Below are 117047 nucleotides of genomic sequence, written 5' to 3'. Positions count from 1 at the left end.
TGTTGGTCTGGTAATTGTGTTAATTTGGTGATTTAGTGTTTTTGTGGTATATTGTGTGAATTGTAGTGTATGTTGTGCGTAATGTCTTGAGCTGCTGGGACCTTGAATTTCCCCTTGGGGATCAATAAAGTATTCATCATCATCATCATGTGTAACAAGCATGTTAATTAACACTTCACTTATTCATCTCACATGTATGTGTCGTGGCTCTTAAGTTTCTACAAACTCATGTTAAAACAGGTTCTTGTGAATCCTTTCACAAATGTTTCACATATTGTAAAATCAAACTATGTATCAATCAAACCTGAAATAAAGTTCAGCTGTCCTATCAGGATCTTGACATTTTCCTCCTGTTGCGTATCTGCACTTCACTGAAACAACACTGTAGCCACAATAAAAGACGGTGGTGGGAGTATTATGCTTTGGACTTCTCTTAATATTCTTTACATAAACCATAAACACATAAAATATGATAAAAGCAAATTAGAGGTGTGGCGATCGATCGGCCAACAATCATAATCGGCAGATTTCCATGAAAAAGTATGATTGATGATCGCCGATCACTGTCTCTTGTTGCCGATCACCAAAACCGATTACCTGCATCTCACATCGTACTAATCGTCGCCCAGAAATCAACTGGTTGATAAATCAGTTGGCCAATAAATGTATTCTATCGTACATGTATATATTGTAAACAGCACTGTCAGCGATGCAATAAGTTTATGGCAGGTGGGTGAATGATCTAATCGTCTAACTGTTGATTGCAGGCAGTTCACATTGTTAGCAGAACTAGAGGGCCCTAAAATCAAATTTTGCTTAGGGCCCCATGGAGGCTTGGGCCGGCCCTGGATACATTATATTCATCTTGCTACAGTTCTACCAACTAATTGGAGCAAATGATATCAAAGTTGTTTTCTTGCCACTACTAACGGGCAGTATGTAATTCTCACTGTCTATTTACCTAATATAACAAAAAGATTGAAAAGGTCAATTTTTGTGACCCTTGTGATGTCCAAACAAACAAATCTGTGTGTACTTATTAATTGTATTTTCTTTGGTTTAGCAATGGGAATTATGTCAACATCTGGTTCTGTTTTAATTTTAAGGGTACATTTGTTAATGGAAGAAATACGGCCATAGACAGAATCTTTAAAATGTGAAAATTAAGAACAGGAAAAAAATCTAATTTGTCAGAATAACAAAGAACTAAACAACATTCAGAATAAATGTTACAGTAAAATAGGTACCTTTAAATCAACTGAACAATGTGGTGTTTCCATATGTATTATTTCCAAAACAAAAATAAATTATTTGATAAGATTATGATGCGGGGCATAAATCATAATTGTGATGGCGGACCAGAGGGGAAATTGTGCAGCTGTTTGAAGTTTTGCAGAGTAAAATATATGTTGTAGTACTTGCCCAAGTCCAGAAGGTGGCAGCAGAGCAGTCAAAGAGTTTCTAAAGTTCGAGGAAGAAGACGTTGTTTACATCCCTCAGACTTCCGGGTTGTCATGTTTGAGCTGTGGTCATTCATTGCTGCTAAATAGCATGAATTTGTTTGTCTACTGATGGAGACGCTACTATCTAAACTCCCCGACAAACATGTCCTCTTCCCGGCCTCCTTTGCTCTCCGACTGGCTTTGGTGGCTTATGGAGACTACCAGGACAAAACTATGGCGGTGAAGTACACGGATATAGACTACCATGTGTTCACAGATGCTGCCAGGTTCATCACACAGGTAGCTGCTCCCTCTTTGTCAGCTGCAGATGCATTTTAGGAATGACAAAACTCAAAGCTAAGGAGCAACTTTTATTGCCTTTTTTTTCTGTTTTGCTTCGCGGATTTGAATCAACTACATTCCATATCATCTTTAAAAAATTTTTAAAACATTGAAAATTTTAAGCAAAGCTAAAACAATGTATTATCACTTCATACAATATAAAATATTGATGCATTTTGTTTCTTTACTCTTAGTATGCCATAACTGAACATAACTTTGTGCCTCACTTATCATACCTACCACCAGGTGTCAGCAGAGGACGACAATGTATTCCAATCTGTATGTCAAAGATGATAATATTGTGGCTGTTTAAACGAAAGTCGCTTTTTTTTCGTAAATTTTATGAACAGAAATGTTTGTGTTATATTTTTGGACAGGGCGAGTCTCCGTACAATAGGTCGACCTACCGCTACACACCTCTGCTGGCCTGGCTTCTCACCCCGAACATCTACGTCGGCATGGTGTTCGGAAAGATCCTCTTCATTTTATGTGACGTGCTGTCAGGACTGCTCATCTACAGAACTCTGTGTTTGAGAGGTCTAGACTGCAAGGTTTGACCCGAGAACTTTTTTTTTGAAATTATCAGATTTTTGCTTGTTTTTTTTTTTTTATTATTAACAATTTTTATTGAGAAGGCACATTACAATACAATTATATAATTGCGCCGAATACATTCACATTGTTACATGCTTCCTCTATTTTCTAAGTTTAGACAAGAGAGAAAGAAAGAAAAAAAAAAAAAAAAAGGAAGAAGAAAAACAAAAAAACAAAACAAAAACAAAACAAACTTAAATGGGAGCGGCGGGGCAACCCGAGTACCGACCAATAATGGACATATCAAGTTAGAGCATAAATCTGAATGACAGCAAGGTTTACGAAAAATCAGACACAACAGGTTTAACATATTCTGTCCACTTTGACCATATCTTGTAGAAAGCATCTCTCTGCACATTAATGGAAAAAGATAGTCTCTCCAGTATATAGATCTCTTTCACTACATTTATCCAGTCTTCAGTTGTTGGAGGTTCCCGTTTAAGCCATTTTCTTGTGAGGGCCTTTTTGCTCCCGGCCAGTAAAATGAACAGAAGTTTTTGATCGTTGTAGTTCAGTTTGTCAACCGGTATGTTACATAAAAATATGCATTCAAAAGTTAAAGGAAAATTAGCCGTGAAGATGTTCTGTAAATGATTATGGATTTGAGACCAATATTGCTGAATGGTTTGGCAATCCCAGAAAATATGGAAATGATTGGCGTCATCCCTTCCACATCTCCAGCAGGTAGAACCCCTTCCCTGGTATCGTTTCTGCTTTGGGGTTATAAAAAATCTTATAATATTTTTCCAGCAGAATTCACGCCAAACCTTCGATCTTGTTGTTGTCCATGGAATCTTACAGATGTGGCCCCAATCTTCTTCTGAAATTGTCAAGCTGGCTTTTTCCCACTTCATTTTAATGTAAACAGTGCTGTCCTTCTTACACCGCAGGATGGCGTCATATAACCTGGAAATTGTTTTACCTGGTTTTGATTTAGTTAGTAATATAAACCACAAATCTCAAATTATGTAAATGTACTTTTAGCTCTTTATTAAAATAATTTCTGACCTGTAAAAATCTAAAAAGTCATCTGCACATAAATCATGTTTTCTTTTCAGGGTCTCAAAGCATTGGAACGTCCCCTTTATGGAGAAAGGAATAGTAATTAGTTAGGCCTTTTGAAATCCACTTCTTGAATCTATCGTCCTGTTGATTTGGGGAAATCCAATCGTAAGCGCACCATCTTAAGAGTTTAGAGGCATTTTCTAAATCACAAATTCTAATTGCTTCGCTCCATGCAGATATCATTACTTGTGATATTGGTTCATCTGCCAAATTAATTTTACTCTGTAATTTTGTGTCAGCTATTATGGCTTTAATCGGCATTGTTTTGACCGTTTCCCCTTCCACATTTTTCCATCCTGCAGTGTAATCCGGACAACACAAACATATCAAAGGTCTCAACTGAGCTACACAGAAATATTCTCGTAATCATGGAAGCCCACAACCCCCGTTTTCCTTTTTTAATTGTAGAGTTTTGTATTTGACTCTGGCTTTTTCCCTTTCCAAATGTATTTGGACAGCATCTTATCCCATTCTACAAATTGTTTTGTTTGCACGGGAACTGGTAGGGATTGAAATAAATACAAAAGTCGGGGGAGAATGTTTAAATTAACTGACTCAATCCTGGAGTGTAGGTCTAAAAAAGGTATGGCATTCCATCTTTGGATATCTGACTTTATGGCTGTGTTCAAGGGGGCATAATTGGCTTCAAACATTTCATTAGGGTCACGATGGATCACCACCCCCAGGTACCTAATACTATCTGCCTCCCATTTCCATTTATAGCTATTTTAATTTCAGCTGGTGGGTCATAATTCACAGTTAAGGCTTGTGTTTTGTTCACATTAACCTTGTACCCTGAGTATAGACCGAAATCTGATAAGATTTTCATTAACTTGGGGAGAGCCTGAGTAGGATGAGATATAACAAGCAACAAGTCATCAGCAAACAATGCCAATTTTTGCTCTCCTCCAATGGTCCTTATTCCAGTTATATCCCGTCTTTGTCTGATCCATTGGCTCAATGGTTCTATAAACAAGGCGAAGAGGAGTGGCGACAGACAGCAGCCCTGTCGAGTACCTCGCTCGAGTATGAATGATTCAGTAAGGTCTCCATTAATTTTAATTCTGGCTGTTGGTTTATCATACAACCCAGATATAGTATCTATTATAGATTTATCAAATCCAAATCTCTCAAGGACCTGGTATAAAAAGGGCCACCTCACCGAATCGAATGCCTTTTCGGCGTCTAAACTTAACACTAAAGTCTCTATTTTTTGTCTGTGAACCTGGTTCATAATATGTAAAACTTTCCTAATGTTATCTTGAGTTTGTCGATGTTTAATAAAGCCTGTTTGATCATTATGTATTAGTCCTGGTAGGATAATTTCAAGTCTCTTAGAGATGATGGAAGTGAACAACTTATAATCAATATTTAATACACTGATTGGGCGGTAGTTACTACAATTTAGATGATCTTTTCCTTCTTTTTTAATTATAGAGATTATTGCTTCTTTCCATGACGGGGGTACAATTTTTCCCTTCATTACCCAATTAAATGTTTTCTGCAAGATGGGAGTCAAATGATCCTGCATTATTTTATACCATTCTGGGCCAAATCCATCTGATCCTGCCATTTTACCCCCTTTTAATCTTTTAATTGCCGAGTGAATTTCTTCTCTGGTTATTGTGGATACTAACAATTTATTTTGTTCCTCTGTCACTGTTGGTAGCTCCAAATTAGATAGAAAAATATTAACATCTTGGTTGTTATCTACATGGGTTTGGGAGTAAAGTTTTCTGTAATAGTTCTGAAAACATTGTTGAATTTTCTCCTCTTCGGTTTCTAATTGGCCATCTAAAGGATTTCTTATTTTGTGTATCGTCCTCTGCTTGCTGCTTTCTGAGTTTATATGAAAGAAGTTTTAATGATTTCCCGCCTACATCACAGTACTGCTGTTTGTTAAAAATTATTTTTCTCTGTACTTCAACCATGTTTAAGTCGTCTAATTCTTTTTTAAATTTTGCTATATCCGATTTAATGCTGTCGTTCATAGTCACAGAGTGTTCGTGTTGCAGTTTTAACAATTTATCTTCCAGGTATTTACGTTTTGTATGTTTTCCTTTTTTAAGTGGGTGGATATACTAATTATTTTCCTCTAATCACCGCCTTCATTGCGTCCCATAATATTCCTGGTGACACCTCCTCATTATCATTTTGAGCTAAATAATTTTCTATTTCTTTTTTTAACTTCTCTTTAATGTTTGGATAGTTTAAAATATTTGTATTCATCCTCCATAATGTAGATCTCTTTTTCCCATTCAGACAAATATCAGCGTAAACTGGATTATGGTCAGAGATTGTACATGGACCGATTTCGCAGGTTTTAATTTTAAACAAATCATTCTTGAACGTAAGAATGTAATCTAACCTAGAATATAAGTTATGAGGATGGGAGAAGTGGGTATATTCTCTATTAGTTGGGTGATGTTCTCGCCATACATCCACTAATCCTAAATCGTCCATGAGGTGTCCCATCCTCTTGCCAATATTTCGTCCATCGCCTTTCCCACTAGAAGAATCAAATTTGGTGTTTAATAAAATATTGAAGTCACCACCGCATATTAAAGTTCCCTGACTCTCATTGTTGCAATTTCGAGAATCTGTCTATACAAGGACCATTTGCTGCCCGGTGGAATGTATATATTCAGGATGGTGGTCATGATACCATCAATCCTGCCCGTAATCATTATGTAGCGACCTTCTTTATCTTTGTACTCTGATATGTGTTGATAGTTGAGAATTCCAGATAACAAAATTGCCACTCCCTTCGCCTCCCAGACGTGTGGGACTTAAAAAACACATGTTTAAAACCCATCTTGTTTAACTTAACATGCTCGCTATCCGGTAGATGTGTTTCCTGCAATAAAACAATTTGGGCTTTATCTCTTAAGTTTAGATAGGACTTTCTGCCTTTTACTGGACTATGTAAGCCATTAATGTTGTTTGACACCAATTTTATCAACCTGCTACTCATCTAACTTATATTTCTTAATTATATCACAAAGATTATTGGGCTCCCCGCTCACTCTAAAAAACACTGAACATAGAACATATAAAGAAATCAACATTAAGAACAAACAGAACTCAAACTGAACTCTTGACTTCCAAGGTGGGGGTCTCGGATGAGAACCCTGCTTCACCTCCGAAGGCAGCTTCTTCATCGGTTGATGAAGGGGCCCTTGGTGGCTTCGGTGTAGAGAGCACCGTAAGAAACCTGTCTTATTTACTTATTGTACTTCATAAACCAAATACAAATCTTAATTGTTAGTAACAGAGTGAATAAACCTTAATTTTCCTTATGCGTGGGAGAAGACCTCTTGAAGGCTCTGAGTTTTTCTTTGTAACCGGCTGCGGGGTCCCGCCTCTTGTTTGCTGGCCCACTCCCCGATCCGCCGCGTACTCTGGTCCAGGTCAGCTGCTTCAGATGCTCCAGGGCCGTTTCTGGTGACTTAACGACCCGCACAGCATAGCCTCTACTGGACATGTCTTCAGTAGCTTCCACCACTGTATTGTAGATCTTTGTTTCATCTCCATATTTCACCCTCAACCGGGCAGGAAAGAGAGTCTGAAAGGGGATTTGCTGCTCCTTCAGAATCTTGCGCACGCTCATGTATTCTCTTCGTTTTTCAAAATCAGAGTCATGATCCAAACTTACTTTCTTGCCGTTCCAGGTAAAACTTTTTTTCTGCCATGGCTTGTAAAGGAGAAGTTCTTTGGTTTTAAAACTGAGGAATTTCACAACAATAGATCGCGGGGGAGCGTCGCTTGGAGGCGAAGGGCCTAAAGAGCGGTGGGCCCGTTCAATGTGTATGTCGAGCTCGTCTTGGGTCAGCGCCAAGCCCTCACGGAGCAACTTCTCCACAAAGTCACCCATTGACGCCGAGTCCCGTTCTGCCGCCTCGGGTACGCCATAAATGCGTATGTTCTCTCTTCGTGTACGGCTTTCTAGGTCCATTAGTTTATCCTCCAGCTTTATCTGTAGCTTTATTATTTCAGAGACGGCGTCCTCCGTGGTTAAAATCCTCTCCTCCGCTTTTTCAATCCGATCCTCAGCCTCATCTAGTCTGGTGTTCATCTTTCGAATTTCTTCTTTTATTTCCCCCAAATGCGCATTATTTTCCTGTCGGAAGCCTCTTAATTCCTGCAATACCGTCTCCCATTCAGCCATAGTATCACTGTTGTTTGTTTAGTTCAAGTCAGAAAGTGCAGCGGTAATTTTCCAGACCGGAGGTTCGAGATGAATAGCAGTTGGCATTAGCTAAAATGCTAGCAATATTTTCTCGACTTTAAACGTCCGCTTATTAGCGTTACAAAGCATCGGTTTTGAAGTATTTCGCTCACCCCAGATCTTTTTCACCTTTATAGGTATGTTTTCGTCGTTTAAGTGGGGTTGGGATTTCAATTTCTTAGGTTCTCTAGGGAGCCCGTTCACAGCGCGGCCATCACGATGACGTTCAAACCGGAAGTCGATTTTTGCTTGTTTTGATAACTTTTATTACGTTTATTTTTAGACCGCAACCTCTGTGTGTTCTCTTTGGCTTCTTAACCCTCTGCCGATGGGAGTGTCGAGTCGGGGGAACGCTGAATCCATCCTGGCAGCTCTAGTGCTCGGGACTTTGCTTTGTATGGAAGGTAGGGCTACAACTAACGATTATTTGAGTAATTGATTGTTTTACCGATTGTTCTGACGATTAATCGGATAAAAACAATTAGCACATTATGCTCATTTTTCATTTGACCGCTTAAGCCTTTTTAGACAATATTAAATATTCATTAGAAGATCAAAATAAACACATCATTTTTAAATAAGAACATAAACCTTTTACTTCCTTAAATGCACTAACATTGCATCCCCTTAGTGTATGCTTGATCAATTGTTTGATATTTTTTACTTCTAACATCAATATGTGTAAACTTTGTGAATGACTTAACATCAATACAATGTAGCAAAAAGTGCTTAGTAAGAGAGCAATTTTTTTTCTTTCACTGAATTTAAACAAGATTGAGTTAAACATATGGCACTTGAGTTCTGGCTAGAACATATTTACAGAAAGTGTTTTTTATATATATCTGAAATACAACTTTTTGTATAAGTTTGGCTTAATTACTGCTCTGAGTGTGTTCTTTCAGGAAATTGCTTTTTTTTCCTTTAGTTTGTACACTTCAGTTAAAGATTAATTGATTACTAATTTAGTTTGGGTTTATTTCAATAATTGATTAATCGCTATTAATCCGATTAATCATTTCAGCCCTTACGAACAGTAAGGAATCTCTGAACCCTGTGGGAGTTTAATGCCTCCATATAGACTAGATGGATGTCACTGCTGCTGTCATGTCTCCGCAATCATGTGCTGATTAATTATTTTCCTTTTAGCCAGGCACCTGGTGTGGGCAGCCGTGCTCTATGGCCTATCGGTTCATATGAAGATCTATCCCATAACGTATGTCCTACCCATTGCTCTGACCCTGAGAGCGCCGGAGGAGGGCTCAGCGGAAGGCAAGCCGACGCGGATGTGGAAGAAGTGCATTTTATTTCTCGGACGTTTCCTGAGCCGCGACCTGATCCTCTTCGGAATTGTTGCCGGGGGAGTTTTCTCCGTGTTCACGGCACTCTTCTGTTACATGTGAGGCAAACACATAAAGGTTTGATTTAGTCATTTCTCTCCAGGATGTTGTACATGGCGTAGTTTATTTTTAATATACTTCAGTACATGCATTGTTCTGCATCATCTGTTGTTAGAAGTTGGAAAAAAAAAAAAGGCAGACAAGCAAAAGTTATGATTCTTACATCTCGTCTGCTGTGGATGCAGGTATGGTTGGCCGTTTCTTCATGAGACGTACTTGTACCACTTGACAAGAAGGGACATCAAGCACAACTTTTCCCCGTACTTCTACATGCTTTACCTTACTGCAGGTACTCATCAGTCCAGGGATGGTGGTGGGGGGCAGTTGTTATTCTGGTCTGAGCTTATGAGAAAATAGGAGCCAAATCCATGCAGCTTTTCTTTTTACGTTTAACGGGGAATAAATGAACAAGTGGTGCAGGTGTATACAATGTCTTGGGTTCATTTTTTTTTTGTGCCTTTCTTGCTTTCAGACAGCAGGGGGAGCCAGTGGCTCGGCCTGGCAGCCTTTCTGCCGCAGCTCGTCCTGCTGTTGGTGGCATCCTGGAGCTTTCACCATGACCTGGCCTTTGCCTGTTTCCTCAATACAGCCATCTTCGTCTCCTTCAACAAAGTGTGCACTTCACAGGTAACGCACATCTTAAACCACTCATAGGATGTATCCTGAAGTCAGGGTTCCTAAGCAGTATTGTATGTCTGATAAAGTATGGAAAAATAAAAGCGTTTGGAAAATATTTTATCAGATCTTTTATTTTTTTTTCTCTGCTTTTATAGACAAAAGTTTAATATTGTTTTTTGTTTTTTTTCAATAACGTATTTATCTTTTATTTGTCACATCACACCTTGTTGTTTTTTTAATGTTGCTTTCGGACGTATTGATTCGGTTAACAATTCGGTCGTATAACCGAAAAAAAAAAAAAAAAGCTGGGTTGGGATAAAATGCCAAACAAAACACTTGGCTGGATATTACTTTGCTTTTGCAACAAGATAAAAGAACCAATGCTCAAAAATTCTTCTTAAATTTTTTTTCTCCTAATATCTAGAATGTTGGAAAAAAAGAACTCAAGACAAAAAAAAGTCTAAAAATGTATGGGTTTAATATAATTAAATGTATGTTTTTAAAATGTAACTTATATTTTATTGTCTGGTTTGAGGATGAAGAAAATGTGGGCTTTTTAATTAGCCTTGTGGAAATTTATTTATTTTTTTACACGGAGAGTTTGCATTAAAAGAAAGAGTTACTACTAATCAGCTCCACTTGCTTTTCCTCATACTGCTTTCCACTAAATGTGAACCTGACATGCTTTATCTGTGTTTCTACTTTTTTATAGAATAATTTTATGACTTTTTTGCTGATATTATTATTACTGCTTGTTTTCTTGGTTTTTTTCAGCACTTTGGTGCATCTGATGGTGTTTTTAAAGTAATTCTCAGATATTTGGGGTATTTCTTCCATAGACTTTGATTTGTTTGCTTACTTTTCAGCTGAACGTTTAAGGTGGTATATGAAGGGAATTGGAACATTTTCAACAAGACCGTTGTTGAACTCATTGTGTATCAAACAAATCCACCAAAAATCATGTGGATTTTCAGGAAACTTCTTAAATGTTGTCTTGTAGTTTGTGACAAATATGTCCAGCCCTGTTGTAACAGAGAGTAAATTATGTTGATTAACAGTTCCTGACGTGTTTCTGTTCCTAGTACTTCCTGTGGTACCTGTGCTTGCTGCCTCTGGTCATCCCACAGCTGACTCTGTCAGTGAAACAGGGTCTGGGTCTGCTGCTGCTCTGGTTTGCCGGACAGGTAATTCACATCTTCACATTATTTATGTTACTGTTGGGAGAATTCATATCAACTCTCGTAGCTCTGGCCATCTGAAATCTATATTTGTATTATTTTATTTTCTCTCATTTTCAACAAACTTACATGAGTGCAAGCTGTCATTAATAATCAACATGCTTGTAAAATGATTTAATGCTTGAGAGACAAGTTTTTTTTACTCTGTACGAGGTCCAACGGGGTCGCATTGACCCCGTGTACGCTTTTTGCAAGTTTTTTTTTTTTTCTTTCCTGACTGTCAATTTTCGGAAACTGACGGTCTGACGGGACAACCCTATTTCCCCCAATGTCCGACTGTGATATTTGTGACATTCTACCAGAGCGTCTCGCTAAAGTCTGTGGTAAACTTTAGCCTGAATATATCTGTTTTTACCCAAAACACTTTTAAAAAGTCAGCTTGCTAAAGAAGTTGCAGTGAAAACTTTGTGAGAAATAGACGCATCTGAAGGAAATTCTGAAGGTTTCCATTTATTTCTTGCTATAAGCTGACCAGAAAACACAAAGTTGAGTTACATTTTCAGGCTACAAAATAAAACTGTCTACTTCTGTGCTTCATCGGGTCTTCTCCCTATACAGGCTCTCTGGTTGGCCCCTGCCTACTTTCTGGAGTTTGATGGCCTCAACACTTTTGCCCTGGTCTGGCTCGCCGGATTGGTGTTCTTGGTCGTCAACTGTTTCATCTTGATTCAAATCATAACACATTATAAACCCAAACCCCCTTCACTGAGACCGAAGGCCGAGTGACACTGGGTTGAAACAGGAACATTTGCACTGCAAAAACACAAAACCTTACCAAGTATTTTTGGTTCGGTTTCTAGTGGAAATATCTTGGTACACCTGAAATATTTTGATAGTATTATGACTTTATTCGTGATTTTTTCTAGTATACCCTGATACTCTGTCATCTATGTACTGTAGAAACTAGACCAAAAATACTTGGTAAAATTGTATTTTTTTTTTTTTTTTTTTTGCACATATTAAACTTTCCAACCAGGACTCAAGCAGAGGTCAGATATCAAAGCTTTACTGTACCATGTTATGCAAAAACACAAACAAAGAAAACATGAATTTGTTGGAGAAATAGTTTGGTTGCTTTTAAATGTTTAGTTCTTTTATTTTTTTTTTATTCTAACTTGTTTAGACAGGGAAATACAGTGTCTAAACCTGTCTTTCTTTTAAAGTGTAAGGACGCACCAGTAAAAAACATTTGTATTTTGCTCAGTTTCTCTCAGATGTCTTTTCATAGACTTCCGTCACTATAATCTAAATCATGTTGTCAGAGATCAGTCATATATTGTATAAAAGCCTCACCCGGATTATCAGTTATCCTGAGTTAAACCCTTGGATTACATGCTTATGTTGGCAGGCCGAAGCACTTAGATTCACAGCGATGCACAGACTGCAAACAATTACCAGTCTGCTGTGTGTGTGCCTAAAATCTTTGACGTTTGCCCCCAGAATAACAAGAATTAGCAGATTTTCCTAACCTGTTGTTGGGAGCAAAATACAGATTATAAATCCATTGTTTGAGATTTCCCTGTGTCTTCTTAGAAACTGAGTTTTACACACTCCAGGGCTAATTTAGAAGGCAGTTTTATTGTGGAGCTGTTTTACTTTGCGTAGGGCTTAATGCTGCTGCTCACTTGTAGTTCTTGAACAAGGAGGGGGCGCTGTGCAGGCCGGATTAAGTTCAGGTAAATCTGCGCTAAATCGTGTCATGGTGACCTGGATTCTGACCTATAAGCCGTGCTTTGCTTTTCCACCAACTCTGAATAACATTGACATGATATCCGCCCTGCAAACACATATAATTCAAGGCAGGGGTCCCAGTTCATGTCAACGGGTGGGGGGTTAATGTTGATCAGAACAATCTTCGTCGCAGCTGCAGTTTACAGTTTTCACCACTAGGCTGAAGCATTTGCCAGCCAAACGGAGCTTCAGAGCTCGGGCGTTTGTATAAACCGCAGAGATTAATCAGTCAACTGGAGCATGAATGCGACTCAAAACAAACAGTAGTTCCCTTAATCTCGCCATACTTTCTCCTCCTAATCTCACATGGAAATCATCAGAGCCCCGCTTCGGCCCCGCTGATCCGGAGTGCGTTTGTTGGTGCTGCTGCAGCCGCCCGAGGGCTGACATCAGGAGGATACAATTTACGAGAAAAATATACGTGTGCTTTGCTTGTCGTCTATGGCGGGAAATGATTGAATTTGTGGTGTTTTTACAGAAACGTTTATCTAAGTGACTTGGTTTGTGTGTCCCATGTCGGACGTGCGTGTTCGGGCTGACTCACGGTCAGCTGCGGCCTGAATACCCGGTTTATGAATCACCGGGTTGCACCGAGTAACCTTTCAGCTGCTTTAGGGCCCATACCCAAACCATTTTCATTCTTAACCACCATCCGTCTGAATACCACAACATTCTGGAGTTTATTTTTAAAAGGAATCTGTTGACTGTAACAATGGCCGGGGCCTGTCCTCCTCAAGCTGGTGTTGAATTTTCTAAACGAGATGCGGTGCGTTCCGTCAGTACAAAGAAGTCACGAGTGGAACGCCAGCTGAAGTTGCTGTTTTCACTCAGAAACCTAATCCAAAATGGCTTCCACGTGGTTATTAATATTTGCCATAATTCACTGTTGGTCCCTTCCTCAAGTCACCCCTACCCAGCCTCATGAAAATGTTGCTGTAGCGTTGGAGCTTACATCATGTTAAATACTTTGTCGTTTGCATTGCTAGCGCCTAGTTAGCCCTATACCTGAGCACTTCCATTAGCAAACATAATTTAGTGGAATATTGGGATTCAAATTTCAACTTCCATGATTGAGTAGAAGTTCCCTGAAACTTGCATCAATAAATAGCAAATCCTCCAAAGACTCTGAAGTAAAGTGTTTTTTTTTTTACATCTGGTAGAGATCACACTAATGCTAATTTGATAATAGTGGAGCAAATTTTTTTTTAATTTAGCCTATTCATGTTTTTGCTAAATTTCAAAACGTTGAGCGAACTTAGCGACCTGTAAATCATTAAAATCAACCACTTAATAGTAGCAATTAATTTATTTCTATTTTATGTAGCCATAATATACAATGACATGTAAAAGTCTTTCTCTTGCCGGTATTGGAGCACTCGGGAGGAAAGCAGCACCTTTGAAACCTTTTCATGCCTAACAGCAGGATGATTTTCCTCAAATTTTCAGTGTGAGTTCTTGGTCAGTATTGTCTGACCACCAGCACATTCTTTGTCGCCGTGGTAACCATACTGCCAGATGGTAGTTTTCACCGTTATGGTCATGGCGTTGGGTTTTTAATCAGACCTCCACCACTCAGAAGAAGTAAATAATCTGTTATTTACAGCCTCATAATGTATTTGGCTTCTTAAATGGACTTTTGCTCTCCTTTGGATCAGAGCTGCACCTGATCCAGATTTTGGCCAGAACCAATTTTTATATTTTTTATTAAAAAGTCCCTAAATACAGATACAAAGCTGCTAAGTTGGCAAAACTGGTGTGATTCTGTTTAGATTTTAGTGATGGAGGTGCTTCAGATCAGAGGGAGGGATAACTCTGATGAAAAGAGGGAAAATGTGAATTCATCCATAACCCCATCGCAAAATCCCATGTTTTCCTTATGTTTTGCGACTCTAGTTTTTACTCTGCTGTCTTTTTGTGTCCTGTACAAAAAAGCGCAGCCTATACTTAACACGTTCCATTCCAGGAATATGTTCTGAACGTTGTAAAAGGTTTTAAAACTCAATTTTTACGGAACCACAAGAGCGTTTTTTTTTGGTTTGTTTGTTTTTTGTTGTTGTTGCTTTTTTTTAAAGTTTGTAAAATGATATTTATGGATGCAGAAATATGCTTTGGACTGAGCCTGGGTCTGATTTGCTCTAAATGCTGCACTTCTTTCTTTATCCAAGCAAAAGCTGTTGATCACTTTCGGACTCCAGGTAGGATGGGTACGACTCACAACCTGGTCACAGAGCCATACTAGAGGAAAATCTGAAATAATCCTCAAAGCCATTGGATTGGCTGTTATGTGTCTAAACCTTTACTTCTTTTAAAGTGTAAGGAATATTGTTGCAAAAATGTAGTAAACTCCTGGATGCCATCGGCTCAGATGACACCTGGAAGCTGTTGTCATTAAACTTCCTTTGACACAGAAGCCATTTAATGAAGACTCAAGCGGCTTAAGAAGATGAGCATTAAGGCGAGGTGCTTTGTTGTCCTTCATTAGCTAATTGAGGCAAACAAAGAGTTGGAGTCTTCTTAGTGGGAAGCTTCAATTTTTTTACTGACTTATATACGTTTGAAACGTCTGTTCTTTCTTTCGATCTAATATTTTTTATTCCGTGTATTTTTCAAAAATCTATTTTTATTCTGCAATCTGAAAACAAAAGCTTTAATCTCATTTTATGACCGTGCTTCAAAGGTTCTCATGAAGTATATTTAGTAGAAGGTTCTCACATTATGCATCAGCCAAGCACACATTTCATGGTAGCTCTGTGGGATTTTTATGGGATGGAGCAACACAAGGTTCTCCACGAATGCAAAGTGGATGGAGGAAGATTCATTGTTTTTATTTTTGTAATTTAAAAAAACCAAAAAAAAAGTAGTTTATTTGTATAAAATGTTCTGGTGCTCAATACTTTAAATCATTAAAAACCATTAAAAAAAAAAACAGCAACAACAAAAAACAGCATCTTCATTATGACAAGTTAAAAAAAAAAAAAGAAAGAGGGGGAAAAAAATGCAACTTCTCTGCTGGGAAAGAAGAATGCACCTAAATCCAAACCTAAATCCAAGCCAATCATGGAGAATCTGTGGCAAAGAAAAACAAAACAAAATGCATCTTTACATGCACCCACCATCTGATCTGAACTGACCTGGAGCTGCTTTGCAAAGACTTATTACCGATTGGGATTGTTGGAGTGCATGCTACCCTTTTCAGGTTTTAGCTGAAAATGTTATAAAAAAATCATAAAGAAATGAAAACATTAGCAATTTCTTTCCCCTCCATTGTGATTAGGTTCTACTTTTTGTTCTATCAACTCAAATCCCAATAAAGTAAACTCAGGGGGATGAAACCTTTTGCTAACCACTGAATAAGTGTGCTAATACTGTCTAATTATGGTTTCACATATTCAGGTTTCTAACCCTCTTGTCGCTTTTTCTTTTTCTTTTCTTTTTTTTCCCCTTTGGTCCAACAAACGTACAGAAGGTTGTTGGTTGTTGTGGAAAAAAGCTACGGCCATTTTCTTTCTTCCAGCATTCCAAACTTTCTTTATGTTTCTCAGGATCATTGAGACTCTTCGCTTCTATCTGTTTTTTTCTTTCCCTCTTAATGTACTTTCTCTGTGTTCTCATTCTCTTTGTACCCCTTTCAAGACAGTCCGTTTCAATGAACCACCCTCAGGAAATATACCGCCTTTTATCCATTCATCCACACCATACACATTTTTTTTCTCCATATTTCGTTATCATAAAGTCAAACAATTCACCCCTGAGGAGGAGATTGTGTTCTGGAGCCACGTAGACCCATTCTTCCTGAATTGGGTGGGATTTCCTCTTTAGACTGCAAACGTCTTCGCAGAATCCAACAAATCAGCTTTGTGGTCGCTCTTGCCTCTTACTCCTCTAAGAGGGGCCTTTATTTCTAAAGAGGGCTTTGAGATTCTCTAAAGGTTTAGTTCCCTCAGTTTAGAAAACCAAAACTCAAGAAAATACCTGCCTTATTTACCCATAAGGACTTTCACTAGGACTCTAACCTAGAAATCGGTGATTCCTTTTTTCCCTCTGGGACTTTAACCCGACTTTTTTTTTTTTTTCAAAACGCTGTTCGTCGACATCCAGTCGAGGGATCCAGGTCACGGCACCAAACTGCTGTGGAAAAAAAAAACTATTACCAAGCACTGTTCAGGTAAAATCACTCAATCAGGTATATTTATGAATTGTGCACAACTCAGAGAGCTCATAGGACAATCAATAATGAAGCAATTCTGGATGAAAAGCTCTGCCAGGCAGAGACAACACGTGAGTTTTATACCAAGGATAAAAGTTCCAAGACAGTCTGGTTCTGATGCAGCTGTGGAAAACAACACCCAACCTTCTACATGTAACCCAAATAGCTTTTATTTTGGTGGGACTATACGGGAACTTGGAATAAACATATAGCAATACAACTAGCAGATGTGACCTTATTGTAACTTTCCACTTCATGGTGTACATGCCGAAGAGTAGAGTTATATAAATGCTCATGTAACCTTTGCACTGTAAACGCATTACTGATCTCAGCCGACTCATATACTCACAGACTGCTTGTGCCTCACAGACGCAGCTGTCAGGACGCATCAGACGTGGCTCACACCACAGCTGCCCAGAGCGCCCACCGCTGCCTCCCGATTGGATGTCCTCTTTTCGTCGTCTCCCCACCCCGAGCGTCTCTTCTCATTTCTACGTTTGTCTCACTTCGTCTCCTTCCTTATCGTTGTCGATGCACCAACGCTCGGGTAGTTTGATCGAAGTTCAATATTCGAAATTCGCTCCGTCGTTTATTCTTCCGCTTTACGTCTTTTCTTTTTTTTAAATTATTATTGCTTGTTTGTTTTTACAGTAATCGCTATGTTTTTGTAAAAACAATCAAAGTGTGCCATGTGGATGAGAGTAATGGAGAAATCCGTGCCTCCACCTAGCAGCCGTGTTTTTGGGCTGTTGGAGGAAGCCAGAGTACCCTGAGAGAACGCGACTTTGGCGTCAGATTTAATCCGGGATCCGCTTTATTTTCTGCAATAAAATCGACTGCCCCACTTCGCAGCCCCAAGAAAATGTAAAAATGACATATTTTGTTGCCCTTCAAACAGTCGAGCGTCATTAACGTGTACATAAACAAATGAACTCACCTCCGACGCAACCGACATCTCCATATGGTGCTTAATGATCTATATAACTCTTGGAGCTCGATGAACATAACAGACATTTTTGTGCAACGTTTCATACAGTGCTATTAAAAATGAACCCCATTTTGTCGAACACGTTAGTTAATTTCTGCTTTTTTGTGAGATAGAGCAACATAAAGTAAGGGCATACTTCTGGAAAAAACACAATTTTTGCATTTTATTGTGAACAAAAAAGCTTAAAAAAAAGAGAAAAAAAAGTGTGGCGTGCATTTGTCTTCCGCACCCTTTACACTGATGCCCCTGAATAAAAGTGGAAGAATTCACTTTATTGTTAAATAGGGCCTGTCTGTCATCAGAGCAGACAACAGTTACATGTGGGTTACCCCGAGGTTCAACTGGCTCATGAGATTAGTTACCATAGCTACGCAGCTCACCAGGTGACTCTGAACCCATCTAAGCACTGAACAGATGCTTAGATCAAAGCAGATAGTTTAAAACTTGACAATACTTCTGTTAGCTTATAAATCACTGATCAGCTTGTTGTCGTCGTGTCAATCTTCCAGACCTCTCGGGTCTCCTGGATTTGGTCTGCAGAACAAGAACCAGAACCAGAACCGAACATGGAGAAGCGGCATTCAGCTTCTATGCACCACAAATCCGGAACAAACATCCGGAAACCTGCAAAACAGCCGAAACACTGAGAACCTTTAAATGAAGGCTTAAAAACCTGAGAATGACCTTTGATTAACCAAACATTGATTATTTAAACTCAACTTGACTTGGCTGGCGTTTCCTTTTTTTTTTTTTTTTTTTACTAGGTTGTTTGTTCTGCTGCCTAAGCGAGTTACTCAACTCTCTTTACAGGCTAACATCTATCTAACGGGTGCTTGATATTCACTTACACGTGCACAAATGTACGTAAACACTCTCAATCATCCTAATTAGTCAAATCCCGGCACTAACTGATCCTGGCTCAGCCTGTAAGTCCCTGTAAGCAATACGCTAAGTGAGGAGAAACAAACACAGGCTTCTGAGAGGGATTAGAGGGAGGAGTGATTAGAGCGTCGCTGACCATCTAAGGTGAGGGCTGTAGAGGTCCGAATTAAAGAGGAGTTTGAATGAAAACCTGGTATAGTGATGGGTCAAAATAAAAATGAACAAATGAACCTGATAAAGCTTATAAACCATGTTTCTTCTTCTAAAAGTTGGAATTAATTAATTTACAGTATGGATACCAGATTATATTAGTTTCAGTGTAATTTCTAATCTATATGGAGTCTTTTAGCAGAATATTGCTTATTATTTGAGAAACCTGGATCTTTTTTGATGAACCAATTTCCAATATTAAAGCAATACTAAGAGTAGCCGAGCAGACTCGCTACTACTGGTTGCTACGCCAACAGTAACTACGGACCTTCGCACATCCAGGCTTTGACGTCACGTAAAGTGTCAGAACTGAAGGACATTGTCAGCTGGATGCCAGAAATGTCAAAATTTGCTCCTTTTAAAAAAAAAATTCATCTTTGGAGTTTATCACCAACATGTTGAAGCGTACTTTGTTAGCTGCTTCAATGTGAGGAGCAGGAAATGAGATTTCACCACACAATACTTGCCGTTTGTTGAGCTTTGGCCTACTTAGGCGCTGCGGCCGTTCTGAAACCATTTTTTTCCCCCCCCAGATCTAATGAGTATAAACCTGTGCTCTGTAACCAGGGATGAAGCATAACAGGAACAAATCGCTAGTTTGTTTTGTTTTCTGCGTGTTTGTGTAACTAGGTTACAGTCATATTTTGGACTACTAAAAATGTGTTCTGTTGCCAAGATAGTTCCCATATTTCACTGTAAATCTTGCGAAAACCTCCATGACTTTGAGTTCAGGGCTCCCTGCCTCGTTTCTTCTTCTGTGGTATTGTGTTGTTTAGTTCTTTGGGCTTCCCTAAACTCTCGGCTTCTTGCGCTAATGTGACGGTTTGAAGGAAATGCAGAGTCTCTGTAAGCTTTGGCTTTAAGTCTTCATGGCTTTCTTATGTTCATGTCAGAGAACAAATAAAACGATGGCACTTCACAACGGGTGAAGGCAATATACAGATATTTGTTTGCGGACAAAACGAAAGTTTCCGAGTTGTAAAAAAAAAAAAAAAAAACAGAAGCAAAATCTCGGTTTAGTTTCTGTCTGCGTCTCACTTTTCTACTAACCTGACGGGTAGCAATCCCAGAATGCACTGGGGTGGACACTCCCTGTGAAAAATTAGGTAAACATTTGAGGCAGCAGCTCATTTTAAACAGCTGCTTTTCTAACTTCCTGCTAGGCATCGTTGCTGCTGCTAAAGAGGAAACAGGAACTAAAGATTTGGCTTCATCTTCGTCTGAATCTTATTTTATATTATTTTCTCAGTCATATCTCCACCTGGCCATATTTTCTTTTTTGTCGGCTTATGAATACTGCAACATTTTGAGATGAGTGGTTGAGAAATGTACATCCACGTGAAAGGGACCTATGACGTTTGCAGTATTCATGTATTCATGTTTTTGCACACCACACTGATTCCTCTACAGTCACAACTTTGCCTAAACGTTATTTCCTCCTTGTTTTCCAATACACTATGTAGAGTTAAATATCCCGTTAGAACTGATGTTAAAAAGCAAAATAAAGCAATCTGAGAGGAATCGAAATCCACTTTTCTCTTTTCCAGCTTAGTTACTCAGAGTTTTGACGAAATCGGCACACAATTGTTTCTTTCTAAATTTATCCTTTTTGTCCCTCCTGAGAGAGACGGTACATGCAGACGGAGTCTTTTAATAATTCATTTGCTCCGTCTCTTACAGTCGAAGGGAACGGTGCAGAACGTTACTTAGTAATGTAATGAGGATAGAACAGCGTTGATCCTTTTCCCGCCTTTTCCTTCTGCTTCTCTCCCACGTTTAGAATTAAATTCTGCGACTCGCGATCCTGCCGGATTGTGTTTTTGTCATCACGTTTGGATTTTGTTGTCTGCCTTTGCAGCGTTTTCTTGTCCATAACGACCCTTTTTATTGTAATTAAAATAGGGGGATTCTGACAGAAAATGGAGCGTGGACAATTTAGCCCGGGTGATAATCTCAGCTCAGCGGTCTGTAGGTGTGGAAAGCATTACAGAAGCAGCAGAATGTGAGAAAGTTCTCAGACTTAAAGAGAATTGAATAATCGTCCATCGCATAGATGAGTGCAGGAGCAGCTGGTTCATCTATTTTGACAATTTGTGTTTTTCTAATTCTTAATCTTTGATCTCAGAAAGTTGCTTTATGAATTGCTTTATGAAAGCCAGGCTTGTTCGCCTCCTGGGATCAACTCCAAAAGCTTTTCAACTGGACCTAAGCATCAACCAAACTCTTCTATGTCTGCTTCTTAACATTTCCCCTTTCATGCTTTTTAAAAAGGTGGACACCGTCCAGCTCTTTTCATCTAATGTCTGAAAAGAACTTCCCCATTTATTTATTTTTTCTCACTGTACAATCAGAAAAGGGTTGGACAAGTTCAGCTTTCATTGGAGGCTTGCAAAGAGGAAACTTTTGCTCTCTAAGAAAAACACGGAGGCCGGATTGGAGTCTGCCAGGGAGGGAAGTAGACAAACCCAGGATCATTTGGAAACCGTGACAGGGGACGTATTAAAATATAAAACATTCTGGAAAAAGAACCGAGTACCAAATGTGAAGCGTAGATGCGGAAGAGTCGTGGTTTTGGGATGCCCAAAACATCCAAGTGTGAAAACTGGCTGCAGCTTAGACATATGAACTCCTGGGTCCAGGTTTAAGGCCAAATCTTGATCTTATTGAAATGTTTTGGGATGACTTGAAACATGCGGTTCAGGCAAGACGAACAGGTCTGGAGCAAAGTCTCCTCAGTCTAATGGCTAAAACAAGCTTCTCACAAAACTTTTTCTTACCCATCTACCTCTCCAAACCGGCTTTCCATTCTTTCTCCATAGGAGCCCGGTGGAGTTATGTCCCACCAAGCTGGCCTTGCTTTGCGCTTCGGTTCTCAAGTTGGAACAGGAAGGGGCCATCCTTAGACTGTTCCCACAAAGTCGATTGGGATGAAATCTTCTGAGATAACTTGGCACGCTGCGGCACTCACAGCTCCTTTTTACTGGAACAGAGGTGCTGAGCCCAGCTAACGAATAACCGCCCCACCAAATAATCCCACCAGGTGCCACCAGGTAACAGTCATTCTCCCGGCAACTGCCAAACCCAAACAAGCCCACAGGATTGTCGGAAAAGGGATGAATCAGCGCCGCACGGTGTACTTGGCAAACTGCTTCTGATATTTTGCATCACTCTTTACGATACAAGCTTCAGATTCTGTTATTCGGCCGTTCCGTTCAGCTTCCCACGCGCTGTTCTTGACCCAGATTGAAGGACACATGAAGTGTGGAGGTCGGTAGATTTCGACAGCAGAAAGTTAGGGAAACTTCTTCACAGTTTCACAAAACTGTGATGACGAAGAAGTCAAATTCTTCAAACAGAAATGAAGACTGAGACGAAATGAAAATGTCTTGAATTATTTATGTCTTCATTACACCCTCCATGTTTCAGTGTTTCAACACGATATGTGCAGCCAACTAATCCGAAAACCAATCTCTCTGCACATCAGAAATTATGGAGATTTGTACGACTGTTACCAAAAGTTAAACTGAGCATTAAGGCTCAAGAGGGAGGCTCACGGGTCTGTTATTATTTCAGTGTGCGATGTTGGCGTTCAGGGACGACTCCAAACCGAGCGTGTTGGGTGTACGTTAGCTCTCACCGCCTGGCAGGAGGAGTAATCCTGCTCTCCCGGGAATCCTGGAGATCAGGTGCTAACCGAGGCTTTTAGGTTTCATGTCTTTCCCCCCTCTGGTCCCCTGACTCGCTCTCCGTTCTCGCTCTTTCTGGGGAGGTGGGGGGGATACCAGCGGGTCCCCGGGCCCTCCGCCCCGTCCCACGCAGCGGAGAACGTTTTGTGGTGGGGACTGTCAGGCCGGCTTCGCAGCACATTAATCATAGAGCGAATGCGCTACGTATCCTCGCTGGTGTTTATGTATTATTAAAAGATTAAAGATAATCCAGAGGAGGAAACTACACTTGGTAAAATGTTTGAAAAATTCAGAGGCCGTTAAGGAGACAAAGATGTTTAGTGAACAATAAAATGTGGTTGTTGGAGCTCTGGAAGGACGGAGCAGCAGAGAATGACAGACTGATTTAATATGCTGCTCAGAACTATTTATTTGCCCATTGTGTTTGGTGTAAAAATTATTTAAAATCATTTTTATTAATACTACAAAAACTTAAAAAAAAAAAAGTCCATCTGTACAAACTTATTGAAGGTTTGTACAGGTTTATACAGACTGTAGATTCAAGTCATTAGATGACACATCGTACGATGTTTGTTTCAAGAGACAAGCTTTTAGTGATGCTTTATGGAAAAACTATGAGTCAGATTCTTGTTTTCAAAAATTACACCATTAGCTTAAAAACATCATTATATAACAATTAAGTCAACTCACCAATGATTTGGGTTTAAATGTGGCTGCCACACTTTTTCCTCGCCAAGTATGTTGACTTTTAAGAAAAAAAAAAAGAAAAAACATATGACAGATGGACGTTTTTTGTGAAGCAACAAATCCTCGTGTGTGTTTGAAGTATTTATGTCACTTTTGCTGCACTCCTCATCCTGAATATGGTGTGTATGCCGGGATCAGACGTGTGGAGGTTACAGACTTGCGCTGTGTCGTGATTGGTTGTGTTGTTACTCGTCCTGGACGTCATGCTTCTGGTAATGACCCTGTGGCTTTTATCATGTCCAAAGTCATATAAAGTTCTTCCAGAAATCTTTAGAATACGTCATGCTTCCTTCTTTTGACAAACTTTATGGAGATGCTGATTTCATTTTGCAGGACTTGGGACTCTTTGGCTCATACACACACACCTACCAGTACCCAGTTTATTGACCTGTTTATCACTGTATTTGATTGGCCAGAACACTGGCCTGATCTAAGCTCCAGAAAAATTTTTGGCAATATGTCAGTGTTATGATCCTCAGGTCAGTTCATTTATTTTGCCCTTTGTGCTTTTGGATTTTGTTCCCTTTGATTAATGTTAATCTCTCTGGGTCACAGTTCAGCTTTCAGTTGAAGCATTACAGTACTATATCATACTGTAATGCTATTCCCTCATTAAAATCATACCTCTAGAGTTGGTTTTATTCTTTCTGTTTAATCTCTGAGATTCTTGACTCTCCATGGCGGCCATTCAAGAGTGCCCAAACGCCATGGCTCTCACAAAGCTCCGCCTGTTTCCACAAAGATCCTCCTTGGAGCTTCAGTCCATGGCCGAGCTTCTGCCTCACTAAACATGGCTTCTCCACTCGGCTCCTTCAGACTAGCCAGCTGCAATTAGCAAACACCCGGTGGAACTGAGCTATAAAATCAGTGAAACACTGGTAAAAATGATGTGAAATGTGCGATGACTTTCTGAAGGTGGAATGTCGGAAAGAGCAGGTGCTTCTTAAAGAGACAGAGGACAATTTCAAATTGTGAAGTCAAATTTCTTTATGTTCGGTATATAGAACATTTTTATAGCTGCTGAAGGTAACATAGTTGATTGATTGTGCTATAAAATGGCAATGTGTGTCTGGGAAATGCATAACACCACCCTTTAAGACATCTGTTCTGTCACTGGTTTTGATAACTTCTTGCTGCCTTTATGGCAGTCATGCCTCAAGTGATTTTCAGACAAAAATTCAACACCCAGACTCTTTATATGTAAAGAAAATCTTTAATATTTAAGTCCCATTTGCAAAAACACATAAAAACATTGGAAGACACTGCATATATGTTCGCTACCTTGCAGCTACCTCCTCCATGAGGTAAGCCTCTTTAATTTTATTTTTGACAATTATCAAAAAGATATCAAGAAAAAAAAACAAAAAACATTTTGTGTCTTTACGTTAATAAAACAAGGGAGAGCCTTCAAATTTAGACTTCTTTTTTTAAATTATGCACTTACCATTTACAAATAAATACAAATCATGAAACATTTATTGACATGAGCAGGCATACACACACACACACACACACACACACACACACACACACACACACACAAAAAAGAAAAAGGACAAATCCACGACAGTGACACTGTGTACAGTTGTGCGTGACGACTCAGACACGTGTCTGGGTAGGCCGAACTTCAACTGAACTATTTCCCAGTAGTGCAAGTCAGAAGCTACGACAGAAGCTTCACAAAACTGAGACTCAGAGATTGGATTAGTCTTGAATGACTTTGTGCAACAATAACAACAACAACAAATAATATTAATAAAAAAATACTGACGTGAACACAAAAGCCAGACGCATTTGGACAGAGTAGATAAGGAAAGCTAACATTTCTCCCAGTGACAATATGCCAGATCCGCAGTGAGATGTGAGCTGGTGAAACGAAAATAAAACATCTAATGGTCTAGATGCACTTTTAACGCGCTCGATAAACTGGCTGATGGAAATCAGTTTGTCTCGACTGGCTGCTTCAGTCGGACTGGTGCAGAAATCCTCCCGGTGTGCTCGCATCGTATTTCTGCTTTAAGCACACAGAGGCCGATTTCACTCCCTTCATTTCTTACTAAATGAGCTCAGAGGCGCGGGGCAAACGCACCACGCCGCGCCCTGCTGATGAAAACACCCCACAGAGACGTGGATGAGGCTCTGTGCTCTTCCACTTGCTGGGTCCAACCCAACAAGTAGTGTCGGATAAGATGCAAAACGTTCTTTGGCCTTACTGTTAGCTGAACATGTTTTGGTGATTACCTGCACATGGACTGTGCTCTGCTGGTAGAGTTTGGAAAATAATCTCAAAATAAAGTAGTCTGTAGTGCTATATTTAATAAACTTTATGCTAAAGTGTTGGGGATATAATGGTTTCTAAAAAATAAAAAATAAAATAAATAAAAGTAAAAAAAAAATCTGGTCCATCAACACACAAAACGTTTTTAAATGAGATCAATTGAAGTTCTTTACATAAGCAATAAAAGACAAGCAAAGATGATTGGATTTCACATGATTTGAGTGTATTATCTTGAACGATGACATCTGTTTATTTTTGTTTCATTGCTATAGGTAAGAATTTTCAAGTTTCTGCAATTGTAATGCTTGATTTCTGATCACATGGCATCTTGCAGGTGGACTTTTTAGGATTTATGTCATGCATGACTTCTCGCACCTGAGCGACAAATCTTTATAGCTCTTCCAGAATTGCCGCACAAAAAAAATAAAAAAATTACGTAGCAATAAATCATTTTGAAGTTTGTGGTTGATCATTTTTAAATCTGCTAGGGGTATCAATGCTTTTAATACATATCTGCTGCTGCAAAAAACATATCTAAAATAAACTGATATACCATAATTTATACACATTGATGGAAAATGTTGAGTGCAAAGGGAAACATGAGGGCACAAATTGGCGAGATTGTCTCAGTGAAAAGCCAAATGTTAATATATCTGGCGTTCTATTGCATAAGAAAAGCCTTGTGAGGTTTTTTTTTGTTCTACCTAAAATTTGCTTTAAATTTCTTGAAAGCGATGGAATTACGTGACGCATCAAAATAATATGCAAAAATGACTTCAAAGTGCATTATCCTAAGCTTCAATTTAAGTGAAAGTGTTAGCGGCTGTAAGTTGTACAAAGATTAGAAAAATAAAATCCTGCAAAATCCAGGTGTAACGATACAAAAACTAAAGGATTTTATATTTTGGACATTTTGCTCACACTCACTAAATCCAAAAGTGCTAAAAACCAAAATCTGTACCTGTTTTTTTTTTTTTTTAAAAGTAACATCTTCTGAAAGTCAAATTGTTGATTGTCAAAACATTGATTTTTGAACCTGAGACCTCTTCATTAAACTTGAGAAAAATGTTTGACATCGTGGGAGTCGCGGTAACCCTTCCTTTGTAATGCTAGCACACGTGTACGTGAAACGCTAAAGGGGAAAACAAGATAATACGTACTGATTTGTTTGTGTCTGTGTGTAATTGTGCGTGTGAAGGGGGTTGTGTGTGGGTGGATAATCTGCTGATGTGTTCACGTGAGGCTGTCGTCCTCTCACTGCATGTAAATGTAGGGACTGGACTTGTGGTGGCTCGTGCTCATCACACATGGCATTACGTTTCTCGAGCCGCCCATCATGGACTGGTTCATGTCATGGCCGTTCTCAGACCAGGGCGGGGAGTCCATCGGCTCCCGTTTGATCGAATGGATCAAGCCGTGACCTTTGAACTCGTAGGCGGCGTGCTTGTTGTAGTCCAGGTGCATGTACGCCTTTTGAGGGTAGACGTTTGGTTCTATGAGGCTGACCGGCTGGTTGCCGCATAGTGAGTCCGAGTGCGAGAGTCTCTGCGGGCTGAACTGGTTGGAGTCGCCGTTACTGACCAAGTCTTTGTCGCACTTCAACAGACGAGCGCCACTGTGGACTGCGTAGCCGGGGTAGGCGGCGTTGTTGTACGTGGGGCTGATTCCTGCTTTTCCTCGTTGGCACGGGGAGTACTGCGGGTCATAGTAGTCCGTTTCCGATTTAAGCTGCAGACCAGTGCTTGGGTCGTACGCCCCGTTCCCGTAGTGACGGTCGATGGTGGCCTGGTTGCGGCAGGCCCAGGTTTGACCGTACATCTCGCATCCGTTCTCCGAGTCGGAGTCGTGCTCTATCTTGATGGGAGGCATCTCGGACATCATGTGGCCTTCGTAGCACTCCCCGAAGTCGTCTTCGCTCTTCACCAGGTCTACGCAGTAGGCGTCCGCGTCCGACGACCCGTACAGCTTAGACACGTACACGTCTGCGCCCCTGCCGCTGTGGCAGCTCGGTGAGAGGCGGTAGGGCTTCCCGTACTGGCCAGTCCTGTTCAAGCGGTTGGATGGGATGTAGCCAACTCCCTGGGAGGCTCTGACAGGCCCCGCCCGCTGCCGCATGGGCCACCCTGCGCCCATGCCAGAGGCCGCGCCTTTCTGGTCCGCCACGGAGGACTTGCAGAAGTTGAGGGGTTCCTCCTGGCCGTAGAAGCTGTCGGAGCTGCACTTGAGGTTGTCTTTGCAAAGAGGGGACCAGAGTGCGTGGTGACTTCGCTGTGTAGAGCCCGGATGGGGACAAGTGAGGAGAAGAGGGTCTGTCATGTCACCCATTCCTCCACCGATGGAATGCCTCCTTATGTGCTCCCCGCGCTCTCTACGAAGAAAAAAAACAGAGGCAACATTTATTTACATATAAAGTCAGTATGAATTTTTGTCCCTTCTTTCTTGAAGGAGTAATTAACAACATCTAATTAGCAAACTGATGTAGTAACGGGTGTCACGGTACGGATATGCAGCATTTTGCAGGGAAAAAAAAAAATCACAATTATTTATGACCCCAGTTCCATCTTTCACTGAACTGTAAAATCAAAGGAAGAGGAAAGAGCTTTTACGTCATGCTAAAAATGACTCGGCACATTTCACACACACACACACACGCACACACGCACGCACACACACACACACACACACACACACACACACACACGACAGGGAGGAACCTGCTGGGCCTTCTGGGCGAGAATCGTAACATTATTAGTTTTATTGATCCAGGTGGGCGTTTGAATTTGAAAGGAAATGGTGTTCACCAAGCTACAGGGTGGAGATTTTTCTGGTAGATTAAAAATAATGTATTCGGGAGAAAACCCTGTGGAAAAAATCTTGCTTTCCCTCGTCACGTGTGACGGAACGAAGGGTGTTGTACATTTTGAGATTGTTCTATGCTGACTTTTATCTGCTTTGAGGTTTTGTTTCCCCTGAAGAGTTTTGAAGGAAGCTAAGTGTTTTATCAACGCTATTACAGATATTTTCGTTAGACGTCTAACAATAAAGATGTTTTACTACTTTATCCCCAAGAGCACAGTCATGCTACCATCTGTCTTTAGCATTGTAAAAATGGAAGCAAACACGTTAATAAAAACAGCCGTTGATGTCAAAAATGTGGTTAACAGCTGGTTGAGTTTGGTGAAATGTAATTGACTTCCATCATCTCTGTTGGACAAATGGCCTAAAAAGTTCTCAATTGAGTTTTCTGGACCGAATAAAGTTTAAAAAGCAACACAAAACACATCTGATTGAAGGTTTTTTGAGAGAGATACGTTTTGTTGTTCCATCATGGGCCATTAAAGAACAAAGCCCATATTATGCACACAGCTTGACAATCCTTTTAATGAACAACAGCCAGAGCTCACTTTCAAAAACCTCAATTTCAAATAACTGAGTGGAGTCGGCAGATTGTTTGGCAAGTGTTGCTTCAGAAATATTGCCGTTCTCTTCGTGTGACTACGCTGGGATTGGCCCATTTTCTTCCTTTCTACTTAGAGATGAGTCAAAAAATAAATATCTCGGCTTGATTCACTGTGGTGGTCATGAGAATAATTCCATATGTGACTCATGTTTTCTGGGATGTGTCCCTTCTGAGGAAGTAACAACAGCGGTTTACACGCACAACCCGAAGATCTCTAGGTGTGTTGGCAGCGCACAGCGAACACACACAGTGGGAGTGGCGTTTTCTAGCACGGGTCACCAGTCTGTCGATATCTGTGTTTAAATTCACCATGTGGTGGCGCAAAGTCGAATTGCAAAAATAAATTCGCTTAAAGGAAATGCAGCAATTTAAAAAACAAACAAACAACAAAAACCAAAATCGTTTTTTGGTAAAAAGTTTTTTGGGGCCAGCATGAGGTGGCGCTTTGGCTGTGTCGAAATGTGATCAACAACCGGATTTTGCTCCTGGTGGAAATGACAAAGAAGGCGGCAGGAAGTGGTAGGAGGATGATGGCACAGCGTGTTTTAAATGAATTATCGCGTGAACAAACTTCATCATGTGTGATTTCAATAGCGTTTCTTATGTATTTTGAAATTCTTTTTTTTTTTTTTTGACATTAGCAGGCGACTGCTGGAGCAGATAGCCTAACTAATTAACTGCTGTTAGCTAACATCAGATCGTCAGACAGACTGACTAAAAAAGGAGTAATATTCTGTGCTGTTTTCCTAAATTTATTGAGTGTTTCTCTTTTTTCCCTCTAGTTTTTGTCTCAGAATCAAAATAATAATAAATAAATGTGGACAATATTCCAACTGTAATAATCAGTGGCTATATCACGTAAAAACATCTGCTGCTTTCTGCTTTTAACCCCTTAACCCTACCCTTTCCTGTCCATGGGACAAATCTAGTTCGTTTGAATACTCTCCCTTTTTCGCCGCCAGTTAAGGGGTCGATGAATTAAATTAGATGATTTGTTTTATATTTTTGTTGAAATACTATAAAGCGGCTTTGGCTTAACTTCATTTTAACTTACAACAACACGATAATCTCAAACAGATGCACACCTATCCAACAGTGCCAAACGCTTTGTCTAAGATCTTAAAATAGGATTTAATTTTTTTCAGTAAGTGATCCATGAAGACACATGGACAGTGCCACACTGCGAAGCCGTTCCCACATGTTTGTTGATGTGTCGTTTGAGTTTCTTTCTTCTTTTCTTTCTCTTTTTTGAAATTCCCCCACACCCCGCAGCCCCCGTAAATCACAAACACTTGCGTGAAATGTTTGTGGTTCAGAGCATCATTTCATGTGTTTTACATTCAGCCAGAAATGTAAAATTCTGCAAATATGTTGCTGTCTTTTGTGATGTACTTATAAAAACAGATCTAATTTTGGCATCCTGTGTAATTTACGGTGCCTCCCAGGAGGGAGTTTGGTTGGAGACCTCACACTGGAAGAGACTAATCTAAGCCACATACAGTTTTTTTTATGCCTTTGTAAAGTCATGAATCACTTAAGTGGTACCTATTTGACTTTGCAAAATAAAGTAAGTACCCTGGTGAAGAAAACTCATAGGTCTCAACTAGAATTAGCCAAAAGCAGCATGGGAGACTCCATGTTGCACATGGATGAAAGTTCTTTGGTCTGATGAAAGACCAAAAATGAATGTTCTGGCCATCAAAAACACCATCTTCTCTGTGGAGTACGGTGGTGGCACCGTCATGGTGTGGGGATACTTTTCTTAAGCGTTATGGATTAAAGTTGCTGGAAAGATGCAAACCTTAAATCAAACCACATTCATGTGTTTTAGGCATAAAATTAAAGCTAATATCTGCTTTTTTGTGAATTTTGTGCTTTTTGTATTTTGAAAGTAGCTATATAGGTTTCTTGCTTTCCAGTTGTACAAATGCATACTTCAAATGACTTGCAACTGAAATTTTAGTTCAATTTGTACCTGAATTTGCCACTGCTTAAACACTTCGACAGCAATCAGGACCAGGTACATTTGCTTTTTCAAGCGTTTAAAGTTTCAGATTCTTCTAATCATTCAAAGTGAAGAGTCCTGTAGTGTCATTTTCTCTTACCCGTGCTCCATCGGAGAGATAATCCCCCCACCTTTGTTCTTTCCCCGCATTAAAATATTTTTCACTTTCATCTCGGTGATGGAGGGCAGTAAGAGGGGCACGGCGATGCAGAACAGACCCAGCTGGGCAGGAACCAGCGTCCCAGTGGGCGACTTCTTTTTCTGCCCGTGGAGGAACTTTAACCGACCCTGAAACTGCATCGTCTGAAATGAAACAGAAATAAATGATAACCGACTCAAATTAAATATATGTTCAATTTCATCTGTAGTTCAAGTTTTTATTTTTTTATTTTTGGTACATCATGTGGCACAATCTAAATTCAATCTTGCGTCAAAATGACTCAGCAACAAAGAGCTGGTATTTTTATGCTCTAATCTTGATGAGAGGCTTCTGCAGTGTGCAGGAGTGGGCACAGCTCACTTTATCTTTTATCAGCCTACGCTAAACCACGTCATCATTCAAAATGACAAAAGTAGATCAGTCTACTGCGTTGTTTCCCAAATAACACAGTGGAAGAGTCAACATCTGCATTCACAGCTCTGTAAATTTAGCTAATTTGCCCAGAAGTTACTAACACATTTAGCATATAGGCTAAAATGGGCAGATTAGCTAATTCACCATCTTCATTTTAGCTTGTTAGCAACAAATATTTGTCACTTTAATTTTGTTTTGCAACACACCTGAAAAAGATTATTATATTACAATTGTTTGTGTCATATTTGTAACTTTTTTGAGCAGGGACTATGTTATCAACATTTAGTGAAGTTCAATAAAGTAGGAGGCGGAAGGCGGCCATGTGGAGCTTCTGGTTTGGCAGAACATGGCAACCAAACAAGACATTATAGATGTCACTTTGCTAACTCCAACAGAATTGTTGAAACTTATACTCTTTTTATTCCCCTTCTCTGTGGGTCTCAAAACCGTCACAAGCAGTGGTGTAAAGTGTGGCCTAAATCCGATTAATGCTAGAGAAATAACCGTAAAAGCTGAAATTGTGCAATAAAATTGGCCGTACGAAGGCATTAATTTCAATTTTAGATTAGCTTATGTCTTCTATTTTTGGTCCAGTTTGCTTTGGCCGGTTCAGAGCACTCACCAAAAATCCAGACGTGCTGTCCAAGAGACAGCGGACTCTGGCTATGAAACATCTGTTGAGAAAGCAGGAGAGTTCTGGGGGAATTTCCCCTGCTTCCGGAGAATTGAACATGCTGCTCACGACAAAGTCTTCACCTGTAACACGATGGCGAAAGAATGTGGACATGAGAAGCAATTTATGTGGGGGTGGGGAGGAACAAAACAAACAAACTTGTGAGCAGTACGCACTTGTTCCCACCACTAACTGGCTATCTGGCTCCCCAGACATGGCCTGATGTTGCGGGGGACACATGGCCCAGTGGAGCTGGCGTCTGAACTCCTGGCGGTCGTCTATGTGGATGTAGTCGAAGATGTTTTGGTGCATCACGTCAGTCTGCGGGGACAGGTTTGGTCAGACAGAGGGATGGATGAGAGGGTTTCACTAACACGTGTGCCTAGCTTTAGAGAAAGTAAGTCTTCTCTAGTCATTTCATCTCAGAAAAGCTTTAGCATTGTATTATATTGCGTGGCAATCTGTAGGCTCAATAAGATCCAAGATAACCCCCCCCAAAAAGCTATTATGGATTGCTTTCTCTAGTTGCGCCATTTCAAGATGATGCACCCAAACCCTGTTAGCTTTCAGCTCATTTAGCACGTTAGCAGAACAAAAAGGGCGTGGTTCAAAGCATGCAGGATTCATCCAATCAGAGGGATTTTCAGAAATCCGACTAAGCTCTGAGTGATGAACCTCTTGGTGGAAGCTTAAATGCATTGAGTGTTTCAATCAGAAGACAAACCTGTAAGTTTTCCTCATCCTGTTATTATTATTCAGATTTTACCAGTCGATATATATTTCCTAGGTCAAGTGGAAGATGAAAGGTCATCTGGTGGCTCTGTTCTGCTAACACCGACGCAGTTTACTTTGTACAACATTGGCACGTCACGCTCGTTCTGTAGTGACGTTCACAGCGGTTATGGGTTCATCATAAACTGCCAAGATGGATCAGGGTTTTGATATTGATTGTCGGATTTAAACCTCCTGTCATTTTAGTCTTTCAGTTGATTACGAGACATGCAGAACACGCATTGATCACAAGTATATAAATGGTCTGAACTGGTCTAAATGTGAATTTGAAAAGGGTTGAAATGTGACGACTGAACAGAAACAGAACCTCCTGTCTGGTCTACTGTGGCAGGTATTTATAAATTGTGGTCCAAATAAGGATGTGAGGTAATTGATTGGACCATGTAGGTTTGCTTGCATCCAATGAAGGAGATGTTATGGTTCAGTAATGATAGAACTGTGTCAGAGTACGCAATGTATTTCAGTTTGTTGTTTAAGGAGCTGTAGGCTACGATGACTCATGAGGTGTTGATGAAGTTAATTTTCTTTTCTTTTTTTTGCGTGGTCGTTCATGCTACTAATTAAACTTCTGTGTGACAATTTATGACCTCAAAACAAAATGCATGGGTTGGTGTCACAAAGCAGTGGACTGTTTACTGAAGTAATGATGGACGTCGATTCATTTTTAAGTTATTCAGATACGACGGTATTGTCATAAGAAGGAAGGTAAAAAGAAATTCCAACTAATAGCAACGGCCTTTAGTGGAGTATTGACTACAACTTCTGTAGGGACGTCTGTTTGGATGCAAAGAGTGGCGGGACTGTGATGTGACGCGCTTCAGTGACACAGACGTCTTTCATAAGTTCATGATCATAATTTTCAACCGTTGTTAACATTCAGATTCATCACATCTGGCTTTTGCAGAATTATGATGCATGCCTCACGTAAGCGACATAAAAGCCGGCCAAAACGTGACATGACCATTCATTCTGCAGACGCTTTGGAAACCATCGGATGCATATCGGAAGTAGTACCATGTGTGGAAGAGGCAGAGATCAGATTTTTTTTGCAGGGCGCTGAAAAGATCAGAATCGGACCGTTCAGACTGTGGTGAAAAAAGTTGTTTATGGATCCCAACCATTAGTCCATTCATTTTCTGTACAGCCTTGGCTCTATTGGTCAGCAGGGGTGTCTATCTCCAGCGAACGTTTCGGGCGAGAGGCGGGGTTCACCCTGGACAGGTCGCCAGTCTGTTGCAGTAAATGGATCCCAAATGGGCATTAAGAAGTGAATTTGGGTCGCATTTAGCTGCTTTGTGAACATAGCCAAAGTCACAGAGCTACAGTCCAACAAAGGGTGTGTTAGCATCGGGACGGGAACATGTAGATGGTAGAAAGTGGTCAGGGTGGATAAATCATGTGGGTATCCAGGTGCGACACCAGAACCGTAATAGGGGAAAAAGGCAAGTGGAATAGGTAGTGAGATACGTTGGACAGTACGATGCTACTGGTCCTGCTATTCACGTTAATGTTGCCATACTCCACATTCCTAAGCACTGTTGCAGACCATGTAAGGTATAATCTGATAGCTGTGGGCTCTTCCAGCAGCATAATGACTTCCACCCCAAAGGAGAAGTGGTTGAGGAATTGTTTGAGGAGCACAATAATGATGGCCTCATGTTTTCCCAGAACTTAAGACAGTCTACGATCTGTGGGATCAGTGAGTAAGCAAGTCCAACGCCTGGAGGCCGCACCTCACAACGCGCAGAACGTAAAAGGCCTGCTGCTCCAATCTTGGTGCCACACACCACAGCACAACCTTAGACGGCTAATGGAGTCCATGCCTCAACATGTCTGGGGAACCAACATGCTAATAGGCAGATAGTCATAACGTTATGCCAGATCCATATACATCCCTTTAAACACACACAGAGTCACGCACACACACACACACACACACAAGTCAGGAGGATTTAGTCAGTGCAGCAAACAGCCGTAGGGCAGCTGCACGAGCAGAGAGGGCAGCTGTGTTTGTCAAACATTGCGTGACACCGGCTCCCGAGCAGCAGTCCGGCTAAGCCAGCCCTCCCCATCCCTGTCCACTCTCACACGCGCACACGCCCACTCCCGCACACACACACACACACACACTCAGCCCGAGCCGGGACTCCATCCCGCTTTCATCAGGCCTCTCCCCTCTCTCTTTTCCAGCAATAACTTTTGCTTTCTGTCATTCCCTGACAGATTCCTCGCAGTAACGTTCAACCTTCTCCTCTTCCCTTCTCTCCCTCGACCCCCGCCCGCTCTCAAGAATTTCCATGGCGGTGGCACGCGAGGGTTTTTGATCGCCTGCCTGTGAAAACACAATCTGTTCCCACCGTCTTCGCAAAGCACTTGGCCCCGCGGACTGCGGTTCCCTACTGGCGTTCGGGCGCACAGACGGATCGAGTGACTATTGTTTTTGTGTCTCGTAAAGAAAAATGCAGAGAGGGAAAGAAAGAGAGGGGAAAAAAAGAAGAAGGGGAGAGTAAGTGATGTTTTAACTGACCTTCAAAGGCTAACTGCTTCAGCGACAAATTGGATCAAAGACCAGTGAATGTTTTCTGCCTCTCTGGGGCTTTTGTTGTGGTGCCACTCAGTGGAGCCTTCTCTTTTCTTTGTTTTTTCTGTGGTATATTAATAAATGTCCTCTCACTACAGTTTTGGGCCCAAACTGGTGCAATGTGTTTGTTTGAGGCCTTGTCAAGGAAAGTATGTGCATATGTGTGTGTGTGTGTTTGGGGGGGTGGGAGTGTCTCATTTTCAAGTCCTAAATGTGGGGAAATAGAACCTTTTGATCACCAACAAATACTCATGAATGTGGTTTGCGTGCCGTGATGTTATGGCTCTCCGTCATGCCCTTGCGTGTTAGTACCTTGTCTCTTTCTCTTCAACGCGCATTTTTGCATTTCTCTAATGAAAGCTACCCATGTGGAACGGCTACATCGGGCGGGTGAACCGTCACACCGCCGCGACCGCAACTCCAAAACAAAGAGCCGCTTGTAGGTTTGACAATTTAATTTGAATTTTAATGTTCAATTCCCAATCCATCTGCGTGGCCGGTGGCAGTAAGTCCTGTCAGCCGTCACGGTTTGTAAAGGTTTAAAGCAGAAATCTTTGGAAATTATCTAATTGTTTTACCTAAAACGAGACCAGCAGTTATTCCTTCTGCTACGAACGTATAATAACACAACATGGGGTATTACAGTCTGCAATGTTAGCTGTAGCATTTGACATTATTTACATTTAACACATAGACTTAAGCAAAGTGTAAATTAAACACCCGCGAAATTTAAATATGCGTTTTGAGAGAAATAATATGTTTTCATTCAGCTTTTAATGGAGTAACGCAATAAATAAATAAATATGAATAATCGGTTGGGCAAACGTCGAACTCCTGTGTGAAAACTGGTTTAATTCTCTCTAAACTACAATATCGTCACCTCAATAAATTAATGGCCTGAATCTCTTTTTTTCTTTTTTTGCCAAAAGTTGATTTATGTACAAATATCACTTTTGGAAAAAAAAAATAAAAAGAAAGACTTATTCCATTATTTTAAGAAGGTGGCAATATTGAGATCACGTTAGTTTTGCCGCACAATAATTCAAGAACTACAGGATGGTTAAAATGATTCTGGGAATTTGATTTTGTCCTGAAATGTGTGTGAAAACAATGCAGCGTTGTACTTTATGGGAGCACTTTACATCTAGCGCTACTGTTTGGACAGCTTTACACCTCCGCAAGATGGAAAATTTGGATAACCAAATAGCATAATGCAACAACCAATTGATAAAACTGTTGATAAGAACCTGTGAGCAAAGATATTCAGAGTATCCAGTCAGAATCCAGTGTTTGACTTAGTTTCACTTTGTTTCTGACCCATTAGTCCTTGTATAACTTCATAAATAACTCTGAAAAATTTAGTTCAGTCTGTGTTTTTTTTTATTAGAAAACTCTCTGTTATCTCAATGGTTTTTTTTCTCCCATGTTCCCATAAAACATATAATCCCAAGCCAATGGTAGTTCTTTCCATTATTCGCATTGAGCAATTGATACACTTAATCCTTTCCCACACACCTGGCAGCTACGTTATTTTGAATATGGATTTGTCTAATCTCAATTTCCGCATCCTACGTGTGACGAAAACCTCGGCCTCTGTTGTGAATGTGAACATCTACTCTAATTTGAAGCATATGCCTTATTGCATTAAGTGTATTTAAATATGAAGACTTTCAACTCACCTGATGGAAACCCAAGTAGTCCACAATGGTCGAGGAAGCATAAAAAACCATGCCGTCACTGCTCACCACCAAGGCAAAGCCTGTTAGAGACTACATAAACACACACACACACACACACACACACACACAGAAAGAAATTGTAATTCATGCAGTAAATAAACATAAGAGCAATAAGTACATTTATTTCTCTCAACTCGACATACTGAGCATAAAAGGCTGATTGTGCAACACGTGGAACTAAACTGCAAAAATGTTTCTTTGAAGCAAGATGCTAAATATAGCACAAATTCATTTGACAAACCTTTTCTTTTCATGGATGTATGAAAGTCTTTCATAAGAGTCAGTAAAAATGGAACAAATGTACAGAGTTCCAGATGTGCTAAAACATCATAAATGACAAAGAATTAGTCATGCTGGCCATAATGGGAAAGAAATCTGCAATCGTCCAGATACGTCAATAATAATAATAATAATAATAATAATAATTCTTTGTAGTTTGTAGAATAGAACAGACAATGTTCATTTTACCTATAAAGAGTAAAAAGAGTAAAATCAGAGAAATTGATAATGTTAAGAGTTTTCTTAATATACATAATATCCTGTTTTACATGATTTTTGACACTGTAGGACATCCATACCATACAATGACAGCAATAGTGAAAATTAAACACAGAAGGTCAGTGGGCAAAAGACACCCCTGTTGTTTCTGAAGCTGTTTTTCTTTGGAGAAAATAAAGTCGTTTCTATTGACATCTAGACGTACAGGACTGGTGAAGTGATTATCGATGTGGCTGAAACAGACACAAAGCCTTTCACCTTAAAACTCAAGTGATCATTTTGGTCTTTTGGAACAAATAAATAAATGCGAGCAAGTCTCCAAAAGCAAGGCACATTTCCTTTCAGTAGTTGTTGAAAGTTCATCTTGGTTTTGGTTTGTTTGAGCAGCCAGATGAAAAGCTGATCAAATAGGAACGCTGCATATAAACAATGTGGCGGCTTCAGTCAAATGTGCTCAGACGGGCGGATGGAGAGGGAAGCAAAAGGTCCGAGGAAAAACCCAAACAGAAGAGGGCGGTGGAGGGGGGGAGAAGTTACAGGAAGGATATGTGGAAGGTGTCCTCTCATCTGTGCGGCTTGGATTGCGTGACAACAGCAGTTCTGGCTGACTTGCGTGACTGCTGCTGCCAGAGTCTGTCACCTCTGTTTTACAGCGAGAATATGCAGGACTTTTCGGATCTATGTGTGTGTGTGTGTGTGTATTGGGAGGGAAGGGGGAGGTATTTTACATGAAGTACATCCTCATGGTCACTAAAGTCACACTCACTCCCACAGTTTCCTCCCCCTTTCACAAACACCTTACAGTGATCTGATAACCATCCACAGGGGACGCCATTCCACTGCACACACTCTGTCACAACTCGGCCTGTAAACTCGCTGAACTGATCGCTCTCCTTTCACGCCGTGGGGCTCATGGTGCATTGAGAGGCGAACTGTGAAAGCCGTAACCTAGAAAAATGTCCAGACTACGGCATCGCAATTAAAGAAGATCGTCTTTAAAAGCGCGACGAGAGAGAGGAGCAGGGAGGAGGATGGGAGATAGGTGCTCTGTCGCGTTGATGCAGACGATGTTTGACAAGTTCAACTGCTGGCACATGTCCCCCTGCTGACCCCAAACACACACACACACACAGAGGCACCGACTGCTCTGGCAGGAAAAACCCTCCAGAGCAGTCGACTGCGAACATTTTTGGAAGACCGAATAAACACCGAATGCAGCTTAACATATTTAAGATTCCTCATTTGAAGAGATTTGGAGCGCTCGTAATATCATCCAGAAACAGAACGTCAGACTCAGGTTTAAATAAGCGTGCATGAAAACAGTGACTTTACTCGTGATCCGACGAGCCTGCTGCGGAAATGTAAACAGTTCAAGGCGTCTGTGGGAACTAAAACGTATCTCCGCAGGTGAAAATGCTCCGATATTTCAGTCAGAAAAACCTTTTAAATGATTCAAACTTTCTGCCGACGCTCGTCTCCGTGATTGTTCATTCAAACAACAGACGTGAGCATGTGCTGTGTATATAGAGGAAAGCCAGGTTGTTTTCATGAAGTCCTACAGGGGCCAAAAAGAGGTCAGCTTTTTTCATGCCGCTTGCACGCAAGTTTATGTACTCAGCGGTGCACTTTTTTCCCCATGTGTCCTCCAAGTCACTGAAATCTTGCAATAAATGCAGCAATAAAACCCTGAAGGACTCTGGCAGTTTTATTTTTCTGGAACAAACAGGATCTTTTAACCTGAAAGGGCGTAGTTAGGCAATAAAGGCTAATATTTTTCCTACCGATTACTTCAATTAGCTTTACAAAAAGGAAACGACTGGTAAATTTATCACAGATGAGCGCAGCGCAGGCGTCGGTCACGTGTCTGAGCAACATGACGTGGAGATTCGCTGGTTTGAGGGACACAGAATTGAGTTTGCATCTTGTTTTGCAAAAAACAAAAATGCCAAGAACGACCAAATATGTTCCACTTGTCCACAGTTATGTGAAAACTGAGCTGCAGAAGTAAGGAAAAAAACCAAAATAACAACACAAACTACTGTACTAACTCTGGCAACACTACACAGAGTGCTGTTTTCTTTTATATATGTTTTTCTCATCATTTCCCTCAGTTTCTTGGATTCTGAGGCTTTTAAGTAGTGGAAACACCTGTTGCTGTCCCACGGTACAAAATATCTGCAACTACATAAAACCCCCAAGAGAAACTAAAACCTTTAACTTCCAACATCTTAAAAGTTGTGGCGCCACGTAGAGAAAAATGTCCAGTTTTCGCTCGTCTTTGCTTTGTCTCCTACGTCATGTAGCAAACGGCAAACGGGACCTTTTATTGTTTTCTTTCCACAGTGACTTTCTTCTTGCCTGTTTTCCATAAAAGCCAGCTTCGTACTGGATGTCCTGTCAAGTAGGAACGGGCGATACAGACCTAGAATTTTATCACAATATTTCGTGGCACTATTGTGCTTAATGATAAAATAACAATTACTTCCTTTGTAAGGTAGCTTTATGGCACAGCATTCGTAGCACGGCAGACATTCCTGTTGGAAATAAGCTGCCATTTACCTTAAAGAAGCTTGATTTATATCACTAAACCGAAAACAGTAACTGCAATTCATCATATTTTCAAATTTACCAATATTTATTGACACTCTTGGAACAAACAGTGGAGAAAGTCAAATAAGTTTACTGTAAATAACAGTTAAAAAAAAAATCCATCATAAATAAAAACTAATGAAGACCAGAAGAAATCGGAATTTTTATTATGATAATAAATTGTTCGCAATAAATGATAAAAAAATAAATAAATATATATATACATATCATGTCTGTGGGCTAGAACTGGACCAGATCTAAACTCTAACAAAATTTTTCACCTGGATTTCTTCTGCTCCCAAAGTTATCTCAGGCCTCTTGGCTGCTGCCGTTGGTAGGCTGCAGCTCCGCCACACTCTTTCCTGTTTCAAGCGACAGGAAGAGCTCTGTGAGGTGTTTAGAGCTTGGAGTATTGTTTTATAACCCAAACCAGCTTTAAACATCTCCACATGTGTCCATCTGACCTGCCTGCTGTGTTTCTTGGTCTTCACGATGCTGTTTGTTCGCTAATGTTCTCTAACAAACCTCAGTGGCCTTCCCATCTGGATTTAGACTGAGATTAAATTACACACAGGTGGCCCCTATTTACTAATCCAATGACTTTTAAAAGCAAATTTCAGATTTTTCCACTTCACGATTTTGCACTACTTTTTGTTAGCTTGTCACTTAAAAACAACAAAATGAAGATGAAATTGTGGAAAGGATTTGAATACTTACAATGTTTCTGATTAGCAAATCAGAAACATTGACAAATAAGGAACTTCACCACATTTTTGTTTTTCTGTAAAGTTTTCCAGTACTGTAATAGATTGCCGATCTAGCCTAAAAGAAGAAAAAAAAAAAGTGTCTGATCTGGTTGTTTGTACTCCACTGCATAAAAACCCGGTACACAGTCTTGCCAAAAGGCTTCGGTCCAAGCTGAGTCACGCAACAGTAGATGGAACATCATTACGGTCAATCTAGCCTTTTGTTAACCGTTCCTGTGAGGAACCTAACACATTAACAGCATCGGGGGACAGGGCTCTCAATCCCTGCCTGCTGGAAAATGACCAACGTCATAATTTGCAGCCTCACAGAAAGCCAGCGGGTCATAGAGAGTGTAATAATGATCTGATGTGTTTGCAGTTCCCATGCAGCGTGCTCCCAATCTGTTTCACCAGCAACAAGCGGTGCAGTGTGTTATCCTCCAGCCTGTCCGTGTGTCTTCCCTTATGTGGGTTTGCGTTAAAGTCCTGGTGTGACCCATTTTGTGGCCAAATGCAATTTGCTTTGACCGTCAAGAGATCTCTCCTGCTCGCTTCCACACGCCATGAGCAAATCAAGACGGGGAGATGCGCTCCCGCCGGATGCTTGTGCGAGTTCCCACCGCCCTCCATCGGCTCCAACGCAGCCGTGTCGCTCCCCGTGTGTCACGCAACGCCACGGCTCCACGAGGAAGGTCGCGCCGCAGGGCAACTCACTCAGACAAATCTTCTTACAGGCACGTGCGTGATCTGCAGGGCGAGTTCACTGACGGTGCCAGGAAAGAAAGAAAGTGCAACGGCGCGACATGACAAAGCGTTTTGTCGCCCAAAACGAGCCAAACTGTGGTGCTTGTATGCTGAAAACACTTTCTGTTTAACCAATCAGAAGCAGACGTCACTCACACAGGACACACACACACATGCACACGCACACACACACTGGTCATATGGTTTCTTACTTCCAGGAGGAGGCTGCTTTCATTGATGGTGGTGCCCAGAGGAAGGCTATCTTTCCTGGGTTCAGGGTTAGAGGATGCTGGGGTGGTGACGTGCTTCCTGGAGGGTTTGTCTTGACTCGCTGCAGAAAGAAAACACGTAAATGCATCAGCACATGTGACGGAGACTGAAATCAATTACTTCAAAAGAGTCTCAACAATGAGATCATTGCTTTTGTTTTTTTCGGCCACGCAGGAGCAGATGTTTTAAGCCCCACGCTCACCGGCGCCGAAAAAATTCAAAAGATGACTGACTGACGACGATGTTTCTGTTTATAAAGGCGCTGTTGTGAATGATTAAAGGGAGAGCGAGAGCATTTCTCAGACATGTGGCAGAGTCATTACCCGTATCAGACTCCGTTTTGGACGGCACAAATGCTAGTTACCACACCCGGCGAGTGTGTTGGGTCAGTTTAAAAGCAGGGAAACAGTTTGAGGGTTTGTATAACTTTGCAGGGTTCCTTAAGCACACAAAGAAAAAACACATCCAAAAATCACAGAAAGTTTGGGGCAAACTGGGATGTCAGACTGATGTGTTCGTGCTACACAACCTGCAAAGCTAACCTCAAATCCTTACTAGTTGAAGTGAATACTGTATGATTCAGCCTGGAAGTGATCTTTAATAGTGGATCCAATCCAGTACAAACAAGACTTTTTAAAATTTGAGCAATTCCTAGAGTGACTTCCTGTAAATTTAAGACTATTTAGAAAATAAGAGGGGATTTGCAGATGTAAATTTACAGAACTAGAACTACAACCTGCTTCTGGCTACGTTTTCTATAAAATATCACAACACTCATTGTCCTCAACCTCATAGATATTTTCACCCTCAGAGTAAAGCCTGCACAATAAAGTGCCTTCTAAAAGTGCTATGCTAAACGATCTTCTTCAAATGTTACGTCAAAGATCCCGTATCTGAAGTTGGAAAGAGCAAGCCGCAAGCTGACCAAAGACTTTGCCGTCCGCCATAACTGACTTGAAACGCTGGGCAAGGAGAGCGTTAATCTGAGAAGCCTGTGGTGGCGCTGCACCAAGAACAACTGAAGCAAATGACATGAAAACCTCTGAAGAAGACACTGATCACAACACAAAACATAAACACAAATGCATTGTCGTCAGTTTTTAGCACTTGTACGATTTCTCGCTTTCTTTGGTAAAAGACGACAAGCTATTTCTCGTCCTAGCGCTAGACACGCACCTTTGTTTTGGTTGTATTTACCCATAATGCCCTGCGCTATAGTTTTGTTTCCTGCTTTGGGAGCGGCCTCCGATCCGCTTATCATTCACTGTGAACCACGGAAGAGTTTACGTCAACCGAACTGGGACTTAGGTGTATAGGCGGACCAGAGTTTGCTGTTTTGGTTTGCATCAGAGTTCGACTGCGCATTCACACCTCCCAGACTTTCACACAAAGCGGACTTTCTAGAAAATTAATTAGTTATTTTAGAGCGGGCTAAACAGGGCTGGTGTGTGTTCACCCTTCTAATGGCTTGAAAACTGATGGACAGGTGAGTATGAGGTATTAAAAAAAAAAGAGCATCAGTGTCAAGTCTCAAATCTGGTAGAGACACACTCTAAAAGCTTTACAGCTTCAAATGCAGCAAAATGTGTTTTTCTTGACTCAACAGGACTTAATACAAAACAAATGTGAAAGATTTTTTCTTTCGTCTCTCATTTTCAGTCAATCTCACAGTTTTGTGCCGCGTTGTGTGGATCCGTCACACGAATTCCCAATTTGCGTTTGGTAACGTCAAACGATGTGATAACATTCAAGGGGTATGAAGGATTTTTGCGAGGCACCTGCTCTCCAGAGTTTGGTTTACTGAACTGTCACATGCCCTCCCATCACTGCATGTTTAGAGGCATGTTTGCGTGTCTGTCCTGTGGCTGTTCGGTCGGTGGGGCATGTGGCTCCCTCCGACAGATCAGTCCTTTGCTCCATCACTAGTTGTAGACACATCCAGATCAGTCACGCAACTCACCTCCACACACACCTCCATCTGCATTTTGGAAACCATTATGATCACCACGCCAATATCTCCTCTAATGTTTCCTCCAACCCCTCCCAACGCCACCGCCCCCAACGTACAACCTCATTACGGCTTCAGTTCATCACCCTTGACCTCCTACTGTCTGCTGTCTTCATCCCTCCCCCCTTCCAACGCTACTTCATCGCTCCATTCTCTCCACTCTATCTTTGCTCAGCTTTGCATAAAGGGAGATCAACCACTTTTGGTGCATCCATACGTTTCGTTTGGACTCTTTTTTTAAAAATCATTTTATTTTCGTAATCGTTTCTTCCTTAAGCTGAATTGCAGCTCATGAAACGCACTGACAGCCTGAAAGCCGGTGCTTGTGCTAATCGCTTTGTCATCACCTCCACTAAGTGAGAACACATACAAACAAACAGCTGCAGACAGCCGTCCCACAGAAAAATCCTTCTGTTCAATCACCAGAATATCATCCAACCAGTGGAAACCATTGCGGAGGGGAAATGAGTCTAATGACCGTCTTTATTTCCCCCCCTTTCAACGCCTCATATATTTTTGTTTTCCCTCTTACGGCGGCTCTTGGAGAGGATGCTACGTCAGGAAAGACAAACACTCGGGATGATTAATTATCGGCACCGGCACTTTCCCTGCCAACAATGCGGGCTTTATTCCTCGCCTGCTAACTTCTTCTTCGGCTTTGCTTTTCTTCGCCTGGAATTTTCTCCGTCTCTGGTCCGAAAAGGAACACAGAGTGGGTAATGGTGAGGCGTTTATGGGCGCTGTGTGAGAACTGGGTGTTAGGCAAAAAAATAAAAATAAAAAATTTAAAAAAGTGACAAGTAAAAAAAGGGTGAGGCTTCGAGTGTTTGGTTCCTTCGGTCGGCTAGAACTGTCTTTTCCACTGAGCGTACTGAATATCAAGACAACCCTCCAATTATTAGGTTACGCTTTGACTTAATTTTTACTGTAATGCCAACAAAGAACTGCTTAGAGAGAACTTTGGGTGGGGAGTCATCAAGCATTTTGCTTGTTTGATCTCAATTAACAACTGGGTTGAAATATCTTCTTACGTGTAAAGTGCTGTCAAAAGGTATTTGACCCTCATAGGGTTAGGGTTGCCTTTTAAACTAATTAAAATCAAATCTTAATATCAGACCAAGACTCTTCACCACACATTTTTGCCTTTGCAAATCCAATTATTGTCTGAAAACTACTTTTCGTTGGATTTTCAGGTCGGTTCGATGACACGAAGCAAAAAGTAAAAGGAAAAAAGGACAAGAAATCCATGCGCATGCATAAACCTTTTTTCACAGCAGAGTAAAAAAAAAGAAGAAAAGAAAAAACGTCTTTTTTATCAGCTCCAGATGCGCCACTACGGTTTAAGAACCTCCTGCTCTCTGCCAGCGAGCCGGCGTGGACTAAGTCCTCCTAACGAGCTGTTTGCTCCTGAAGCCTCCAGGGGGAGAGGTGAGCGCGGGCTGCAGCGCCAACAGATGAGCGGAGAGCACGGTGCGGTTGCGTTTGCCTGTTTTCAACATCCCCGCTTTCAAAGCCACTTCCTCCTGTAAAACCAAGAGTAGCTGAAAAAGACAATAACGCAGAGAAACGCAGCCGACAGAAAAACGAGAAGGCACTTAGATGATTTTACGGTGCGGATTAAAGAGACAAAAGAGAGGGAAATAATTTTTTTCAAAATTGCCAACGTTAAAAAAAATAAAAAATAAAAATAGAGAATGGGTCCAAGTGATACTATTTTTATGGTGTACAATAATAAAAATTATAAAAGTTCTTGACTTTAAAATGGGATTTTCTGTTATTATTGTGAGGCACTGCATTGTTTTAAGAGTGAAAAATGCAACATGTTTAAGATTTGCAACTTTTTGTTTTAAAGCTTTTTCTGATCAATTTCCAGAATTTATTATGACACCTGTTGAAGGGCGCTGGCTACTTCACATTTGTCTTGTTTGGCTGCACAGCTGCAGTTTGTTGTCATTTTATAACTATTTCCTTCTAATTTCAGTGGTACAGCACAGCCTAACGTTGTAGTTCTACATACGGTCTATACTATTTTGCTGATCTGGGTTAAAAAGTCGTTTTCTTCATGTATAATAGTATTCAGTGAAAATGAGACCGTGTTGGCTGATGCAGTTTGTCTTGGTTGAATTTGATCGTCTTTTTTTTTTTTTCCACATACATTACGTACATAATTCACTAAATGATCAGTGAATATTCAGAGTTAAGGATTTAAGGGACAAAAGAAAGCAACATTAGAAGAATAGCAGAGATGCAGCCATCAGGCTTTTCTTTACAGTCGATGACATCTTTGTTTTTTCCTTAAGCCTGGACCACTGTAAATATAAAAACTGAGAAAATACTGCAGGTTTCTTGATGGAGGTGCTGGTTCAGAATCCAATGACAATAATGAAGGAAATACAAGACCATCCCCGTTCAAATAAAAGTCGGATTTTTCATGGCCCGACCTGCAGGTGACCAATCGGAAAACCAAACTGAGGGAAAACCGGCCAATTCCGAAATGAAACAGCAGCCGGTTTCACGGATCAGTGTAAGCTCCCTGCTCACTTTGACTCATGTTTCTATTAATCCTCCCCTCCTCGTCTTGTAAACTACAGTAATTGAAGCAGCACGGGTGCCATCTTTTGGCTGCATGTGCATTTTCCGGAGAAGTGTTTTCGTCCTGAACACGCACGACGCCGTGCAGCACAGCCGTTCCTCCTCTCCTACAAGGCTACAACATGTAATGGCGTGCGTGTAAAGACTACTGTAGGGGTGTGTGGGTGTGTGCGCTGAGATTCGACTGGCTTGCTGCCACCTCCTTTGCCTAGTCCCGCCTCTTCCCTCAGCTCTCTTCTATCTCTCTCTTTCTCTCTGCAGCCACAGGAAATCCACAGTGGAGAGAGCAATACTTTCAGAGAGAGAAAGAGAGAGAGGAGCTGGCTGATCAAGGGCTGCTTGTCACGCGAGCGAGCCGTCTGTCAATCTACCCCCCCTTCTTCCTGACAGGCTAGAGAAAATAGGTACACCCTCACGTCAAAACCCCTGACAGGTTATGAATATGATTATGACAGGTTATGAATATGAAAGGGGAGGGGTGAAGGGGGGAAGGGGGAGAGGGAGGGGGGATGTTAATGGGAAGGGGGAAAGGGGAGGGGTTGTGTGGGGGATGGGTGTTAGTCCGGAAGTGTAGGGAGGGGGTGTTCATTGTTAAAAAATTCACACCTCAGCCTTCGCTATGGGTGGCAGTGTTTGATACAATTGTCATGCTCATTGAGTGCTACGTCATAGGTAAAGAGTGGATTTTTATTGGTTTATAGCAGGTTTATAGCTGTTTTTGAATAAAAGAATCAAATGTTAAAAAACAAAGAGAGAGACACCTCTCTTTTCCTGGTCTCAGCTTGTCTCAGACCCCTACTGAGCTACAATTGTCATGCTCATTGAGTGCTACGTCATGGGGGAAAGAGTGGATTTTTATTGGTTTATAGCTGCGTCCTCCCCCAGGGGGGTGTGGTTTGGTTTTTTCACTGTCATAAATAGGGACGCAGAATACAGCTCACCTATACAGCACTCTTGTAGCATTTTCTACAGCCGCCGGCTCTACTTGTAGCGTTTTTATTTTTCCTGCAGAATAGCCTAGCCTAGCCATGAATGGAGCTCAACAACTTTATCCTCTTACTGAGGATCAAGGATCACCTTCACATCCACTACCTCTCATATGTGAAATCCCAATATCTGTGTGTCCGGAATCAGCGGAACTGGACATCGCAAGGGACAAACCTGAGGAGCCGCATTCTTCCTCCTCCTCCTCTGAAACACCCGTTCGAGCAACTGTATCGGCGAAGGGGATCTTAATGAGTGGATCATCTATTCTATGCGAGACCCCGGTTTCAGTCTTTGAGTCCTCCCCCCGTCTAGAGGATGCTCCAAAGAAATCTACATTTTTTGTGTGCCGGGTGCAGAGGCCGTCACTTCTAAATATGGAACAGGACTGGTCTCTGGAGCCATATGGATTATGGGGATCCTTCGGCTATGTTTTTAAGTACGAAACAGGGGAGCTCTACCTGTACCAGCTGGATAAAGATGAAGAACTCACTCCACTAACCCCTACGTGCTACCTGTCCGCTAACGACTGGGCTGTGTTAAGGCTAATACTCCCTTTCTTCTCAGAATCTGGCGATTCATTCATGGAGCATGAAAACCAAGAAGATACTGAAAACCTGTTCGGACCGCCTCCTTCAAAGCGTGTCAGAAAACGGTGTTTCCCGACCGATGATGAAATAGCCAACGGGGCTATTATCATCAGCACAACATGGGAGTCGAGAACGACTACAACTGGTCGCTGGACTTTACGAGCAAGCAGAAGAAAGAACGACAAACCCATGTTACCAGACGTGTTTGTTTTGGAGGCTTTCAATGTCGACGTTGGCGTATTCAGGACGATGCTGGCTGTACCATTTGATCTGTGGGTTCAAAAAGTCACGGAAGTCGGGGGACGTATTTCTAACCTGTTCCAAGAGTCTCGTTCTTGGTGCGAGATGTTGTCAGTGAAAAGAAAATTGGAACTCCCCGTTCTTCCAGAAGGCTCAGGACCCACCCTTTTCTGAGGACACACCCCCCTACTGTATATATATCAGGCTGGTCTCGGGGGCGACACACACATTCCTTTTTCTCCTTCCTACCTGTGACTTCCGGCGTTGATCTGTGAGGATGTGGGGCTCGGGCTGGGATGAATCTACAGAGAACTTGTTCTCTCCCGCAACCGCTGGAGATTACAGCAATATGGGTCCCTACCATCCACCTTCCCCGGTCTTCTATGCTTCTTCCGCCTCGTCTCCAGCGATCTCTCCTACCATGTTTTTATTGTCCTCTACGCCGGATTACGGGATGGACGCTGGGCCACTCTGCTCTACCCCTCAACCGGCAGCAGCAGCAGCAGCAGAGCAAGCCGGAGCAGAGGAGCTAGCCGGGCTGGTTAGCGGCTACTTTGGATCCTCTCCTCTGCCTACCATATATGAATATGGTACAGAGACTATGGCGCTTTACTCTACACTTCAAGCGGTTGGTGCAGCAGAGCAAGAGCAAGCCGGAGTCGTAGAGCAAGCCGCAGTCGCAGAGCAAGCCGGAGCAGCGCAGCAAGCCGGAGGCTACCTAGCGCCGCTTCAGGCGGCACCAGAAGCCGACTACAGCGGATCTCCACCGACCCCGCCAACTTCTCCAATTTCACCTCCAGCTTCCCATCAAGATGAGGTTGACGGGTGGATATCATCTGCCCTCATCGGTGCTGTAAAAACAGCTCTGCTCCATTTATTCAATATAATCTCTTTGAAACACCTCAAAGAGACCTGTTTCGGCTGTATTACCGACCATCCCAGTCAAAAACAGCATCAGTGTCTGGAGATCCCTGAAGAGGACTTTTACCAACTTCATTTCTATGGGATCACACAACGACTACTCAGTCAACGTTTCATTCCGGCTGTTCAAAATCTGTTGAGGCAGCAGCATACAAGCAGAGGACCCGGTTGTCAAGATCATTGCAGAGACACTTTTACATGAGATGAAGTCAGCATTCAGAATCCAGACAGCCATTACCGATATGTATGAAGGTATGACTAGTGATGAAAAGCTTAAGCAGCTTCGTTCTGTTTTAGACTGCTACATTCAAGATGTCAACTGACCCCCTCAAGGCCTGATTTCCATAGTACTGAAGTTATATATAGATTGCTAGTTTAGCTGGGGTTTTTTTTACGCAATATATTTAGTATCTTAGTTTAGCTGGGGTTTTTTTTTACGCAGTATATTTAGTATCTTAGTTTAGCTGGGTTTTTTTGTTGTTGTTAAATTTGTTTGCATGCAATGTTTTACATTTAAATTGAATTAAAGAAAAATGTATCTTCTTAAATTTGTCTTCATGCAATGTTTTACATTTAAATTGAATTAAAGAAAAATGTATCTTCTTAAATTTGTCTTCATGCAATGTTTTACATTTAAATTGAATTAAAGAAAAATGTATCTTCTTAAATTTGTCTTCATGCAATTTATTACCTTTGAATGGAATTAAAGACCAAAATAAAACATATATAAATTCTCTTCTTGGGGGCATTTTAATGTTTTCTGATTCGGCCTTGAAATGTAAATACTGTTCACGTGCATGTGGGTTATTCACCGAAGAAACAGGGATATTTAATTCATTTAGAGTGTGAAGAAAATTATTCCATCCTGTAGGTGGGGTTGCTCGACGTTTTCCTTTAAAAGGGATCAGAAGGCTTTTTAGTAAGTCAACCATATGAGCCTGTGGTCACGAGTCCTCGATGAATAAATTCTCCTTTTGATGTCCAGCCACTGTTACTCCTAGACAGCTGTTTCAGAATGTAATGAGCATTTTTTCGATGCCGTTCAGGGAGTGCATTTAGAGCTTCACTCGCTGTTTCATCTAATTCATCTAGAGGTTTCTGAATAGAATCAGCTTGTCGAGCTACTAGTTCTGGCACAGGGTCATTATCGTCGTTAAGATGGTCACGTTGCAGAGTCACAGATAATCGAGGTTCCTCTAACTGCCCCTGTTTGACTAGAGTCAAATATCTCTGTAGCAGAGCATCATATTTTTTTATTTTCTCATATGAAGTTAGTCCTGATTCATTCAATATCGCTCTCATCTTGGAATCCAAATCATCTTCAGCCGTTTGTCTGATAGATGTGTCAGGTTGACTCAAACGTTTAAACTGGTGCGGTGAGATCAGATACATCTTTTGAGACATTTTATTTATTTATTTATTGATTATTCCACCAACCAGGTTTCCGATCAAGGGTGCCAAAGCTGCTAAGATAGGCAGGATAAAACCTCCTCGCTGATTCCTGAGAGCTGTCTGTTTACGTTTTAAGCCTGCACGTTTGTCAGCCAACAATCTGATTATCTTCTTCTGTTTATTCAGTTTCCGATGTTGAGAAGGTGAAAGTTTAATGTTACCTTTTAAAATATTCAGAGCAATCTCACACAAAGTCTTTAGGAAATCAGGTGAGCAGTGTCCAAGAATATCTTTTCGCTTCTGGGGCGTAGCATGGTAGAGAGCCCTAAGGAGAGGTACATTTCTTTTTATCCGTGCAGACATGATTATTATTATTATTATTATTTACTTTGTTTTCGCCACATATATAACCGGCCACTGTCTTGGAAGTAGACCCGATCTCAACCTGAAATGTTCTGGGCAGGTGGGGGTAAGGTCAAGGATTAAATAGCCATGAGCTTCTCTGGTTGCATCTTCAAAACTCTCTAAGAAAAGTCCTTTTGCTGATGGGAAGATTTGACGTGCAAGTATATTTACTTGTAATCTGTCCCTAGGATTCTTAAACAATACCATATAATTACTGTTCAGACTTATAGTTCGGCTGAACTTACCCTGGTGAAACACATTCTGGGTTAACATTATTACATTCCAATTTCTATGATGTCTGAATTCTGTGAATAACTTTACAACTTCCGGATGTTCTGAAGCTTGGAAGATGACATCATCCAAAATAATTAAAAGGTTTTGATTCACTGGGAACAACTCTTCATCTTCGAAAGAATCAGGTAAACCTTTGATGAACTTAATGTTTTTATTCATTTTTTGCAATTCAGCATACATAGGTTGGAAAGAATTATAAATCCAGACAATGGCTCCAGGTTGAGCATCCATTACATGACTACAATCCAATAACATTTTCTTTACAAAATATGTTTTCCCACAACCACTAGGGCCCACAATCATACATGAAAAAGGAGTCTTGAATCTGGGATCAAAAGCAAAAGGCTCCTGTACATCACCTGAATGCAACATTTTTTTTTATCTAATAGAAAGAAAGAATAAAAAAAAAACAACAAAAATGTACTAAAAAATCTTTTATCTAATAGAAAGAATAAAAAATAAAAATGACAACAAAAGCAGTTTCTTTAACAACATAAAAGAAAACAAATAAAATAATTAAAAAAAAAGGATAAGAAAAAAATTTACTCTCCCTGTAAATATGGATGAACATAGAGCGGACTCACAGAACTTAATATCCGAACGGTAAGGTTGTACCGTCAGGTAGTAAGCGACGCTTGTCATACACCACCCTGAACTTTTTCTGAAATGCTGAATTTTTTAACACAAACCCCTTTTTATTCCGTCTAATGGTTTTTTGAGGGACTCTGATAACGCCGTCTCTAGAGCCACCTAAGTAACCTTCGACCAGTTCTTTTATTGTGTCAAAATTAACCCTGTCAGTGCATTCACGTGTCTGAGTGATGCCTTTAACTCGCATGACCACTTTTTTCTGATGTTTGGTTTGATAAGCATAACTTTTCGGTCCAGCCGCTACAAACTCCTGGATTGAATCTCCATTTAATTCATCGGTCAAATCGCCTAAAAAATTACCAGTTTCCAGAGGAGTCTCCCCTTGTCTCAATACATAAATCAGACTGTCTGTATCTATGTAAAGAACCCTTTCTTGCAGCGGTTCCATGCAGCTTAGCAGTTTCAATCTTGCGTAAGCAGTGGTGAATGCAGCGATGAAAACATTATTAACTTTATTAGGACGAGTGATGCATTGTTTATTGTAGCTCCACTGTAACATGCAGTTTTCAGGGTTTAGAAAGTGAAAGTACTTTATATCATATTTACCAGAGAACAAGAACTTGAAAAACTCATCAGGGTCACTCACGATACTGGTTTGAGTGAGGTCATTTCTCTGTGCAAATTTTCCCCAAAAACTATTCAGACAAAGCTTTGCAACCTGCCGTTTAGCGGGATTGATTTCAATTTTCTCTGGATCTAGCTGGATGCCTTGATGCTGTTTGTACTCTCTCACATATCTCTCCTTGCTCTCCTGGTCGATTGCATCAGCTGGGTATCCAGAAGATTCCTGTTTACCCTTCAAAAAAGTGTGAATGTAGCCTTGAAATATTGTGCTGCTGCTTCTCTCAAAATGCCACACCTCTGTGATTTTCATCAGACGATAACCAGACTGCAAAGCTTTCTGAAATTCCACAGTGACCCACACTCCAGTGAGAGCTCTTTCTTGGTCACTGTGGGAACAGGAAGCTGTCTGGTTATTTTCTTCAGCACAAGTACGGCAAAGCGTGAACACAAGTTTACCGCGAGATGTCTTGTAAGGGAGCACGGGAAAATAGAGTCCTCTTGGAGGACAGACAACAGCTCTGATGAAACCAAAATAACTGTCAGGATGATCAAAATCTTTGTAGATAATTGTGGGATGACCCAGTGGGTACGGGAAGCTGCAGTTGACAAAAGGATACAGTGATGTGAAATCCACATAATGTACACTTTCAGTAGAGGCTGCTGTATGTCTCAATTTGAGTGCACAAGTTCTACCTCCGAATAGAGCTTCTCGCGGCATTAGAGGCCTGGGCGGATTAAATCTTTTGAGAAAGCTGATCACCCCTGCATGAGACCGTTTCATTTCTACCCAATCATGCTCCCACAGAATCTCAAGACGGACGCCAAATTTAGACTGCAGCAACCTGTCTTTCTCAACGCTGGCTGCATGAATTTGTTCAAATGTCACATTTCTCAGAGGACATGTCTCTGGAGGTGAAAAGCACTCAGTACAGCCGTGGAACAGACAGCCGTGGAACTCGAATGCATAGTGTACACCTGCAACCACTGCAAATCCATCCACAGAGTAAGGACCAATTTTCCTTTCCCCCGTGTTTAATGCATGCTCAATATGTATATTTCTATCAAAAGCGACCCACTCCAACCACTGAATAGATGCGTTTGAGAAACTCTTTGAGCACGATAATCCACGGGTGATGGAATTGCCAAAGCTTGAGGTGGAAGGAAATTAGTTACAAAAACCTTCATACATGCTGAGGCGATCGTTATGCATTTAAAAGGATCAACATTAGTCTCACTGAAAAACTGATCTCTAAATTTAACACACCCTTGATAGAGAATGTCGACGTCATTTCTGCAATAATAAAGAGCCTCGTTTGCAAAATTAAAGACCTCTCTGGATGCTTCTCTGTACCAGTCAGAAAACTCTTGCTGTTCAGAAGGAGTCATAAGCGCTACGCCGTAGCAGTCTGGCTGAGGAAAGGGCCCTACATACTGCAAATGCTCCTTTGAAGAGAATGAGTGAGGAAAAAACCTTTCGTTTATCACTGAAACCCAGTGCTTTTGGGAATGCACTCAGCTTCATTGTTAGAAATGAAAGGCTATCGATGAATCTCAAGTTGTAATCTGGTTCTGTAAAACAAAGAATTTTACTTCCTTGCATAATGAGATGGGGCTTTATGCCTAATTGGATCATGGCATTCAGAATCAGATAACCATCATACCCTCTAGCATTATGTGCTAGAAATGTAAAGCCTCTGTAAATCGATTTCCTGAAATGAAGAAGAAATTTCTGGGCACAATCAAGTCCATAACAAAACCATTGCTCACCTTTCAAAGTTTTAGTGCAGACTAGAAAGGGGACGTGAACACCGTTCTGATCAAAAAATGATTCAAAATCATAAAAAATCAGTTTGTTATCAAGTTCATCACTTTTAGTAACAGGCTGTATATAACACAGGTGATCACTGAGAGTCACGTCAACACCGGGGGCTACTTTTTCTCCACATATGACACATTTTGTTCCACAGACATGTGGTGTTTGTTGTTTTGTAATTGGAACATGGTACACCCTTTTGCAGAGTGTACACAGTTTTGTCATCTGGCATTCACTTACAAAAACTTTAGCACGAGGTCTGAAACGAGGTTGTTTATGTTCAGCAAAGCATGAAGAGTTACGACAAGTCCTACTACAATCTTGACAGTGCACAGGTTTGAACTCCTGACTAACGCAGGGTGATTTACAGCAAATATAACAATACCCACTACATTGATGTGTAGTGGGATTGTCATAACCGGTGAAGCAATAATCGCAGAGATGACGTGCACCAATGAAACCCTTCAAGTTTTTTATGCCGTAATAGTGATTTTCATGCAGAAGGATCGCCTCAGCATGTATGAAGGTTTTTGTAACTAATTTCCTTCCACCTCAAGCTTTGGCAATTCCATCACCCGTGGATTATCGTCGCAGCTCAAAGAGTTTCTCAAACGCATCTATTCAGTGGTTGGAGTGGGTCGCTTTTGATAGAAATATACATATTGAGCATGCATTAAACACGGGGGAAAGGAAAATTGGTCCTTACTCTGTGGATGGATTTGCAGTGGTTGCAGGTGTACACTATGCATTCGAGTTCCACGGCTGTCTGTTCCACGGCTGTACTGAGTGCTTTTCACCTCCAGAGACATGTCCTCTGAGAAATGTGACATTTGAACAAATTCATGCAGCCAGCGTTGAGAAAGACAGGTTGCTGCAGTCTAAATTTGGCGTCCGTCTTGAGATTCTGTGGGAGCATGATTGGGTAGAAATGAAACGGTCTCATGCAGGGGTGATCAGCTTTCTCAAAAGATTTAATCCGCCCAGGCCTCTAATGCCGCGAGAAGCTCTATTCGGAGGTAGAACTTGTGCACTCAAATTGAGACATACAGCAGCCTCTACTGAAAGTGTACATTATGTGGATTTCACATCACTGTATCCTTTTGTCAACTGCAGCTTCCCGTACCCACTGGGTCATCCCACAATTATCTACAAAGATTTTGATCATCCTGACAGTTATTTTGGTTTCATCAGAGCTGTTGTCTGTCCTCCAAGAGGACTCTATTTTCCCGTGCTCCCTTACAAGACATCTCGCGGTAAACTTGTGTTCACGCTTTGCCGTACTTGTGCTGAAGAAAATAACCAGACAGCTTCCTGTTCCCACAGTGACCAAGAAAGAGCTCTCACTGGAGTGTGGGTCACTGTGGAATTTCAGAAAGCTTTGCAGTCTGGTTATCGTCTGATGAAAATCACAGAGGTGTGGCATTTTGAGAGAAGCAGCAGCACAATATTTCAAGGCTACATTCACACTTTTTTGAAGGGTAAACAGGAATCTTCTGGATACCCAGCTGATGCAATCGACCAGGAGAGCAAGGAGAGATATGTGAGAGAGTACAAACAGCATCAAGGCATCCAGCTAGATCCAGAGAAAATTGAAATCAATCCCGCTAAACGGCAGGTTGCAAAGCTTTGTCTGAATAGTTTTTGGAAAATTTGCACAGAGAAATGACCTCACTCAAACCAGTATCGTGAGTGACCCTGATGAGTTTTTCAAGTTCTTGTTCTCTGGTAAATATGATATAAAGTACTTTCACTTTCTAAACCCTGAAAACTGCATGTTACAGTGGAGCTACAATAAACAATGCATCACTCGTCCTAATAAAGTTAATAATGTTTTCATCATGCATTCACCACTGCTTACAAGATTGAAACTGCTAAGCTGCATGGAACCGCTGCAAGAAAGGGTTCTTTACATAGATACAGACAGTCTGATTTATGTATTGAGACAAGGGGAGACTCCTCTGGAAACTGGTAATTTTTTAGGCGATTTGACCGATGAATTAAATGGAGATTCAATCCAGGAGTTTGTAGGCTGGACCGAAAAGTTATGCTTATCAAACCAAACATCAGAAAAAAGTGGTCATGCGAGTTAAAGGCATCACTCAGACACGTGAATGCACTGACAGGGTTAATTTTGACACAATAAAAGAACTGGTCGAAGGTTACTTAGGTGGCTCTAGAGACGGCGTTATCAGAGTCCCTCAAAAACCATTAGACGGAATAAAAGGGGTTTGTGTTAAAAATTCAGCATTTCAGAAAAAGTTCAGGGTGGTGTATGACAAGCGTACTACCTGACGGTACAACCTTACCGTTCGGATATTAAGTTCTGTGAGTCCGCTCTATGTTCATCCATATTTACAGGGAGAGTAAATTTTTTTCTTATCCTTTTTTTTTAATTATTTTATTTGTTTTCTTTTATGTTGTTAAAGAAACTGCTTTTGTTGTCATTTTTATTTTTTATTCTTTCTATTAGATAAAAGATTTTTTAGTACATTTTTGTTGTTTTTTTTTATTCTTTCTTTCTATTAGATAAAAAAAAATGTTGCATTCAGGTGATGTACAGGAGCCTTTTGCTTTTGATCCCAGATTCAAGACTCCTTTTTCATGTATGATTGTGGGCCCTAGTGGTTGTGGGAAAACATATTTTGTAAAGAAAATGTTATTGGATTGTAGTCATGTAATGGATGCTCAACCTGGAGCCATTGTCTGGATTTATAATTCTTTCCAACCTATGTATGCTGAATTGCAAAAAATGAATAAAAACATTAAGTTCATCAAAGGTTTACCTGATTCTTTCGAAGATGAAGAGTTGTTCCCAGTGAATCAAAACCTTTTAATTATTTTGGATGATGTCATCTTCCAAGCTTCAGAACATCCGGAAGTTGTAAAGTTATTCACAGAATTCAGACATCATAGAAATTGGAATGTAATAATGTTAACCCAGAATGTGTTTCACCAGGGTAAGTTCAGCCGAACTATAAGTCTGAACAGTAATTATATGGTATTGTTTAAGAATCCTAGGGACAGATTACAAGTAAATATACTTGCACGTCAAATCTTCCCATCAGCAAAAGGACTTTTCTTAGAGAGTTTTGAAGATGCAACCAGAGAAGCTCATGGCTATTTAATCCTTGACCTTACCCCCACCTGCCCAGAACATTTCAGGTTGAGATCGGGTCTACTTCCAAGACAGTGGCCGGTTATATATGTGGCGAAAACAAAGTAAATAATAATAATAATAATCATGTCTGCACGGATAAAAAGAAATGTACCTCTCCTTAGGGCTCTCTACCATGCTACGCCCCAGAAGCGAAAAGATATTCTTGGACACTGCTCACCTGATTTCCTAAAGACTTTGTGTGAGATTGCTCTGAATATTTTAAAAGGTAACATTAAACTTTCACCTTCTCAACATCGGAAACTGAATAAACAGAAGAAGATAATCAGATTGTTGGCTGACAAACGTGCAGGCTTAAAACGTAAACAGACAGCTCTCAGGAATCAGCGAGGAGGTTTTATCCTGCCTATCTTAGCAGCTTTGGCACCCTTGATCGGAAACCTGGTTGGTGGAATAATCAATAAATAAATAAATAAAATGTCTCAAAAGATGTATCTGATCTCACCGCACCAGTTTAAACGTTTGAGTCAACCTGACACATCTATCCGACAAACGGCTGAAGATGATTTGGATTCCAAGATGAGAGCGATATTGAATGAATCAGGACTAACTTCATATGAGAAAATAAAAAAATATGATGCTCTGCTACAGAGATATTTGACTCTAGTCAAACAGGGGCAGTTAGAGGAACCTCGATTATCTGTGACTCTGCAACGTGACCATCTTAACGAGATAATGACCCTGTGCCAGAACTAGTAGCTCGACAAGCTGATTCTATTCAGAAACCTCTAGATGAATTAGATGAAACAGCGAGTGAAGCTCTAAATGCACTCCCTGAACGGCATCGAAAAAATGCTCATTACATTCTGAAACAGCTGTCTAGGAGTAACAGTGGCTGGACATCAAAAGGAGAATTTATTCATCGAGGACTCGTGACCACAGGCTCGCATATGGTTGACTTACTAAAAAGCCTTCTGATCCCTTTTAAAGGAAAACGTCGAGCAACCCCACCTACAGGATGGAATAATTTTCTTCACACTCTAAATGAATTAAATATCCCTGTTTCTTCGGTGAATAACCCACATGCACGTGAACAGTATTTACATTTCAAGGCCGAATCAGAAAACATTAAAATGCCCCCAAGAAGAGAATTTATATATGTTTTATTTTGGTCTTTAATTCCATTCAAAGGTAATAAATTGCATGAAGACAAATTTAAGAAGATACATTTTTCTTTAATTCAATTTAAATGTAAAACATTGCATGAAGACAAATTTAAGAAGATACATTTTTCTTTAATTCAATTTAAATGTAAAACATTGCATGAAGACAAATTTAAGAAGATACATTTTTCTTTAATTCAATTTAAATGTAAAACATTGCATGCAAACAAATTTAACAACAACAAAAAAACCCAGCTAAACTAAGATACTAAATATACTGCGTAAAAAAAAACCCCAGCTAAACTAAGATACTAAATATATTGCGTAAAAAAAACCCCAGCTAAACTAGCAATCTATATATAACTTCAGTACTATGGAAATCAGGCCTGGAGGGGGTCAGTTGACATCTTGAATGTAGCAGTCTAAAACAGAACGAAGCTGCTTAAGCTTTTCATCACTAGTCATACCTTCATACATATCGGTAATGGCTGTCTGGATTCTGAATGCTGACTTCATCTCATGTAAAAGTGTCTCTGCAATGATCTTGACAACCGGGTCCTCTGCTTGTATGCGCTGCTGCCTCAACAGATTTTGAACAGCCGGAATGAAACGTTGACTGAGTAGTCGTTGTGTGATCCCATAGAAATGAAGTTGGTAAAAGTCCTCTTCAGGGATCTCCAGACACTGATGCTGTTTTTGACTGGGATGGTCGGTAATACAGCCGAAACAGGTCTCTTTGAGGTGTTTCAAAGAGATTATATTGAATAAATGGAGCAGAGCTGTTTTTACAGCACCGATGAGGGCAGATGATATCCACCCGTCAACCTCATCTTGATGGGAAGCTGGAGGTGAAATTGGAGAAGTTGGCGGGGTCGGTGGAGATCCGCTGTAGTCGGCTTCTGGTGCCGCCTGAAGCGGCGCTAGGTAGCCTCCGGCTTGCTGCGCTGCTCCGGCTTGCTCTGCGACTGCGGCTTGCTCTACGACTCCGGCTTGCTCTTGCTCTACGGCTGCACCAACCGCTTGAAGTGTAGAGTAAAGCGCCATAGTCTCTGTACCATATTCATATATGGTAGGCAGAGGAGAGGATCCAAAGTAGCCGCTAACCAGCCCGGCTAGCTCCTCTGCTCCGGCTTGCTCTGCTGCTGCTGCTGCCGGTTGAGGGGTAGAGCAGAGTGGCCCAGCGTCCATCCCGTAATCCGGCGTAGAGGACAATAAAAACATGGTAGGAGAGATCGCTGGAGACGAGGCGGAAGAAGCATAGAAGACCGGGGAAGGTGGATGGTAGGGACCCATATTGCTGTAATCTCCAGCGGTTGCGGGAGAGAACAAGTTCTCTGTAGATTCATCCCAGCCCGAGCCCCACATCCTCACAGATCAACGCCGGAAGTCACAGGTAGGAAGGAGAAAAAGGAATGTGTGTGTCGCCCCCGAGACCAGCCTGATATATATACAGTAGGGGGGTGTGTCCTCAGAAAAGGGTGGGTCCTGAGCCTTCTGGAAGAACGGGGAGTTCCAATTTTCTTTTCACTGACAACATCTCGCACCAAGAACGAGACTCTTGGAACAGGTTAGAAATACGTCCCCCGACTTCCGTGACTTTTTGAACCCACAGATCAAATGGTACAGCCAGCATCGTCCTGAATACGCCAACGTCGACATTGAAAGCCTCCAAAACAAACACGTCTGGTAACATGGGTTTGTCGTTCTTTCTTCTGCTTGCTCGTAAAGTCCAGCGACCAGTTGTAGTCGTTCTCGACTCCCATGTTGTGCTGATGATAATAGCCCGCTATTATTTCATCATCGGTCGGGAAACACCGTTTTCTGACACGCTTTGAAGGAGGCGGTCCGAACAGGTTTTCAGTATCTTCTTGGTTTTCATGCTCCATGAATGAATCGCCAGATTCTGAGAAGAAAGGGAGTATTAGCCTTAACACAGCCCAGTCGTTAGCGGACAGGTAGCACGTAGGGGTTAGTGGAGTGAGTTCTTCATCTTTATCCAGCTGGTACAGGTAGAGCTCCCCTGTTTCGTACTTAAAAACATAGCCGAAGGATCCCCATAATCCATATGGCTCCAGAGACCAGTCCTGTTCCATATTTAGAAGTGACGGCCTCTGCACCCGGCACACAAAAAATGTAGATTTCTTTGGAGCATCCTCTAGACGGGGGGAGGACTCAAAGACTGAAACCGGGGTCTCGCATAGAATAGATGATCCACTCATTAAGATCCCTTCACGATACAGTTGCTCGAACGGGTGTTTCAGAGGAGGAGGAGGAAGAATGCTCCTCAGGTTTGTCCCTTGCGATGTCCAGTTCCGCTGATTCGGACACACAGATATTGGGATTTCACATATGAGAGGTAGTGGATGTGAAGGTGATCCTTGATCCTCAGTAAGAGGATAAAGTTGTTGAGCTCCATTCATGGCTAGGCTAGGCTATTCTGCAGGAAAATAAAAAACGCTACAAGTAGAGCCAAGGCGGCTGTAGAAAATGCTACAAGAGTGCTGTATAGGTGAGCTGTATTCTGCCCCTATTTATGACAGTGAAAAACTAAACCACACCTGGGGAGGACGAGCTATCAACAAATAAACATCCACTCTTTCCCCCATGACGTAGCACTCAATGAGCATGACAATTGTAGCTCAGTAGGGGTCTGAGACAAGCTGAGACCAGGAAAAGAGAGGTGTCTCTCTCTTTGTTTTTTAACATTTGATTCTTTTATTCAAAAACAGCTATAAACCTGCTATAAACCAATAAAAATCCACTCTTTACCTATGACGTAGCACTCAATGAGCATGACAATTGTATCAAACACTGCCACCCATAGCGAAGGCTGAGGTGTGAATTTTTTAACAATGAACACCCCCTCCCTACACTTCCGGACTAACACCCATCCCCCACACAACCCCTCCCTTTCCCCTTCCCATGAACATCCCCCCTCCCTCTCCCCCTTCCCCCCTTCACCCCTCCCCTTTCATATTCATAACCTGTCATAATCATATTCATAACCTGTCAGGGGTTTTGACGTGAGGGTGTACCTATTTTCTCTCAGGCTGCTGGAAGGCGGCCAAGGCCTTGCGTGCAAGCCGGCAAGCCACATTAACCCATAAAGAATTTCATAATAGCAACAGCTGTTAAATATTGATGACTTCTGGCAAGTTCTCAATGGTCGATCCGCAAGGAAAGGTTAAGCCTTGCGCTTGTAATTCAAGCTTGTGCTTCATTATGCCACAGATCAAATGTCCGGATGTTGGCCGGTCCAAGTCCGACCATTACTGCCTTCTTGTTTCACAAATAAGAGTTGTTGTTTTTTTTTAATGTGCTCTTTTCTTGAGAGAAACACTCAGACGCTTCCACTGGTTTTCCTCTGCTGCCGTTGCAGCTGACTCAATCCTCAATCAGCCTATATACCAGAATTAATACCGAGTTGTGTTTTTCTAATCTTTCACATATTGTTCCAGATGAGAATGTTTCGTTTCCCCCTTGTGACGTGGTTACACGTCAGGGGATGAAACAATTTAGAGACATTCCTCCCCTTGTCTGTTGACAAAACATCATCCACGAACAGTACTTTTATTTTTTTTTTTGGCTAGCAATCACAAATATGCATCTTTCAGAGTAGATTATGATGCGAGTGAGTGATGTTAGTTGGGATGAAGGGCGGCGGGGGGGGTTATAGTGCGCATGGAGGGGAAGCCTAATCTCTCAGGAGAGTTTGAGGGGAAAAAAAAAATCTAAATAGAAAATTTGATTCCTGAACACAACAACAAAGGCTTTTGTTGTGTCCCGAGATACCGAAGCAGAAAGGAAGTGATATTATGACAGCACAAATGGGATCACGCAGAACAAAAAGTGGAGATGTAAACTCTATTGTTTTCACTTCTCTGTTTTAGTTGGCAGGCGGAGGCGCTTGCCTCTGTTGTTCTACACGACTAATATGCCGACTAACTCGAGGCCTCGGGCAAAACAGACTTGCATGGCAGCTTCTCCACTCTGCTACTGTATGCGGTTTATTGCACGGCCCTCTTGCTGCGAAAGTTTTCGACCAATCCGAATTAGAAAGCCACCTCGCCGCTTCTACGAAAAGCACCGCCACCATGACAGATTTTATCAAGGGCGGCAAATAATCTCGTCTGTCGCCTTTCCAGTGAATCCGCAGAGAGATTGATAGATGGGGCCGAGGGGCTTAAACGCTGTCTAAACACTCCTTATGTTTGCCTTGTGGAGCCTCGGCAAAACGAACCACAGCACAGACCCGATGTGGTGCAGTACTTACACAGACAATTAGAAAAACTAACTCGACGCAAATGGCTGGAGGCCCTTCGCTGACACACTAGGAGTCGCATCCAAGGCTCCGCGTTTCGTGACACGAGCCAATTAAGCAAGAAAAGAATTTTTATTTGCCAGAACCAGGGGAGAGAGAGAGAGAGAGAGAAAGAGGTCCTTCTAAAACGAGGCACAAACAAGTTTGCGAGTCTGTCGCTAGAGACGCGAGCGCGTTCCACCAGTTACGACCTCGACCGCGGACAGCGTGTCCTGCAAGGCCGGACTCAGGATACGGCGTCCCTCGTGAGTCACGGTGATGAGAGCGGCAATCCTGTCTGCGGGCGGAAAGGCAACGGATTCACACAAACTGCATGTAGAGAGAGAAAAAGAAAGACAGAGGGGGAAAAAAAAGGGCACACTGAAAAACACGAAGAGGTTGTGTAGTTTGAGCTCAGTGGAAACTTCATTGTGCAATTTCTGGTGTGTTTAAATTTCTCTCTTTTTCTGCTTTTATTTGGAACATACCCGTTTTAATATTCTTCAGTAGGTTTCATGAAAACTTCGATATCACTGCTCGTTTTCCTGCTGGCAAACTTTAAATTGAATCAAATTAGATGCGGATCCCATTTGCAATAGTTTTTTGTTTGTTTGTTTTTTTTCATTTTGGAGAGGAAGGAAGTGATATGAGACGTAGACAGACCAAAAACTACAAGAGAAAACCCAACTTATGTTAACCAGACATGCAAATTAACATCGCCATGGTTTCAGCTTTTAATGCAAATAAACTACAGCCATTTCATGTCTTCTTTGAAGTCTATTTTCACAACAAATTTCAGGTCTTAGACGTATAGAAATGCAAGTTACTCTATAAATAGCATTCCCTTGAATTCCTGTTTAGGTCTGTAAGGTTGTGACCTCTTGCGCTCTCAAAAAGAGTGAATTGCTTCATAAACGTTGCATTCAAGAAAATCCAGCTGACCAAAGCAAAACGCCGCATTTCCATAACTACACTCACACAATCTAAGCTTTTACAAGCAGTCTGGAAACTATTAGAGCTTAATTACAATAAAGTCTTTGCTAAAACTATAAAGTTCATGTGATGTTACAATGGAGCAATTTTACTAAAATAAATACCAAAAATGTGCATGTGCAAATGTTTCAATGCACTTTAAATGCGTGTTCTGAATATAATACATGAAAAATGGCTGAAAAAGACGAGGAATGTTAGTAAGTTAATTTAAACGAGGCCCTGATTCAAACATTTCCTTCAACTCTCCTTAACCAATTGAACTCTTTTGTTCCCCATTGTGTCTCAGTTTATTTTTCTGTTTTATTTTTGATAGATTTTAACAATGAAAAAGTTCAAAATGCATTATTTAATTTGATTTGTGCCACCCTGTAAAAGTCGCCAACGAAACAGATTGTTTAAAAGTTGCACCACCATTGTCTGACAAAAGATCTGCAGTAGTAAATGCTCCTCTTGTTAGATTAAAGTCAAAAATGACTTAAAAACAAAACAAAAAGGGCTTAGACAGAGCATTGTTGTGAGAAATTACTATCAATTGTTCACACTCGACGTCAGCGGAAGATGAAGAGTGTGAAGACGGGACTGTGTCGATCTGTAAAAGGTTTGGGGAAAGGCCGTTTGAATCTAAGACAGCATAAAAAAGAATAGCATTCAGCCCACGACTTTCAAATTCGATACAAATGTTACCCCAAAACTCCACATCATGATCTTATCAGCACTCAACAGCCAGATAAGAAATCTGAGAACTGAACTTGAAATTCAGAGTAAAGGCCTGGTTGATTATTATCTTTCACAGCCTTAATTGTGTCAATCTATTCTTATGAAATTTGACAGATATGAACCCGGATTAGACCAAAATACGTCTGACCAACTTCCTGTTGGTGGATAATTGCAGAAGTCATAAAACGACATTTACTTACATTAAGCTATTAAATACTCTGAAAATACCTAAAGGTGAATATTGTGAATTTTCCAGGCACAAAGTGCCGATTTACAGCACAATCATGTAAGTATGCTACCTGCAGTTGTTTAAGTCATACATATCAAATATAACTTAAAAGAAATTTTGCAATTTGAGGCTTTGAAATTGGGGCTCTGTCTCTTTAAGAAGCTTTTACTCTTTCCAACAATCCGCTCCAAGCGCCTTATCACTACAATGCTTCTTTGATTCTATTTGCAATTGTTTTTTAGGAGCGTTGGACTGAGAAGTGGCCTGTATGATGAGCTCAGGTGACTCGCATTTACACCTGTTGTTTGCTAATTGCTGCTGCCGCTAGACTGGAGGATCTGAATGAGGGAGTGGTAATTTGTCAAACATATATGAAAAAAATCAAATCAAACCAAAACTCCAGGTGTGTTTTTGACGTGGGAATAACATTATACCATGATATAAAGCTAAAAACATTTTGGTGTTACACAACACTGCCCCTTTAAGGGTCACGCTGAACTTTGGTGCCAACTCTTCTGAAATTCTTAACCAATATGGCAGCTCTTTTCAGTTCAAAACAGATAAAGCGTGTCCTGACATGGCTTAAAATAACCACATCATCTCTCACCTCAGTCAGTACATCTTTTTTTTTTTTTTTTTACCCACAGTGACTTTCTTTACCAAACCGTAATCTGATAAATGATCCTGTTTTAGATCCACTCACTGAATATTAGAAACAGCTAACGGTGTCATAGCACAAAATGCTTGTAGGCTGCAAAATAAAATGCCAACTTTAATGTGTGTAACAATGAAGATTGTAACCTCATGAGCATTCAGTTATTTTCATGAATATAGCAGTACTAAAATCACACTGGAATTTGACTTCAAAATCAATCTATCAATTAAATTTAGCAGGAAGGCAGTTACAAAAAACCATCCTTGCTTTCATTTTGGTCATTTCTACAGAAATCAGAAATCATACGTTTCTCAGGAAGTGAGAAGATTACTTAAACTAGGAATGCACCGATATGAAAATCTGGGCTGATATCAGTATCCGATTTTGGTACTGCTGCCGTGGGTAATAATTATATATGTACGTCCCGACCTTTTCGATAAGGTGAATTATCTGTTTTGCCAAAAGATGATGTAAGCAAAAACAAAAAACACACAAACAAAAAAATGACTTTGGCCATTATTTCAGGAAGGTGACATTATGCTAAAAAATGACAAACATCGTCCAGTACCGACATTCATGGCGACATAACGTACATCCCTAAACTTTAAAAACTTCCAGCCCCTTGATCCACTGGTTTCAGGACATGGTTTATGTCAAGGAGAACTTGACATATCTGTACACATTGTCTATAAAAACACTGAAAGGCCAAGCGGTGTGTAATTAAAGGGGCGCAAGGTGTTTAATGCACCCAAGGTTCAGAGGGATCAAGTGCTAGCTATGGCGTTAATCATGTTTTATGCATGGCGGCCATTATCATGTCATTCAGAAGACAAAGCCGAGGTATTATGTTTCCACACTGGCTTTCAGTATGTGTGTGTGTGTGTGTGTGTGTGTGTGTGTTTGCGTGTGCGTTAAGAGTATTTTTTTTATTTTTTTGTCTTCATTATACTTGTGGGGTTTCATTGCCTCATGAGGGCCAAAAAAACTAAAACACGAGTTCAAAGAGCTGCTTGATGATCAAAGTTTTTATTACGGTTCTTGGATGATGGGAAAGGTTAAGATAATGCAGATTCTGATGGTTAGGGTTATGGGAAGGGAACAGTTAATATATGCCATATGTTATAGGATCTTGGTATATAGATAGACGTGTACGTGTATATCAGTGTGACCACAATAAAGCCAGAAATCAGAAGCAAAGTACAGCATTTGGGAGTCTGTGTTTCCTGTACAAACCAAGTTTACAGTATCTGTGCCGACTTATTGCTCTTCTAATTTAAAACATTACTTTTCCTCACCTTAATTTAAGACTATAAAAGAAAAGAATAGAATAGAAAAATCCTTTATTGTCCCACCGTGGGAAAATTCAGGAGGCAAAGTAGCAAGTTCAGGTGAGTGGGACATTCGTATTCACACGAAGTATTAATAAAACTAAAAACTAAACTTCGTTTACAGTTCCCATTACTACAGTTTTATATCTTGTCAAGCTTTCCCCTTACATTTGTAAGGAAAGTATCACTTATGATCAAACAGAAGTCTGAATTACATTATTTAAGCACACATTTCTGTGGTAAACGGTCTGAACAACTTCAGAAACATTTGATTTTACTGAAAGGCTCAGCTGTTAGAGCCACACAAGCCTATCTCTTTAATTTTGACTTGTGTATGGGAAAAGTAAAAAAAAAATGGCAGAAAATAAACTTGCAATTAACTTGTACGTTTGCCTGTTCTCACTGCGTTCCTGTTTTTTTTTTTTTTTTTCACCACCATCAATTAATAATGCACTTTAGGAACAGTGGCTTTTCTGAATCGCTCTTTTTTTGTGACTGAGTGACAGAGCTATGTTCAACTCAAGTCCCACTAAAGTCCATGTTATTAGCTCAGTCTCCATTAGCCATAGAACTGTGCAAAGTGAAATTACGCAAATAAATTTGCTTAATGGAAACACTGTAATTTTTGATAAAGAGTTTTTGCGCTGGGATGAGGTGGTTTTACTGCCGTATCGCCACAAACGTAGTTCAACGAACTGCAAGGTAAAATACACTTTTTTCAAATCAAATGAGTCACATGATCAACAGCCGGATGTTACTACTGGCAAAAACCACAAAGAAGACAGCAACAGGAAGTGATCTTTTTAGCGGTTTTTAGTTAGTTTTTTTTAAATAGTTTTTTTTTGGGGGTTAATCTGCAGCTGGCTCAACCAGAGCTCTCACAGTATCGCACAGTTCACAAAAAGTTGCGTGTTATTCAAAGGTGTTGAATCCACGGCTGAATTATGAATATAATCTCATGCAACTGTTTACATCCGCCGCTGCCGCGAGTTTTAACAACTTATCATGTAAGCAAGCATATTTACATGTGATTTTCATTTCATTTCACATCTAATGGAAACACCACAATTGCAAAGTTGTGTTTTCTCGACAATCAAAGAGCACAAACAAAGATTCACTCACATTTACAATGAAAATGCAGCTCCTTACGCTGCAACTAAAAAGGGAAACATAATATCATGGCAAACCTGAACAGCAGCTCTAGACTTTCACAGTGAAGAAATACAATTAAAAAAACTTTTCTTTTTTTTTTTATCAGGTATTGAGTGTGGCTCCACCTATCCGTGTCATCATAACAGACCCGTGATTGTTTCTGCTCACAGCCTCGTCTCTTTGTACTTGCAACACATTGTTCGATCACTTCAAGTAGCGCAGGAAGGAAGGACATATGCTCCCTTTGCTCTGGCGCAGCAGGGAACATGTGCGATACTGTGCGAAATATGAAGTATGAGTTGCTGTAAGGCGTCAGGGGAGGGAGGGGGTTCGGCGAAAAATGATGGTGGGATCACGCAAACATGGTGAAACAAATAACGATGAAGGAAGGAGACAGCCACGCAAGCTTGGGATTGCACTGCAGACGTCACTCAGTCGCCACTGTTTTTTGGCATCTGTGGTTAGCGTGATCCTTTGAGTGTACACGGGTACATATAGCAACATATATATGCGTGTGTGTGTGGTTAATTCCCAAGCATCTAAAGAGATTTTCTGAGGATAAACAAACACTGACCCTCCCTGCCCTCACTAAAAAGACCATTGCTGTGAATGTGAGGATTACTTTTAGCTTTCTGCACGTGATGCGCTGCCAGCTGCAGCCCACACGTCCACGCTCGCCAAACAGCGTGGAGGAAATTTAATGTTTAAGTCGTTTTCACTCTGAATCGGAGCGGGAAAATGTAAATAAAAGTTCAACAAAAACACTTTTTACCGACAGTTTAGATGGGATTTCTTCCCTTGTTCGTTCCTTTAGCAGCGTCACGACCTTTCCTAATCGAAAGCAGGCACAGCTTACCTCTGATAGCCACAGAAAGGTAACATTTACCATGACAGACAAGTCTCAACGTCGTACCAGAAATCAAACAAGGCAACAGACTGCAGCACGAGAGGAAGACGGTTCTGGAAGACAGAGGATGATGCCTGTGAAAACTCATAAAACTGCGTCTGAGCAAACTGAAGCTTGTGTCCGTCCTCATGCACCAATTGGAAGTTGTACTTGGAGGCTCCTTTTTTTGGCAGCATTTGGATTACTGGTGAAGAAACCTTTATTATTATTGTTATTATTATTAATAGGGTAATAGGTACTAATAATATATTTCCTCAAGTAATTATTATGTATGTAATTGTTAGCACAGAAAAAAATAAATAAATGTGAAAAAAAAAAAACTGAGTGAAACGTTTTCGGGAGCATTAGAGTGTTACTTTTCAAACTTCCTGTAGTTGCTAGTTGTGCTGCGAAGGAAACATTACCCTGCATGTGAATATAAAGTGGAAATTTATTTTCAGGTTGACAAAAATCTGCAAACTGGGAAGAACACTCAGTTTGTTTAAATTTTTTGAAGCATTGACAGCAGTTTCCCTCAGCTACTTTCTAACTTCCTGTAGGTTACGAGCTGTGTTGCAGTTATACGATTAGCTTGGATGTAAACAGAAAACAAACGTTTGGTTTTAGCTGGGCGACAATCAGAAAACTGTGAAAGAAAAAGATGAATATTTGTCTATTTTTGAATTAATGTTTCACGGGAGTTTTTAACTGGTTCTTTCTAACTTCCTGTGTTAGCTAGCTGTGCAGCAGTGGCAACAGTGGAATTTAAAATCTTCCCTCCACAATGATAGTAGTACAAATAACAAAATCTGTTTTCAAATGTAAATGTTAAAATTGAACATCCATGCATGTACACATCACTTGTTTCTGTATTAAACTTGCTGCCAAAATATCTATGAAATAATTGTACAATTAAAATAATTGTGGGAATGAAAAAGCCAATTTTAAAAGACAGTTCAGTGAACTCGGTGTTCTTTTAAATAGCAACTTTAAACGTCTGAAACCTTTTAAAAAACACAATGATGTCAATTGTGAGACAAATACAGAGCCAACCTGTGTTGGGTTTAAGGCGTGCGTTATTTTAGTCCTCACCAAAACCCAAATACAGCAAAACCAAATTGTACTTCTGTGTGAATCTGTGTCTGCGTAAATCACCCTTCCTTGTTCTCTCTCTCTTTTGCTCTTTGCTGGTGTGCGTGCAAAGCCTGATGATGATCCCATCACCATGTGGTTAAAATGACACCGCTTCTCACGAAAGCCAAGTCGGAAGCAGGGGCGAGCGTTTGTGGTATCGGTGTGTGTGTGTGTGTGTGTTTGAATCAGAGGGGGTAGAGGGAGAAAAAAAAAAAAGAGGAATCGCGTGGGGCAGCAGCGCAGAGTCCAGGAGGGTACGGCCAGGTCAGTCGCTGTCTACTGACCCAAAAGCCTCTGTACCTGCCTCCTCTCAACACAGAGACACAAAACACTGAACTGTCGGTTCCACTGCCTTCACCGGACCGTTGAAGAAGATTATCGGCCTGAAAATACTTCTGATGTCAAAAACTGAAGCTGCATAAAAATGACTTGCTTGCAGAATTGGTAGACGAAGACGTTCTTCTAAATCCGATAGCTTCCGAACGTTGGCACGAGAAAACTATGTCAAAGACCCAGGGAAATATTAAAATCTGCTGTCATTTTACATTTTTTCTTCTGAAATATAACTTTGACTTCTAGAAACGGAGTGTATTTGCTCCATATAATTCAGTCTGATGAAACTTTGAGAGCCATTCTCTCAAACGGACTCTGTTGGGCCGTGTTGTCTTCAGTTCTCATTTGATTCCCACTTGTTTGATATCATCGGAAATCTTAGAATCCACCCTGGATTCTGTAAATAACTCATAACACCCCCCTCCTGAGGAGACTTGCTCATGGTTTTTCTGTGGCCAGCCACATTTCAGTTTCCTACATAGACATCTGCAGGATAAGAGACTATAGAAATAATGTGCTTCTGATATCTTTCTCGAAGTCGTAGCTTGAAATGCAATCAAACAGACGTGCATCTGCCAAACGTTTTAAGACCAACACATGCTCGGCCTCGGAGAACTCTGGAGCGACTTTTATAAGTCTTTATATTTTGAACGTATCTCCCGGACGGAGCCAAGGCATTCCAGAGGAGGCTGGAAACTCGGAGGGGCGTTCTGAAATCTGTATGTTAAATATAAAGCCCTAATGTGCGGCACACTTCTCCCGACGAACCCTTCAATTATCGCCCGCTCTCTAATGAACCTCAGTTTACACCCCGCGTCAGTAAACCACCGCTTAGCAGCAGCCGCTTATAAACTTCGACTCGTTGTCGGCGCCGTACAGCTGAGACCTGCGGGCAGCGCCCGCTGTAACCGGCGCCCGTTTCTCGGATGTCTCGTGCTTTTGAACTCTGAATTAGAGGCACTTCGGTGCACCTTTTCTCACTGCTGTTCAAAACTTCTTTGACCAATTCCTCAAACGTCCGCGTATCAACGTCCCTTATCTCTTTAGTGCTTCTGATGTCGCAACCTCGTTTCCTCAGAGAAGTCATAAAAGCCGTCTTTAGAAGCCTAACTGCTGCTGATAAGTGAGTTGGCAGAGGGTGGCAAACGACTAGTGAAACAAGCAGAAGTGCTGTGGTCGACTGATTGACACTTTATTGGCTTCATCTTCAAGGCTCTGCTAGTCCACTCATCCCCCGCCCCCAACCCACTGTTCAAGTCCACTTGCAGACAAACTGCTTTTTGGAAGCTTATTTTCTGGAGTTTTATGAAACCTCAAAACGAGGTAAAACTGAAGAACGTCTAAATTCCCTAAGCCTCGGAGCTGCCTGGACTTTTTGCCGTGTCTTCCTGCCGTTTCCTTTTCGACTCTTCAGCTGGAGCGTGATTTATGAGCGGGATAGCAGAAATTCCTGTAGAATGGCTTCAGGATGTGCGCCGGGGAAGGAGCAGCATCTCTAATTCGGGAAAGTATCAGCGGCTTAGAACACATGGGATCAACACACAGAAGCCTCATTCCTCTCCTTAGCATGAAAACGCCGTAAACTTTTGTGTTATTTTCGTCTCTTGCCTTATAATTACCAAAACAAAGAAGAACGTTTTCCATTACTGAACGTAAAAAAAAAAGAAAGAAAAAAAGGCATTTAACTCGTTTGCGGTGCCTGGCAAAAGTATTTCCCCTCCTTTTTAAGAGTTGGGTACACGTATACTCAACTCTTCTGAATGAGTGGAGCAACAGTAGCAAATGTTTTGGAGGATTCCTCAATATCCCTCAAACAAAATAGCTCAATCCGTGTCATTTTGGATGGGAGCTATGAATGTTTATGTAAAATTTACATCTGGATTTTGACTGGGCCGTTCTGCTCTGATCTCCACTGTTCCATTGTAGCTCCGGCTGCATGTTTGGGGTCATTGTCTTCCTCTCATTGACTCTGATCAGCATCTACAGGGAAGAATAGCATTCCCACAGCATGACGGTGCCACTGCCATGTTTTGCTGAGAGGAGCTCTGTTGCCTACGGCTTGCATTAAAGTGAAAAAGGACTTTTAAATGTCTTCCATTCAGCAACGTTTACACAACATCTTAAAAATAATAGACTCATAATTATGGGTGAAACGGGAATAAAACGTTCTAAATTTAAGGGGTAGGAAAACCTTTACAGTGCACTGTCCAGATGCTTATTCTAGTAATAGATTTTTATTTTTTTTAATAATTAATCGGTTAATCAAATAAAAAGTTGATACATTTTGAAGATTTTTCTTTCAACCTCTAGAGCCTTTTCTTATACAATATTAAAAATGCAAATAATAAATTAATTCATTTTTAAAATAATAAAATAAACATTTTATTATTTTTAACTTAGCATGTGAAAAGCTCAGTCAGCCCTTCCCGCTTGACTTAGCACAAATGTAGTGTAGAGCTGATCTGTTTTTTTTTTTTTTTTTATAAACCAATTAATAACCAGTGAATAACCAATTGAACCAGGTGAAACTAAAACTTTACCACTTGAGGAGTTCTGGGTTGAACATATTTACATTAAAAAAGCTTTTTTTCATCTTAAATGCAAAATGTATAAATTTTTTTTTTACAGTGTGTGGCCTGGTCACTGCTCAGTTTCAAGCTAATTGGCCTTTTTTGGAGTCTGCATGCTCCAGTTCGTATCTGATCCTTTCCTAAACCAGTTGCCGATTATTTCAATAAATGATTTATCGCTTCATCTCTACTCAAATTGATCCCACCATTTGTCCCAGTTGAGCCAGTTCCTGTGGAGCACCTTCCTAAATTCTCCTGAATTCTTGAACTTGCACAGCAGGTTTGAAGCGTCCATTCAGGGGGATGTTCCCTTGTTACACACTCATACACACGCGCGCACGTGCATTTTGTCCTCTCTCACACTGCAGAATACCCACATCCTCCTCATCCAACAACAGGGCTGCAACTGTTTCTCATGTGACAGGAGAGGGTGGGGGCGGAGGGTCGGGATAAGGGGTGGGGTAGAGTTGGGGGGAGGGGGGGGTTCTCCTGAGCAGAGGGAGTGGCGAAGAATAGCGTGCGAAGACCTAATGCAATGTTTCGAATCCAGATGGGTCACATCAGCAGCCGGTAATCAACATATTTGGCCCTGCCAAGTTTACACGCTTAACAAGTAAAAAAAAAAAAAAAAGGACAGTAAAGAAGAAAAGAGCTCTCTTCTCCCTCCCTCTGCTTTCATCACCATCATCATCACCACCATTTAGGTTCTGTTTATACTTCTCTGCAGATTGTTGTTATGTATTACTGAAGAGAGAGAGAGGCAGAGGTTTACCTCTCTGACACCAGTAATTGTTCCCACCACCACAGGGCCACTTCCAGCTGCCAAAACTACCTTCTCCATGCGCCGAGATGGGGCTGAGGAGGGGTGTGGGGACACCTGGTGAGTCAGTGCAGCTTGGAGCCCTCGCCGCGCGCGCTCACTGGAGCCCTGTTTGCTTGAGAGACTGATGATATCTGAGCCTCCAGAGCAACACCGGCGGCAAGAGATTGCAAGAGCTTCAGCATCCTCACTCTGAATTATCAGCGACAAATCGCACACATGCATGGTTGCATTTGCACAAACACACCCCAAGAGGCTGTGTGTTTGTACACACACTCTTGCACACCCACACACGAAATCTCTTAAAGATTTCTGCCCTGACAGTGTGTGTGTGTGTGTGTGTGGTCTTGCCAGTTAACTTTTTTTGTTTCCACTGTGGCCTCTGATCTTTAAATAGCCAGCTGTAATGTGTCGGTTCCAGCTTTTTACACCGACCGTCCGGACCAGACAGACAAAAAGGTCTGCTTTACCGATTGCGCACGTCTTTAAGTTAACTTTGTCTCACGCTGAGGGGAGCTCATCAATCTTTTATGGCGAGAAAGCAGATTTAAATGAAGCAGATGGCTAAAAGAGCAAGCAAATCTCACCGAAATGCACAGCACAGTGCCGGGTTTCTTTGGGCTTCTGCACTTCTGTTGCACTTGAAAGGTTCAGATCTTCAGATAAACTTTGATTTCAGACAAAGACAAGACGAGTCATAAATACAGACTGCAGCTTTCAGTTGAAGGCACCTACTCCTTAAGTAACAGGTTGTGCTACAATTAGTGGCAAAATCTCTGGTTGTGGATGACTTTTGACCAACACACTGGAGTTTGTAGAAAAATTAATGGTCAAATTTAAGGCGATGCCACTGCGGTTCAATCAAAAATAAGTGTGTACTTTGACGGAGACACGTAAAATCTACATTTTATTGATTTATTTTTAGGCATTTGGGGTTTTTCCTTAGTTTTCAGGTTAGCACTTACGGTTAAGGTTAGTCCATAGGGTTAGGGTTAGCTCTAACCCTAAAAGGTTGAAGCTCCAAATACACCAGAGTTTAAGTTCACAAAGTGATGGTTGGACATTTTCCTTCAGAATCTACTGGTAGAAAGCAGGCTCCATTAAAAATGGAAAGTTGTTCCAGTCCTAAAGCAGCAAGGCAACCACAGATCATCATACTACCACCACCGTATCTGTCGGTATGATGGTATTTTTTCTGGAATGGTTGGTTTTTCACCATATATAACAGAACTAACATCAACACAAAGGTTCCAACTGAATGCACTGAATATTTTCACAGAAGTTTTGGGGATCATGAATTGATTGATGCCATTTTTTTGATTGACTTCGAGTAATTTTAGGTAGTCAAACGACTTGGTCTCTGATCTGCTTTGCGTTTCCTCAGATGAGGTTGCAATGTTTTAATTTTAGAGATCAGCATACTTTAGATCGTCAGTTTTATTTAAGGGATTTTCTGATTCTGCAGAAATCAGGCGGCTGGTGAAACTGGACCAAGCGAATGTAGCTTAATCAAAGTTAATTCACAATTTATCAAACGTGGGTAATTTTTCAGGTTGATGTGGACAGATGTTTTCCCTTAATACATGAAATCAACATTTGAATGTGCTCACTTTATCTTTTCTTGATGTTAAAATTTTATTTCAGTGACCATAATCTGTTAGGGGTCAAAGGCTTTCAAAAGCACTGCAGCAGCATTAAGAAAAAAAAACAAAAACCTTGGAGAAAAAGAAGAAACAGTAAGAGGGAAAAAAATACAAGATGGGAGGAGACGTTAAGAAGAACAAAGAATGAAATTCTTCTCTTTCACAGGCAGGCAGTGAAACATGAAGAAAGCATGTGGTGGAGGGAGGGAGAGAGAAAGCCTTTTCAGATTTCACCATCCTGCGCGACGCCGTCAGAGCCAGAGCTCCAGATGTGGCTCAAACATGCGTCGAGTTTCATTGAGATAAAAGCTGGGTCTTCAGCGGCGCAGACCTGGCTTTTGGATCAAACCCATTCCAGCCTGGCGGGTGCTCGCGTGCACGCAGGCGGCTACGGTAGGGGATGAGTGATGGGCTTTGGCTTCAGTTTTAAAATTTATTTTAAAACAAAAACAACAAGAAAAAAAAAACGTTACACAAGGGGAGCCAAATTACTCGGTTTTGATTTATTACACAGCCGCACCGTGATGAACACCATTTACCCGGCATTTATCCACAGCTGTCCAGACTGATTTAGGGAGTCTCAGAGTTCACATCATCGCTGTGAGCTGAAAACTTAACAGTTTGAAATGTTCGGGCACTTTATTATGCTCCTAATAGTAAATGTAGAAAGCCTTACAACTCTTTTCAGGAGCCCACACATAGACTGGCTTTGTTTGTTGTCGTCAGAGGGTGAACTTTCAGCCAGTCGAGACTTAACTCCTCCGTTCTAACAAAGGATATTGAACCAACTGCCTCATTTCAACACTTCCCTGATGTGAAAGTCAGCAGCTGACATCACATCTGCCTTCTCTCCCCCTTCCCGTTGCTCCAACGTCACAGCTTCTGCCTTGCTACACATTTAGAGTCATTACTGAGAACGTTACACGCTATCCACAGCAGAGGAAGAGCATGAACTCGGATGCTAGACGGGTCAAGCTGACGGCAGCATAAAAGTCCTCAAGCACCTTGCTTCAGACAATTTTCAAATAAATATCAAATGTATAGCTCAGAAAAGTGAGTTGCAGTGAATGAGTCCATTGTCATCTTCGCTGGTGATAGATCCATATCCAGGAAGCTGACAGCTGGTCCAGAAGACCAAAAACCACTAAAAAGTTACAAATCAAAAACGTCTCAGCAGTTAATTCATTAAGAGGTATATTAAAAAAAATTGAAGTGGAGTAAACAGGGCCAGTGTGAATGCACACTTAGAGAGCAATGCTATGCTTACACCTGAGGTCTCAACAAGCTTAAAATGAAAAACCCTTACATGTGTGCCTATCTGCCTATTGATGTAAGAAAGTCATTGATATTCATGATGCTATAGCATAGCATGAACAAGAGATCTATATCTGCTAGACCTTTTTGCATTCCTTTGACTTGTATTTCTAAGAAATTACAATAGATAATGTCATAGGTGCTTTCTGTGTCTCCAGTTCATGTTCAGCTGAGTCTTCGCCAAACAACCCGACTGATAGGCTGCCAACGGGAGCATCGACTGTTACGCTTAAGGCATCTTTCATGAAGCTTTATTTTATTTTATTTTATTTGTTTTCAGTTTCACTTCAATCACATCTGAGAGAACAATCTTTAATCTGATGACATCTTCCACTTCAGACTTCTCATCAGAAGTAAGGCGAGTAAAATGGAGGCCAAAAAAAAGTAAAGAAGAGGAGAAGGAATGTTTGTGATCACCGTTTCCAGACACAGATGGTGTGTGTGTGTGAGTGTGTAGAGGCTATCGGTCATACGAGGGATCTTATCGGATCGGTGTCAGAAACGACACGCCCCCGGTCTCTGCGAGCGTCGCGTCTCGTCTCCCCGTTGTGTTTACATGTGGCTTACATTTACACGGCCTACTGCACCACATCAGTCTGTTTCCTCCCACTGTGCCGTGCCTCTATCTGCGAGTGAGTCACTGTTTACTGTGTCAGCTCCCCGTCCCAGAGGTGTGCGCTCCAGCATCCTTCCGTGTGCGCCCTGGGTGGGTCTACATTGGAGGAAGAAAGCAGGGAATCCCTAAAGCGTGTTTATCCTCCGCTGGTGCAGACTTCCAGGCATGGTGTGCAGCGGGCCGGCCTGTGCTGCAGCTCATAGCAAGAGGCACGGCTAACTTTTAGGCGCAGGGCTTAAAGCCGGCATCATACAACAAGCCTTCATCTGGTTAAGCTCAGGCCTGTAGTCTTGAGTTTTGTGAGAGCATCTGCTCCCGGCGTCCCTTCTGGAAACACCAGTTCGTGCCTATCTCATGTAAATGCAAGAGGGAAATGTTTTGTCTTTGGGCGAATCAACAATGTGCTGGTGATTTTGAGCAAAAGATGGCTCCTCGGCTCCAGAACCAGCTGGTTTCAATGACGGATCCAGAAGCGCAGTGTGGGTGGCCAGTCCGCAGCAAATCACAGCAATGACAGCAGAAACCAGTATGAAGTCTCCTTTGTGTGCTAGAGTATGTTGAGGTTGGATGTTTGGGAGTCAGAGCGGTGTCTATTTATGGCCGAAATGACAAAAACACAATACAACCGCGAAAGGGCTGAGTCTTCCTCTCTGAACTACTTTTAGGGGGAACGTTAGTTTTACTCGTACATTCTGTAGAGGAGTGGGAAAACACAAACGATTCCACAACACAAAGCATGCAGTCCTGTTTCAGGGTAGGTATTTTTTGTCAACAAACCGCCGGTGCTTCGCTGTCACTTATTATGCCCGGTTTCACGCGGCAGGATTTTAAAATTGTCCACTGATTTTCACAACCAGTGAGACTCTTATACATGACGATGGAAAAAAAAATCATACATAACAGGTTTGGTCTTACCAGACACGGACAGATTTCACTCAAACATTCAGATGAGAGACGGGGAATATCGCAAAACTTCTCAAGTCCTAATGTGAGTTCAAAAGTAAATAAACATGCACTGTTAGCCTTTGCTGTATTTTCTACAGCTAAATACCGCAAAATGCCCAGTAAAACTAACATAAAACATCTTTACAATTAGTTACTGTAATTTGCATTGCATTATGGGTAAAGGACATAGTATTACAGTAACTTACTGTATGTTTTGAAGTTGCAGTAATTTACTGTTTACACATTGCAGTAGTGGTACTGTATTTATAATATCTTGCACTGTTAGCCTTTACTGTATTTTTTACAGCTAAATACCGCAAAATGCCCAGTAAACTAACATAAAACATCTTTACAATTAGTTACTGTAATTTGCATTGCATTATGGGTATAGTACATAGCATTACAGTAACTTACTGTATGTTTTGAAGTTGCCGTAATTTACTGTTTACACATTGCAGTAGTGGTACTGCACTTATAATGTCTTTGCGCTGGCCATGTAAGAATTCTATTTGATTTCCAACGGTCATCATAGATGTTTCATCGTGGTTCCCTGTTTCTGTATTTTTACTCCTTTAGTGGTTAACATATTTTAAGGCAGAAAGAGAGCATGTACTTTTGTTTTTTTCACATCCTAGCTAACATTAATATGCAGTTTATCTAGCTACTTCATCAAGTGTGGCTTCGCTTCCAACGTTTTTCTGATGACGTTTGTTTTAAACTCCGAAGCTTTTTCCGTCCAAGTGCAGCTCTGTCGCTGTGGGCTCACACTGCTTCAGCTCTTCGCAAGACAGGTAAAAAAAAACACTTAGAAAACTGTTTGAAGCCAATGTATATTTTAGATGGAGCTAACGTAACTTATAGCATCATGCTATAATGCTATCACTTAAGGTGAAAGATAGAAAAATATGATGGTGTTATTTTTTGAGCTGGTTCGGAATTAACGTTAGCTAAGGTGCTAATTTTACCGAAGGTTTTAGCTTGGCTTTTGCCGCTAAATCTTCCTCGAGCGACTAGCTTTGGGTTGAGATAAGCTCAGTGCTGAGTGTCTGTTAGCATTGTTGTTACATCCTTTGTCGAACAATATAACGTTAACTGATAATTGATCCCCCCCCTTTTTTAAAAAATACATCTAATAACTGTTCATTTGTTTAAACCATGACCTTGCAAATGTTAAGAGTGCAGATTAGCTAGGTCAACAAGGATGAATTCTAACGTTGTTCTTTTTTTTCTTTTTGTCAGATGACTTTTTTTAACTCCCAAGCTTTTTCCCTCCAAGTGGCTGTGCAGTTCTGTCCTGCTGAGTGCTAACATAGTTTCAACTCTTGAAAAGACAAGACAACAGGTAAAAAGACAGCTCTTCAAACATATTTGAAGCCACAAAATAATCTGGAAATGTAGAGGAGCAGCTAACCTAATCTATAACTTTGAGCTTGCTACAGCTAGTTAGCCTGCTAAAGTACCATTACATCTCCAACATAGTGTATAAGAGTCTGTAAATGAGGACAAAGGTGGAAAACATTCAAGTGGTTTCTGTTATTTTTTGAGTTGGTTCAGCCACAGTGGCAGGTGGACAAAAAAGTTAATTTCCAACCCTGGTTCCATATAAGGACTGTTCACCTGTTTAAACCATGCTCTTGCAAATTTAAAGTTAAGTCAGTACTAACAGGTGCAACTATGTACAGGTGTAAATTCTGCAGCATTTGTACTTCAGAATTTAGAGAATTTTGTACTCATGTGAAGAAACATCAACACACAGCTAATTATCGGTTTCGTTGTGGAATAGAGCAATGTCCTACTTCCGTCAGAGAAAAATAAAACATTTAGAAGAAAAAGAGGACTCAATCTTCATCTTGGTTGATGTAATTTTATATCGACTCTTAACTTAAAACACACATCTTAAATCAGAATTGTTCAATTAATTTGTTAAAGGGATCAATTCACCCAAATTACAAACATTTTGTTAACCCATATTGTACTTAGCCATTCAGATACTGTATTTGTGGAATGTAATGCTTTAAAAAAATTCATTTAGCCTCACAAACTGTCATTCACATCCGTTGTTTCAGAGTGGTAGCAGGATGTAGGGGTAAAGTCTAGTCTAGTCTCTGGGGTGAGGTTCTCAAAAACCTGTTGTAATCTGGGTGAACTGGCCCTTTAAATATAAATTACTACCAGTAATTCATATTTAAGAGTTTTCCTTTTATGTTTCAAAGGTATCTTCCACCAAGATGTCTGTTGAGATGGAAATGACCTTACCTACAACACCAAGGGTAATCATGCTTGGTAAGAGGAATATTTTCTATCACTATAATTTTTTGTAGCAATGTATGTAATAGTTATGGTAGTCTGTACTTTTACTCACTAGCGTTAGCCTGACAAGGGTTTGTCTATTTTAGGAAATAGCTTGATGTCTGCAACCCGGTGGATGGTCAGTATGGAGAAGAAGGTATTTTTCGAACCTGAGCAACTACATGACTTTGCCAGCATCCTTGCTGTCTTTTTTGGGTCATATTATGACTTCAATCTGGAGTATCAGGAGTCAGCATCCACCACACTGGAGATGATACAACAGTAAGTACTCTACACCAAACCATTTATGAATTAAATTTAATGACAGTTTGACTGATGATGAAGATCCATAGCTGATTGCTGTATTGTATGTCTTCATTTTAAAAAATACAATTAATATATTTTATTTCTGTTAAAAGATTTTTGTGAGGATCAATCCAGATGTTGGTACCAAATGCACGGCCAAAGTCAGTACAAGCTGCAAGACGGAAGTCTTGTCAAGAGGAAAGTAGTCATTGTCAACTCCTGGATCAACACCTTCCTCAAATGACTCGCTGAATTTGAATGGAGGACTTCCAACTAGGTAAGCATTTTACCAAATGTTTATTATTTTATTGTCTTTTCCTCCTATCTTGCATGTTCTGACTTTACTTTAGGCTTTTTAATATGATTTTAATGATTATTTATAAATGGCATGTGATTCCTACACAATAGCCCTTTAGAGTAGCCTGCATCTTTTCTGTGTCCGTGGTAAAAAGTGGATGTCGCTGCATCTCTTACTAAATCACAGAAATGTATAAGTGTGTAGTCGTTTAATTGAGGTGTTTTTTTTTATATTATGCAGTTTTCAGTTTATTAGGCACACCTTTGCAGTAATCCGTCAGCACCAACAAAATGAATGAAAAGATTGTTATGACATGTTGTATTTAATCGTCTCCTTGGGGACATTTGCAGGGTCTCAATACAGTGCGCAATCGTTTGAATTAGTGAAGACTGACTGACTGCTTTTGCCATAAACAATCCAAAAACCTGAAGTGAAGCCAGTCCTGCTCATTCTTTATGCAGCTTCTATTATCACTTCAGTGTAATTGATTTTTTAAACAAATTATCAACTTAATGCTGCTTTATGCCAATGGTTTATGCATTTGGACATTGTCATTTCAGCTTAATTTGTCAGCCTTCCTGTCGATTTGAAAATGTAGATAACTTCCTGACCATCTCATGACCTCCCACATCGTCTGTCTTATTCTTTACAGTTCAGCTTCCACAAGATGGATCTCACTGATTTTGTTTGACAAATGGAATAAAAGTTCTTCTGATGTAGGAAATGCATCTGATATAACAATATTTATTGATATGAATGCCTACCATATAGTACATTATCGCACTTGCACTGTTATTGTGATGTATTGTGTAACAGAGCACATTTAAGCTACTGTTTTCTGACAATGCAGCCTCTGCTGGTTTTTAAATGAAGTATATTCTATATATTTTTAAAGTCAGTCTTTAATAGTTTATGGCTGGTACTTGATGCACACATGTTCATATACATACATGTGCCATAAAAAATATTGACATGACCTGTAGTGTGTTCTATGGTTTTGTTGTTTTATAGCACATTATATTGTATTGTGACATTGTTCTTTATGACATGAATATATAAATGGATTTTATTTCAACAAATCTGCTGAAAATAAATACCTGTTTTTATTCACAGTACTTGGACTAAAATTTCTTTTGTGAAATTTTTCGGTTTATGGTAAAATATTCTTGTATTAAAAAATGTAAACTTTAATTTACAGTAAAACTGACATTATGTTGTGAAACAAGTTTACAGTAGACCAGCTTTACTATAAAATACATTTACAGTTTTATGCTATAAACTACATTTACAGTAAAGCAGTTATAACTGCAAAGCACACGCACAGTAAAAATTAACTGTGAAATATCATAACAGTAAAGGTACTGTGGAATGGTAATTACAGTACCTTACTGGCAACACTGTTGCCAGTAAGTTACTGTAGAATGGTAATTACAGTACCTTACTGGCAACACTGTTGCCAGTAAGGTACTGTAGAATGTCAATTACAGTAACTTACTGGCAACACTGTTGCCAGTAAGTTACTGTAGAATGGTAATTACAGTACCTTGCTGGCAACTTACTGGCAACACTGTTGCCAGTAAGTTACTGTAATTACCATTCTACAGTAACTTACTGGCAACAGTGTTGCCAGTAAGTTATTGTAAAAATACAATAAAAAGTCTAACAGTGTGGTCGACTAGAAAGAAGCAATGGCGACAGTCTGTGACTTCACTGGACTTTCTGGCAGCACTCTGGCACTACAGTACCCAGTTTAAAGACAATAAATAAACATTACATTGTGTCAAATGCCATCTTCAAAATGATCAAGCAAATATCCATTATATATTGACCAATGTTCCAATTATTATGAATCAAAAGAAACTCTTAAATAGGTACTTTTTAGCCTTGGTTTGAAGAAAATCAGTGTTTCGATTGTTTTGCAGTTTTCTGGAACTTTCTTCTTGATTGGTAAAACTGGTTGAATATCCTGGATCTAAGACAAGAGTAGGCCAGATCTCTCTTTACACACCGCACACTGCAGGAATATCTCCTAATATTATCTTAACATTTGTCTAGATTACTTAGGGCGTGCTTAAGATTTTCAGAAGCGGAAAACTGGGTCAAAAATCGACATAATTATATTTCCCTAACCCTGAAGGCGAATACAGTTGGTAGAACTGGATTTTATGAGGGATATTACATAAAGGAGGTTGCAGACAGAGGCACACCACACTTATCAGATTCAGATTTACGATACTTTTGAAAGCTGTGTCTTTTCTTCCAATTCACAATTATATATTTTGTTTTTTGTTTTTATAAAATTCCAATAAAGTGTGCTGAAGTAGTATTGTGACAAAATCTGAAAAGAGGCCACAAGTACATTTGTATAAGTTGAAGATTTTGAACATCAAACGGCATCATCATATATATATATATATATATATATTTTTTCCTCTAACACACCACACAGCAGACTGTTGAGGCAACATACTTCTTCTCTCCCACATCTGTAAAAAGTCATGATAGGCCTGATTAGATGGTTCACCACCAGTTCTCCGCTTCGGATTGTAAAGCTTTACAAACATGGCAGATTTTTTCTTTAGTCGTCCACATATTTCTTCCGTCAAGCCTTGAAAACATTACAGAGGAGAATTGAGGCTTTTTGGAGGGTTGACCATACGAATGGCAAAAATGTCTACGCTTTCGATACATCCCCTCACTCACACACACACACACACACACATACACGCAAAACCCTGGACAGTCTGCAGAAACAGCACCATACCACCCTGGCTGCTGAGCTTCTCAGAGAAAGGGAGCGGCGATAAGGAAGATCCAGTGATAGCATCTCCAGACAGATTTACAACCCACATGTAGGCGCTTGGAAGCACAACATCCAAGGCCTGTTTAGCTTTTTCTCCTGATGGATGTCTTAAACAGTTTGTGGTAAAACTACAACTGCCTCAAAATAAAGAAACAATTGAGGAGAAAGAACAGACGTAAGTCGGCAAAATGTGCACAATGCATAGGCACAAATATGCGTCCACTTGACGAGGGAACCCGACACCGGGTGCAGCTTGTGATGCACACCACCTGTGAAAACAACACCACAAAGACTTCCTCTGTTTATGGACTGGCCATTTAATTAGCCTTTAATTGGGGCTCAGCTCTTACAGTTAAGACAGTGGGAAACAAGCAGCCAGCTGTGTGGTCAGAGGAAACGGCGAGTCCTGTGAACGCAGGCACATGTTAAGCTACGGGATCGCTAACGCTTTCGGACCTTAAGGTCGATTCCAAACCTCACCTCTAAGCCCCCCCGCGCCCCGAAACGCTTGGAGATTTACAAACCGCATCCGAGGAGTTACGCAATGATCAAACATGTGGCCAGCAGTGAAAACAAAACCGTGGCACGCAATGGGAAAATAGGTCATTTTGCACACTCGCTTCTCCGTCTATATTTTCCCAGCTCCCAAAGGAGCGGTTGTGCAGGAAAACTGGTTGGACGGTATTAGCTCACCAACATACCACCGCGTTTTTTCCTGACATTAGACCTTAAATAGACTCTTTTTTTTAAATAGTGGAGCAGAGGCACGCAACATCTTCTACTTTTAGAGCCACTGGTGACAGGAGGAGAAATCCACCAGGACGTGTGACTGGATGTTACTGGGTAGAGAAAATGACAATGTGGGGATGATCTGATGGGGAAAAAAGAAAAAAAGATGTTTGTGTCGTGAGATGGCAGAACAGCCATACAGATTTCATGACGCTCTCCCGAACATCTTATTCTCTCTCTAGCTCAGCTAGAGACAGATATCCTATTTGTTGTGAAGCAACAATAAGAATGACCACTTTTCCAAAACCGGCATGTTTTTGCGCCGCGGCTCACGTCATTCAGACGCTGGAGCCGTAAAGACGTCACGAGTGTCAGAGACTTGGCACAAAGGTGTGTTTTTTTACACTGAAAATGCGTAATTTGATTATGCTAATCCTGGGAACCCAGTGTTGTGATGCCATAAAGATTTTATAGGCCTTGCATCTCGAATTTGGCAAGACCTACTTTGATGAAATCCCCGTTTTATTGCAACCAGGAGAAAAATAGTGTGAATCTAAGAGTGGGTCACATCTAGGTATGACGGAAAAAAACAAAACACAAACAGCACCATTAAAGTGGGATGTACGGTACGGATTCTTCTTCTGTGGTATGCCTCTATAAGCTTTGCATGCTAGCTTTTTGATGATTCTGTGTGAATCAGTCAAACTCCTTCAGTCTGGATGGAGAGACTTTGCTAAACATCCAGATATGCGACAGGTTCTCCTTAAAATGTTGGTCTGAACTTTAAATAGGCCATTTCAATACACAGATATGTCTCTAACATGTTTTCTTCCAAAATCCTCCTCCCATCCCATCAACTCCAGTCCGTTTCTGACGATAAGAAAAACATCCTCGCAACATGATTCTGCCACCGCCATGTCTACCCACGAGGATTGAGTGTTTTAGGAGATTTTAGGCAATTTGTGTTGTAGTGTAACTGCATTAATATATCATTAAATCTATTTTTTATTGTTGTAGACAATAAAAAATATTGTCTTCCACATGGCGTTAGGAAAAATTCAAACAGGACTCCTTGTGGATGAGTAGAAATGTGTGCCACATTTTCAGATTTAAATTGTTAAAAAAATAAAGAAAACAGCATTTTGTGGATCTATGACATAAAATCACCAGTTAATACATTAAGGTTTGTGGTTTTGGAGCGACAACATGTAAAAAGATACTATTTCATTGGAGAAATTACATATATTACTTTGCAAAAAAGTTGCAACTGTAATATTTTATTTATTCATGTTAGAAGAAGCCTAAACGTTGACTATATTTTAAAACATTCTGCACAGATTTTTATAAACTGAAATAGTTTTATTTATATGTATATATATATATATATATTTCTGTTTGAAGCAAGATACGTCTTTTCTGACATTGATGTCCATCTTTTCTGCAACACCAAAAGGCATGTTAAAGCATCACTTCTGCTCTTCAGATCCTCCGAATCACATGTAAGTTTTAAAACCAAAAAGAAATAAATTAAATAGATCATTTACTATTAAAACCAGGGTTGTGCGCATGTGGATGCCCCTGCCTGCGTGCTCAAAACAAACCAAGAGACTGGCCTTGATCTCACGCTCAGCAGCTCCGACGAGCCGTAGATGTGACAGGCAGGGCGCGGGCGTGGGCGGGGGCGGAGAGCGAGATGATAAAGCATTGTGACAGAGCGATTTAGCAGAAGAGGATGAACTGTAAATATTGACCCTAGATACAATGGCAAAATGGGCATGGCGCACCAGCAGGGAGTCGGTACAAATCGGGCGGATGCACACAAACACAGCATGGCTCTTCAGGGTGCATTCACACTAAGCCCCTGTTTAGTCCGCTTTAATCAAGGGCTAGTTTGTTTGACTGAAAAGTCCCGTTTGGTTGGGGAGGTGTGAATGCATAATCAAACTCTGATGCGGACCTAAAATAGTGAACGCCGGCCTGCCTAAAAACCCAGGTCTCAGATCGGTTGAGGCGAACTCCGGTGTGGTTCGAACACATATGTGGATGGAAACGGACTTACGGAGACCGCTCCAAAAGCAGGAAGTGGACTGCAGCGCAGAGACTTCTGGATGAATACAACCAAAACAAACTTCAAGAGTCTAACACTAGATAGAGAAGCGCCTCGTGATTCTTTTAACAGCGACCAATGAGAAATCCTACACTAAAATCTGACGGTAGTCCATTTTTGTTTACGTTTTGTGAAGAATAAAGTTGCTCCCATTGCTTCTTCTGAGGTATTTTTTTGTTGTTTCCTTCAGTAGTTTTTTGATGCAGCGCCACCACAGGTGAGAGGGCGGAACATATTTTTTTGATTAGTTTGACACAGTGAGGTGTGAAAGCGAACCACGCCAGCTGAAAATGTAACAAATGTTGCAATTTTGGTATCGGGTGTGAAAGCACTCTTTAAGGCTTTGGATCCTATTTAAAGAAGCTAAAAAAAAAAAATCTCCAAAATTCTGAATGCGTGCATAAATCTGTAGACCTTAATGTAAAGCTCTGTTTAAAGTCAACTTTCAGGTAAGTGCCGCATAAATCACTGGATCATCCCTGTTGACACGGCGGAGGCACCGCCAGCAGCACGCGCTCGCCCCTGACCCCCTCGGCGTAAACTGTTTACGAAAAAGCAGCGGCCGGCCCAAAGGAATCATTCGGGTGACTTCTTGACCTTTTGAACCCCAACGACTAATCCCCACAGACACCGCGCCGCACGCTGAACCCTGAACTTCTGGAATGTGTCCCTCCAGCAGTGGTACGGTGCCGGTTCCCAAGCTTCCCGGCTTCGGGAAGGAGTCGCGCCGCCCGACGCTGTAACTCAGCTGTTACGCAGGCCGCTTCGCCTTATGTAACAAAGCAATAAAAACAGCACTTTCTTTTTTTTCCCCCTCAGAGGTTTCTGTTTTACTGCAGCTCAGTTGTTGCTTGCGTTGCGTTTTATAGCCGCTTTAATTTCTGCTCTAATTTTAACACGTTGGCCTTTGATGTAAACAACGCTATAAATTTATGAACATCTATATATTACTTAGTAGGGATGGAGAGTATATTTAGGGAGGGAGCTACTTTAATTAAGGCTGGCCAGGACTTAGGCAGACTTAAGCTACTTTCCAGCTATATTAGAGCGATTTCCTAATACAGATCAGAGTGACTCGGCTACACTTCGACTCCTGCTGCAAATAGCGTCGCCTTACTTTGGGACAGATCACCTGCTTAAACTTGCAGCATCGTGTTACTGCAAAGTTTATCAGAGTTTGGCTCTTATTGCTCAAACATTTTACATCTCTCCAAATGCACACTACAGAGACAATATGCTGTACAGATAAGTAGATTTTTTTACTTTGTGCTTAAATATGTGCAGGACTTCATTCCTGCTGCAGACACCTTGCTTTTAAAGCCAAAGGTTGAAGATTATCTCTTGACGAGTGACTCGACTGCTGCGTCTTTATGTCACCGCCTAAGCTTGACTAGCTTAGTCACCGACTAGCTAGCTAGGATGAGTACAAGTACTACTTTAAATTAAAGTGAAGCAACAAACAAGGAATCATACAAATGCAAATAATAGAGTTGAGTTTTCCTGTTTTAATGAGAAAGGAGCAAAATTCCTCATTGTTCAAGAATGTTTTTTTTTTTTGTTTGTTTTTTCATGTCAGCCTTAAACCTCAAATGATTTTAAGTTGGGATTTTATGACTCACCAAGCACAAAGTAGCGTATAAATTCAACATGCGCCATGATTTTTAATGGTGCATTTTAATCATGCGCCATTAAAAATCATGGTGCATGATTTTTAAGCTTGTTTTACAAGTAATAATCTGAAAAGCGTCGGGCACACCTTCATTTACTTACCTTTACTCTGATATCCTAAATGGAATCTCATAATTTGCAAATATAATGCTGTGCTTTTATTCATACAAAGATCAAATATGGCAAAAAATGGCGGATGGTTGGGAGATCCTGCTGTTTTACAATCAAGCATAGCAAAAATAGTGGCATTTTTAGTTCTGTTTGCGGCTCTTGTGTTTCTCACTCTATATATAGCTCCCTAACCCCCTGAGTGATGAGCTAAAAAGGTTTTTTTAGATATTTTTAGCACAGAACGCGTCTAACCTTGTATGGGTTGTTAACAGAAGGGAACCAGTGGCAACAGTGAACGTCGTCTAGCTAGCCAACTGGCAATAAAATTTGCACTTACCCACATCAGACGCAAAAAGACTAGCTAGCTAGCAAGAGTACATTAGCAGCGAGCTAGCGGCAGCTGCGTGCAACTCAACATATATACATATATATATATATATATATATATATATATATATATATATATATATATATATATATATATATATAGATATATATATATATATATATATATATATATATATATATATATATATATATATATATATACGAGATTAAATAGTCCTTAAGAACTGTGTGTGGACATCCTGTACCTGTAGGCCAGGTTGCTTTTATCCTGAATAACAAAAAACTCAGCTTTTCTCTGTCTTTCATCAGTTTCCTCCTGGCTAAACACAGCGAATCTCATGTCTTTTTTTTTTTTTTTCTCCAGCTTCAGAAGTCATAGTTTAACCAGCAGCAGGATGTTTTAATACAGCCAGGCTTTGTTTCTACTGTTCCACTCTCCTTGCTGTGGGACCTGAACGGCGACTGCTGGACAGAGACTTCATCTCACACCCTAAAGTGTGAGAGCTGTGATCCTGATTCAAAACAAAGATGATAATTGTCATGACAGAGACTCATTCAGTCTTCCTCTCCATCTGTGTGTGTGTGGGTGTGTGTCTCAGAGCAGGTCCCGGTGCCCTGCCCCTCTTCCCTCCCTCTTGCCCCTCTGCCGTCCCTGTAGAGCGGCTCATGCATGGATACAATGTGCTCCTCTGTGCTCTTTGAAGGACGGCATTACCACTCACACGCAATCCCCTCCAAACACTGATACGCTTCTGTCTCAATCCGCTTCTTCAAGCCGCTGTTTATTTCCCCTCCCCAAATAAACTTTTGGTTTTATTTCACCCTTCTTATGACAGCGCACTGGAATGGCATATTTGTTGTTAAAATGAACATACTTTTTTCTTTTTTAAAATAAATCCATGGTGTTCCTTAAAAATGTCAAATGAAATAATGACGAAAGAATCCTTCTTATAGACGGATCTGAGCCTACAGACACATTAAACTCACCGGAAGCACAATAACCACTGAACACAAATATGAGATCAGTCTGTCTTTAATGCAAAGCTGCTGAACAACCAAATATTTTTTTTCTTTAGATCATTTGAACACAATGGAAATCAAAGTATGGGATATTTAATTTTTTGAGTAAACGCTTACCTCAAGCTGTTTTCATTTATTTAATTATGCCCTCCATAAAAGTTTTAACGTGTCCTAAATGATTTCAGATGTAAAATATCAGCAGAATGAGACTCTAACGCTTTGTTCCTTTTTTCTTTCTTTGTTTCTTCCTTTCTTTGCCTCTTTATTTATTTATTTTGTTCTTTAGGAGCATAAATATACTCCGTGGAATCTTTTTCTGTAATGTGCAATTAGCTACAAATATTTTTAACAACCAATAATTTAAAAAAAAAAAGGAAAATGTGAAATTGTTTTTAAGGAGGTATGAGTGAGGTTTGGTGAGTTAGTAGTGGTCAGAATATATTCCCACTTTATGTGAAAAAAACTTTGAGTTTCACTGTGAGAATAATCTACATAAAACAAAAAAAATATATATATTAATCTTATTTTCTGTTCTAATTTTTTCTTGTTTTATGTGGAACAATTTCCCCTGTGAAAATTGTCCCACACACACACGCCCACACCCACACACATATATATATATTTAAAGCTTCAGTATATGCAAAACATCTACCCAAGAAATTTTAATCTTTATTTGGTTTTGCAGAATTTTAAATACATTTTTAGTCCTCCTGCTTTGCATGAAGAACAGCAATCAACCAAAAGAAAAACATACATTTTTTAAAAATCTGTAATCGTTTCTGGTATTAATGCCATTTTTTCCTCATTAGCTTTCATTTATCTGTTTCTGTGCGACAGTGATTCTAAATTTCAATCATTTATTTACTTATTTTTTCTGAAAACTATTGCAGATATTGGCCAAACACGCTGCCTAAACAGGCAAAAGCGGCAAAACCTCTTTAATAGTCGCTAACAGAAATGTGAAAGTAAAGCATAAAAACAAACTAAACAGAGAGAAGATTAAAAAATAATTTAAATGTCGTTTAATTTTGTCCATAGCAGTCCAGCACGGTGCCAGCATCCTTTTTAAAAAATGATAGTTATTAATAGTGTTGCTGTTGCTCTTTACTTCCTCGTCTCCGTCTGCAGATGGTCGCTTAGTCAGGCAAAAATAATCCCCAGCAGACAGTTATGTAATAAATGTGACAGGCCTTACAGTAAGGCCTCGCTGTCCTCTGTCTGACTGTATCTGTACAGACTGAGAGCATTTCGTCAACATACTCGCCTGCCTTTCACTGCCACCTTACACATTTGTTGGTTTTTTTTTTGCTTTGTTTTGTTTTTTGTGCTGCATTTTTTGACCTGTGCTGTTTGTTTTGCCCCGTGGTGCGAACCGGTCCCTAACGCTGTCGCCAGACAGAGCAAAGGAGCCAACCACACACACACACACACACATGCCGCGCCTGACGGGACGATTCTAGTCAAGCGTTCAAGCATTTTATTTAAAAAAAAAAAAAAGAGATAGGAAGCAAATGAAATGCTCCTTCTTTCTCTTTTCTTTCCCCCCCTTTCCCTGCCTTTTTCATGCGCTCTCTCCCTCCCTCCCTCTTTCCTTCCTTTCCTCGCTCTCTTCCTCCGCTCGCTTCAACAGATCGTTTTCATAACCACTTTTCTGAGGTCACAGTTTCGTCTGCAGTAGTCACGCAACCCTTTGCCTGCTCAGTCAGCTTTACACACACACACATCGCCGCAGCAATACTACGCCGCACTACAGAAGAGCCAGTCTTAAAGAGACAGCGAGCGTCTTTCTCCCAGGCTCCACAGCATGCTACAGACTCCGCTCTTTAAGGGTCAGCGGGTCTATTTTTGGCTCCTGGAGCTCGGAGCGCTGACACATGGGTAACCTGTGTCTAGATGTGAGGAGCATTTATATTTAAATTCTTTGACTGGATCAAAATTTCACATTTTAATCTTTAAAATGCGAGAAATTGTTATTGTTTTTTAACCCAAATGTGTACCAAATAAAAACGCAAGGAAATTTTTTTTTTTATGCCACTTCAAGTAATATCCTGCATAAACCTCAACCTAATCGTTCTCCATTACCAGGTTACAGAAGAGTCCATTTGACCTCAAATGGTTTTGTTGTTATTGTTGTAGCATCCTTTTTTTGTGCTTGTGTGTTTCTGATGTGTTGATGAAGACTGAGAAGGCAAAGCCATGCATCCCCCTGACTTGATCAGGAAGTGTCCAGTTGCTGCTCCCACCATTTCATCACCTGAGGCCCCTGAGGGGGAAACTACAGTAACTGGGTTTGACAGTGGGGCCAGATGAGGAGGAAATGAGCAAATGGTGGGCAGGAAGAAAGTAGAAGTCGCTGATTATGAATGAACTTAAGAGGCCATACAAACAAAGGGATTATTCATAGTACCACTGATGGAAAGCGAAACCTTTGCACAAGCATGCAGCTACTATGACATAAAGAAACACCAGACACAGTCGTGATAGAGAGAAATTAAATTTTATTTAAATGCTGGCGTTTTATATGTCTTGCAAACCTTTTGTATTGTTTTTCCTTGACACGTTAAAATGTCGGTGTCACGATTTGTTAGGAAAAAAAATGTTTAAAAATTGTTGATTAAGTACATTTACACTTAAGTAATAATTAGTTTTTAAAAAACTAGTTTTATGGTGATATTAATCTGGAAAAGATTTTCAAACTTATTAAAAGATCATCTTAAAAACTAAATGTTTTTATCGACAGACGCTGCTTTTATGGAACCAGTTTTAAGCTAAGCTAATTATTGCACTATTTTCTTCAAAGTAGTCAAATATTAAAGCTGATATTCATTGTGTTTTGCATTCATTTAGCATCTTAAATTAGACTTTTATACGTTTTTGAACTACAACGGAAGCTGCATACGCTTCTTTAACCCCCATTTTATTCTGTATCTAAGCTAGTTAGCTTAGATAGCTTTGCAAAAACATGAGCCAAAACGTCCTTATGTTTGCTTAAAAATACCCATACCCATGATAGTTAAAACATCCTTTATCCTGTTACAGTTTGTAACCAGCTTAGGATTTATTAAAGTACAGCATCAAGATGAGGAAGGCCGCACCTGAAAAAGTGGAGCGTCTCCCCCATCTGTTGATGCACACTGCTAGCTAGCTGACTGAAAGTAAATCCCTGCCCTTGCTTAAAATTTGACTGTTAGGATATAGTTTCAGTTGAGGGGGAAAAAAACACTATAAAGACCAAAAATGGCTGGAAGATTTTATATCCTGGCCAAGAAGCTCTTGAAAATCATCAATAAATCTAGTGGCTGTAAATTCTTTTTTTTTTTTTTTGACTCTGCATCAAATTGACTAGAAATATTTGTTATGGATGATATTATTAGAACTGTAACAATCAAAACAATATTTTTGCAGCTGCAAGAATGACTGTTGCTTTTCTATTATAAAAGAAAATAATTAATTTCTTTGTATGAAATTTATGTCAGTACTAAGATGGCATAAAACTTTAAACACAAAGCCATCACAACAGAGGAATGCCAAACAACCACTGGTTTAAAATTTTAGTACAATTATCAATTAAAAATTCAGTTTACATCTATTTTCATTTTTACATCGACTCTAATTTTAAAAATATTTAAATATATTTATTCAATGATGGCTTAAATGATACAAAAGGCTCTCTTTGAATTATCTATGAGCATCTCCCTTTCTATTTCCTCTAAAAAACCGAGTGGAAACAACCCTTACTTATATTAATTATCAAATTAAAATAAGATTGAAAAAAATCCCCACACGATTACATCACTCCTCCCACTCCCACAATTTTAAATAAACATTAAATAAACAAAAAGCTTCAAAATGCCATATGTAAAGCCTTCCAGTTGTCTAAAAGCTAGGATTGGTTTGGTCTGGTTTGATCATGTTGCTGTTGTTTATTGTATTTAATGTTAATCTTCTTTTTTAATTTAAATCAACTGTGAAAGGTCCCTCTAGGGACCGGTGTTGAAAACTAGTCACGGCTATAAACTAGCAAAAAAGTGAAAAATAAAAAAACATACAAGATTTGAATGTTGTTACCCGCTCACACCCTCTGTAATCAAAGCAGACTTTATTGATATTTACCCTAAACATAGTGGGCAATAATTCCCACAACAATGAAATGTTCCAGCTCATCACATTGTGATATTTAAGTTTTTTGTTTTTTTTTTGTTTTGTTTGAGTTTTTTTTTCACGACACCTGCAGCGAGCGAGTTGAACGCTCTGAATATGGCCTGGAAATCGACAGGGAGTTTGGCCAGGAGACGGGTTGCATGAGAAGAGGAGCGGCTTGAAGTAGCAGGGAGGAGAGGAGCTTGCCAAAACTGAAGGCTTAGGCCTGAAGGCTTTTGGCAGGTGTTTTGTTTCTGCTATCCATCCAGCTGCTGACTACAAACATGGGAGGCGTTTCAAGAAAATCTATTAGCTGTTTGGACAGGCTGTAATCCGAGTGATCTTCTGCTTTGCTGCTTTTACTCATCTCTGCAGGCTGACTGCTAATTAATTTTTTACATTTCATGAAATAGTTTTTATGAAAACCTAAAATCAGAGCCTCTGCTGCAACCTGCAATAAGTTGTGAATTACAACTTATATTTTTATTTCCCTTTTTGAATTATTAGCAGGGGTGTGATAAGATTTTGTACGAAATGACCTGTTGTGCTGACAGAGTTGACTACAGAAGGCCTTCTGGTCTAGTTAGCAACATTCGGTTACAATGCGTTTAAGAAGCTTACATTACCTTTTGAGTCGTTTGTCTGCCAGCACAGGAAAAAGGGGGGAAAGAAGATTAAAAAGAGACAGAAAATTTTGAAAGTACTATAAGAATACTGTGACCTGCTGTTGTATTTTCTAAATATGAGTTGCTTCATGGCTAAACAACATTTTCCCCCGTTATGCTAGATGCATCATTCGTCACAAAAACACTTTTAGCTTATCAAAAATAAAATCACTTCCTATTCTGTTCATTTAAAAAATCAACTTTGTAGCTAACTTAACTTGTAGCTAACTCAACAAAGTGCATACAGCTTTGTATGCACTTTGCAGGGTGCATTTTTTTGTAATATGCACCCTTAAAAGATTTACATATTACAGAAAAACAAACATGGCGCTTGGACGCATTCAGTCATTCAATATTAACGTGTTTATTTCTTTATATTATTTTTCCATAAACATTATTGTATATAAATTTGTGCCAAGTCAAAAGAGGCGCAATGGAGGACTGATGCAAATAATACATTTTATCTTTTTTTAAAGTAATTTAAATCATAAAACATTGAAGGGAAATTGTTGAATGCATTTCTAATCCATGCGAATGTTGTGGTGTAAGCAGATGATTAGAGGGATGAAAATATAATTTTCAGACTTGAGTTGGCCTTGAGACGAAGGATTCAGGAGCATCTCTGCTTATTATTAATGCTAAAGTAAAAGATCTGAAATACTTTGATCGTTCAAAATGGAAATGAACGAATCTGCACTGAACTGAGATTCACTAAAGCACAGTTTGAGATTCATGAAACCTTTTTCTTAACCATTCTGTTCGTGAAATCACAAAAATAAGAGCATTTCAGCACTTGAAATTAGGAAACAAATTCTACAATATCTTTATCTCTATTTCTATATCCAGTATCTACTAAAATTGTGATCCTTCCTAAAAGTCTTATAGTAACTTTGTCTGATTTCGTTCTTGTGATCCCCTAATCGCCTATCGTCTCGTCTCGTCTCGTTTTGCGGGATGCATCGCTGCATCTCCTTTGATTAGCAGATAGAAATGCATGCAGTCTTTCTTTAGACAACTCCTAGCTTCTGGAAAATCAGCAGCATAATTAACAGTCTACCTCAACAGCCTCAGCGCCATCAGCGATCACATGGCTCTTCCAATTAGGTCAAGCCCGAGCCTTTTCTACATGAATTGGCCCATCTGACATTTTTATAACAATGTTGATCCAACAGTAGAGGGATGGGGAATTGGTGTTGTGATGGTCCAATGAATTATGCAAGCCTGTTTTTTTTTGGTCTTTCCCTTCTCTCTGCTTTTATTTCAGACAACTTCTGTTTAGCTCACAACCCCCATTGACCTTTTTAAAGCACGGCACTCTGTTCAAATTATTCATGGTGTTAAGGCTGCCGCGACATGTTGACCTCAATTCAGAGTCTTCCTTGTGCTGTGTTTCTTCCAATCAGAGGCATTTCACAAAACTAGTCGAGAGTTGAGCAAAGCGAGAAAAAAAAAAAAAAAGGAAAAGGAAAGCTCCGGCGTCAGTGGCTAAAATAGAAATAAAGTAAACAGAGCGAGTCAAAAGGGGAGAGTGGGAAGCAAGCTGGAGCAGCAACAGACGCGGTCAGGCTGAGGCTGCCCGACATTTGACTCTAAGGTGTGGCGGTTTCAACAAGAGAAATGGGATTGAGGGAGATTAACGAGCTCAGGGATAGCAAAACAAAACCAAAGAGAGGGCGGCCGTAGCTTGTGGTAAATATTAGTTTTTCCTCGACCTTTGAAACTTCTGCTTCTGAAGACAGTCATTACATCATCAATTAGATACATGAGTTACAATTTTTGTGTGTGTTGGATTTCCTAAGATTTGGAATTTTTGCAAAAGTTGCACATAGACAAGTGTAGCAATTCTGAGCCACATCAAGGCGTTTGAAGTTGTTTTCCATTAAAGCTGCAGTACGTAACTTTTATTAAAAAAAAATATATATATTTTTTTACTTATTTATTGAAACCATCATTATTTTGTGACAGAATGGTAAAAGATAGATAATCAGTGAAAAAGATCGACAAAAATTCTCCCAGTGCTACTTAGAAGCAACCGCTGCTATGCTGCGGCTAACATAGCATATGCTAGTTAGCATGGCCGCCAATGATGACAGATGTCGGTTTTCCTGTAACTGGAAGTTGTCTCTCCACCATTAGCCCATTTAGAAGCGAGTACATGAGGTTGATTGACAGCGCTAAGCCCCTCCTCCTGGCTCTGATTGGTTGTTTTAGTTCGGTGCATTTCTTCAGATGCAGTATTAGCTCAGGGAAGAGGTGGAGGAAATAAATTTTTCCACAATATGTCTCACACAGTTACAACACAGTGACAGTTATAACGAATATGTAAAAAAGAAAACCCCACATTCTGCGATTTAAAGGTCACTAAATAGCTCATTTAAAATGTAAAAGAGTGTGCTATAATCGTGTTGTAAAGATTATAAGGCATTCCAAAGGAATCCACCATCGACATCGGCACAAGATAGAAAGGCAATCAGTATCTGCGGCGCACAAGGATTTCTAAAAACACTGCCTCGTCGTCATGCCTGAGACATGTGAGCGGCCGCGGCGCCTTCGCCCCTTAACTCGTTTAGGGACACATTGAGGTCATTTTTCCCCCAGTTTACACAACATTGCGTGAGAAGGGGATGGGTATCTGGTGGATCCAATTGCCCTCTGTAGTGCCTTCATGAATGTGGCCTTTGAATGGCGATGGGCTAGTAGACATCCAGACAGCCTGTACTTTACTGTATGTGGGAAATGGCCCTGATGTGACTTCAAAGGCCACAAAGATGTTATTATGCCACCTCTCTCCCCCCCTCCAGCCTCTCTTCTTCTGAGTCACAAGGAGGGAGTCTGCTCTGATCTGTTGTTTTCCCTTTATGTTACACATGGGATGGCTTGGTTCAAATTCCTGTTTTTACTTTGGTTGGTCGATCTCTCTCAGAGAGACAAAAATGGAGTTAAATCTCTCTTGGTCATGCCATTCATTCTATTGAGCAGAAATATTGTTAAAAATACTGGGCATCTAAAAGATGTGATTTATAGGGCGTTTGATTGAGAATTTGCTTTTAAAAATGTTGGGTTTTGAAGGTTAATAAAGACAATTTGAAGGGACGGAATAGAATATATGAGGTATATAAGTATTACAAATGAGGATAGCCAATTGTCAATATGTTCAAATCTTCCATATAATTTAATTTCATGATGAAACTATTTTCTTTTATGCCCTATTCCCATTGGTTCTGATCCCAGTTTTGGTCAGCTGATCCTCATGAAATGTAAAAGGTTAGTTATTTCCTGGTAATATTTGTTATTTATTGGAGAAACATAGACACATTTTATCGGACTATTAGTAGCTTATAGAAAATCACTTTAATTCAGCGCCAATTCACAACAAAATGCCATTTCAAGGCACCTTACAAAAAACCACGTCAATTCAGTCCATACCATTCATGTAGAAAGATTCCAAGTCAATGATACACACTGCAAATTGATCTTTTAATAATTCAAACACCTGGCAAAGCAAAAGCAAAACTTTTCCAAAGTGGGTACGAAATAACGAACAGTTCGCACATGTGTAAACAGGCTAGTTTTGCTGATTTTATTTATTTTTTTGTTGCAAATTACCTCAAGGTGAAACATTCTTGTTTGGATTTAGGTCTGAACTTTGACTAGGCCATTCTCACACATGAATATATTTTGATCTAAATCGTCCTCCGGTACTCCTATGTGTATGTTTGGGGTTGTTACTTTACTACAAGGTTTTGATTTCATGTCTTTTTCAGATTTTCTTCGAAAACTACCCAGCTGTGCTTGGTCAGTTCCGTCTTCCAATCAATTCTGACCCTGCCTCTTAAAAACAAAACATTTATTTTGGGGGCGTCAGGGTAAATGGGGCGAGGCTCACTTTACAGATTTATATATATATTTTTTTTTTACAATACCAGGTTTTAACAGTCGCATACGTTGTGTCTTCCACCGCACACTTAAGTATTACTTTCTGTCGGTTTACGGGATAAAGTGCGTGTGGTTTGTGGTTGCATTGCGACTGAATGTGAAGCAGCTCAAGCAGCGTTAACACTTTTACAAGCCGCTTCTCAGCAGAAATTTAGAGAAAGATGATACACTGGATACCGAATACTGAGAGAGAGAGAAAAAAAAAGATTTAATTATTATTATTATTATTATTATTATTATTATTATTATTATTATTATTATTATTATTATTATTTTGTATCAGATTATTGATGCTCTGGTGTCACCAGTTCCCAACTGTGTGTGGATGTGATCCCGCTTCGATTCGGCTGCTTTATTTACCCGAGACACTGCAGGACTGCCACATCAACACCTCGCCTCGTCAAAATTTCTGCTGGGCCGAGCAAATGTTTGACGGCACGAAACGGGATAACACCTCAGCGCGACGGCGTCGACACGTTTAATTTGCCGAATGACGCCAGCGACATCCTGAGCAGTACTCGGCGCGCGAAGCGAGTGTGGAAGGATGAGGCTGCGGTCCTTTTGTTCTCCTCCACCATTAACCAACTGTCACATTGTTTTGACACCACTACTTGTTCGTTGCAAAAGACCGAGGCATGAGTATCTTGCATATAAGAGCAGCTAAGAATCTGCTTCACAGAGAGAGAGAGAGAAAGAAAAACAATTGTCATTCTGTGATGTGATTCTAGTCAATCAATATTAAATTAAGAGATTTATTTCAAATTTCCCAACTAATCTTCCTGCACTCAGACTAATCGCTGAACAATATAGAGCAACAACCACAGCTTTGAATTAGGAATCATCTTTTATGTGTGTAAAAAGAAAAAGACAAAAAGGGAAAAAAAATGTAGTATCACTTTAAGAGTTTTGTGTGCAAACAAACACGGGTACTACCAGTTCTACATCTGACAAACGACTCTGTATGAAAACAGGGATTAGGCTGTCAGTGTTCCGGCTGGATAAACCCGCGCAGCGCCATGGAAGAACATGTGATGCATATTTAAAACATTTCCAATTTGATGATGAAAACAAATCCTGGCACATTAGCGCTGAGAGTTTCACCCCTTCACACGCAAAACTTCCAGTTGGGGAGGGCCTTGGTGTGGGCGTGCGTATGTATATATGTATCTATATGTGTGTGTGTGTAAGTGTTGCCGTGGGTGAAGCCCGCAGCTGTTTAAATTCAGTTCGTCTGTGCAACATGCCAATTGGAACAAGGTCCTCGGGGACAAAAACAGAGCGACACCTCTCTTCAACATCTCTTTCTCTAAACACCTTTTACTTCCATCACCAGATTCATACGCCTCCCTGCACCCCCTCTCCATACCCCTATTTCACTTATTCAGGCTCAACAACCATGTTGAGCTCAAGCAACTTATATGATGATCTGACCCGATCCCTCCGCTCGCTGTTATGCACCATCTGTCAGAATGTCGTGACCCCGTTCTTAAAGAATTAGATCAGCGCTGCGTTAGCCTCTGAGAAAAAAGGTCTAAGGCGCCGCCACCTATGGCAGCTACGTATTCGTAAAAAAAAAAAAAAAAAAAAAAGTCCCGAGGAGCGTTTAGAGTCCGTTAATGTAACCGCAATTAAAGTGTTGAGCGCGGCAGGAGAGTTGGTAAACCGTCAGAGGCGTCATTTAAAGTGAGAGTCTCTGTTGTAGGAGTTGAATAACAGTGACAGCTGAGCTGTTGGCGGCAGACAGCAGTTGTAGTGAAACGGCTGTATGGTGAACGGAGAGGGGGGGAGCAGAGGGTGGGGATTTGTTTTGGCTTCAGAGGATCTGAGATTTGAGAGGATTAAAGGTGTCAGCTCGGATGCCTGCAATAAAAGTAAGTGAAGTGTAACTTTGAAGACACTACAGAAAGTCAGTCATCGCCTCTCAATTGAATGGTTCACATCCTGCATGTTCAGTGGATGTTCTAACAGTATGCTGTCCCTGCATGAAAACACTGGCATTTCAATCCCAAAAAATAAGTAAATAAATAAATAAAATCTGGCTGCTTTGATTTAAATCTGAAAAACAATTACTTGTACTACAGATAACACAATATAACACATCAAATATTGCAGTTCTAATGATGTTATCTTTGATGTTTTATATTAAAGCAATCATTTAAAGGTGGTATTGTCTATTTTCCAAGCATATAGTTCGATTTCATTGCATCATGTTCAAGTAAGTGTATCTTCAGTTGTAAGAAAAATGCTCAATAGATCATTGCGACGTCAAAAGAAATTTCACGTCGCAATTTATCGCCGTGAAATTAAGCTCTGTCTCTTTAAGAAGCGCCCGCTCCTTCCAACACTTCAGCCTTCAGCAAAGGAAAAGCAGCACCAAAAGATTTTATTCATTTAAGGATTAAATGAGAATCCTCAGTTGCTAGTTTGGAGAATAGACCGCAAAAAAATAAAAAAATAACAAATATTTCTCCCATCCTATGTTTGACCTTTTTTCTGCTTTTCTTTCATTTCCACTTGAACTGCGGTTTAAACCACTCAGAAACCTTTGGAGAGCTTTTACAACTAATTCCCCCTGTGGGGGGTTTTAGTTGCTGAACAAGTAAGTGAAGTAGTTACTTACAGATGACTTCTCATTTAAAAAAAAAAAAAAAAAAAGGACTAACTAATCTGAAATATCTTCCAGGGAATTTTTACTTGCAAAATTTCCAACTTTTCCCAACAGATATTATGTGAAATGTTGCCACTCGGGAAGATAAATTATTTTTATACGTCGATACACAGAAAACGATGCACCGCTTGGATGAAATGCGGTTTGGAGCTCTGTTTACCGTGGAACATTTACACTACACCTTCCTTTCTGCTGGCTAACAGCTTCTGCCTGGAGGCTGGAGAGCTAAAACAAGCACAAGTCACGCAACTGCCTCACTGTCTCTCTCTTCTCTCCCTCCCTCCCTCTGCGCTCAGCAGAAACACACACACACATATCTTGGTGTACACCTGTGTGTCTGGGCGAGATGTTTGCCCCTGTAACAATGCACCTGAGCGCTGGCGAATCAGAGGCTACCCTGCTGCCGTCGGCCGAAGTTCAGCCTCGTTCCGTCTTCTTTTTCCTTCCCCCGACAACAAGAAAGCGTTGCACACGTTCACGTTTGTTCTCGATAGGGAAGAGTCGTCCATCTGCTCGTCTCTCTCGCGTCGTAGATAACGAAATTGTCGTTATTTTCCTCGTCCAGTTCGCTCATTCGATCATAATTCAGCAGGGGGCGAGAGTTCATTGAAAGTTCAGACTGATGTGGGAGACAGTAGCGAAGGCCCTGCCAGCCAGCGAGAAGCACAGAAACCTTTCAAACACATTCTCTTGTCCTCTTTAATTACTCTGCCCGTTTCTAACAACAGTATCTGCCTACGATGCCGCGTCAGCATTCATTCCAATTAGATTGTGCATCTCTGAGCGTAAATAAAACAATATACTCCCCTCCCCCCATCTACCCCTAAGCTTCCTCGGCTAACTCTTAACTTCATGTGACATGCTCTGAGGAACTATTTTCACTCAGCCGGGTTTATGCCCTGCTGTTTTTTGTTTTCGCTTTTTAATCAAAATGCAGATGAAACGGGACTTCGTCTGGTTGACAGTAGCGTATCGAGCTGCATCGGGTCAAATGCTGCTTTGGTACGCAATCTCTTCAAGCTCATGGAAACATATCGATTAGCGTGGGGGAGGGGGAGGGCCTGGACCGTTTCTGCACACTGATGCGTGCTTTGATTAAGATAAATGGGGGGTGACAGATACAGAAAACAGCCAAATGAAACCAGCATGCAGACACAGTTGGGTGACAGTGGATACATGTGCTAAATGTGGCGAGGCTGTCTTGCCAGTCTCTCACTTCGAAAAACCAACGAGATCTTTATCAGTGAGGCAGCTTATCAAAGGCACGTGCCTTCTCTTTTTCGCTCTGTCTGCGTTTGTAGAGCAATCAATAATTATGGTCAGCAAGCTACAGTTTTTTCTTTTACTTTGACTACAACTTTGCCTCTGCAACGTTTTCTCTACTGCCTCCTGATAGAGCGGCAGTGTCACGGTTCATTCATCAGGCAAAGCACATTGTGTATCCCTCCACCGGCTTTGGCCATAGGCAGACTGCACTACTGACACCCAAAAGGATGACGTGCTGGCGGCCATGTTTATCCGGGATATTATATTATGAGTCACCAGTCAATGCTAGAAGTGAAACAAAGCATTGTTGGGCTTTTCTACTGAGAACGGACAACGTTTAGGAAACATACAAAAAATTGTTTGACTTTGAAGTTCCTAACATAAAAATAGCAGTTCTGAAGCTTAAAGAGACACTTTGGATTTTTTTTTTTTTTTTTAAGTGCGATTCTAAGAAGTTTTCTCTGTAACACTTCCCTAACTTTAATAGAAAGATGTTACATTGCAGTTAATTTGAAGAAAACAGAAGGAATCCCCTTCGTAGTGGAAGGCTAACAGCTAGTTTTAGCTAATTTTTACTACTTAAGAAAAATTAAAATGCTATTTTTGGTGTATAGGGTACAGCAATGTATTGGGAGATATCAAACATTACCTCTTTCAACTCTATTTAACACCAGAGTTGTTCAGTTGTCTCTGTTGTCTGAAACGAACAACATCCTGTGTGATCATTTTTAAACCTGGACAATTTTGAAAACATAAAATCTTTGATACTGTCGTATGAATGACAAACCAGCAACCAAAATACAAACTCCACTCTTTGCAGTTTTCTGTGTGTTTGCTTAGTCTCATATGGGAATCATGGCACATTCGAGAGCATTCTACTCCCAATTGGCTAGCCACTGTTAGCAACGTAAGCCAGTAACAATTTCCCTAAATTTAATTTGTATAAATACAAAACGACCATGTTCACAATTAGATATTATATACCACTGTGTGTCTTATTTATTGAGACCCAAACCATCAAAAAGTGCTAACAAAGAGTTTACGCAGGTAACTTGACTACATTCTATATGAGTGGCAGCCATATTGGATATTAAACTAATGGCTTGACTAAAAGAACAGCAATAGATGTAAAGGTCTCTTGAGGAAGCATTGATGTTAAATACCGCAGAATATCCCAAGCATTTTCAACTTGAGTTCTTTGAAATTGACAAAATTAGCTAAAACAGCAGCTAGCTCAAACTGTCTGTGAATGTGTTAGCCTTCCTCCACTCTGAGGATTTCCTCATTGTTTCAGAAGTTTATAGTGATATAACATCTTTCTACCAGAGGTCAAAAAACTAATTTCATAACTACTGATGATAACTTTGCTTTTAACACACTGGGGGAGGCTAAATCTCTAAGTGATGCTAAAGTAAGTTGTAGTAAAGAGCAACAAAGTGTGTATTTGTTGTAAAGGGGAATTGATGTAAATTCCTAACATAATCTATGAAATGTGCTGCAGCTTGTATTTAAACAGCACAAGACAAACTGGTTTTCTCCCTCAGCCAGCTTTCTTCAGAGCAGCATGTAAGATTTGTAATCGCGTAAATTGAACACGCCGTTTAAAAACAGCTGGGAAATGTCAGCATGTTTTGCAGCATTGCTGCACTGTTAAAGTGTCACCATAATATAATTATCAAGTTAATCTCCTGGGGCTTTGGAGTGCTTGTTGCTTCCCTCCTTATCCCTCTGCGCTCCCCTTGCTGAGGCGGAGCGCCTCGCCAAGCGGTAGCTGTGACACTAACTACACACGACAGCTTCCAACAATAGTGTTGGACCAACAAAGGCTTCTGCTCCCTCTGCAGTCTCTGGCTGTCTATTCATACTCACTTGCACCCGAAACACACACTATACCCGACTGTGTTTGCACACAAACACACCACCCACTGCTGCGTGGCTGCCTCTAGCTGTTACAGTGAGGAGTCTAATGGAGCCCCCTCTGCAGTACTGATGGGAGTAATTCACTTATGGCCTCTGTGATCTCGAGGGCCTCTGCTGGCCCCCTTTCCTTTAAAAAGTCCCGCGCCGTTCAAGTGAATTCAGTGTCTACGTCTATTGAGAGGCCCCAGCAAATCCAGGGTCATTCCTTGATTTAACTGTCATGCTTATTAGCACACACAAGGGATTAGCATTGCTATTCTTTAGTACCAGACGGCAACAATTGTGTTTTATCATTTCAGACGGGGCACATAAAAGAGGATGGCCAGTCGCACATTAAAAGTAAAGAACCACACATATCTGTGTCTTGTTTTCGAATTTTTGAATCGCTAGAACTTACTAAAATTTGAAAATGTAACCTGAGCAAGAGGAAAACCAGCCTAGTCAAAGTACAGTAAGCCAAAATAGGCCAATATACAGTATAAGCAAAGCAAAGGTGTATTGGTTTAAATTCAGCTTGTTTCAAAGCAAAAGTAATGTTTTACCAGAAAAAATATTGGTGTTTGAGTTCAGCCCCCTTTACTTACATACCCTTAAATAATAGTTTACCTTCAGAAGTTACTTAATTGGTAAATAAATGGGCAATGCAGTGCAGAAACAAATGACAATTGCACATCATACTGTGAACCTGGTTTAATCATGCAGGTGATCAATTGAGGGTTACAACGTAGCCCTGGTAAATGGGTTACATTTCGGTCCCAAACAGTGACTCGTAAGTTGGCCAAAAGTCGGTGTTTTAGGTCTAGTTTACACAAACACATTTTTAAGAGTTTTGGCCTTTCATCAACACAAGAACCTTATTATTACTAAAACCGAATAGTTATAAAAATTTATAAAAATCTGACCAAAGTGGAATTTTGAGGAAACTCCATGTTTGTTGTTTGCCTCTAGAGATTTTAGGTTGCAGCGCATTACAGTCTGCAACAAGTAATACGCTGATATATCCACATACTTACTTTGACACGGTTCCTAATCAACACCGTCTAGTTAGAACAACTTCTCTCACATGTTTGCATCTACCCAACACCTTTGATCATCTTCCCTGTTACTGCTAAGGAAAAGCAACCCTACATCGTGACGGGACTTCTTACGGCTTCCTTCTTGCCACTCTCTTGAGAAGTGCTTGACTAATTCTTGTCAACAAACACAACATTCGAATCAAACTGGGGTTCTTGTGCACCTAAATCAAGGAAAGGGACGTTAAGAAAGTGATTCAGCCTGCAGTAGGTGTACATTAGCCTAAGCACTGTCAGTGTTTTCAGCTGCAGTACATCTCACAACTTGTTGCACGAACGTACAGACATTGCATGCGGAGGAAAGAGGAAGAGGGAAGCTGTAGCAGTGGCACTGAGGCCTGATCACCCACTGTTCATGGTGGAAGGTGTTTTTCCTCAACAGATGCCAGGGCAACAAACAAATGTGTCTAAGAAAGGACTGAAAAGGAGACAAGAGAGCAGACGATGGGGGTCGGTCTGACCTACCCATGTCGCATGAGGAAAGCTGTAGGTGGTTTCACACCAGCATCATCGCGTAATTGGGCTTCTGGCTTAGAGAGACATTTTAGGGATTTTTTGGAGAGAGCTTGAGTCTGTGCTGGTCCATTGAAGTGCGTGTCAAGTTGATGCCTGCTATCCAATCATGTTTCACTGATTCCAAGTGATGCTTATCTCCTTGACCCTCTGATGTCGTAATTGGATCAAGCAGTAGGTGCAAATGGAAAAGTCAAAGGCTCTGGCCTTTGCAAGGTTTAAAAGTTCAGTCTGACAAAAGTACCGGTACAGATAAAATAAAGATATGCAATTTTTAAACAAAAAGAATTTAAGGTACACTTAAATTCACTTTTTGTCCTATTGCAGCCACAAATTCCAGTCTCTTTTTTTGGGTAATTTTATAACAAACGCAAGATATCTGAGTAAAGGGGACTTCATACAAATCAATGCCACACTTTTCAGATTTCTTTGCTTGAAAACTATGTATCAGTTTCCTTCTGTTTCACAATAACAAACTATTTCGTGCTGGTTAATCCCTTTCTCAGGCCACTATCTGAATGTTAAGTCAAACATCATACACAGCCATTAGATAAATAACTTAAGAGACTCAAATTTTATAGGACACTGTAAATATTTTAAATAATTTTTCTCCTCCAGATTTTCATGACACTTGTAAAAACACCATGTCTGAAGTAAATCTGGTAGCGAACTAACAAACTTTGTGCTTTGTTTAAGAATATTTATATAATCCAATCAGTGTATCTAAGTTGAAGATCTTCCCATGTAATGAAATTGTCGCATAGAGAACGAGTGCCCCGCTTTAGATGTCAGGAGTGAACGAATTTTGTTTCAGAAACAATAAATTGACCACGCCGTGACCTTTCCGCGATTGAACCTTTACACTTCATTCGCTATCGTGCCGATAAATCTCGGACTCCGCCTGACCATCTTGTCTGCGTCTTAAGGAAGGAAAAAGTGTAGGGTCACTGGGAGTTTAGCAAACACAAAAGTCTGCCTATGATTTGACCTGATCCACAGTTCCACCCTTGAGCAAAAAGACTCCATTCAGAAGCGGCTGTCACGCTGCTGTACTTCCCGCTTTAGGAAATCAAACGGCCTGCACTGGTTACGACCAAATTTGATACAGACCTGACATGGGAAGAGTGAACCCAAAGTAATGGCAAAGTGGTGGCTTACCTCTGTGAAATAGTTTTTAATTAGCTAGTGATACAATAAAGATTCAGACTGATTGTTGTGTCTCATTTCCCTCCTTCCTCTGTCGGGTAGATGGGTTACAAAACTGTCTCCTGTCTACTTGCTGACGTCACTTGCCTAGCGTGAGCCTGTGGGCTCTGTGGTGTTTCTCTTCCTCTTTTATTATAGCTCAGCAAGCAGATAACAGTCCAAGGAAACTCATTTTGAAACTGCAATGCATACGCTTGATTAGCAGCACATATCTACACCAAAGCGATGCTGGGTTTTTTTTTTATTTTTTATTTTATATTCTTTACTGTCTAGGTTTATGTTTTTCTACCTGGTCACTACCCAACATGGCATGAAGGCTAAGAAATGAGGTTTAATGGAAAGTCCAGCTCGATGTGGATACGTTTACATCAGAGGCCTTTACACACAACTAGCTTATGGGAGCCGTCTCAGAGGAAACACTGGCTGGTTCAGTTCATAGCCTCTGGAGCTTTTGGGTGTTTATTATTCTTATGTGCACTATAAAAGTAAATTTTTGGAGAGGATAGATAGAAGCCATGGACTTATTCACAATTTAAATCAAGCTAGATTCAAACTAGATTTTGTTTTAAAATCTAGAGTCAGAAAAAGGTTATGTTTGACCAGTAACCACTTTATTTTGCAAACTTAAAACATTTTAATGAAAATCTAATGGTGTTGGTTTAGTCAGCTGCAATTCCAGTTCACCGTTTTCAGCAGAGATCAGTAAGGCTGGCGTGTTTATGCGGGTTATATACTTATAATTTAACGTTGAATAAAGCCTTAGGTAGCTTAGCGCTAATGCTGAACTTGCTAGCAAGTCGAGGTCCTGGAAGACAGCATTCAGGGAGAAGGCTTTGAAATAGATTAAAAAGCTTTTTCACTGTTTCATAATTTTTATACCTTAATTGTATGTTTTTTGCAACAGAAAAGGGCAGGTATGTTTATACAGGTTATAGTTTGAATTTAACTGTAAATAGAGCCTTAGCAAGCTTAATGCTAAAGCTGTACTTGCTAGCCAGCTGAGTACCTTAAAGATGATATTCAGGGAGAAGTTTATGGAATAAATTTAAAAGATCTTTGAATCATTTCATGCTTTTTATGACTTAATTGTAAATTGTGTCATTTTTAATGGAGGACAAGCAAGATGACTAGGTGAAAATACAGCATGAAAGATGTCGAGCTTGAGCTAACAGGTGTGAAACTATCGTTACTGGGTTTATTTGGTTTTGTTTGATCTAAACTAGCAGGTTTTAAGTGTATTTTAATTTACATTATTCCACGTGAAGACATTTTCCAATATGTACTATAGTCTTGATGATAAACAAATATATAAATATGAATGATAATGATTAAAATTTTATTTATTTAAGTGTCTTTTAGCCCTTGAAACTTAACATAACATTCAGAAAATATAATATCAGCAGTTTAATGTGTTACCATTTACAAAGTTGCATGCAGAGTAAAACCTAAAAACAAACAGAGTATGTTTCTGGATTGTATTGACTACATGTATGTTTGAATTATTGCTAATATTTCTAATGATTAGCCTGAAGTAGTGGAATAGACAAAAAAAAGTCCAAAAAGATTATTTAAATACTTTTATTCTGAGAAAAGTATGATGATTCTAGCTATTATTCTCAAAACTTATATAGTAAAAGTATCTTTGCTCAACATTTCCAGTGGTTTTAAGAAGCCAAAGTAATTTTAGAAGCACATGAATCTGTTCAAAAAGTTTCTCTGTGCATTTGACAGACGTATTTCACACCCTTCACACAAGCTAGATTTAAAGATTGAAAAAAGCAGGCAAAGGAAATGTTATATAAATCTACTGGTTTGTAAAAAATATTAGGTTAAATATCAACTATGGCTTGATTATGCCTGATAAAAGGCATGACCATGCAGAAACACAAAGAAAAACTATTAAACAGATGCTAATAAACTTTTGATTTCCAGTTTAATATCCTTGTTTTAGGATTTTTTTTAATACATGAAAACAAATATAGTACTAGGTATATTGCTTCAATTTATCAGAAATGTTGTGGTAGGTTTTCATGTAATGTTGAGAGCCAATTTAATGAATTAGGGTTTGAAGCGACACCACTGAAACAAGATGTTGGTTACACCATTTCCCTATTGGGCAACTGACAATTAAAAAACTCCCACTATATGCAAACACCAGTCTGAAAAGGTGGCCTCTAGAGAAAAGAAGCTTAAAAAAGCAACAAATTTCAAGGGTTTAATTGTTTTGGGGTTTGTTGTTTTTTGTTTTTTTTTGGCAGGATGAGGTTAGCAAATATACAAATGTAAAACCATCGCCGACACAACACGAAGCTCTGTGCTGCCGGTCACTAACTTAGTGTGGCAGCGTAGTCCCTTGCTAATCGGTACATTTGCAGAGCCTTAAGCTTTCTAAAGTAATATAAACTCTCCGTTTGTGTCCAAAATGAGGGGAAACCGTTGCCCACAGCAGGCAAATTAAACACGTGCTGCACTCCTAGTTGAAACCACAACACAGGCACACAAAGGCCACAGAAAGCAATGCAATATTGTTGGACATTGCTTTTAGACGCATAGCGTGCCAACAGCAAATAGGTGGGTGTTAGCAAGAATTAGATCAGCTGATCTGATAGCCTGAAGAGCGTATTTCATTAGGCTCATTTACTTTAGAAGACTGTGGGCGTTAGAGAATAAATAGACTTTTGCCGTGAGGTCTTTGGGTTCTCCGCTTTAAAAAGTCTCCTTTTCTCTTTTATCAGTGTGCAGTGTTGACACCTAGCCTGTTGGCTTTAATGCCAGATGAATGTTAATGTATCATAACTGTCAAATTACACGACGAACATGTGAACTCCTTGCAAAAAGATTCAAACTAGAACCTTCTTGCTGCAAGGCAACAGTTTGTTTCTTTGTTTATTTTTTTGAATATGTGCAAAATATACCAACAGCAAGAAGCATAATGTCAGATCTTTTGTTTTACATATTTAAGGGAGTGGGTGGAAGTGCAAACTTATCAATATTCCCGCTCCAAATCCATCTACATAATCGTGCATTTATTACACATATAATCCCATCACTACAGTATCTGTTTGACTTTAATTACAGTGGACGAACAATTGTTATTTCTTTCAATTTCACCAGCTCCCCCCCACCAACCCCCACTGCAACTAGCATGTGATAATTTGAACAGTTTTGTTTGCTAACTGTGAAACCTGCAGGAGAGAAGATCAAAGAGGGTTAAATTAATGCTAAATATTTAACCGGCTCAGCAGTTACAAAGAGGGCAGCGACCTAACACGGCAGACAGGAAATTACAACTCACCTGTTGACGTGCAACCAAATTCACACCTGACTGGAAATAAGGTATATTAAAAAAAAAATTTTAAGTAGATTTAACTCAATTTTTGAGGAAATACAGAAGATTTTCACTCCTAAAAGTTAAACAAGTCTATGATCTCTGGAGAGTTTATATTTAACTTTTTGTGTCATCGTTCACAGTCTTACTTTCCAACAGTTTTAACATACTAACCCTTTTCTTGCATATTATACACTATATGACAAAGTAGTATTTTAACACGTTCCTGTGTTATTACTATTTAATAAGCCACAGAATAATTTCAGCTGATTGAATTTTATTTTTAAAAGCAATGTACATCAAATGCTGATTGGCTGACTTCCTTGAGATCAAAGAGAAATAGTAAAAACTGTCGGTTGCTGGGTTTTATTTACACACACATGCAGGTTTGTGTAAATAAAAAGGAAGATTCAAACCAGCTTGAAGGTATATTTGTACAAAGTACACAGATGAGCACTTGTACAAATCCCAGAGTCGAACCTTCCAAAAAGCACCTGCTTCATGACCTCTATCCCATCTCAATTAATTTTTTTTTTTTAACTCACTGATTCCGTCAATAAATGTGTGTTTAACAGTCCAGTCTGTCGTCAAAATCTAACATCTGCATAATCATCAGCAAATAACTTCACGCAGTCCCCTGCTGGACAAAGTAAATAACTGCACCCTCAAAAAAAAAAAAGAAAAAAAAAAGATCCTTCCTCAGTTAAAACTGTTCATAAAGACAAATGAAACCTAAAGCTGCAGGTTTCATGGTTTCATGTCTTATTTTCTGTCAGTGACTCATAGACAATTCTGACTGTTGTTTGAAACCACAGGAAGGATGTGGACATGTACTTTGCTGCTCCTCTTAGATTTATGCAGCAAAGCTCCAGCCTCGCTCCACGTTCGCACATCGGATGGGGATGAGGAGGGTGGAGGAGGGTGAGGGTGGGGCAAGAGGCGAGGGGAGGTGGCGATAATGTGGGTCAAGGCAGTTGATCGGATGGAGGGCGCGTAGAGAGACTCCAGATGTAAACAGCACCAAATCCCTCATGTTCCTCTCTAATTAATCTCATTTGTGAACCATCAAAGGTCAGATAAGCCGGTCACTACTGCCACTAATAACAGCAGAGGAGGAGTAAACAAATACGGGCCGCAGGCCAGATGCATATTCCGAACGCTTGCAGCGTTTCCCACGACGTTGTCTCGGATGTTTGGAAGACGAAACGCTGACGAAGACGCCAGCTGACAATACGACTCACTTCCACCGCTTTACGAGAGTTTTCCAGGATTCCCTCGGTTGGGATAATTCTCGGCATCGGATGCGAGAGATATCTTTATCTCTCCGTGAATCCATGGCTGCTTGGTTACTCAGATTAGCACCTGTTCTTCAACTTTGCGTGCTGGCTAAGCTAAATGAGTGTTCAGGTACATGCCAAAGAGAGAGACAGAGAGAGAGAGGGAGTAAGCATGTGTGTGAGAAGGAAGGAGCCAACAGGATGCCAGTTGTTGGGTCTCATGCCAAATCAAGGCACCGGATGGTGGAGATTAAGCGTACTCTGGAGATCACCGGGGCAAGGGGGCAAAACTTTTAGCACAGATGAAGCTTGCAAATCCCCAAAGAGACTTCTCAGAAACGATGATGAGAACTTTGATTCACCCCATCCAGGTAGACACAGTAGGCGTTGAACTTTGCGGGACCTCAACTTTTCCTCCCCGTTCGCCCTTTTATCCTCCGTACTCTGTGTCACCAAACGTAGACACAGTGGAGTTTTTCCGAGGTTTCAGAAAGCTACGGTTTCAAAATCGCTCAAATTTTTTTTCCGTCACACCATTCCTACAGTTTGAAGCGTCAGAAAGCTTCGCTGAGAACAGAGTTTTCAGAGCTCACCCTCAACCATCAATTACTGTACTGGTCAACCGGCTACAAGAAGGCTACTGATCCCATGTGTGTGGAGTTGGTGGAGGACCCAAACACAAGCAGGAGGTAGGAGTGACACTTTTCAGGTGATTAATTAACTTAGCAAGCTGAAACACATAGGAAAACTCCAGAAAACACGAGAACAAACAAGAGAATCCAGTGAAGAGAAGTTGAAAACGGAGTGCATCAAAGAGGGACAATGACTGATGAAGCGAGGAACACAATTACCTCGATGAACTGAAAATACAAACACATACAGGGAAACACAGAGGAACTAACTAAACACAGGTAAACAAAACCTAAACAGGGAGTCTAAAAGTTTATTTCAGCTATATTTTCTTTATACTTGCAGCGAATATCAGATTGGTTGTTTTGGGAATTTTTCTTGCCTCGTAAAATGCATACGGTCAAGTTGTGAACATTACTTGACCGTATGCTGATTCACTCTTACTAAGAAAACAACTTTCAACACCTGATAAGTTGTTTTATAGAGAAAAGCTGTTGTATCATTACTATGTCGCCGTTTACAGACTCAAATCTCTGTGTTAATACCCTGATGCTGTGCTGTTTTGACTCAAGGTTATCAGGTTGTGAGAATCTCATACCAATCGTGAAAGTTTCTCTCTGAGAAAATTAAGAGGCGAATCTCACTCGCTGCTGTTATTTCACTTGGAGAGAAATAAAAATCTCATTTTCCTCATCTGCGCCTTCAGCGTTTGAGGTAATAAAGCGGCATTCAAGGCCAGTGGCAACTGAATACGGTCTTCAGGGCCACATGAATATTTGAAGTTCACGGTGGAGCAACACGAGGAGCAGGAGGAGGAGCAAGACGGCACGTGGATCAGAAAGCAAGACTCCAAATTAGCCTACGTTCCACTTACATGTAACAGAAGTAAACAAAGGGGCAGTGGTGATTTAAGCCAGAAAAACAGACTTTTTCTCTCATATTTATGAACCGTCTTGAACTCATGACTCATCCTCAGTGGCTCGGTAAAATGTTTATGCTGTGGAGTCTCTCACAGGCATGCTAAAAGAAGGGCGCAAAGAGAGATGGAAAACAATGCCCTCACAGAATTGTCTCCATAAAAACCAAAAAAAACTTGAAATGAACTATTTTCATCAGCTGAAACACTCCGCATCGTCTTCTGTGCTCGCACACTACTTCCTGTGGGGGAACAAAAAGTTCTGAGCACCGCGACGCAAACTTTTGAGGCACTCTTTACCTTGGAAGAAGCTTTTGACGCGGAGGTAGGAGACGGCGAGGCGCAGCACGGACAACTTGTCCAGTTTGGAGATGACGTCCGGAGGGAACGGCAACAGGCTGGCCAGGCGGTCCAGTTCGGCGTTGAGCCTGTCCCGGTGCCTCTTGGACGGGTTGCTTTTCTCGTTGGCAGAGGACGGCTTCCTGTCGACGACAAGGCGGACGGGAATAAACGTCGAGGCGTGAAAGTTTGGGATCAGGCGGGTGTGAAAGATAGAAACATTTCCTTCGGTGAACTTCTGAAGCAAACTTAGACTTGAGAAAACAGCCGACAAAAATGACGCATTTGATTAACTTTACTCTTAAAGCTATGTTTTTTAAAACTGACAAGTGTCTAACTAAATTTATACTCTATGTCAGGTCTTTAACGTCACAGGAAAAAATATACACCTGATGCAAGTCAATCAGCTTAGATCCTGAAGCAAAAATGACTACTAACTTTGTCAATTTTTGAGCAAAACGTTTTTTTTTAGCAAAGTTACTTTTAGGAAATAATGTGTGTTAAATGCAAACCAAGTCTTCATAACTCTCCTAACATAAAAACGGGTTTACTCTTAATGACTTGCAGGGCAAGCACCGCAGGTTGCAAACTAATGCAGAGAATCTAGACTTGATAAAACCACACTGTGCACAAAAAAGTCTTTCCTCTCTGCCTTAAATATATTATAAAACCGCATTTATTTGTCTCTTTTGACAATAGGCTTGGGGGGGGGGGGGGGGAAATGTCCAAGAAAGAGGAATCATGCACGATAAAATCCTGTTCTTCCAAGCATTTTCCGACAGTAAAGTTAGTGCGGGTAGACAGCGTGATTCTTCCCGGTATTATCTTGAACAATTGCTGTTGTTTTGACTGGAGCATAGGGCTTTAAATTAAGTTTTGTTTTTTTTTGTTGGTTTTTTTTTCACTTTACCAAAATGAATAATAATTTTTTTTTTACAAAAAACTAAACAAAGGCAACCACAAAAACAGCAGAATACCAGTGTGCTTGTTTCATTTTAGGAGCTGAAAAAGTCCATGCAGAGAAGTGGTTTTGATGTGGCAAAGATTTCCTCTCAGATCAGCAGCAAAAGGCAGAGCTGAGCATGAAAACTTTATAAATGCCACAGGCCTTTGGAGGGGGGGATTACCACTTCCATCTTTATTAACTTATATAACAGTCGTCACTATTCATTACATCCCATAGGATCAAATACCAGAAGTCTGCATCACATAAAGTTTCTAAAATAAAAATAAAAAAAGCAAAAACTTAATTTACCCACCATTCAGCCTCATTATCTTGAAACCATGAACTTAGACTGAAATACTTGTAAAATCTGCTCCAGGTTAATGACTCAATTCATAAATATGCAACAAAAACTCCAAAAATAACTCTTTAAAGTTTTTTTCTGTTTTCTTTTTTTTTTTTGTTCTCTTACTAGAAAATGTGTCCAACAATCATTAAGAGTAAGCCTGAAAAAAAAAAATACACATATGTATATATATAACAATTATAATATCCACGCACTCGCGAGCACTTATCAGATACATGCACAAGATCAAGAATGGCTCCTTAACTGTTTCTGGACGGGCTTCCTCCTTTTTCTGCCCGCGTACATGCAGTCTCCAGGTGGGATCATGATCTTGCGCTCCGTGGAGGTAACAGGTGCGCTGCGAATAAGACACGGCAAGTTAGAGCTGCTTTACGAAGCGGCCGGAGGAAGACACTTGCAGGACACGTGCAGGATGACAGCTTCAAAAGTAGCATGTTGTTGACCATTATTGCGTTTCCAAAGGTCAAGCTTTGACCACCCCGTCGCCTCCCTCCAGATCAAATGTGTAGAAAATGAGTGCATTTACTACACATTTGTAGAAAAACGTGTAGAAATGTTTCTACACCTTTAACTTAAAATGAACTGGAGAATTGGTCAAACGTAAATGCTTAAATTATCTTGTCCTCAACAGTGTTAATCATAACTTATTGATAATGTTAAAAGGGCAGTGCAAATTCAAAACAGTAGAAAACTGACCTCTATTTAATTTTTTTTTTTTTATCACAAAACTTAAAAAAACAAAAACATACAAAGAAAGAAAGTCTGAGAATAATACACCAACCCAGAATCTCCGGGGATTAAATCCAGAATCGAGTTGGCTCCAGAATCACATCCACTTTAAAATGTTCCAAAGAGATTCGCCTGGCGGAGGTGCACCGGCTCCGGGAAGCGATAGATCCAGCGGGAAGACAAGACACAACGCGGCCGAGGTCCCTGCAAGAGCTCCGCGCTGATGTTTTCATCAGCGTCGCTCTGCTCGGAGGCAGATGTTGGCTGATTCTTTATACCCAATTGAGTCGCCCTGACTTCCTCGCGTTTCAGGTGGCGGATTCCTCTGAATGACATGTCGAGCTCTTCGCACGCAACTCGCTGCCTCGCAAAACCCGGCGCGAGCGCACACACACCACGCGAGCGCACATACACAAAGAACAGGAGCTTATGCTGCTTTCAAGTGCTGTGCGTAACGTGGGAATTGGTCGTTGTGTTGTGGTTTGAAGATTATTGAGACTGTGGTTCCCACACTGAGCATCCAGCTTGCCCGGAGCTCCCGTGGGGGGCCGTTGGGGGGGTAATTAGTCCCGTGGGCTTTTCAATGACATCGTTGTTGTTGTTGTTGTTGTTACATATATTGTTTGTTGCTGTGCTTTCTTGATTCTCGTGTTTGTTCTTTCTGCAGGTGTAGTACAAATTTCTAGGGTGAATTCTTATGCACTATTTTCCCTCCTCTATTCTTTATTTCCACTTTTCCTTTTAACATTTTACTTTGCCCT

The 117047-nt window shown here is 40.5% G+C and overlaps 2 protein-coding genes across 2 annotated transcripts; one reads left to right on the top strand and one right to left on the bottom strand.

The window, feature by feature from the left end:
• Positions 1-1433: 1433 nt before the first annotated feature.
• Positions 1434-12127, top strand: pigm (phosphatidylinositol glycan anchor biosynthesis, class M). The gene is made up of 8 exons (XM_044104638.1): positions 1434-1742; positions 2162-2335; positions 7955-8075; positions 8818-9067; positions 9254-9357; positions 9541-9695; positions 10769-10870; positions 11483-12127. The coding sequence occupies exons 1-8, from the start codon at positions 1572-1574 to the stop codon at positions 11648-11650; spliced, it is 1245 nt and encodes a 414-aa protein (XP_043960573.1). The 5' UTR covers positions 1434-1571; the 3' UTR covers positions 11651-12127.
• A 12445-nt stretch (positions 12128-24572) lies between these two features.
• On the bottom strand, positions 24573-116722 carry ahrra (aryl-hydrocarbon receptor repressor a). Its single transcript, XM_044104634.1, has 9 exons — positions 116339-116722; positions 115802-115894; positions 114209-114390; positions 42267-42385; positions 37418-37507; positions 32542-32686; positions 32315-32448; positions 31219-31421; positions 24573-28021 (listed from the first exon to the last, which is right to left on the bottom strand). Exons 2-9 carry the CDS (start codon positions 115861-115863, stop codon positions 26908-26910), a joined length of 2049 nt encoding a protein of 682 aa, XP_043960569.1. The 5' UTR covers positions 115864-115894; positions 116339-116722; the 3' UTR covers positions 24573-26907.
• Between the last annotated feature and the right edge of the window lie 325 nt (positions 116723-117047).

The sequence above is a fragment of the Gambusia affinis genome, linkage group LG21 (genome assembly GCF_019740435.1).
Source record: "Gambusia affinis linkage group LG21, SWU_Gaff_1.0, whole genome shotgun sequence".
Taxonomy (NCBI): domain Eukaryota; kingdom Metazoa; phylum Chordata; class Actinopteri; order Cyprinodontiformes; family Poeciliidae; genus Gambusia; species Gambusia affinis.
Note: the sequence above shows the minus strand (reverse complement) of the source record. Positions and strands in the feature narration are given on the sequence as shown.

Excerpts from the sequence above, each read along its gene's own strand:
- pigm (XM_044104638.1), top strand. The coding sequence starts at position 1,572 with ATGGAGACGCTACTATCTAAACTCCCCGACAAACATGTCCTCTTCCCG. Across the intron at positions 1,743-2,161 it reads CTGCCAGGTTCATCACACAG|GGCGAGTCTCCGTACAATAG; the intron begins GTAGCTGCTCCC and ends ATTTTTGGACAG. Across the intron at positions 8,076-8,817 it reads GACTTTGCTTTGTATGGAAG|CCAGGCACCTGGTGTGGGCA; the intron begins GTAGGGCTACAA and ends TTTTCCTTTTAG.
- ahrra (XM_044104634.1), bottom strand. The coding sequence starts at position 115,863 with ATGATCCCACCTGGAGACTGCATGTACGCGGGCAGAAAAAGGAGGAAG. Across the intron at positions 32,687-37,417 it reads ACTACTTGGGTTTCCATCAG|ACTGACGTGATGCACCAAAA; the intron begins GTGAGTTGAAAG and ends CTGTCCCCGCAG. Across the intron at positions 31,422-32,314 it reads ACAGCACGTCTGGATTTTTG|ACGATGCAGTTTCAGGGTCG; the intron begins GTGAGTGCTCTG and ends GTTTCATTTCAG.